The sequence below is a fragment of the Heterocephalus glaber genome, unplaced genomic scaffold (assembly GCF_053883595.1).
Source record: "Heterocephalus glaber isolate CG9 unplaced genomic scaffold, H.glaber_assembly_v1.0 deba00000122, whole genome shotgun sequence".
NCBI lineage: Eukaryota > Metazoa > Chordata > Mammalia > Rodentia > Bathyergidae > Heterocephalus > Heterocephalus glaber.
In genome coordinates, this window is record NW_028258138.1 from 70,364,181 (window position 1) to 70,508,359 (window position 144,179).

Here is a 144,179-nt window from a genome sequence, read left to right on the forward strand (position 1 = left end):
ATTTTGTGTGTTGACCTTGTATCTAGCTACTCTACTGAATTTGGTTATTAAGTCTGCAAGACTTTTGGTGGAGTTCTTGGGGTCTTCTATATAAAGTGTCATGTCATCTGGAAATAATGACAATTTAACATCCTTGTTTCCTATTTTTATTCTTTTAATTCTTTCTCTTGTCTAATTGCTGTGGCTAATGTTTCCAAAACTATATTGAACAGGAGTGGTGATAGTGAACATCCTTGTCTTGTTCCTGATTTTAGTTTGAGGGATTTCAATTTTTGACCATTTAGTATGATGTTGGCTGTTGGTTTTTCATAGATGGCTTTTAGCAGGTTGAGATAGAGACTGTCAAATCCAATTTTCTTTAGGGTTTTTATCATGAATATGTGTTGGATTTTGTCAAATGCTTTTTCTGCATCTATTGAAATGATCATATGTATTTGTTCTTGGCTCTATTGATACAGTGTATTACATTTATTGATTTGCATATGTTGAACTATCCCTGCATCCCTGGGATGAATCTCACTTGGTCAGCGTGTCTGATCTTCTTGATGATCTTCTGCATTCTGTTTGCCAGTATCTTATTGAGCATTTTTGCATCTATGTTAATTAGTGAGTGCCCTATAGTTCTCTTTTTTGGTTGGGTCTTTCTCTGCTTTTGGGATCCAGGTGATGCTTGCTTCCAGGAATGAATTTGGGAGTATTGCTTTCCTTTCAATTTTACTGAAGAGTGTAAACAATAGTGACAATAGTTCTTCTCTAAATGTCTAATTTCTTTTGATTGGTGAATTGAGACTATTAACATTGATGGTTATAACTGATATGTATTGACTTATCCTGGTCATGACCTTTTCTGGTTGTTGGATTCTCCACCTTTGCATTTAATTCCTTGTCTTGCCTAATGGATTTATTCTGCTGGGCTTTCTGGGGTTGTAATCCTCCTCATTGTCTTTTCCTAGAGTATGGTTTAAAATTTTTTGGAGTGCTGGCTTGGTAGTCATGAAGTTTCTCAGGTGTTCTTTGTCATGAAAATATCTTATTTCTCCATCAATTTTGAAAGACAGTTTTGCAGGGCACATCAATGTGGGTTGGAGGTTATTTTCTTTTAGGGCTTGAAATACTTCGCTTCAGGCTCTTTTTGACCTGAGAGTTTGTGTCGAAAAGTCTGCTGTGGTTTAATGGGCTTTCCTTTGTATGTGATTTGTTTCTTTTCTCTAACTGCTTGTAGTATTTTCTTCTTCCATTCAGTTTCTGGGATCATAACTATTATATGCCTACGTGTATTATTATTATTTTTTTTATCATGGCTAGTTGGAATCCTGTGTGCCTCACTTAACTGTATGTCAAATTGTTTTCCCCTACTTGGGAAGTTTTCTGCCATTACTTCTGTAAGCAGTTTCTTTATGTCATTTGTACTATCTCCTGTTTCTTCACTGACTCCAATCAGTCTTATGTTATTTTTCTTTGCATCATCTAGCAGCTGTTGGATTGATTTCTCGTGGTCCCTTACTATTTTTAAGAAATCTTTCTTTTCCTGGTCATTAATTGCAATTCTGTTTTCTATATCTGATATTCTGTCCTCACATTGGATCATTCTGCTGCATAAATTTTCAATAGAGCTTTTAATCTCTTGGATATCTGTTTGCATGTGTTTTATAGATTCCATTAGTTTCATGCTGCTGGGATTCCATCATATTCCTCAGCTCCTCTATTTTTTTTTTATCTGTGTCTGCTCTAGTGTTAGTAATCATGCCTTTCACTATGGACACAATCTCTGTTGTTATCTGAGAAATAATTTCTGATTTTATTTTCTCTAGATCCTCTTTTGTTGCCAGTTCAGGGAGTCCAGGTGGTTGAGTATCAGACTGTTTCATCTGGTTGCCCCTTAGGGTTGCCTTAGGTGATCTGGAAGTCTGGTTTTGAGACTTATTTACCTGTCTTTGCATTTGAACAGATGCAGTGTGCTGCGCCTTTGTTGAGGTGATGCTTTGCTCACCCAAAGGGCTTCAATTCTCAGCAAGGTCAGAGAGGGCTTCTCTCTGCTGCTCACCACTGTGCCAATTCCTGGGTGCAGAATGGTGGCCATCTGGATCCCTGCACTGTGCTATTTTCTGGGTGGGGTTCTGGCTGCACCCTGTGCACTCGTAGGATGGTATCTGTGTGGGTCTCTGGCTGGGGCCTGCCCACCTGTGTAGCTATTGTTTGGGAGGGCCCGTGGCTGGGGGCTGTGCACCTGAGTCGCTGGTGTCTCAGTGGGCTTCTGGCTGAAGTGGCATGCACTTACCAATGGTATCTTGGTGGGCTTCTGGCTGTGGCCTGATCGCCTGTTTTCTGGATGGGCCTTTGGCTGTGGCCTATGCACCCAAGCCACTGGTGTCTGGGTAGAGCCCTGGTTGGGACCTGGGCACCCACACTGCTATTGTTCATGGTGGGTTTCGGGCTGGAGTCTGCACATACCTCCAGTCTCCTCTATTCTTATTTCTTACCTTTCAAGTCTCTTCCATTTTTATACTTTCTGTACATAGTTTCTCCTTTGCTCTAGTCTGATTGTGTGTCCTCAAAATTTATTTATTGAAATCCTAAGCATCAGAGTAATATATTAGGAGGTGGAGACTCTGGAAGGTGATTCAGTCATTAGGTCAGCATTCTCATTGCTGTTTTCTTCATCATTATCTTGGCCTTGGAGTTGCCTCCCTCCACAACTGTGAGTAGTAATTTCTGTTATTTGTAGGCCACCAGTTTGTTTTATATAGCAGCACATACAGACTAAGACATCATCCTTTATTTATTTTTGGAGTTTAGGTAGTGGCAATATTTTTCCTGGTGGCTGAGCTTATAGGAGTCAAGCTTAGGTTATGGAAGAGAGTTGAAAAAGGTAATGGAACAATAAGAAAAAAACTGTGTAGGAACCAGAAATTTTACTTGGTGAAAACCTCAAATTTTTCAAATCATTAGATTCCAATGATGAAATAATTTCATTGGAGATAAGCATACATCTAGGCTGTTAGTGAAAGAAGGCATGCCAGGGAGATTTGTACAATTGCACAGGTCTGATGTCTACATTCTTAAGGTAAGTTCTCACCAGGTCAAAATTTTGAGATGTGTGCTAAACGTCACTGAGGTACTCACTGGCTGTGGCCTCTCTTAGAAGAACAAGTTGGACTGAGGAATACTTTTCAGTGGACTTCAGAGGCCTGTCCTTAATTGTGCTCACATATCTACTTAAAAGGAACCAAAATGAGAGGATGTAGACAGTTATTTGGACTACATAAAGGAATTATGAATTAGGATTCGTATTTAGTAATTATAGTATAGAGGATATTAATTAGAAATTAATGATTCATGTTGATGTAATGATCTTTAAAATAAAAGAAAGCATTGTGGTAAGGTAGAAGGGCCATTAGAGGGACCCACCTTTGATTCCTGACTCTTTTCCTTGCTAGTTATGTAGTCTTGGACAAATTTCTAAACTTTATTTCTAAGATATCTTTTCACAGGTCATTGTGACAAATAAGAGAATGCATAGTAGGTAGAAATGGTGATAATAATGACACCTGGTTCTTATGTAGCACTTTCCATGTGCCAGAAACTCTTATTTAATCCTCAAAACAGAAAAAAAAAGAATGAGGTAAGTATCATTATTATGCCACTTTAAAGAAGCACACTGAGACATAGAGAGGCTAAATATGAGTTACGATTGAAATATAAAGTGAATATTTAAATTTTTTTTTACTGGGGATCAAACTCAGGACCTTGTGCTTATGAGGCAGGCACAGTGCCACTGAGCTAAATTCCTGGCCCTGTGAATATTTAAATTTTAAGAATGTATTAAGAGTATGATACATTACCATTAATGCCCTTTACTTTATACACACTTAATTTCTGGCCACTTATTTATTTATCTATTTATTGATTGATGGCTGTTTTGAAACAGGGTCTTGTTATATACTTCAGGCTGGCCTTGGGCTCACTGTGTAGCTCAGGATGGCCTCAGACTTGGGGCGATCCTTCTGTTTCAGCCTCCCAAGCACTGGGATTACAGGCATGCGCCACCATGCCCGGCTTTCAGGCCACTTTTTAAAGCAGTTCTGGAAGTCCTTTTTTGTGAGTATCTTTATTATATATATTATATATATATATTATATATCTTTTATATATATTATATATAATTAATATATATTATATATATTATATATCTTTTATATATATTATATATAATTAATATATATTATATATTAGATATATATTATATATCTTTATTATATATTATATATAAAGATATAATATATATCTTTATATATATTAGTATCTTTATTATATATATTATATATAATATATATTATATATTATATAATATATATTATATATAATATATATATTAGGGGCAATCAGAAATGTTATATAAATTTTTAATCTTCTCTGTAGTTTTTGATCATGCCTCATGACTTTCAGAAACATGAGAAGTAGGAGCACAGCCAAGATTTGAACCTAGGAAGCCTGGTTATTATGTACTGTATTACATTGTCTCTCAGTATAGGATCAATGGGAGTAAGAAGAATGTTTTCAGTTAGGTCAATTCAGAAATATTAAATCATGAAATTAAGAATGATATTTATGAAATATAAAGAATATATAAAGATATAAAACTTACTGGCACCAGCTTTGACTATGATCTGGTGGTGGAATTTTGGGGCAAACATGTTTAAAATTGTCCCAGTGCCTTGAAAAAGGACAAATTCTGCTAACTTGTGTGTTTAAAACAAGACCAGGAACAGGAAGGGTAAAGTCCTTTTCCTTTCAAACATATTTCATTTTCTTGACAATTTTGTACAAGTTTCTTGGTTAAATATCATATTTCATTCTCAATCTCATCTTTCATATTTTTCCTGGCAATTCATTCTTTTTCCTGGCCCTATTTCAAATTTCTGAAAATTTCTGATCTGGCCATAAGAAGTCAGATAAAATCTGTGCATTGCAATGATAGCCATGAGGGTGGATTTCCTCTTCCTTCCTCCTAAGTTTATTTGACTTGTTTTCCAGCAAAGTTATATTTACTTATCATTTATGAAGATAGTGGTCCCTTGTCAGTTTTGGCTTCTTGATAAGATCCATTTTTATCTGGATTCTCTAGATGCAAAGCTCTCATATGTAAATCTGACCATTGTGCCATTTTTCTGTATGTGGTTTTTATTGATGATGCCCTGATGATGTAGAAGAAATAATCCTATACAGAGCTCCTCAAGGTAGTTTTCTTCCTTCCTGTCATCTAATTTCTGCTCAAGTTACTCATAGCAGTTGATTCTCTTGGGATGTAACATATATAAATGTGACATTATGGGTAGGATCTTAATTGCTGCACCTTAATGCATACAGTTGCCCCTTGTTACCTGAATGGGATTGGTTCCAGAATCCTCAGGGATACCAAAATCCATGAATGCTCTCCTTTATAGTGAAAGTTATAGTACCTACATGTAACATGCACACTCCCTCCTATATACTTTAATTTTTTATTTAAAAAGTATTTTAATAGTATCTTTGCAATGCATTAATCTTGGGGATTTGTTACATATATGTATTCCATCTTAATCATTTTACCATCTCCCCACTACTCTTCCCTCTCCTCAACTCCTCTTGGTTCCATTCCCATATCCACAAAGTCTGTCTACATCTCTGTTTTCTACTATCTTTATCTTGCTCTTTAAATTATTTATATTTTAAGTTTTTCATATGAGAGAAACCATGTGATATGTAACCTTCTGAGTCTCATTTATTTCATTCAGCTTTATCATCTCAAGATCCATCCATTTTTCTACAAATAATTCAAAGTTTATCCTTTATGGCAAAGTGGTACTCCATTGTGTATACATACTGCATTTATTTTCTTCATTTATTTATCTGTTGACAAGCATGTAGGCCACTTCCATCATTCAGCTGTTGTAAACTGTGCTGCCATAAACATGTATCACTGTAGTATGATGACTTTAATTCTTTTGGAAAGATAACCAGGAGAGGTTTATGTGGGTAAAGTAGAATTTCTAATTTTAATTTTTTGAGGAATCTCCATAGTGGCTGTTTTAGTGAAGCAGGACTTAAAAGCCTTGGGCAGCCCCCCTCCCTCACTCCCTCAAATTACCTACTCCAGCCCCCATAGCTGTAACTCTTTGTTCTGGTACAGATAAAATTGATAACTATGTCTGTAAATAAAATTTAAGTCATCTTGTTCTCACAAGATTTGCAAGGCTCTATCTTCTTTCAAGGCTAAATTACAAAATGGTCTGCCCTTGTCCTGTTTCATGTAAACTCGCTTGCTACATCACTAAAAAGACTAACCTTTTCAACCTTTGTTCTTCACTCTTCTTTTGGACATTAGTCCATTGAGCTGGTGTTCACCTAAAGCCTAAGATTAATTCCTCCTGCTTCCCATTGGTCTCACCTGTCTCTTGGATCCTGCGACATTAGCTTACATTCACAATATCAATGTAGAAGGGTTCCTTTTCCACCACAATCTCGCCAGCATTTGTTGTTTTTTAGTCCTTTTCTTTATGTTGAGCCCACCCAACTCAACATTTCTTTCTTTCCTTTCTTCCTCTCTCTTTCTTTCTTTCTTTCTTTCTTTCCTTCTTCACTTCATACTTCTCTCTGTGCCATCTTGTTCCCACATAGGAATTTTATTTCCATACTATCTATTCCCAGATCTATATCTCTAGTCCAGATCTCTTCCAGAACCTTCTTACCTAACTGCTCAGAAATAGCTCCATTTGGATGTCTCAAAACAACTCAGATTAACCTATGTAAAATTTACTTTAGCACATTCCACTCCTTCTTTTTCAGCCAAATGGCTTCTCTTGTCTCTTCCCATGCTCAGAAAGTGGCACCACTATCTACTAAATTGTTCAATCTAGAATCCTAGAGTTATCCTTTTTTTTTTTTTTTTGGTACCAAGGATCGAACTCCAGACCTTGGGCTTGTGAGGCAAGCGGCAGAACCACTGAGCTAAATCCCTGGCCCTCTGGGAGTTATTATTAACTTACTTTTACCTCACCTCACCTCCCATAACTATTCAACAGCTAGTTCATCACTAGTGCCTTCTTAACTTTCTGCTCATCCCCAAGACCACTGTCTTAGTTCACATCATCACAATATATCTTGCTTCTTCTTATCTCACCTTGTTTGCTTTCTTAAACTGAATTTGAGCATGCCTTTCCTCTGCCTATACTTTATTGTACTCAGGATAGTATATACAAATGTCATGTGGCTGGACATGGTACAAGCCTATAATTCCAGCATTCTGGGAAGCCAAGACAGGAGGATTGCAAATTCAAGCCCAGCCTAGGCAAGTGACTGAGCAAGATCCTGGCTCAAAAAGAAAGAAAAAAAGAAAGAAAAGAAAGAAGGAAGGAAGGAAAGAGAGAGAGAGAGACAGAGAGAGAGAGAAAAAAAGTGTGTGGTGGTATAGCTTTCTTAGTTACTTTTTTCTTGTTGCTGAGATAAAATATCCAACACCCAAAGTTAGAGGAGGAAATATGTTTTGCAGCTCACAGTTTGTAGAGGTTTCAGACCATAGTTGGCTGGCTCCAAGGCAGGATGGCATGGCAGAGGTGCATCACAGAGAAGAAACAGTTCATAGTGGGCAGAAAGCAGCAAGTGGCAAGCAGTGACAACAGCAGCCCTCTTTCTATCTCTTATATTCTATCCAGGCTACCCACCCTAAGGGTGTATAGCACTCACACCCAGGGTGGGGTACCCTTAATCCTAGCATTGCATCATGGAATCTCTGCACATATTAGTCCTTATGATTGGACACTGGTGGGCTGGGGATTTAGCTCAATGGTTTCACCGCCTGCTACGCAAGCACAAGGACCCAAGTTCAATCCCCAGTACCCAAAACAAAACAAAACTGCTATGATTGGACATTAGGAAATTTTTTTTTTTTTTTTTGGTACCGGGGATCGAACTTGGGACCTTGCACTTGTGAGGCAGGTGGCATAACCAATGAGCTAAATCCCTGGCCTCTGGGAACATTTTTATTGTTCAGATTTCAGTTTAGAAAACTCTCCCATGACTGCTGATTCCATGACATTGATCTTATTTCCATGACAATATGTGTTTGTCTCTTATCCTTGTGAAAGTATGATCACAAGATATCACACAAACTGCAGACCTACTTCCCCCAGAGAAGGGACTGAATTTAATTCTAGTCCCCTTCCGAATGCCTGACACATAAGACTGAAAAACGTTTGTTCAGTTCTACATGTTCCCTTCATCTATTTGGACTTTCAAAGTCTCATCTATTATCAATGCATGTAACCTCAGTTTCACTCATTGTGTGTCAGAATCTTGATAGGATCCCCCTAGTAGGTAGTTGACTGTACTGACGCTTAAGGGATGATATAATTCAGGTTGTCACAAAGATATCAAAGGAGTATTTGAGAATTGGGAACACATGCAGTATGAGATTCACCTATGGTTTACCCCACTTATTTTCATATAGTAATCTATGAAGTTTCCCTACCTCACTCAGAGTAAAGCCAGTCTCTACACTGCTACTGAGCAAAAAAGATCAAATAAATACTAACACAATCACATGGACTATCTTAACACCCACTTTCACAAAGACATTGATCAACTAAACCAAAAAAAAATCAATAAATATCAGACCTGAACCACACCATTAAACATATAGACTTAATAGATATCTACCGAGTATTCCATCCCAGTACAACAGAATGTATATTCTTTTCTACACCACATGGTCCTTTTTCCAAAAGAGGTCACACATTAGTCCACAAAACCTGCTTAAGTAAATATAAAATAAATAAAATTACCCTATGTGTACTATCAGACCACTGCACAATGAAAATAGAAAGCAATGACAGAAGAAACTTTGGAAATGGCAAAAGCATCTGGAAAATTAACAGTACACTCCTAAACAACCAATGGCTCATGAAGAAATTAAGAGATTTAAAAATTTCTGGAAGTTAATGACAATGCTGGTATAACTCACCAAAAACTCTAGAACACTATGAAAGCAGTCCCAAGAGGAAAGTTTATCAAGATCAATGCTCACATTAGGAAAACAGAGCAAGCCCAGATAAATAACCTTATGAAGATAAGGTTGTTGAGAAACAACAACAATCCAGGCCCAAACTGAAATTAAGGAGTGATACCTCAGTTCACAAACTTAATTCACTCCATGATTCTGGTCAAGAATTGAATTGATTATGAACTGAATCAAATTTCCCCATAAGGGTCAATGTAAACAAGGTTAATCCATTCTGACCTGTATGAATGTGGTCACAAACTGATTTTGGTCCCAAACTGAATTAAATTTTCCCATAAGGTTCAATGTAAATAAGGTTAATATGTTCTGAACAATATGTTTTTAACCACACAAAAAAGAAACCAAATACAGTACAGTACAGTACAGTATGAAGACAGAAAACACTAACCTTACTTGAGGTGACTTCTGGCATGAAAGACAGGAAAGTGGGTGAGGAGAGGTTACTGTTTGGAGGGAGGGTCCTTCTCCATAAGGACATCAAGGGTATCTCCTTTAAGGGTTTCTGTCTTCTTTGTCTGTTAGCTGCAGGGTCAATTTTGATGAAAAATCTGCCTAATGTCACTTGTTTTTTCCTGTGCTGCATAACTCTCAGAAATGAGAGACCACGTTATTGCTCATCAGATTTAACACTCTTGTTTGTTACAGTTATGTTGGGATGGTGCTTCTCAAAGAAATCCTGGCACTCATTCCATTTTTCCATAATGGATTTTATCACATCACTGCTAACCTCCTCCCTGTCTTCTTCTTCCTTAGTGGTTGCTCCTCAACAAGCACCTTCTGCTGCTCACTCTGGAGTTCAGCAAGTGCTTCCCTCGTCAGCTCCTCCTTATGTTGCTCAACTACTCCTCTATGTCTGCACCATCAACATCCAGGCCCATACTGTTGCCTAGGGACACAATCTCCTCCACTGCCTGTGCATCAGACCCTTCAGTCAGGTTCAGCGACACATTCTGGACAGTTTCCTCCAGGCCGAGTGTAAGGTCTGGTACATGACACCTTCCCAGGCTTTGTCAGTGAGGTCCATGCAGTGGAGGACATTGAAGTGTTTCTTCCAGAACTCTTTCAAAGTCAAGGACATCTCTTCAGTAACATTAAAACACTCGGTGAAGAGTGCTTTTGTATACAGCTTCTTGAAGTTGCAGATCACTTCCTAGTCTGTGGGCTGCAGAAGAGGTGTTGTGTTTGGGGGGGCTTGACCTTTATGAAGTCATACTCAGTGTCCATATCATCCACCAAGGCTGGAGGGTGTGCCTCCTCAAAGAAGGCACCTTTGAGGCAGTTAGTTGTCAGAAAGATGTTTCTTTTTTTTCTTTTTTTTTTTTTTTTTGTACCGGGGATGAACTCAGGACCTTACACTTTTGAGGCACATATCAGAACCACTGAGCTAAATCCCCAGCTCAGAAAGATGTTTCTTAATGGTGAGTATGAACACCTCATACAGTCATTCCATGAACAGTTGCCTTATGACTCAGGCTTTTCCATTGGCCCTCCACATGATGGGCAGTCTGGCCTTGTTTACGATCTGTTCCTTGAATACATGAGGGGTCTGGGAATGGTACACCAGTAGTGGGTTAATCTTCACATTAGTGTTTGCATTCACACAGAGCAAAAGGTTAATCTGTCCTTCATGGGGTTGTGCTCTGGCAGTGCCTTTTCCTACTGCATAGTATAGGTTCTGTTTGGCATCTTCTTCTAGAAGAGCCCAATTTTGTCACAGTTGAACACTTGTTGAGCAACGTACCCTTCTGACTTCAGGAATTCTGCAAATTCTTTCTTGTAGGCTTCTGCAGTAGCCTTGTCAGAACAGGAAGCCTGACCATGTCTTATCACACTGTGGATGCCACTTCTCTTGTGGATTTATCAAACCACCCTCTACTGGCTTTAAATTTATCACTTGTTGCACTTGTAGTTGGGTTTTCTCACAGTAAATCACTGTGCAATTTCCTGGCTTTTTCACAGATCATAGCTTCACTAACTCTATTACTTGGGAGCTGCTTCTCATTCAGCCACACCAACAAAAGTTTTTCCACCTCTTCCAGCACTTGTGTCCTCTGCTTGGTTAACATTGCTACTCCTTTTGCCACATCAGATCCTCTGATAGCATCTTTTTTTTTTTTTTTTTTTTTCAGTACCAGGGATTGAACTCAAGACCTTGCACTTGCAAGGCAGGCATGGTGCCACTGAGCTAAATCCCTGGCCCAGCATCTTTATTCTTAAAATAATCAAGATTCTTGGCCCCGGGGATTTAGCTCAGTGGTGCCACACCTGCCTTGCAAGCACAAGGTTCTGAGTTTGATTCCCAGTACTGGAAAAAAAAAAAACCAAAAAAAAAATTAATTTTAAAAAATAGTGAAGAGTGTCACCTTTGGAATCTTGTACTCCAAGGCCAAATCAGTCACATGAATACCATGCTCATACTTTTCTATAATTGCTTTCTTCAACTCAATAGTTATTTTCTTCAAAACCTTCTTATCATTCTTGCTGTGAACTTTCTAGTTACCTTCATTATTGTTCTGCATTCTTGTCACCTTCATTACCACTCTGCACTTTTTACTACCATGTTTGCTCTGCACTTTCTTTGGAGCCATGCTGGATTGAATAATACTGTACAGTACTGTATGTGCTAAAATGCACACAAAACATTTTCACAGTAAGTGTTGCACAGGCTGGTCTGTGACTGCGATCTCAACTAAAGGAAGCTACAACCATGTGGAAAGATAGCCTATTCAACAAGGGGTGGTGAGAAAACTAGCTAACTGTAGAACTTTGAAACTGGACCCATATTTCTCACTGTGTACTAAACTAAAGTCAAAATGGATGAAAGATCTAAATATTAAAATAAATGTTGAACCTATTGGAAGGCAAAATATGTAAAATACTTGAAGCCACAGGTTTAGGAAAGGATTTTCTAAACAGAACTGCAATTTCCCAAGAAATAACAGAATCAACAAATAGGATTACTTCAAACTGAAAAGCTTCTGTATAGCAAGGGAATCAATTCACAAAGTGAACAGACAACATACAGAATGGGAGTATTTTTTTTTTTGCTAGTTACTCCTCAGAGGATTAATATAAGGAATATATAAATGTATAAAGAACTAAAAAAATTAGGCCACCTAAGTAAAAGACCCAGTCAAGAAATGGACAAGTGAAATGAACAAACATTTCACAGAGGAAGACAAAGGCCAACAAATATATGAAAAATGTTCACCATCTCTAGGGATTAGAGATGCTAAGATTCCATTTTACTCTGGAAATGATGGCAATCATCAAGAAATGAAAAGATAAATGCTGTCAAGGCTGTGGTGAAAAAATAACACTCCTACATCGTTGGTGGGAATATACATTAGTATAACCATTATGTGAATCAGTATGGAACTTTCTCAAAGAACAAAAATAAGAAATTCCACATGATCTAGCTATCCCCCTTCTAGGTATCTTCCTCAAAGAGCTTAAGACATCATGCCATAGTGATATATGCATACCAATGTTTATAGCAGCATGATTCATAATAGCTAAATCCTGGAAGCAGCCTGTATACCTATCAACAGATGGTTGTATAAAAGAAATGTGATATCCATATATAATAGACTACTACTTGGCTATAAAGAAGGACAAATTTGAGACATGCATAGGAAATGGATACACCTATAAAATACAATGTTGAGTTTAATAAACAGGACACACAGGCTTAAATATCATATGGTATGTCTCATTTGGTAAGGCAAAGTATACACAAGGAGATCAATAGAGGGTGGAGAGAGCCTCTTTTGCAAAAGGGAAGGGGTCCAAGAGACCAAGGGTGAGGAGTGAGGAGAATGGAAGGGGAGGTAAGTAGAATAAAGATATGCCATGCACAGGAATCTAATAACCTCAACGAACACAAACATTATATGCCATAAACATGAGCTAATGTTAATCATATCAGTAAGAATGAAAATGGGGGAAGTGAAATTAGAAGAGGAGGGAGGGGAAAAGGATTGAAACCAAAGGAAGGAAGTTGTATTATGTACAAGTACTTGCTCCCCAAGATGATTGTAAAATGCATGTACTGCAAACAAGTACTAATAAAAAAATAAAGCAACAAAGAGTTTCATTTTCTCCACTATTAATATGCACAGTGTTTACAAAAATGTAAGGAAATACACATATTTAATGAATGTACTTTTGGGTGGGAACATATATTTGTGCAGCCTCTTTTAAGGACAACTGGCAATTATTAGCACATTTATAAGTGTACACACCTTTTAAAAGGATGATTTTATTTACTATATGAGGTGTGATCAAAATGTATGGTGAATGTTTAAATTTTTTTAAAAAATCATAGTAAGACATATTGCCATTAACTCTCTCGAAATATTGCCTTCCTTTAAACAGAGTTCTTGCTACTTTCTGAAGCAGTTCTGCAGGTCATTTTTTGTATCTTTACAAGGTGTGATAAAAAAATACAGTGAATGATGCTTCCAAGTGTCATCCAACGGAAAGGCAAGTTTGTAAAAACGTCATGGTGTGTTCTCATCCACCTTATTCAACAGATGTAGGATCATGATTTTGGCTCTTCCTCAAAATTAAAAGGACCATGAAAGGTTAAACATTTTGTTTTGTTTTAAAGTAATTTTAGGTATACAATATAATGACATTCATCATTGGAAATTTGCACCTTTACATAATCTCTCTTGGATCTTATTTTTTCCCCATTCCCCTGCCCTCACTTCAACCCCTCCATCCCTCCCTGTTTACAGAGACTTTGTTTCCTTTTTTCATTTTCTCATATTAATTCCATTCCCTTCTTTCCTTTCCCCTAACCCTCCCACTTCCCCTTCCCCTTTGACCCTTTTCTTCCTATTTCACATTATCTATTATACCTTTTAGTCCTTATTTAAACTTTCAGTTTCTCACACTAGAGAAACTATTCCGTATTTACACATATGTGTCCTATTTATTTCACTTAAGAGTATTGCCTCAACGTGCACCCATTTAGCTATAAATGTCTCTAATTTCTCATTTTTTATGGCTGAGTAGTACTCCATTTAATAAAAAAACCCACATTATCTTTATCCAGTCTCTAGTTGATGGGCAATTGGGCTGCTTCCAAGTTTTAGCTATTACAAATTGTGCTGCTATCAACATGGGTACACATATATCACTGTGGTATGATTCTTTTAATTTTGGGGGGAAGATACCCAGTGGAGGAATAGTTGGGTCAAATGGGACTTCCAGTCCTAGTTCTTTGAGGTATCTCCATACTGATTTCCACACTGGTTGCACCAGTCTACAATCCCATCAGCAGAGGAGCAGTGTTCCTCTTTCCCCACAGCCCCACCAGCATTTATTATTGGTTGATTTCAAGATAACAGCCATTCTTTCTGGGGTGAGATGGAATCTCAGCGTTATTTTCATTTGCATCTCTCGAATGACCAGTGATGTTGAACATTTTTTCATGTTTATTTGCTATTTCCACTTCTGTGTCTGAGAAATGTCTGTTCATTTCAGATGCCCAATTTTGGATTGGGTCTTTAAATTTGGGGGGTCTGATTGTTTTAAGTTCTTTATAGATTCTAGATAGTAGACATTGTAGGTTGTCTCTTCACACTGTTGGTGGTTTCTCTTGCTGTGCAGAAGCTTTTTAGTAAGAAGAGATCCCACTTGTTGATTGTTTGTGCTAGTTCACAGGCAACTGAGGTTTTGTTTATGAAATCTCTTCCTACACCAATGTCTTCAAGAGTTCTACCTAACCTATGTTCCAGCTGGTTCAGTGTTTCTGTTTTAATATTTAGATCTTTAATCCATTTCGACTTTAGTTTAGTGTATGGTAAGAGATATAGGTCTAGTTTGAATCTCTGGCAAGTTGAAACCCAATTTTTCCAGTACCATTTATTAAAGAGGCTCTTTACTTCAGTGAAGGTGTTTGGCCCCTTTGTCGAAGATGAGGTGGCTGAGTGTGTCTACAGTTGTTTTTGCATCTTCTAATCTGTTCCGCTGGTCCTCAGGTTTGTTTTTTTTCCAGTACCATGCTGTTGTTATCATGGTAGCTTTGTAGTATAGTTTCAAATTGGGGGTTGTAATAACCCCTGCCATGTCTCTGTTGCCTAGAATTGCTTTTGCTACTCTAGGTCTCTTCTTATTTCAAATGAATTTTTGGGTTCTTTTCTCAAGGTCTGTGAAGTATGCTGCTGGGATTTCAATTGAGATTGCATTGAATCTATATAACAGTTTTGGAAGTATGGCCAATTTCACTATATTGATCCTTCCTACCCAGGAGCAGGGGATGTTTGTCCATTTTCTGATATCATCTTCAATCTCTCTTTTCAGAGTGCTATAGTTTTCAGAGAAGAGGTTTTTAATTTCTTTTGTTAGGTTGATTCCTAGGTATTTCAGTTTTTTTGGATACTATTGTGAAAGGAACTGTTTGCCCTATTTCTCTCTTAGTGAGTCTATTGTTTGGGTAGAAGAAAGCTATTGATTTTTGTGTGCTGACCATGTATCCAGCTACTCTACTGAATTTGGTTAAGTCTAGAAGACTTTTGGTGGAGTTCTTGGGGTCTTCTATATAGAGTATCATGTCACCTTCAAATAATGACAATTTGACTTTTTCATTTCCTATCTTTATTCCTTTTATTTCTTTCTCTTATCTAATTGCCGTGGCTAATGTTTCCAAAGCTATATTGAACAGGACTGGTAATAGTGGAATCCTCGTCTTGTTCCTGATTTTAGTGTAAAGGATTTCAGTTTTTGACCATTTAGTATGATGCTGGCTGTTGGTTTTTCATAGATGTCTTTTATCAGATTGAGGTAGAGACTGTCTATTCCAATTTTTTGTAGGGTTTTTATCATAAATGCATGTTGGATTTTGTCAAGTGCTTTTTCTGCGTCTATTGAGATGATCATGTGGTTTTTGTCCCTGGCTCTATTGATATAGTGCATTACACTGATTGATTTGCATATGTGGAACCATCCCTGCATCCCTGGGATGAATCCCACTTGATCAGAGTGTATGGTCTTCTCAATGATCTTCTGCATTCTATTTGCCAGTATCTTATTGAGCATTTTTGCATCTGTGTTCATTAGTGAGATTGGCCTATAGTTCTCTTTTTTGGTTGGGTCTGTCTCTGCTTTGGGGATCAAGGTGATGCTTGCTTCCAGGAATGAATTTGGGAGTATTAGTTCCTTTTCAACTTCATTGAAGAGTTTAAACAGTAGTGGCAGTAGTTCCTCTCTAAATGTCTTGTAGAATTCAGCAGTGAAGCCATCAGGACCCGGGCTTTTTTTTAGTTGGTAAGTTTTTAATTACATTTTCAATTTCATTGATTGGTATTGGGTTGTCTAGAATTTTTAGGTCTTCTGCATTCAACTTTGGTAATTCATATGTGTCTAGGAATCTGCCCATTTCTTCTGTGTTGTCCATCTTATTGGCATATAGGTTCTGGAAGTAGGTATTGATGATCCTCTGGATTTCTGCTGGGTCTGTTGTCATTTCACCCTTTTCATTCCTAATTGCATGGATTGGGGCCTTTTCTTTCCTTTTTCTGATAAGGTTGGCTAAGGGTTTGTCAATTTTGTTGATTCTTTCAAAGAACCAACTCTTGGCTTCATTGATTTTTTTGTATCGTTCTCTTAGTCTCCATTGCATTGATTTCTCCTCTAATCTTTATAATTTCCTCCCTTGTATGAGCTTTGGGGTTGTCCTGCTCTTCTTTTTCTAGAAGCTTGAGGTTCAGCATCAGGTTGTTTAATTGGGCCCATTCTGTTTTCCTAATATGCGTATTCACTGCTATGAATTTCCCTCGTAAGACTGCTTTCATTGTGTCCCATCGATTCCGATATGTTGTATTGTCATTGTCATTTAATTGAAGGAACTGTCTGATTTCTTCTTTAATTTCCTCTGTGACCCATTGTTTATTCAGAAGTGTGCTGTTCAATTTTCATGTGTTTATGAAATTCTTGTGGTTTCTTTTGTTATTGATCTCCAATTTCATTGCACTATAGCCTGATAATATACAGGGGATAACTTCAGTTCCTTTGCACTTACTTAAACATGTACTATGGGTGAGTATGTGGTCTATTTTGGAGAATGACCGGTGTGTAGCTGAAAAGAATGTATATTCTGATTTTGTGGGGTGGAACACTCTGTAAACATCTGTTAAGTTCATTTGTTCAAGAGTTTGATGGGTCAGGGATGTAAGCTCAGTGGTTCTGGTACCTGCCTTGCAAGTAGAAGGACCTGAGTTCAATCTCCAGTACCAAAAAAAAAAGTTTGATTTCTAGTATTTTATTGCTTATTTTTTGTCTAGTTTATGTATCTATTTGTGACAGTGCAGTACTGAGTTCCCCCACTACTATTGTATTAATGCTTACTTGATTTTCCATGTCTGTTAGTATTTGTTTTATTCAGTTGGGCACACTAGTGTTTGCTGCATATATATTAATGATTGTCATCTCTTCCTCTTTGATCGTTCCCTTTACAAGGATGTAGTGTCCTTCTTTGTTTCTCTTAATCAGTGTTGGTTTGAAATCCACTTGGTCTGCAAAGAGGATCACTACTCCTTCTTTTTTCAGGTTCCTGTCACATGGAGTATTGTTTTCCACCCTTTAACTTTCAGTCTATGAGTTTCTTCTTGAATTAAGTGTTTCTTGTTTTTTTTTTAAGTGTGTTTCTTGTATGCAGCATATGCTTTTTGATCCATTCTACCAGTTTATTTTTTTTGATTGGTGAATTGAGATATTACCTTTGAGGGTTATAACTGATATGTATTGACTTACCATTGTCATGACTTTCTCTTTTTGTTGGATTCTCCCCCTTTGCATTTAATTTCTTGTCTTGCCCGATGGATTCATTCTGCTCGGCTTCCTGTGATTGCAATTCTCATTGTCTTTTCCTAGGATATTCTATAAAACTATTTGGAGTGCTGATTTGGTATTCATGAAGTTCCCAGGGTGCTCTTTTTCATGAAAGTATCTTCTTTCTCCATCAACTTTGAAAGACAGTTTTGCAGGGTACATCAATCTGGGTTGGAGGTTGTTTTCCTTTAGGGCTTGAAATACATCACTCCACGCTCTTCTTGCCTTGAGGGTTTGTGTTGAGAAGTCTGCTGTGATTCTGATGGGCTTTCCTTTGTATGTGATTTGTTTCTTTTCTCTGCTTGCAGAATTTTGTTCTTCTATTGGGTTTCTGGAATCTTTATTATATGCCCATGTGTACATTTTTTTTTTTGAACAAGGGTATTTGGAGTCCTATATGCTTCACTTATCTGCAGGTCAATTTCTTTTCCCCTGCTTTGGAAGTTTTCCAGCATTACTTCTGTGAACAGTTTTTTTTATATCATCTGCACTCGCTCCTGTTTCTTCATTGACTCTGATCAGTGTTATGTTATTCTTCTTTGCATCATCTACCAGCTGCTGGATTGATTTCTTGAGGTCCCTTACTATTTTAAAGAAATTTTTCTTTTCCTTGTCACTAATTGCAGTCTTATTTTCTATATATGAAATTCTGTCCTCACATTGGCTCAATCTGCTGCATAAACTTTCAATAAAGTTTTTAATCTTCTGGAAATCTGTTTGCATCTGTTTTATGGATTCCATTGTTTCCTATGTTGGGATTCCATGATGTTCCTCAGCTCCTTTCTTTTTTTAATCTGTGTCCTCTCTAGATTTATTAATCATGTCTTGTACTATGGGCACAATCTCTGCTGTTACCTGAGAAATTATTTCTGATTTCATTTTTTCCAGATCTCTTTTGTTGCCAGTTTGGGGAGTCCAGGTGGTTCAGTATCAGACTGTTTCATCTGGGTGCCCCTTAGGGTTGCCTTAGGTGATCTGGAAGTCTGATTTTGGGACTTGTTTATGTGTCTTGTCATTTCAACGGGAGGTGGGGTGCTCTGCTCCTTAGTGCTGGGGGCAGTGGTAAGGTGGACTGGAAGGCTCCTCTTCAGTGCTGGGGTTGGCTCTGGTTAAACATTTTGAATTAATTCAAGATCTTGAGCAAGACTTGGTGGTGAATACCTGTAATCTCAGCACTTGGAAGACTGAGGCAGGAGGATCACCATGAATTTCAGGCCAGCTTGGGCTACATAATGAGTTCAAGGCCAGCCTGAACTACATGGTAAGCCCCTGCCTCAAAATAAAAAAATAGGGCCAGGGATTTAGCTCAGTTGTTCTGGTGCCTGCCTCGAAAGTGCAAGGTCCCGAGTTCCATCCTTGGTAGAAAAAAAAAAAACAACAAAAAAAACCCAAACCCCAAACCAAAACAAAACAGTAAAAATTTAAACATTTACTGGAGCTTTAAAAAAATCAAACCCTTTATTTTTTTGATACAATTTGGGATTTTTTTTTGCCATTGTGTGCATATTACTTTCCAGTAAAAAAGTTAAATGATTTGAAAAAAATTCACTATTGACAAGAAGACTGTTCTATTTAGAGAGCAACATGCTTCTTCCTATGTATCCCACAAAACAGCAGGGGTGAATGAATGTCTTTGTCTCACATCCCTGCTAGATTTATGTCAGAGCGGAGATATCTGCTTGGATATATCTGCTCATTCATATTGTTTTTTTCTCTCTCCTCTCCCTTATTCCACATAAAACTTGAGGACAAATGGAATTTCAATAAAGATGATCTACAGGTAAAGCTAATGAAAGTAATTTATGTTTTTTGGTACAATTCATAATACTAACTTTTGATTACAGGAGACATATTCTGAATTATATTTCATGTAGGTTGTCTTAATGAGTTTCTGGGGCACAACATATACTGCAACAGAAGGAAAAATATTCCCAGAGCCTGGTGGAAGGTTGGAAGAAACCAGCCAGGACTAAAAACTGGTTATGAACAAGGTTTTCATCAATATGGGTTCAAGACTCCTTTCTGAGAATGAAAATTTGAAGCTGAACTGTGATGACATATTGGTAACATAACTAAAGATATTCTTTTAATATCTGATCATCATGTAGATAATTCCTCAAATCAAATCAAAGTGACCTGGCTATAATTTTAAGGAAGCAAGAGTTCTACACATTTTTTAGTACCAAGAAACTCTATCAACTACAATGTATTCTTCTGGAAGATAGAATTAGTGGGGGTGGGAAGTACATGATATCTATAAAAATGGAAAGTTGAAAAACAAGTAATGCCCATGTGTCTCCACAATGGAGCAGAAGTCTTAACCAACCAGCCTTCAGTCCACTTGGAAATGCTTATCTCAATGGGACATGTGTACCAAGGAAAAGTCCCATTTCTGGCAGTGATTCCATGTTCCCTGTGTCACCTTCCTAAGTATATCTGGTTTCCTCACACACCTGACCTGTAGCTAGCTTCACAGTGCAGTTTCATAAGACCCACAGGGGTCCTATGAATCATTTTAGTTCAATCTTCTCCCAATATAAGAATGCTATGTGCTGTATTCTAGATGTGCTCTACCACCTCTAACTTCATAGATTGAAATCAATGCAACAATATGAAAAGATGACGCTTCAAGATGATTAGATCATGAGAGCACCACCATGAGTGGGATTAGTGTCCTCATCACAAAGCTCTTTAGGAGTTTGTTCACCCCTTTGCCATGTGAAGATGCAACAAGGCACTATCTTGAAAGCAAAGAGCAACTGGTGCCTTGATTTTGGACCTCACAACCTCCAGTCTGTGAGGAATAAATTGTTTATAAATTATACAGGGTGAGCTATTTTGTTATAGCAGCCTGATGGGTCAATACACTTCCTAACTTCTCATCATGTCCTGCCCCAGAACCACCATCTATGAACCTTTAAAGAAACTGATTGTAGGAGAAACTCTTCCACCCCTTTTAAGGCTCCTGAAACTCAAATCCACTTTGATGAAATAAATGTTCAATGTTCTTACATTTATTTTGTCTTAACTGGAGGTGGGAGGAAACCAATAAAAGACTTATTTTATTTTATTTTATTTATCAATAGTAACCAAAAAAAATCAGGAGTTACAAAAACAAGTTGAATGCAATATGGAAGCATACTAAATACAAATACATTTTCACAAACACACAGGCCATAGAAACCTGTTCAAATTGTTTCCTGAAGTTTGACTATTTAAACCATAGGTGTAAAGGAAAGACATTCAGACTGGTTCAGATGCACTTATCAGCAGGTGGAAGAGCCCTATTTTCCAAAAACAGTGATAGTGTCCAGCCAGAGTTATGGCATATGGGAGGGTTTCCATGGACCCTGGATCTGAACAGACACTGTAAAACTACACAGAGAAAGTCCAGGAAGCTTGCAGTTTATGTCCTATATGCTTTTAGAAGGCTAAAGAAACTGAATCTGATTTAATCCTGCCTGTTTGCACCATGCAAAGCTCTATGCAAGACTCCCCAAACTAGGCTACTTAGCAGCTTTCCATGAATGGCCCTCAGATCACATGATTCTATGGTACAGATAGCAGCTGCCCTATTTACACAGAAGCAGCAGACTCAAGAGGAATGTGGCTTTGCTCTTGGGAATTGAGTGTTGCAGTGTAGGGTAGAGTCTTGGATGGTAATTCCTGTTCTAAATGTGACCAGTAAAGAGACCCTGTGGCTTCTTGCTTTAAACAAACTGGTACTATTGCCCTCTCCCACTGTGTCTAAGAGCTGGCAAAACTTTCTTTGATTAAGGCATGCTGCTGTGGGTTCTCCAAGGCACTTGGACAGAGAGCTGCATTTCAGACTGCACACATGAGGTTCAAAGACAGCTTTTTAAAAATGGGGTGACACATAGAAGTTCAGAATTCTAACTAAGCAAAGTGGAATTTTCTCCTTTTAAATGAGTGTGAGGAAAACTAGAAGGAATTTCTTGTCTGGCACAAATTTGTCTGTTGCCTGAGCAGTACCATCTAAATATCTTTTCTCTGAGGGTCAGTGACTTGATTTTCCAAAAGAGATCCAGTTTTTGCTTTTGTTATGCCAAATGCATCTGAAACATGGTAATGAGGTTTAATAATTAGGAGCCAAAAGATGCAAGCATAATTGCAAATAACTCAGCTATAAGGCTCAATCTCCACTGTGTACTCCTCTTGAATTTGAAACCTTCTACTGGCCACATCTCTAAAGGGACAGGTCTTTCTGACTCCAACAAGAGGTTGCACATGACATGCATGGTTGGAGACTAGTACGGTGGTTCTCTCACCCTTCTTGGGCTGGCTTTCCCAGGAAGGTCTCAAATACCTGCACAAACTGCAAGGCTTATTCAGACTGAGGTCAAGCTTGGCTATCTTGTTTTTTGGCTGACTCTTCTTATTATAATAAAGTTTCATTTATCTTAAGGAGAAGGAAGAAAATTACAGGAACCTTTTGCTCTCTAGACAACTTCCATAATCACAAAATTTGTAATTTATCAAATCAAAAGCTTAATGCATTCTTAACCACTCACTGAGGAAACCAGGGCCCAGAAATTGGAAGAAATAGGGTCAAAATCACTCTGCTAATGTTACTGGTAGACCAATGAGCATGTTCGTAGGCTGGGATATGCTAAGCTTCTATCCTTTGGAATAGTGATTGGCCTGACCTTCTCAGAGTAAATGAACACAAATTAACTTTTTGAATCTTGAAAGTTTTATATGAAGATGCTTCCTCTTCCCCTGACTTCCATCCAAGGCCTCCCTACCCCTTGGCACACAGCTGACCTGCTGGAAACCAAGCAACCAACTTTGGGCTACATCTAATCTAGTCTGTGGCAGGGTCAGGGGTGTCTGGATTATAGAGCTCCGTGCACCAGGAAGAACTCCAAACTCCTTCACCTCAGAAATGGTAGAACTACCTTAAAATAATTACAAAAGCTTAATATCTAGTCAAGAAAATAAAACATAAAACAACAACAACAATATCATGATAATAATTGAAAAATGAAGTCAACTTCCAAAAAAGAGAAAGTGTTTTACAGAGAAGTAGCACCTTTGGTAAAATGTATTTAAAAATTTGGTTAGGTCTCTACTGGGCTCAAAGTATACAAGTATCTGCATAATTTGGGCATACTCCCAGAAACTCCATCCAAGTCTGAGGGGTGTGGGTCACTAGCAGGATGGCTGTGCTTAGAGGAAGTGGCTGGGACCAAGAGGAGAAGTAGAGATGCTGGACATCTGTCATGCTGACAGCAGTGACAACAAGGACCAGAAGCAGAACGTGGTCCCCGACCTCAGAGAGGCTTCAGATCTGGATCTGAGCCTTCCATTCCCTCCTCCAGGGACTGCCTGCCCAGTCCTCTCTGGCACTGTGTTCACTCCCTGCAGCCATGACCTCAGAGAGGCTTCAGCTCTGGGTCTTCCCTCTCCCAACCTGATGCAGTTTTCCTACTTGCTTCCAGCCCCAGAGCACTATATATAGCTTCTCTCAAAGCTCTCCTAGAAATGGAGGCTATGGCCCATCCCCTCCTAGCCAGCCACCTCCATTTCCTTTATTGCAAAACAAATAAACAAAATAAAATTTGTTGCTGTACGAGCAAATACTGGTGATTTGGCAATTGTAGCAGACACTTGGTATACTGGACTCAGCGCTGAAGTAGAAGAGAAGGTGCTGCACTCCAGACACTCTTCCTATGTGCCTCTTAGATTTCTTTGGTGCTCACCCTCTTGGTCTTTTCAGCGGTTTCCTTTGAGATGCAAAAGAAAATCATCATCATGGAAATATTTAACAATACGATGCACTGACGATGCATGCTTATGCTCAATTTTAGTTGTTTACTTCTCTGGCTCCTCTGTGGATGCTGAGCAACTTGGGGGCAGGGACCACATCCTTTTCATGACATGGTGGTATAGGGGCTGTTTACTAGATTAAGAAGTGATCCCATCTTAACGCCTATGAAACTAGGATATGATGATCTCCATTTTAAAGATAAAGAAAAGGACACTAATATGGAAATTATACAAGATATTGTGACTCTAACAAGACCCAGATAATTAAGACCACTGGGTTCCATAGGCAGACTGCTTGTTTGGATTTGGCTGTGCTACTTTCTGGTGACTTTGGGCATGTTGTGAAACCTCCTGTGTCTCAATGTTTTCAATTGCAATATGAGGGTTATGAGAGATGAACTCTTACAACAGTGCCTGGCATGGTCCTCCAAAAAAGATACAAAAATGGCCAATCAAAAGATGTCCAATATCATCAATTATTAGGCAAATAAAAATAAAAACCTCAAAGAGGTTCCACTTCACATCAACTAGAACATAAACAATTTTTGACAAGAATGTGAATTTAAACATGGAGTTATCATCTGACTTAGCAATTCCATTCCTAGGAACATAGGTCCACACAAAAAACTTGCACAATAGTGTTCACTGCAGCATTATTCCTGGCAGTCAAGAAACTGAAACACATTAATACCTACTGACTGATGAATGAGTGCATAAAGTGTGTTACATCCACGCCATGGAATGTTATTGAGCCCTAGAGAGGAATAAAGTACTGAGTCATGCTACAAAGACGAACCTTGAAAACATTATGCTCAGTGCAAAACGTCAGACAGAAAAGGCCTTATATGGTATGAGTCCATTTACATGAAATGTCTAGAATAGGCAAATGTATAAATACAGAAAGTGGATTCGTGGTTGCCAGGGTTAGTGGTGATAGCTGATACTTTTGTTGTTGTTGTTGTTAGAGATAGGGTCTTGCTATATGTATTTCAGGCTGTCCTTGAACTCACTATGTGGCCCAGGCTGGCCTTGAACTGATGGTAATCCTCCTGCTTCAGGCTCCCAAGTGCTGGGATTAGATATGCACCACAATGCTCAACTTGTTACCCTCTTAGAATATACTAAAAAAAACCCCACTGAATTGAATACATTAAAAGGGTGAGTTTTATACTTTGTAAATTATAACTTAATTTTAAAAAAAGGAAAAATACTGACAACAGTGGCTGATATTCTAGCAGACAGGACTGGTGTAGTTTGGTAAACACTAGCATGCCTTCTTACTGCCATACTAATGGTTTTCTCTGGCTTCAAGAACCCATACTGTCCACACATGCTGATGGCCAGAAATACCAGGGAATTAATGTCTCCTGGTAGCAATCCTCAATCAGTTGCTCATGGGGGTTTTGTAGAGATGCCCCAGCTCCTCCCACCTTCAGCATAGTAATTCTGTTCCCAGAATTCCCCACAAGATTAAGCTCTGTGTGCCCATGCTGTTAACATGCTTGAATATGCTCTTTATTGATTCCTTCCTGGACACATTTCTCTATCCCTCTTCTGCTGTTCCCTGGGATTGGCTCCCAAATACACTATTTCTACTTGAGTTCCTGCCTCAGTGCCTACTTCTGAGTGAACTCCGTAAGACAGATAAATCTAAAAATGTTAATTATTGGAATTCACTATGCAGTGTCGCTCCAGTATAATTTCTCCAACTTCAATGAAAGGAATTCCCATGAAGTTTTCCTCCCCTCCCCTTTATGGGGTTGTGCTCATTTGGACACTGAAGACTGGTGACACAAAAGACTAGAAGCTTCTGTTTAAACAACTGAGGTTTCTTCATGATCAGTGATGACAAAGTGCATATAAAGAATGAGCAATAAATATGAGCAATAATTAATAATAATTGTCAAATATTTCATCTCAGTAGCTTGGCAGCTATTGTGATCATTATATTCCCTAAAAACCTGTATGTCAGGGAGAAAGCTTTTATTACCTGGTGTTTAGGTATCTAATATAAGGTCTAATATTGTGTTAATGCTATATGATAAGTCAGTGGCTAGGCGTAGGATCCAATACTGCCACAGTGTGTCAATTGATCAGTATTCTGCTAAGAAACCTTTCGTCAAGGAGGCATTCAATTTAATGACATAAAGGCAGAACAGAATTCTCATAATCTTCTTGAGCTTCCAGGAAGGAGAATCTTTGTCAGTCACAGGCTATTTTCTAGCCAGATGGGCATTTATCTTGAATCCTTTGTGTTGTGGTTCAAATCCACTCATTTCACCCTTACTGAGCACAGACTGTGCACCCGGCCCTGTGCCACATGCAAGGGTACAATCACAAGCAAGTTATGGAGCCTGCTCTCAAGGAGTGTATAATCTTCGAGTTTGGGTACTGGTCACAACAGGAAACATTAATACTAATATTTCTTTAGATCATGCTCACTTGCAAATTACCATCTTACTTATGCAGTCACTTACCAAGCTGTATCCCACATCTGCTGGAAACTGTAGGGCTAGAGGACTCCATCAGAAAACTGTATTGTGGCTTGATAATACAGATAAGGCTGTATGGCCAGGCTTTACTGTATTGAACTAAGTATGTCTCCTTGGTTTCCTGGAGCACCGGAAGTGTCTGAGTGGTGTAAGGGCCTAGTGGCAGCAGCAACAGCTGAACCAGCATGGTGGCTGTCACTCACCTGGTGCTTTTGAAGCTCCTGGACATATCGGGTCATCTCTTCCTCTGTTTGGGTCTGGGCCCCCTTCTGATTCTTTCCTACAAAAAGAACCAAAGCTCAGAGAAGTGGTGGCTGTGGTAAGCCAAGGGGAACCCACCTAGCTTGGCCTTACAGATTCTCAATTAATCTTTATTTAACCTGTGGAAGGAGAGGCACATCACCTGCATTTCTCTGAGTATAAAGGCATGAAGGGCCTCATGTAACTGACACCTCAAGGTAACAGACTGTGAACAAGCAGTCTGCCCCCACTCTTCTCTGGCCTGTTCCTGGGGTCTGCTTCAACTGCTCAGCACATCTATGCCATAGGCTGGCCATACAGAAAAAGCTATGCCAAGAACCTGTCTCCAGGCTCAGGCAATTTCTCTGGGGCAGTGATAGTCAACCATTTACATGATCTCAAAATGTCCTGGAGAGCATTTTAAAATGTAATTCCTGGTCAGGATGTAGCTCAGTAGAGCACTTGCACAGTATGTGCAAAGCCCTGGCTTTGATACCAAGCACTACAAACAAACAAACAGAAGTTACCTAGCTTTCTCCTTTAGTGTCCAGTTTAATTGATATCAGTTGGGGCCTGGGCACCTATTTTTTTAAAAAGAGTCTCTAGGTGACTCTGATGTGTGACCAGGTTGATAACCACAGCATCTAGCAATGTTTCCCAGACTTGCACAATAATACAACTAAAATTACACAGGTTCTGCAGCTGTTCTTTTTGCAGGTTCTAATTCAGTAGAGCTGGGATGCTGCCCAGGAATCTCTGTTTATTGAACACAATATTTACCACTGGCAAAGACTGGACAGTGGCATCAATCTGTTCCTCACAACAGCTTCCCTTGGCCCAGGCTCCATCTGGCTTCAGATCTCAGGTGCTTGTTCTTTCTTTTGGGATTTGTGGTCTAAGCCTGGACTGCTTTCAGGTACAAGACTCTATAATTTCCTCTTAAATCCAAGACCTACACAGAAAGATACGCTGAGGTCCCCACGGTACCACCATCGGGATTACTACTTTTTATGTTCAGTGTTGGAGTTAGAACCTAGGGCCTCAACCGTACTGTTTTTGCTAGTGAGCTGCACCCCCAGCCCCTGGTTTGCTCTTTGTACCCACACAGAGTTCTGAACTTCAACCTGCTTGGGAGGGAGGGAAGGAGAAAGAAGAGAGAGAAGGAGGGAGGAGAGAGGAAAGGAGGAAGGGAGAGCTGTGTGGCAACGGAAACAGGCAATGTCCTATGGGGTGAGAATTTGGTTTCTCTCTGGTGCATGTTGTTGCCTGATGCATCATTATGCAGATGATCGTGCTTGGGATTCTGTAAACCAGCTACACCAACTACTGTGTCTCAGAAATAGAAAGCTACTTTTATGAAGCCGGAACAGGAGCAACTAGATGTGCATGGGCACTGCAGGGAGCTTGGAGAAGACAAATATAAAGTGATTCCTGGTTGAGGCAGGTTGGGCCTCAGTTCCAAGATATCCTCTGGTGGCTTCAGTATCTTTGGCATCAGTGTAGCCCAGGACCCAAATGACTACCAAGATAACCTTTAGCTTCTGTCCCCTACCCCAAACTCTCTCTGATGTCTTTACTCCTCAACCTAGCCAGTCCATGTGTCAACTATCTCAACTTTTATTTTTTGTTTTCTTTTTAGGACTGCCTGATTCTGTTAGGTTACAGAGTGTTCACAGACATTTATCTTTTTTTCGGCTGGGTATGGCAAGGTACAGTCATTTTGTCTTCCAACAACCTGAATCTTTTACACACAGTATTTCCTAAATGTCACAATGATTAAGTGCTTTGCCACTTAGTGGGATAATATACAAAGTGCTTAAAAGAGTACCTGACACAGAGTTCTCACTAAATCAGTTTGCTCTCCCGGTTATCGTCATTCCAGTCTGACTGCAACATTTATTCTTGCTCTGGGTCTTAATCCTCTCCTGTTTGAAGCCTCTGGAGTGATTTTCAAACTCAGTGCATCTGGGACAAATATTTTGCCTTCCATGTGACCTCTAGGAGACCTGACACTGAAAGTCTGGGCCTGCCACATGCTCCCTGGCGTTCTCGTCCCCAGGTACTGCCCTCTGCCCCATCATCCCCAGGCTAACGTCTCTCATGTGACTCTTGACACTGTTCCTTTTTTTTGTCTGAGGTGCAGCTCACCGTCACAGGTCATGGCTGTGCAGACCCAGTTTCCACAGGCACAGACACAGCGGTTACAGTCCACCTCGGTCTCAGCACCATCTGCATATGTTTCATCCTCAAGGGCACACTCTGTTAGACCAAAAAGAAGGGCAACAGTTTGGCTATAAGGCTGAAAGATGTGCGCAGCTTCCCCATTTCCCAGGCAAGGCTGTCTGCCTGCCAGAGGCACCATGGCTAAGCAGATACTCCCATCAAAATAAAGATTTTTGGGCTTAACTTCAACATGGAGCGGATCATGGAGGCAGATTATTTTGGCCAGCCCTGCAAAGTTCCATCAAACTTCTCCATTTTGGGCCCCCAAATGCCTCCATCCCTGAAATCTCTCGATTTCTAGGTTAAGCTTACTCTTCTCAGGAGGGTTGAAGGATGGATTGAGGCACTTGAGGAACTCTTGGAAGCTGAGTTTCCAATCAGCATTTTCATCAGACAGTTCAATGAGAGCATCAACACAGAGTCCTCTGAAATGAAATAGGGGAGAAAGGTGTCAGCAAGACCTTAGCTTCTTGATGAAGAAAGGAAGCATCATACTTAGATACACCCGGGGCCTCCCAGAGGCCAAGAAAATGACTGCTCTCTGAAAACCTTTCCCTCAACAGCAACCTGTTACAATCATTATCCATCCTGACTCCCCTGAGAATCTATAACGGCCAGTATATTAAACTAGATGTCAGTATCACTAAGCTGTTCAAATGTTCTCCCACGATGATGAACGTTTTGTGAACAGCTTTGTCTACCTTGAGTGACAATGCTTTCCCTACCTGCACACCTTTCTCTAGTGATTACCTTTCCCATAGTATAACTGTCAAATCAAATGGACCAGAAAAATCAAAATACAAGATATGACAGATGCTATGAAAGGAATGTGGGATTTGAATGAATATGGAATTCAAGCAAGAATCACTATTATCACTATTATAGAAAGAGATCTTTCAGAAAAGATCTATAGACCCTCAGCTCCATCAGTGCCCCCGACCTGGATTTGGGCCTTGGCTTAATCTCTTACTACTCAAATGGTCTTGAGCTAGATATTCAGCTTTCTGAGCTCATTTTCTTACCTGTAAAGGGAGGACAAAAAGCCTTCCTTCCCTGGGATGCTATAAGGTCAAACATTGAAATTATAAGACATTATCTAAGTTCAAGTCACCAAAATATGAAGGATTTACAGATCCTATACTCTACGGTCATGGGCTAGGGTTAGGAAGAATCCTAGAAGCTGTGCTTAGTACTTCTTTTGAACAAAAGACAGTTTCTTTTCCTAGTTTTAATTCTATCAACAAACTAGGACCACATCAGAAGTTTCTCAGGGATTCCTATTAATATTTATTCTAGACTAATACCAGAAAAGGAGAAGACATACATATGTAACAATTAGAAGTATACAGGAGACCACACCAATTATCTTAGAGTCAGAACTGAAGCTATTTTATGTTTTGTTTTGTTTTTTTTTGGTACCGGGGATCGAACTTGGGACCTTGCGCTTGTAAGGTAGGTGCCAGAACCACTGAGCTAAATCCCTGGCCCCTGAAGCTATTTTAGACCTATTTGATAATGGATTAATGTATTCCTTCAGAAAATCAACCAATAAAACATAATGCAGAACACTCAGAAATAATTTTGTTCTGATGTGACCTTGATCAGTTATTTTAAAATTACCTCCTTTCTTCCTTGCATGTTTTGGCCAAAAACAATAACTACTTGATTAGAATCAGTGTTGCACAATATATTAGTTTATAATGTTCAGAGCATAGAATAGAGCAGAATTTGTATTTTTCTCTACTATTTCACATTGGCACTGTTGGCTGTGCAGCAGGAAGAGGGGCTCAAATCCTTTCCCAGGCAGTGTTTCACCGTGCTCCACTCCCTGATCCTCACTGCCTCACCGTAGCAGCTTGTTGTTCTCCTGGTCTGCATAGGTGGTAATGTTGATGGCAGTTTCATTCTGCTCCACAAATTTCAGGAATTCACTGGAGTCCAGGCGAGAGTCACCATTATCAAAGTTCTAGGAAGGGAATTAAAAGATCTCTCAAGAATGTGTTATAAAACCTCTGTTCCACTCCCACCCTGCCAGCTCATCCCATTCTCTTTTTTTTTTTTGGTACCGGGGATCGAACTTGGGTCTTTGTGCTTGCGCAGCAAGTGATGAAACCACTGAGCTAAATCCCTGGCTAGCTCATTCCATTCTTGACATGTTCCAGCCCTCTCTGGCCTGGGCTCAAGGAGCTGAGCAACCCAGGCTGCAGGTGCTGGGCATCTAAAGACGGTAATGGTACCCTGAGATGAGTGAGTCAAAGTGCTTGGGCACAGGGTCCATCAATCCATATCCCACTGGGGAGGTGCAGTCTGAATGGGGGCCTGCATTGCCTGGAGGCCTGGGGTGTCTGAGAGCACTCTGCGGTCTGTCCCTGACACAGTCCTGCAAATACCCTCATCTCCACCCTTGGGTTCAGACCATGAGCAAACCCTCATGCACATGTGACAAGAGTATAAATTCACAAGCTACAAGACAGAATCTCAGGAAGCCCAGAATGTATGCTTCTAACAAGGAGCAGCAAGGCAAATGACCTTCCAAGCTCCCTTTGGGAATCACACAACTCTATCTTGCTGTTTGATTACCAGCCTCCTTGTACTTAACTCAGGGCTTAAGTGTCACACTGATACAAAGAACTCACCACATGAGTGAGAACTCACAGGCACAGGCCCCAAGTCAGTAAGCTGTGGACAGGGCTGGTGCAAAGTCCCTGTCCCTTCCCCCTGAGCTGTGGTCCCCACTGTGGATGTGTGCACAGGTTCTCAGACGTCCCCATGCAGGCTGTCCTGATGACCTAGCCGACATCCCATGGGCATGAGGTAAGAGTGTGATGAGCTCAGACACTGTGCTCTCCTTCAAAAGATCCTAAATGGAGACCTCAGCCATCTGGGATCACTCATAATGGTGAAGCTCCAGCTGCAGGAGGGGGGTGTCACTTTCAAGACACTGATCAAATTCCAAGTTGGATGCTGCTGCTTTTCTAATTCCATTAGTATTTTCTTCTCACTCCCAAATTCTTTCCCTAAGCTGCTTGGGAAATGATCAGCCTGTTACTTTTAAGATGATTCTCCAGATGGTGCAGGGGACTTTGGAGAAAAGTCTGTCCCAGGTTTCCAAGTAGAAGGGAAAAATGTAGCTGTAAACTCTCATGACCGCCATATGTCACATATGTTCCATTTTAAGCTTGTAAAGCTTTCCATGCCGTGCACAAGTATATATAGAACAGCTACTAGGCCTTTGGCTATTACCTGTTTACCATTCTCATCCTAATTCCCCGGAACAAGTCTCAGATACTCTTTACTCTCTGTACATTTTCCCTGAGGAAACTTCCCTAACATTCACCTTGTGAGGTCTTGGTTAATTAAGGGAGAGCAATTAAATCAGCTTGGGCAGCAGGCATTCTTAGAAGCAAAGGACTTTCGTGATTCCAAACATTGCATGTTGGGGGCAACAGAAACAACCTTCAGAGACCCCAACATCACCACGGCCTCCAGACAGAGTGTAGGGAGGGGTTTAGTCCTGCCCTGGCTGAAGACCCACTATGGAGAGCCCCTGTGGGTAGCCTGAACTACAGCCAACCAGGAGATTCACAAAGGCAGTGCTGTGTGCGCACACTTCTAACGTCAGTGGGCTTGAATCCAGGCTGGGAGCTGAGGGGACATCCTGGCCCTTCTGGAGTTTTATCTTAGAAGGGCCAGGCTGGGGCTCCCCAGGGCAGGTCTCTGTGTGGAATCCACAGAAGCACAGAACTCTGGTACCCGTCCCAGAAACAGCAGGAAATGCCTGTGAGGTCTTGATCTTAGACTGTGATCCAACCTCATTCATTCAGCCTCTTTTCAGCCAGCCAGTCACAAAGACACAGCCACCCTATATCTGAGACAATGCTTTCCTCCTGGATACCTGCAGGGTTGTGGAAAGGCAGAAACGAAGATGATTGGAGACCCAGGCTTGGTGCTCATTATTTTAAGTCTGAAGATTGTTCAGAGATGGGCTGAACCTGGCACTCACTCACACATAGTAGCTGGACGATGGAGTAACTGACACCAGATAGGGGGCTGCCTCCAGCATCGGCTTAGTCTCCAGGAGTCTTCTACCTGGTGTGCCATGAAAGGCTCATTCCACCAGGGTCTTTTCTTCTTCATTCTGTTTTTACCTAAGAAATACTGTCCAAGTCACTGGCTGAAAGGCAGATTTTGGTGAAAAGCAGATTTTGGCCACATCCACACTGATTCACTTTGCTTTTCCACTATTTTGGTGTGAGGAATGTCAGCTTGGCTGGAGAACAAATCACTAGGTAGTTCAGGAAGACTCCTGGGGCCTCAGCGCTCACCAAAGGCCCTATTGGGAGGGAGCTGCCTTGAGAAGAGAACAGCACACAGGCCGCTGGTGCTTATCAATCAAGGGAATCTCCAATTTGCTTCTGGAAGACACTGCCACAGGGTCTGGGAAGAACTCTGTGATTGTCAGTGTGCCCATGCTCTCTGAACTGGGGGACTGTCCTCAACAGAAGCTTCTTTCTCAAGGGGTTGTGCAGTTTGCATCCAGGAACCTAAAACAATGTTACTGTTGGGAGAGGAGGAGGCCTGGGTACCTGGGAATCAAGTCTAATAGTCAGGTGCCACCAAAGGACTGCTACAAATTGTCCCAGGTTCCAGGTGGCTTCACAGCTCCATGCTCCAATCACAAGGACAAGTCCCTGTTCACAACAGGCCCCACAGGTACCACACACTTGGCTTTGTAAAATCGTGTTAAGTTACTTCTTGCTCCTGTCCAACTCCTGCTCAGCAAATGGGTGTGTTTTTCAGTAGAAGAGGAACCACCCTACGGCAAGGGTTGTCCTGTGGGAGTGACTAAAACAGAGGACACAGTGAGCAGGGCTGTGCTTTCTCATCCAAGCATGCTCTCAAAACTGTGGAATCCAGAGAGATTCCATCTCTGCCACAGGGGAAAGAAACTTTATCTAAAAATAACAGCATAAAGAGAAGTCTTAAGCAATCAGATATCCATCTTATCCCAGCCCAGTATTTCTCCATCTGTGGGGTCAAAAGAAGGATTCACGGACTGGATAGACTGGTGTTGAGAATGTGGAGAGGCCTCAGTGCTGCCAAGAAGTCCCTCAGGTGTCTGGAGCTCTCCCAGAGTCCTGGCTGGTTAGGGCCTGGGACAGCAGGCCCTGGGAACACGTGAGGGAGAACTTGGCCTCAGGATATGCGGCCAAGGCCTAGAGATGTGTCGGAAAATGATGAGGGATCGATGGGAATGTAGGTGCCAGAATGGGTGTGTGTAGGCATGTCCCTGGCCTGTTGTGCATGTGACTGTGTTTATGTGTCTGTACTTCAGAGTGGGACATGCTTATCTGAGTGTGATGTTCCTATGTACATGCGTGTGTTCTTGTCGGTCACACTTCAACTGCTTCTTCTATGACTCTGAGCTTTCAGAAAGATCTCATACCATTTCCTCCCTTACTTTCCTGTTTGAAAGTAGCATCTCTCCTGGTTTGACTGGAACTCTGTCTCTTCCACTAGACAGAAAGCAACAGCTGTCTGTAGGATCACAAAGAATCTCTGGACCCTTAAAATGCCAGTCCGTGGGCTCTTGCTGATGGGGAAGCTCTGCAGGCTATGGACAGTAACTTAGAGAAGTGGTAAACTGGGTAGGAAAGAGGCTGAAGTGGTTTGGGACTGGGTGAGATCAGAAAGTACTTTGCATCAGCAGCCAGCTCTGTAAGGTGGCACAAGAGTTAAGGGCTAGAGCACAGCCGTATTCTTCCTGACAGCCTCTCAAGACATCCGTGGTTTAACTGCCCAATAGGAGCAGCAGAGGTAAGATGGGTTCCAAGGCTGACTGCTGGGCTCCCACTGAGCAAGTGGGTCACACATTGAGCAAGAGGAATGATCTATGATGAGGAAACACGCAGGGACTCTAAGCAGGTGTATGTTGTCTCATGGTCAGGCAATGAAGGAGGAAGTTCCCCTTTCTTTGGGACTGAACAGTTTTGACCTTGACTCTAATTACCTTAAAGTACTTGTCTAGGATTTCACTGTAGTTGCTGCCTTTAGAGAACCAGCCATCTGGGATGATCTCCGCTTCCAACCACTGGATGATGCGACGCCGGAGCTCATCTCGGTTGGCCTGATAGCAAACGACTGCAGGAAAAGGGAGACATGTCAGCTGGGTGTGGAGGAAGGATTGCAGTGTCATCTGGCACCCATTTCTCATGGGGCTCAGTGCTCAGGCACTGCATAAGTCATCAGATTCAGCCTTCACAGCACCCAGGGGACACAAGATGACCACACCCTGGGTACATAATTGGGAGGTATCTAACCAGGGAGTCAAACACATGTCTCTAAAACATTTATAAAGATTGAGAATGTTGAAACAGAGAGATTTTGTTGTTTAAGTCAGAAAAAAATAGGGCAGCAAATACAGAACATTTTCATTAACTTCAAGAAGATGAGGGGAAAAAAACCCCAATCACTAAAGCAGCTCTCTTGGCTCCAAGATAAGCAGAGATAGCACAGGAATAAATGACAGCATTACAGTTCTTGAGGTCACTGCATTTCTGATTTTTCTTCCTTTCTCACCAACTAGATCTATCAAAACTTTCTCCCACCTAAAATTTTATACCACTCACACCATCCTCTATTATACACAACAGAAAATAAGCCCAAGAAAGGGCCGTGCCACAGCTCTGCTCCAGGCAGCTGTTGTGAGCTGAGTGAAAGCCACAGGTGAGACTGAGAGTCAGATGAATGGGGAGCAGAATAGAGGGGCGCTTGGCAGAAGTCCTAGAAGACAACGTATGCTGGAATGTGGGAAGGACACAGGGCTGGGGAATGGACATTCTATTGGGGAATGGACATGGATATTCTTTCTCACTCTGCCCTTCCCTGCTGTGTGGTGTGGTGATGATCTCTCTCAGCCTCCATTTCCTCCTCTGTACGGTAATTACAGTGAGGTCGCCCTCACCAGGATGCAGTGAGGTTGGAGGAAAGTGCTTGGAAAAGGGGTCTGTATCTAAAATCATAATGAAATTTTAATCTGTATTAATAGAAAACCACAGAAGCCCTATTAGCACATCCAGTTATCCCTTCTCAGAGGACTTCGGCCTCCTGGTACTGCTGGGCTGGTGACATGCGGCTTGCAGGGCACTGAAGGAAGCATTCCGGCTTCCCATCCTTGCAGTGCAGCCACTGCTCAGCAGGAATGGAGAGCAGCTAACATGCCACCCCACCAGCTGCTTTAGTTGGCAAGCACCCAAAAATGCAGGTTTGCCATTTTCCTGAGCTGTGCTGAGGAGTGGCTGGTTTGGCGTCAGAAGTTCTGACACACGCAGAAGATCTTGTGAGCTCTGCAGGGATTTCTGTCACAAAAAGAATTTCCTCCCTAAGATACATGGACACTGCAGGAAAAGCCAGGGACTCACCTGGACTGGCGGATGGAGTTACAGATTTCTTTTCTGCAAGACAGAAAAGGAAAATCTATAATGCAAAGTGAAGAAATAAAGAGAATACCTGCACATTTCTAGGACTAAAACCAGCCCTAGCAAAGGGGCCTGTTGGTAGGTTTTCATCATTTTGTCTTCGTTCTTTTTGCTTTTCCTTCCTTCCTTTAATATTTTTATTATTTTTAATTTTTTTCTTTTGGACACTGGGGATTGAACCTAGTACCTTTGCACTGAACTATATCCACAGTCTTTTTTTTCATTTTTATTTTGAGATAGGGTCTCTCAAGTTGCTAACCCCAAGCAGGGCTTGAATTTGCAGGTTTCTTGCCTGGGATTACAGGCATATGCCACCAGGCCTGGCACTTTTCCTTTTTCTAAGGTCCAAGTACTAGATATTCTCTTTACTGCTTTGACATTTTAGGGTGCTCCTGTTCTCACACTTCCTCCTGTTGGGTGGAGAGTCCCTGGGATTTTTAGATTTCATATGGTGGGAAAGTCGTGTGGTTGTGTGGTGGTCCACTGCTCTGTTCCCTGTCTCCCAGGCCTGGAGCTGCCATGCAGTGGTGATGGTGTGCTTTACCTTTGCAGTGCCCATCATAATCAACCTGAATTTTGGATCCAGTGAGGCAGGCATCTCGATGCAACTCACAGTGGTTGAGGTAGGTCTTGCCATTACTGCCACACACAGGCCTCTTGTGAGGTTTGCATTGCTGAAATAGAGCCAAGGCAGGATGTTTGTGTAGTCATGGGTACGTGTACACACACATGCACACACTCATACTCTAAATTCTTCTTGGGCCTACTTATACACATTTCTTGCTTTGTTTAGTATTTGGGAGCCATTTTATTTTCCTTCTAATTTCACTGCCGCTATTGTGCGGCTGTGGGTGGGGGTGAAGAACTGCAGAAAATAGTTACAGGCAGGAATATGGAGCAAAGTCCATTTGGCAACGAAGTTCGGCTTTGGCTGTGGCTGAAATGACCAAGATCACAGGCAAGCTCAGTTTCATTAGACTTTTGTGGCTTTTAAAAAAGGGAAAAAGAAGGGAAAAGCAAGTTTATCTCAGATCTAATAAAGAGACAAAAACAAAACAAAACAAAAAAGGAGAAGAAAGGAAAAAACAAAAGAAAGAGTAGATGTTCAAATGGGTAGGGGAACTAAGGAGGGGTGGAGGAAAGGAAGGAAGCTAAAGGAAAAGAAAATGAGAAAAGAAGGAAGCAAAGCTTTTGAAAATAAGGAGGGGAAGAGGGGTTGAAGGGAGGATAGGAGAATGGGAAAAAAGTATCAAGATAGATCATGTACAGGTACAAATTCCCTATGATCAATGTGATGATTATGTGTAACTAAAATGTTCCAATAAACTTAATTAAAAACAAACAAACAAACAAACAAACAGAGTAGATGTGGTAAAAAGGAAAAAAACCACTGGACCTGGAAAGTAGCCCATTCCTCCAATTTATAGACTAAGATACTAAAATAAACTTTCTTTATTCACTTAAATTTAAAAATAAACTTTCTTTATTCGCTTAACCATTATTTACTATTTACTATGGAATGCCTACTGTGTGCTGTGTGCTGAGCAAAACCAAATGGGTGCTGTTTCTTCATAGCAATTCATGGGAATCAGGCTGAACTGAGAGTAGACATCGGGTTTCCAGATCTATCCAAAGTCTGGGCTCATGCCACCACACTGTGGCCAGGGTACTTCTAGTGAGGACCTCTTGGGGCAAAGATTCCATCCAAGGTGGGAGACTCTCCTTTTCGGAGTAATGTATCAGGGTCTTGAATTTGGAGGCTAAGTTGGGTGTATTTACTTGCAGAAAGACCTGTGTTTTCAGGGCACAGGTTGGTCTATAATCTCATTTTTGTATAAAATGGGGATCATATTATATATTGTGTATAAAATGGGGATTATGTTTATATTAGCATAGAGAAAAAAACTTGGAATAATATATACCAAGCTGTCAATACCAGTTACCACAGACTAATGGGATTAGAGGGGTATAAAGAAAGATTGTTAATTTTATGTCTATATGAATGTCTATACTATAAACAGGAAGTAGTTTTTTAATTTAAAAAATCTTATATAGCTAAACTTTTAACCCCAGGGAAAAAATTCTACATCTTTGACAGCTCTTATAGAGATGATGAAATCACTAGTAACGTCCTTGGACTGGCTTTGGCCACTGTCCTCTGGTCCCTGCCATCAGGACCTACCTCGATGCAGAGGCAGGTGGGCTCTCCCTTCTCTGTGACTGCACATTCCCGGCCAGCTCCACAGAACACATTGGCACAAATTTTGGATTTGCTCCTTATTTCTTCCTAAAACACAAATCATAAAGGAAACCATGTTACTGAGGTGAACCCATTATAAGATGACCCAGTGACGGTGGTTATTTTCAGGCTTGGGCTTTGGTCTGGAATTGCACCTCATGGTGTTGAGGGGTTGTGATCAGCCATAAGTGGTCCCCATCAGTCAGCACCATAGTCCCAGGCATAAGTTCAGGTAGCTCTGACTCCCTAAGATTGATTTTCTAAAAGTAAGCATTCCTTTCTTCTTCCCTTTTTAAAAGTTTATTGAGCACACCTATTATATGCCAACACTACATAGAGACTCAGTATTCAAAGGACAGTCCTTATTCTCAAGAAGTTTGAGGACCTTCTGGAAAGAGATATTTAGAAATATATGTATGCACACCAATATGCATATATATGTATGCACACCAAGAAGAGCCCCAGGAAACTGGAGGGAGAGAAGGGCATGAATCAAATGATTCTTTCCGAAGCCTTATGTGATTCTCAAAGGATGAGAACACTAAGCCAAGTAGAAATGGAAACATTAGAAAGAAATATAAACATCACAAGGATCAAAACCTCACCAAGTGGTGTTAAATGTGATATTATTGAAAAGGGCAAGAGAAGGATGGCTAAACCATGAACACGTGCATTTGCTATCTTTCAGTATTCAATCCCTGTCCATGTCTGCTCTGGCTTTAAGATTGGAGGGCCAAACTACCCCTAAGGAGAGTAGAAAATCTGAAGGTAGAAATACCTCCAAGCTACTTTCTGGTCAGGATTCCTGTTCAGACACGGGCAGAACTGACAAGGCAGGGAAAAAATCACCAAAGTACAGGCTTGAGAGCTAAGGGCCTGTGCCCAATACAGCTGGTCTGCTGCCACCTGGAGGCTGCATGGCAAACTCCAGGTTATTCTTTTCTCCCACAAACCAGCTTGGGTCAAGCAGGGCTCCCATTGGTTTAGAAGTTATTTGCATGCTCTCATTTCATTGGTTTACATGCTGTTACCAAACCAATTCTTTTGTGCATGTTGCTAAGGTGAATTCAATAAAGCTGGCAAGCAGGGAAGAAAAGAGGAAGTAATTCCCAGAAGGCTGGGGACACTGGAGAGCTGTTGTTTCCTAAACCGGGAGTGGAGATAAAATCAGGCATCTACTCCAGGCGGGGCCCTCTTGTTGGGGGCACAAGAGGCAGGGCCCTCTTGTGGCTCTCTTGTAGTAAAGCAACACTAAAAAAGAAGAGAAAAGGCTACCACTGATCACTTTAAAAAAGAGAATTTCAGGATAACCTTGTCCCCTCTCCTCCACTAGACACTGTAACCCTGTGGTTGTATCACTTGAGCTACAGACACAAATGCATCCAAAATGCCTGCAGTCAAGGACACACCAGCACCCAGCTTCCCTGGCGGACACCTACAAACTTACTCTAGCTGTGTGTCCCTAATTAGTCACTTTAATTAGTTGAGACTCAACATTTCCTCGTTTGTTACAGAGGAGGAGTTACCAACCCTGCCCCGTGAAGATGAAATGAGATCATATATTTGGGAGTACTACAAACCACAAAGCAAGCTACCCATGAGAAGTGTGATTAATGGAAATATTGTATAGTGCTGGCTGCAGAACTGCAGGTGGCAGTTACACAGCCCCATTTTCTCTTAAGTTGTTTTAGTGAGCATTAAAAATAAAAGTGTTTCCTTAATAACTGAATTCAACCAAAGCAAGTGTTCAGAAATAGTTCCCCAAAATCCATTTGGAGAAATATACCTTTTACTTAAATGAGAAAAATATTTTAATAGTACAATTAATATTTATGAAGTGTTTCATATACCTGATTTCATCTTACTGTGCAGACAATTGTATATTATTGTTTGTGCTATTTTATATAGAGGTGGAAATTGAAGATCAGAATGATCAAAAGGACTTACCCAAGATTCAAAAGCTAACAATGATAAGAGCTCAGATTCTAACACAGATTTTTCAGATCACATATTAACTAAGTTCCCATTTACAAATACCTGGTATCCTGCTAAATGATTTATTATATAAACTGTACAATTACTCCATAGATTAGACATCATTACCATCCCCATTTCACAGATGAGGAAACTGAGCCTTAATGGTCAAATAGCAAGAGATAGAACTACAATTCTCCTCAATCAAAAAAATGGGTTCTTTTTAATTTTCATATCCAAGTGACTTAAGCCTAAGGAAACAACAATGAGGATGTGAATTATCCACAGCTCACCTTTGTTCCTTATTTGCCACAGTCAAGGACAAGGTACTGTACTCTCTTAAACCTCATCAGTTTCCTCATTCCCACAAAGTGAGAATGCTGATCCTCAGAGGGCTGCTGCTACGATTGCATGAGATGCACAGTATGCAGCAGAGTGCCTGCCAAACAACAGAATATGGCTGTCTCCACAATGGACAATTTATTCCCAGTCTTCCCACTGAGATGCTGTCACTGCCCCTTGGGGCCATCATGTCCTCATTCTTCCCTGTTCCCTCTTACAATGGAATGGAAATACTGAGAGCAACAGGACTGATGGAATAGAAAAAGCAAAGGGCCTAGTAACTCCCATGGCCTGTCTGCAGAGCACAGGCAATGGGGAGCCATTAGTTAACAACCATTCCTCTTTGCAGGTAACACATTTGTCAATAGGTGGCAATCTCTTTCTTTGTCTCACGCAGAGCCGAATGCAGACTTGTAGGCTCAGCTCTGGTAGCTCTGCTCAGCTTTGTCCTCCAGTGAGAAGTGGTGCGGGGGGGTGGGGGGGTGGCAGAGAACAGGGTGAACACTCCACCAGTACAGGCAGGAGGATCTGTCAGGTTGGGAAGGAATGTCCTCCCCTGCAGCCCTCAAGCTCCTCCCCAGCTCTCCTCATTCATAGGCATGCTCTAAATCCCAAATTTAAAACAATGAAGGATTTTCTCCAGAAAGGTGGCATTTGCACCACTGAAATCCTTCTTCGAGCCCCAACTTCTCCAGAAGTAAGAGTGTCAGATGCAGCCCCAAGATCCTAGAAAGTTCCTTAGGGTGGCAGGTAGTCTGACTCATCTGCTGCCTGACCACTGCTGAGTGGAAAAGAACACCTTGGGAAAGTGAACATAGCATGAACATGTGCATGGGTGGTGAGGGGGTCACTCGAGGAGGGGAGACGATGAAGTGAGGTAGTGGGTGGTGGTGAGCAAGGTGGGTTTCAACAGCTGATCTCAGGGCCTTCATGGCTCTGGTAGACAGAGAAACTCTGGTCAAGGGAAGGAGCTGTAGGGAAAGGGGACAGCAGCAAGGGCTGTCCCGGAGCACAATGTAGATCTGACTCATCTCCACATTGCTGTTTTCATGATGTGTATTGCAAACTGGCTCTGGGGATTTGGTCTAAGGGTTTTTTTTGTTTTTTTTTCTTTTGTACCAGAGATCGAACTCAGGACCTTGTGCTTGCGAGGCAGGCACAGTGCCACTGAGCTAAATCCCCAGCCCTCTAAGGGTTAATTTTCACACTGCAAAATCCCCTTGTTAAAGACTCATCAGGAACATTTCTGACTTTTACCAGGGAAAAACTTTCTCTGACCAACTGTCATCCACTGCACGGTAATAATGATACTTTATACCAGTTCAGCAATTTTGATGAATATGTAATTTTTACTTTCACTTTTGACTCTTGAAGCTTTTTTAAATGGGCTGGCAGGGGTTACCTCTAACAGCTTCCTGATATAAGATTTTATGAAGAAAATGAAGCAAGACTCACAGCTACAAATGACTGATCCAAGATCTGATGGTGAAAGAGCTGGGTCTCCGGACTTTAATTCCAGTCTTTTCCTCTTAACTCTGCCTCTCTACAAATCAAGTCCAGGAAAGGTGTTGTCTCAAGTCCAAGGTCTTACACAATGGAAATTATTTTTTGCAAGCAAAGGAGACCCATTGTAAGCAAACGGAAAAGCAAGTTATTTGCAAAACCACCAGGAGAAGTGATGGAGTGTGAGTCTCTAGGCTAAAGATCATTAAGCCTGAGCCTAAAGTACACTTTCACTGTCTTAAAAAAGTCTTCTGAAATAAAATAATTTCTGGAAGAACAGAGTGCTTTGGCAAGGGAGGAAGCTTATAAGTGAAGCCATAAAACTGTCAGCTTAGCATAACATCATTTCACTAAGGTGAACTGGGTTGGCTCTGTCCCCTCATTCTTTTCCTCCTTCTCAACTTTTTTTTTTTCTGGAAAAAGCAGCTTTGGTTATGCCAAGGTGGCATTTTGGCTCCACTTGCCTCTATTCTGTGATAGAGCAGCTTTGTTGACCTGAGAAAGGCTCTCCTTGTTTTGCCAGAATAGTCATGGCAACTTCACAGGACACAAGGGCTCTCAAATACACATAGTACCATGGAGATAAGGACAAAAGAGTCCAGAGAACTGGGGAGAGCAGGGTGCATATGTAGAGGGGTTGCTGAGGGTGGGATGCTCACTCCTCCCAGGCAGCCACTCTGGAATGGAATTCTGCAGCAAAGTCCTAGAAAGCCAAGGAGAAAGAACAGAACCGTGGCAGCCCCTTGACATCTAGCTAGAGCACTATGTGATCTTGCTCAATCTCTCTGATTCTTTGCTTTGAAAAAGTACCTGCTGGTGTTGCTAGGGAAGGAGGAAGTGTCCCTTCCTTACATGTGTTCACAACCAATTCCTCATCTCAAGGTCAGTGTACCAGCGCCAGACCCAGGTCTTGGGAGGCTTGGAGCTTCAGTAATTTAGGGGCCCTTTGTAGGAAAAAGAAAACACATCAATGAATGCAAAAGTAGCCACAGGGCCCTGGAATTGGCCTTGCAAGTAAAGGGACTGAAATTTATGCTTAATTAGCTGCATGGAAATCTAAATCTCCATTTGCCCTATTATTTTCTTCATAAACAAGATACGGTTTATGGTTTGGGCCAATTAATTGGGCCATCAGCCCTACTTACCATTTTCTGCATATACGCCTTACCAAGTAGACTGTAAGTGCCCTATTCCCTTTGGCTTCCACAGACCCATCAGTGTCCTGCCTGAGAAAATGTCTAATAAATCATTTTTATAATAAATGTCATCAGGGGATATAAAGTTTCAGTTATATTCAAATGAGAAAATTCTGGATATATATTATGGTAGTTATGTAGTGGTAAAGAATGTGCTAATTACATTGTGGTGATGGTTTCACAACATACACAAATCAAAACTTCAAGCTGTATATTTTGAATATATAAAAATTCATGTGTCGATGATATTTCAGTAAAGCTATTTAAAAATAAATAAAAATTACTTTTAAATGTCATCTGGGGTTCATTTAGTTCAGTGTCAGTGGCTGGTGACAGTAGCGCTCAGGATGTCCCTGGAAAGGAAGGTATGGCTAGGTTCCATGGCATCCAAAAAAACTTTCAGAAAAAAAGAACATGTAGTGCATATCTGTCAATCAAGACTTAATTCCCTTCTGTACTAACTCCCACGTTCAGCTCTAACACAGCCTATAGGATATAACCTGTTCCTGACATTTCTACCCATGTGTGGCAATGCACTGTCCTAGAAATTGCCATGTTCAAACTTCAAATGGGACAATGCTTCTTATTTATTATTTTACAGATCTTGTCACATTCTCTTAAGTGTTTGCCCTTTCAGTCTAAAGAATCCAAGTCGGCTCTGTCCCTCTCCCTCTTCTGTCCCTTGTAGTTGCCAAGGGCTGCTCTGGGAGGCCTTTGCCCATGTGCTTGTGTTTCTTGGGGCAGCCCAGACATAGCTCAGTAAGCCGAGTGCTTGGCTGCTATGTAACAGTAAGTCACAATTGAGGCTGGTCAGAGCTGAAGCAAGCAATATTCAGTGAGCATTTGCAGAGTCAGAAACATACCAGGCCCTTTCACGTGGGACTGAAAACAATCTCACAAGATCTGTGAGGCCAGAGGGTTGACTCTTGTTGCCTCAAGGAGCTTGCAGCTTGCAGAGCTGTGCTGTGACTAACCCAGGTGACTGGGAGAAGGTGCTTCTGTCCTCATGACTCAGGTCATGGTTCACGGCCAGGAGCTGGGAGTCTCCACCACGAGCACCACATTGTCTCCACAGCACAGGCTCCTCCGGATCCCTTATGAAGCAAGCTGTATCTGCCTATAATCCTCCCTGGGACTCCTGGGAATTTCCCCAAATCCTATCTTTTTTTCCTAAATGGTGATTTTGTAAGGCCTCTATAATTTCACTCTTCAATTTCCTCAGGAGCCCTGGATGGAATCCTCTAATACAGAACATGCATCAGCCCTGAATTAGCCTGTTAGGTCTGAGCATGGCATTCATTTTCTGCTCCTCAATTGTCAATCTAAGGCCCATGAAGGGTGTATGGATAGTTCTCCAGTCCTCATCAGTATGACCAATGCAAATCATTAAAACCCATCAAAAAGCACATTTGATGAATGCCTACGTCAACAAACAAGAATAAAAACAGACATGGTACTAGTGCTGCAGCACAAACCAAAAAGGAGCAGAAGATGCAGCCTGTCTTCACAGGAGGTCATCCTAGTTGGGGTGACTGATATTGGCATACAGGCCAAGGCGGTCCTGAAGCCATGGGGCCAAATCAAGGTGACATGCCTTCCCAGGAGAGATGGGACTTAAGCCAAGCCCTGTAGGACAGGAGGGTCTGGATGGAAATTTTGCAGGAGTAGGAAGTAGGAAGTACTCATTCCTGAGTAGGAATGTTTTAAGGAGGATGGCTGGAAAGTGGTACAGTAGGAAATGAGTGAGGGGGAGTTGGGAGCACAAGGAAACTAGACAAGAACTCATAGAAGGTAGTAGTGGCATGAATTCAGAAGGATAAAATCCAGGAAACATTTCTCAAGAATAATCAGGTCTGGCAACATACTAGACAGAGGGAGAGGAAGGGGAGAATGTGGAACCTGCCAAAATCTGTGGCTGTGAGGATCTGGAGGGTTGGAGGAGTCTTTGTGAGAGGCAGAGCCCTGGGAAGAGGCCAAGTGAGGGTGGGGCAGGCCGTCATGAGTCAGGTATGGATGCTACTCTAAGGGGGGTGGGCAGTAACACATCCCACTGAGAGCTGAACAATGCACATCTGGATATCATTTGTGTAGGAGTGAGAAACAGGGACAGAGCAGCAACAAGTGAGCTCAGGAGGAATGGGTGGGACGGAAGGCTGAGGGTGGCTGGGTGGGGGCAGGATGAGCAGCAGGGCACAGAGAGGGCAGGAGAACAGGCTGCCTAGCCCACAGAGGCCTTTGTGCAAATCAGAAAAGGATCTACTTCTACAGGCAAATGTACCACGGGGCCAGGGTGCAGGGCTTAGGTTGGATTTCAGACCCCTCACAACTGTATGAGGGCTCTGAAGGCACAGTAGGGAAGAAAGAGAAGGCGCATTCAGAAAACTGGGAAGAAGCCTGGGAAGCCTGGAGGGATCCTAGGAATGGATGAGAGGCTGATGATGAGTGCCACTGGATGAAAAATGACTTGGCCAGTAACTGGGATAAAACAGCTCCTCTGCCCAGAAAAAAAGCTCTTAAACCTCTGCTGCAGCCTGAAGTGGTGACTCAGAGCCCAGAGCCCAGGCAGAGGCAGTAAGGTCCTGTGTAAGGAATGTGCAGGAGGCTGGAGATGGGCCCTGGACACATCTCTGCTTCCAATGCAGTGTGACTTAGGGAAGGAGCTTGACATCCCTGGGCCTCAGTTTCTCCATCTGTAAAATGCAGGGGTGTGTGTGATGCCGAAGTCTCATACACTGCTAGAATTCTATTAACTAGAAAGCTCAAGAATTTTCTATTTCAGATGATCCTGAAAACCAAACTTCAACCTCCCAAGGAAGCTAATTTAAATGCCCAAACCAAGAGTCGGTCTACAGATAGCAGTGTTCTTCAAGGTGTTGCAGCAATTTTGCCGGTAGAATTAAAGTTGGTTCTCACAGTCGCAGGACTGTCATAAGCAATAACTGTTCATTCCGTCCTGGATCGTGGCATTGGAAGCCAACGAGGCAGTCAGTAATGGAAGCCCAAGTGAGTGCCCTGATTTCACTCTGGGTGGACCAGCTGGAACCCTCAACTCCCCTAGAATGCTACTAATAAAGTTTTTATTCTAGTTTGCTTTGCATGAAAAAAAGGAGGTGGGGGAGAGGAATGGGTAAAGGAAATCCACAGGAGATTCGCAAGTCTTCATTCCTGCCAAGAACCTGTCACTGAAGTATGTCTGGGACTGCCAGGACTCACATTTACTCAGCATTCATGCTCTAATTATTTCCACATGTAGTTCAAGGAAAATGGTTGATCAAAAGTTTCAAAAAAAAATTCCCACACACCTAAATCCCAATACCCTTAATTCACAGAGGGTAGAAGGCTTGAGGGCAGCTGCGTGAGAGTTCCCAGACAGCCAGTTTTAGAAGCATCCCCTACAGCGCCTGCCACATCTGGACCAGTATCTTCGCGTGTTCCTAGCACTCCATCCCAAGCAAGCCAACCCTCTACCTCTGCAAGTTTCTCCTCCCGGAACCAATTAGGATTCATTCTTTAGAATTCACAACAGAATGCAGGATTTATTACCCTGGTTTTATTGAGGCAAATAGGGATCAGTATAGTGTAGAGGCATTTAGTTCTCTGCCCCACCGACTTTGCCCAGAGTGCTGTTGAGTTCAGGTCATCTCTGGGTGACTCCAGACACCACATACCCACTAGGGAAGGAATCCACAGTGGCAGGGACTTGAGTACCCCTCCCCTACATCTGCAGCTCCTTTCCACAACTGCCATTTGCACACAGCTCCCCCTACTCCGAAAGCAAAGCCACTCTTCTCCAAGGTAATTCACGTGAGCTGGTACAGAGCTGGTTGCCCACACTGTCATCTATCGAGTCTATTTGGGAACATTTAACAAGGTCTTTAGTACATGACTCAGGGTCTTCTTCCATTCTCCTAGGTGACTTTGTTGTTTCTATGACCTCAAGATCCCTCGCCTCATCTTTAGTAACTCTTCGCTTCGCAGGGTCTCTGGCTATATAGAGTTGCCTCCGGGATGTGTCTGTGAGCAGAGGAGTTAGCTGTGGCAGACTAAAGAGTGTAGGTCTCCTGAGGGTCTAACTTTTGAAATGAGAGCTCATTACCCTTTGAAAATGTCAGCACTATCAGGTATTGTTAGATGCTTCTTTAACCTTCAGATGGGCAGAGAATGTCCCACAAGGCCAGTTTAAAAAATAATGTCACCATCTGGGAAGTCTGATTTATTCTCACTGGCCCAAATTTTTCTTGTCCTTCAAGGTTCAGCTCAGGTTGTATCACTCCATCCTCAGTGACCTTTTCTTTATGATTGGTATGAAATCCTCCTTTCTTGACCTTTTATTTCTGTATGAACTCATTTTGACCATTTTTTGAAGTTATTTAACTGATTATCACATTCCATCTTTCCAGCTAACCTATAAGCTCCTAGAGAACAAAGATTAGGTTTTAGATTCTTTCTTCAGGTCCTAGTGTAACACCCTGTGACACTCAAATCAACCTCAGTGGAAAGCACAAAAGGGCAATTGGAGCCACACTGCCTTAGGCTTGGGATGGGGCAAAGGCACAGTGCCCATGTCCACTCTTCTTTGTGGCTGCTCCCTCCCAGGATGAGTCCTTCTGAGGAAAAAGCCTGAAAACTTCACCTTTCCCATTAGACCATAAATATTTGGCCTGGAATTTCATTCATTTGATATTATCTTATACCCAAAGAAAGACACTGGTGCGTGCGCGCAAATGTCTGTGTGTTGATGGGATAGACAGAAGGGCAATGGGGAGCTAAAGTGGTTTTTATTCATCTCCTTTGTCCACAATTAATATATAATCTATCTGAGCTATGCCGACAGAATGAGAACTTGGTGGAGAGAAAGAAGGTAGAGAGTTAACAGCCAAAGAGGAGCCTCACACTTTGGTGCCCTACACATGGGAGAAGGGAAGGCAAGGCCTTAGCTGTGCCCAAGTGGGCTGTTTCCTCTGAGAGAGGACACATTACAAAGAACTGTGGTACCCAACCAGAATTGAGACCATTTGACAGAATGACAAAGGCTGGCGTGATGGCAGGGAGATTAGGGATGGCAGGAACAAAATGGAGGTGGGATCCCAGCATAGCATAGTAGCAGGAGTCTACACTCTAAAACAGGACAGAGCCCTGGTAGTCTTTCAGGGTAGTGTGGCTGCACAGCAGCTGTCAAGTTTCTAGCACCCTGGCAGTAATTCTGTAGCCCAAAGATGCAGAAGGGGTTAAAACCCAGCAAGAAACTCGAGGCTAAATGAAGTCTCCATATGTGTGGCTCAGTAGGGTTCTAGGAGAAGCAGACAGATGTAATTAGAAGTTCTCAGACACTGTGTTGCCATAGCAACTGCTGGCCAGGAGAGAAGAGGGGGTGGTGGTGGGGTACCAGGAGACCTAGGAATAGTCTTCCAAGGAAATGCCAGTGGCAGGTGGTGTTCCTCATACTGGGCTCCACTGTTGCATCCTCCAGCTTCCCCACTCCCAGGTCCTCCAGGATGATCTCTATCTAGTTTCTCTTCACTCCCCATTCCTACCATCACCTGGAGCAATTCCAGATGCAAATTAAGTATTTCTTCAGATGGCAGCAGAGGAAGGAATTTAGAATTCTGGAAGGAAGATTTGTACAGATGATCACATTTTCTGGGCAGGCAGTGAGCTGATTTCTGTATCACTATGGAGCCCAGCTCCTTTGTGAGTATGAGTGCCGCACAGCAAGGAGGGATATATGAATGTGGCTTTCAGCCATACTGGGACATCTAAAAGTAAAGGTGAGGTGGGCCTGGTTGATGCACACCTGTAATCTCAGCACTCTGGGAGACTGAGGCAGGAAGATCACAAGTTCAAGACCAGCCTGAGTAACTTAGTGAGACCTTTCTCAAAACAAAAAAGGGTGGAGGATATACATTATTGCAAAGGTCTTGGGTTCAATCACCAATATGAAAAAAAGAGGAAACCTTTTAAATAAATACACTTAGATAAAAGGCATAAACTGTGATACCTGGTCACCTACGGGAAAAATTATTTTTATTTTATAGAGTGGGAATTGTAACCCGATGTCTATGGGCCCCCAGAAATCCGGCCACAAGTTTTGGGACTGAATTTTAATGGGGCATTATGCATAGACACACCTAAACTCAAACCCGAACTCCTAGGAATGATGAGAAACCCAAAGAAAATACTCAGAGAGTAAAGACTACTTCTTATAGCCTCAATCCTCCTTGACTCAGTGACTCAGGGGTTCTGCTTGTGGGAAGCTAGGGAACCTGACTAGATGGGACCACTAGTTCCTCCTAGATCTTGGTCACTATAAATCCTTTCAACGACTGCAAACAGAAAGTCATTCACCTCACATGTTGTCACCAAACAGGAGACAATTCCCAGTGAATTGTTGCAGTGATAAAGTCATCAGTGAAGTGAGACCATTCCCACAGCAAGACCTAATAAATCTGCCTTGGAGAGAGGAGATGTTTCCAGGAGTACATTCTTGTACATTCCTGAAGTGGAGAACCAAAACCAGTGGCTCAGGGATCCTGTGGTCTGGAAATACAGAGAAAGGTCAGATTCTTCTAGGGGACCAGCAGAAATGACTGTACTTTAGGCATAATAGAGCCAGCCTGGATATTTTGAACATGCAGTTTAGCCACAAGCTCACTTACAAAACTGTAGGATGTGTAAAGGGTGAGGCCCATACAGGGTGGATCTTCTTAGTACTTTTCAGAGACCGTGAGAATGCTAGGTATTTAGTAGAAGTTCCTGAAAGTTACTTGACAACCATGGCTGGTGGTAGCCTTCTTCTCCATCCTGGTTAAGGATGGAAGCCACTGGACCAACAGGCCTTATATACCTGCACTTATACTCAGAGGGGTTCTGGGAAGTGGAGTGCAAGTCTCTGCTCAATTTGGAATTTTCTGATTTCTGGAGGAGTCAAAAGGGACACCTTGCAACCTGTAAGCATCTATGTTACACCACTGCTCGTTGCTAGGCACGTGTATGAGGGAGTTTTGGCATCCTCTCCAAGTTCCCTGGATTTTACCAGTCCAGTTCAGAGAAAAATGGTCATCTTTCTGGAATTAAGAACTATGTAAAATCCATTCCTTTGGGGAAAAGTAACACTCCCAACACAAATTAATCTGTATTTCCTGATCATTGTCCAAAGTGGCAGTTGATGAAACCCACTGCTGAGCAACTAAACAATATATGGAACAACTGATAAAATACCAAACACGTCACGTGCTGGGGGCTCAAGCAAGAATAACATACAGTCGTTGTCTCTAAGAGCTTAGAGTCTAGGCATGGAGACAGGGGTATAAGTACATGGAATTAAATCACAGAATACCACAATCTAATAGACATAACTCAAGGCAATGTGTGGCTAAATGCAACGTATGATTAAGTGACAACTGTCAAGGGCAGCTCTATGTAATAGAAATAGAATATCAGGCTAATATAGAAGTTAAAATCTTCCAGTTAGACACATTTTAAAAAGTCAAAAGAAATAGGTAATATCAATTTTAATAATTTATTTTAAGGTATGTCACCAATATTATCATTTTGATATGAAATCAGTGTGACTGAGAGAGTTTACGTATTTTTTTTCATACTAGGGTATGGAATCTGGTCTGTATTTTACACTTGGAGCACATCTTAACTGGACTAGTCACATTTCAAGTGCTCAAGAGCCACATATGGCCAGGAGCTATCTGTTCTGAACAGCTCTAAACAGTGAATTCTTGGCTCTGACTTTCCTGAACCTGAGGAGGACAGCTTGGGTAGAGTAAGACTTTCCTTAACCTGAAATGCTTTGAACTGGTGTATATAACTGAAGTCAGTGGATACTACCTGAACTCAGGAGCGAGGCAGCACACTGGGCAGCAACTGTGACCAGAAGACTGAAGTAACAAATACCCAGTGCACTGAAAACGTGCAAGTGGCTGGGCACAGAGGCCTGATTCTGGCTCTGTTCTCCATGCCCATGGACAAATCACTTTATCCTCTGGTCACTATAAGAAAGAAAAAATGTTTGCCATTTCCTGACCTTAGGACATTTTGTATCTTAGCTCAGAAACAAGGATAAAAAGTTAATTAAACTGTGCCTATTTTGAGCCTTCTTTTAACTATAAATAGTGTTTTGGCATAAACACTTATGGACAAATTTGGTAATGAGTTGGATATATCATCTCAAAACTTTTTAAACATTTTTCTTAGTTTAACTGCTTTACTCTCTTGCTGCCAGCTCTCAGCATGCCTCTCAACCCCCCAGTTTTGAGATTAAAGGCAATGAAAACATGCACATTATATTCTTCCTGAGACATTCCTGCCTTGCATTCTTTCCTTGGAGGGGCTGGGAAGTCTCAGCTTGGGGGAAGGAGCTGTAAGGCCTACTCACACTGGCTAGTGAAGCCTTAGTGGCTTCACCAATGAGCAACTGACAGGTATTCTGTTCCATTGCACCAAACCCCCTCTTTCTGCGGAGAATAAAATCCCACGAGACCCTCATGCTGTATGAACAATGCATAAAGATCTCATTTTCTGTTCAAAAGGGTAACAGAGCAGCTCTACACAAAAGCCTACTAGCTTAGTTGCTATGGATGAATTATCATGTCATAAAAATACTCCCAAGTATTATGTAATAGGTTAGTTCTCAAAAACTCCACTACCCTTCCTTTGTAACTGACTACATACTGCAGAAATGCAACATATTAAACTGCTTTTCATTACCTTGAAGGATTCCAACTCCACTGAAAAGTGGAGCTATGTGCTATGGTGAGTCCAGGAAGTTGGTTTAAGGGTCAAGTATAAGAAAGTTTGGAGAGCTGGCAGGTGGTAGGGTGGTCTGCTCCCTGGGACTCTACCCGGTGCTGATCACTGTGCTATGAGTTGGACCTTTTCCGGGAATCAATAACTTCTCCTTTGAGATATGGATGTGCAAATTCAGCAACACTGAATGCTTTTTTTCAATTTGTTTTACTCATACTAGAGACATTACAGTTGCCATTCAAATGGCAGCAGAGAGCAAGAACAGCAAGATATTTATTTTTAATGCAACAGGAGCCACTGCAGTTTTAGATAGGAAATGATATGACAAGAGAGGCGCAAGGATGCTATTGCAGTAGTCCAGGCACAACAGGATGGTGACTTGGACTATGGTGGTGGCAATGAAGAAAGAGAGCGGTCTAGGGAGAGGTATTATATTCTGACAGTGCAGCCCACAGCACTTGCTGAGAGACTGGGCTATGGGTAGGGAAAGTGAAATGTCAAAAAAACAAAATTCCTGGGGACTTCTGCTTGATATGTACAAAGCCAGAGGTAGGTATGGACATGGACCTGCTGATGGCCCAGCCTGGTGTCACCACAAGAAGGATCTTCCCTCAGACTGGCCCTGAGCTTCAGATGAGTTCCATGCAGGAAATGGAGTTAGTTTAGCAAGTGAGCTCAACAAGGTCACGAAGGCCTGCAGTCAGATGTAAACAGACTCTGCTCATGGTATCTGTTACGACTGGTCCATGGAACACCAGCCTTGAAATGTTTACGATATTTTTTGAAATAATGTTCTGTGGTAAACGGTTGGAAAACAATGTTTATTATATATTCCTCCTAAAGTGTCATAAATAATGCACATGAATATTGCAAGTCCTGCAGCTAAAGAACTATTTAACTTAGCACATGCATTAACATCATTCAATCTACACAACACAAGCCTAAGCTCTTTATGTTTCTCCCTGTAGTTCAGTGCCCTGGAACTCAAGCAACAGGAATACTGTTATTCAGGATAAAGATCAGAAAACTTCTACTTTATCACCTTATCTTCATTTGCTTAACCCATTACAATTAAAACTGAGAGTTTCCTATCTGCACTACTCCTCCGTTCTCTTCTACTAGTCTGACTCATCATTATTGTCCTGCTTCCTCTTTGTTCCACCCATTTCTAGGATGAAAATTATTTGGGGACAGTTCATGCTTTGAACTTCTTCAGCCTTAGAAATCTCTAACTTTTGTCTGTCCCTCAAAGGAAAGAAGTTGTCTGTCACAACTTCTGAGTGTGGTTATTGTCACATCTGAGCCCAAAGATTGGTATCCAGAGCCCATAATACCATTCAGCTATCCCAGAGGGAAACACACACACACACACAGACGGAGAGAGCGCTCACTAGCATAGGCAGAGAGAAGACTTTTCCTGACACAACAAAGCAATGGGCAATGAGGAGATCTTCACAACCCAGGCCAGTGTAATGAGTATTCATCGTCACTAAATGACAACGCCATTTACAACGGGCAAAATGATAGCACTACCTAGAAAATAACCCAATCAACCAAATGAAACACAGCCAATGGAAAGGAAACTGGCTTCTCTCTCTAATCCACACTGCAATTCGATGGAGCAATTTAGGCAGGAAATGAGAGCCTTCTGTTCCCGCAAATGTGTAAGGGGAATTCTGGGGGAAAATACAATTTCTGAGCTGCCAAATGACCAACAAGGTGGGCTTAATAATGAGTGAGCATGAGCTGTTTGGATAGGATTTCATAAAACCACCATGGTTTCCTTATTTTTGTTTCAAAAAAAATAAAAAACAATGTCTAAAATAGTCCATGGAATAAATAACAGCAATAGCAATAACAACCAACCCTCAACCTTTATGGTACTTTATCATCTAGATTAAATTATATATGTCCTTTTGTAGAAAATAAAACATGGAGACTATTCTGATTGTACCCCTATGAGAAAGCTGCTACCTTTGTAACTGCCCTTTAAACAACCTGACCCATGAGAAGCTTAGGGAATTTTCTTAAGTAAGTGTGCAGTGAGTACTGAATTCATTATACCCAACCCTTAGCATGGCAAAACCTGAGTACCTGGCCTCTACTCAAAACGTTTCCCAGTTCAACTCTCCTTCTGTTCCCATCCTCCAAGAAAGGAAATTGAGAAACCCAAAGTGAGCTCACCTGAGGTTTTCTTTGATCATTTTCCAGCCCTTGGTGCCATGCAGAAAATTATTCTGTTTAACATGATGGAAATTTTGATTAATGCTTAAAATAAAAGCTTTACTCTTAAAATACCTAAACCAAGAAATCTGCTTCTCTGCATATGGCTACTGGCAAGGTCAAGGCCACACTGGATAAGAAAGGAAAGAAGATACACTGGATAAGAAAGGAAAGAAGATAAACTGGTTGTAGGGGTACATGCTTGGAAACCCAGCACTCTGGGAGGCTGAGGCAGGAGGATCCCTAAGTTCAAGTCCAGCCTGGGCAATTTAGTGAAACCCTATCTCAAAAGAAAAAATAAGAAAGGGTTGGGGATGTAGATCAGTGTAAAGACTCTGGGTTCAATTTCCATTACTGAGAGAAAAAAGAAAGAAAGAAAATAGAAAATGCCGAGGAAAGACTAGAGGAGAGGGGAGCGAAGCAAAGCACAAATGGACACATTCGGAAAGACCCTTGGGACTCTCAGGAGAAGTCAGATGATGCAGACGTCATCCTGCCCCAGGTGAGTGTAGTACCACAATCAGCATAAGGGAAGACTCAAGGTTGAAGTGCCCTTGAAGTGGGACCAACTGTGAACATTTGTAAATGGACAATATGCATACATTTGCCTCCATCCCACAGTAGCTTTTGCTGGACCACCCATGGGTCACCAAGAAGCCCTGGGTCCTCCACAGAGACCCCAGCCTTAGTGGGAACACAGGAATGGTGGAGTCTGTGCTCTGGGTGGGCATCTGTACCTCTGCTTCACTAGCAGTAACTGCCCACATGTAACAGTTTCACACTAAGGTTTAAATGACCCAGGCACCCTTGAAAGTAATCAGAATTCCTCTGGATCACCTTTGAGTTCCTCAGCAATTTTCATTGTGTCCTTGGGCTTAGAAAGAAATAGGGACATTGTAACATTCTGAATAAATTGAAACAAATTAGATATATTAAGGAAAATTTAATAATGTTTGTTTCTCCCCACTAGTTTCCATAGGAATTTGTTTTTGAGGAACAGCTCACTGTAAGAGATACAGGTAGATGGCCATGCTCTCCAAATACTGAGATTTAAATGTGTGTGTGTGCGCGCGCACATGCACACACCTGGACATGTGTATTATGCATGTAAACACACATGTGCACAGCCAATTTGAATTCAGTGCTACTCTGTGCAAGACCCATTATTAGGAAAGACATAGGCCCCACTGGGTTGGTCCCCTACTCAGGACCAACGGTTGGCACAATTTAGCACTCTGGGATTATCTAGTGGGATTCTAGAACAGGAGCATAGGTGAAGTATCAAACATTTCAGCAGGACTAAACATCTTTGATGGCCTCTAATTTCCTACTCAGTTCATCCTAACAAGTCACTTGATTGAACCACTGTGGCTGAAGCCAAAGAACAGTGCTCATGGACAGTTAATAAGGCTCATGGGCTGGGAGTGTAGCTCAGTGGTAGAGCGCTTACTTGGGCTCTGTGAACCTCTGGATTTGAACCCTAGCAAAACAAAACTAAAACAAAGTCCCCAAAAGGTGAATTTTAGCATGGGCACATGTCTGTAATCCCAGTACTCTGGGACAGTGAGGCAGCAGGATCGAATATTGGAGCCCAGACTGGGCAACACAGCAACTTAGCAAAACCCTGTTTCAAAATTAAAAAAAAAAATTTAAGGGCTGGAGATGTAGCTCAGTGGAAAAGCCCTGGGTTCAATCCCCAGTACCACACACACACACACACACACACACACACACACACACACACACACACAGAGGCTCACAGCTGATTCAGAGATCAGATCTGGAGACCAAGGCAGGAACTTCAGGAGCCAGGCAACACGATGAGAAGCAAAAGCAAGGATACTGAAAAACAAAATCAGAGTCCAATACAACATTTTCAGATAGCCACTTTGTAAGCTATTTGCAATACTGCATCATTTTAAAAAGAAAATGTGAACATTTCCAAAAGTCAGATGGAAATTTTGGGTTTTTTCAGTCAGTTGGATTGCACAAGTTGGACTGGGGGCTGTCTTTTTAAACAAAAAAGTTTTTTTAAAGATTCTTCACTCAAGACTGGTGTGGTAGTGCATACCTGTAATCCCAGCACTTTCGAGGCTGAGGCAGGAGGATTGCAATGAGTTGAAGCCAGCCTGGGCTACATAGCAAGACCCTGTCTCAAAAACAAAAACAAAACAAACAAAAAAACTAAAAAGATTCCTCATTCAACCCTAAGAGGATCCAGCACCCTTCATTTCTTGTCCAGTGTTGTTACACAGCTGGATTCTGAAGTGAAAAATGAAGTGATTCTTCACTGTGAAGTGAAGAGTGTTTAGGACTGTGGGGCATGGAGATGGTGCAGGTGCCACCCGCTATGTCAACACATGCAGAGGAAGTCAGGGACGCAAGGGGCATCCTGCTGTCACTCATTCTGTTTGCTTGTTCCTGGCCAGCCACTCTTTCCAACTGTTCCTCCTTCCCGGAAATTAAGATAAAGAGCTAATCAAAAACCTAATCCCATTAAGTAGATTATTTTGAAAATCCAATACAGAACATCTGCCTTTTACATGGGCAGTCCTTCAGCACTGTGACTGAGAGCTTACCCACTCACACATTTTGAAGGAGGGGCAGGTGACCTGCCCAAGTCCACACAGCACGAGGCTTATGGCTGGGTTGCCCCTGTCTGCCCTGGGCTATTTGTCCCAGATCTTCTCTGCATGACATGGGGCTTATTTGAAGCCAGCGACTGTCAGGTACATCAAACCTCGGTCACAGCTTTGGCCAGCACTGCTGCAACTTCTGAGCTCAAAGCAGCTGAGTCCTGCAGACTCATCAATCCACTCACCTGCTTCCTACGTGTGCGCTCTCGCCAGTCCTCCAGGACCCTCTAAGGCTGAGAAAGAAAACTGGGGAAAGGAGCGAGGGGAGGCAACCAAAGCCAGTGCCACAGAGCAGTCAGCGCTGCAGAGCTGTGTGGACTGGACTGCCAGAGAGGCATGGCGCCAAGCAGACACTGTCTAGACGTGAACCAGCCTCTCCCAGCCCAGGGCCGGGTGGGGAGGAGAGAGAGAGGCTGGAAAGCCAGCTCGCTCACTGTTCAGCTAATCCAAACACATGACACAACCTCTGACAGGCTCCAGGCTGGGGGTTCACTCTGTCTGGGACAGTTCTTCCCAGGGGCTGGAATTCAGCTGTGGCCTGAGGGAGATTCTGCCAATCCAGCAACCAGAGGGGCTCTGGAAAGGCTTTCCTTCAATTCCGGGGAATCACAGTTTCCAAACTAGACTGAGTTGGGCAGCAGCCAAAAGTAGCATACGGGGGGGGGGGGGGGGGGGCGGCGAACAGATTTTTGAAATTTCCATTTTTATCGTCTTAGTTCATCCACGAGAAAGACCCACAAAAAACAAAGAACTGGCTTTTGATGGAGGCACTAAGCCTCCAAATCAAATCAGTTTATAAAATGTATCGATGTAGGAATGTCCTTTAAGCATCGCATGGCTCAGAGATAATGTTAGGCCTGGGGGTCTTTGTGGATCAGTTAGAAAAAAAGGTGCTCCTTCCTCTGGGAGCAGGAAAGTTCTGTGCCAGGGCATGTGGCTTGGTGGGCAGTGTGGGATGCATTCGGCCCCACTTGCTCCCTCGGCGGGGCACATTTGTGTTGCAAACATCTGTACAGTTACACCCAGCAAGTAGGGTGCAGCATCAGAGTTGTCTTGCAATTTGGCCTTATTTAATGTGGAATAGTTTTGAACACACTGGAAGGACAAAGAAATTGCCTTAAAACATCTCCTGAGTCACTGACTGTAACAACTACACTGTAGCGACTACACTGTAGCATGCGACTGAGAAGCAGCTGGAGCCAAATTCAAATAGAAACCATGACCAATCCATGTGGCCAGAAAGACTGAACCTGCAGCATCTATCCAGGCACTCAAGCCATTTGACAGATACAGTTGGGAGTGATGATGCCCAGCTGTAATCCCAGCTACTTGGAAGGTTGAGGCAGGAGGATCACAAGTTCAAGGCCAGCCTGGGCAACTTGGCCAGATCCTGTCTCAAAAAATAAAAAGAGTTGGGACTATAGCTCACTGTGAAGGTCCTTGGTTCAATACTTAGTGCTGCAAACAAAATAAAACAAAACAAAAAACTGATGTAACATAAAGGGAGGGGAAGGAGACTTAACATTACTAACAAAAGTGTCTGGTTTGTTTTCAAAGTCATTTCAGAAAAAGCAGTGGGCCTTGATCACTGAGCTTTTACCGTAGGGCTATTTAGTGCTGGAGTTTGCATCCTGGCTTTGCTACCTACTAGGTGGGCCAGTCTGGGACAAATGAATTCTCCAAGCCAGTGTTTTTCTTCATGGATAAAATACAGACAATAATAACTACTCACCAAGTTGTGAAAGTTATGTAAGATAAGGCTTTTTCTCTGTCTGCCTGCTGTCTGGCTAAGTACCAGTCATTTTTCAGAGCTCTGTTTAGGGGTCACTTCCTCTTCCAGGCCTTCCTGAGCCCAGTGCTGGCATAGGGTCTCAGCCCTGTCCTAACTCTTCTCACACAGCACTGCTTTGCGCTTGTGTCTCTGCTGCCTCCTCTACCGGACTGCAAGCTCCTTGGGGACAAGGTCTGGGCCTCATTCGCCAGCACTAACTAACTCAGGGGCTGACACTGGACGGATTTGTGAGAACTTCTACTTTGCTGTTTTTAACTGACTTTGAGAAACTGTATTCTGTCCCAGAAGAGTGATGCAAATGAGCATAGCAAGGCTTTGTGCAGCTGGATCTCTGCAGAAATGTGAAGACTGTCATCCGTGGGTGTTCTGGCAGCTCCTACTGTAGCCCTGACACTCAGGATGTCCTCTCTGTAATGGCAGTAGGAGGAAGAAGCGTGAGAAAAGGCCAGACAAGAAGGAGGATGAGAAAGATGAAGGGCAAAGAGCAACACCAGGTTCCAGGGTTGGTGGGTGGTGTAGGTATGTGAGGCTAGAATCAGGACAGGCTGCAGACCCAGCAGCACCTTCCTCAAAGACTCAAGGTTTGTGTGGCCTTTGCTCCCAGGGGGACAGATCCCAGTCTGCTCCACAAGTATTTCCTACCACGTCTTTTAGAGAAGATAGAAAGTGGGCATGGGGACGGGGGCACATGCCTGTGGTCTCAGCACTCAAAGACTGAGGCAGGAGGATCGCCAAGTTCAAGTTAAGCCTGGGCAAGTTAGTGACATTGTCTCAAAATACAAAAAGGGGTTAGGGCTGAAGATGTAGCTCAGTGCAGAGGCTCCAAGTTCAATCCCCAAAGGGGACTGAAAAAAGAACAAAACAAAAAACAAACAAACAAAAAGAAATGATAAGAAAATATGAAGAGTAAGAACAGTCAGTAGCCATGTGTGTTAATCCCAGTACTCTGGGAGGCTGAGGCCAGAGTACTGCAAGTTGGAACACAGCCTGGGCAATGTAGTAGTTTAGTGAGACCTTTTCTCAAGACAAAATAGAAGAAAGGACTGGGGATATAGCTCAGTTTGAAGGCTCTCAGTTCAATTCCCAGTACTACAAAAAGAAAAAAAAGAGTAATTGACATTTGTTTTTGAAACAATGAAAAGAAACAACTTCCTTTGTGTGATCGTATTTTCCAAAACTAAAATTTATAATTCATAGCCAGGTGACAGACTATATTATGGGGACTACAGAAGGAATACAGGAAAATGACAATCCAAGATATCTGGTGGCTACTTCCACATATAAGGAGAAACCCAGGGGAGAGAAAAACTCAACGTGGAAGAACTCTAGAGGAGTTGTATTACCTTCCAGTTCCTGCCCTCTGTGTACCGTCCTTAGGGAGAAGCCATGCAGAAGCCTCAACTGCCTAAGCACAGGAGATGCTCCCCGAGTGCACAGCTCTCCCCTGGAGGAACGGTAAGAACTGTAACTTTGCAGAAGAAATCCCAAGACGGGTTCAGCAGAAGTGAGAGTCCTGATACAGATTCTGAGCATCGAAGTGTCTACTGAAATAAATACCTACATTTATTTTTTAACAAAGAAAGTAATACTTAAACCTCAGGAAAGAGTCAAAGAAGCAGGAGAATTCTGCATGCTGTTAGCACACCTGTGCATGTGTACTTACATGCAGACAGACAGACACACACACACACACACACACACACACCAGCTTCAAGGCCTGGGTGCTGAGTATCATGTTATAATTCCTCTCAGGGATGAACAGGTAAAAAGTGTAACAACCTGAGCCAGTGCACAGCTGTACAATCCTAGGCAATGACCAGTGGGTGTCCCTGTGTCAAATGAGAGTTCTCTTGTTGGCATTAGTACAGAGTCAAAAAATGCCCCCAGACCCATTCTTTGTCAGTGCCCTGTAGGGACGGATAAGAGGCACTTCATCTCCAGCAGGTACTTGGTTTTGGTATAACTGTGTACCACAAGTAGAGGAAACTGTTTTCGTTACCCAGCTGAAAAGATAGCAACATTGACATTGTAGAGATGAGGAAACTGAACTCATGAATACAGCAACTTCCACAAGGTCTCTCCACTAGGCAAAGCCAGAATCTAAGCCCAGTCCACTATTCCTAAATCCTTATGTAAAGCTCCAAGTCAGAAACATTAGGCAACTGTAAAAAATGGGACATGAGCTGGTAAGGGATACAGCAGGACTTCTAATCAAGGATGGTTTTGTTACAGTGTCGCTCTTAATAACAAACATGCTCTGTAACCTGATCTGTGGGGTGTTGCTCAGTGGCAGACCACTTGCCCAGCACATGGGAGGCCCTGGGTTCCAGGCCTAGCATCACTCACACAAAAAAAATGAACAAAAATGAAACACCACACTTGGAAACATACAGATATGAGAACAAACGGAGATAATGAAGGTGGAAACTCAGGAGAAGGCTTAGTGACAGGAAAATGAGAAGGAAGGCAAAAACACGAGTTCAGTAGGAGACAATTTCACATAAAGTTCCATATGAACAGCTGCCACATACCGATGAGGTGGACAGGCTGACAGTGGTCCCCTCTGCCCAAGCGGAACCTCTGAAGTTCTGAGCATGCCAGAGCCACTCATCCTACTACTGCATCTCAGGATCTTCTGAACCAGGGCCAAGAGGCAAGGCAGGGGTTGGGGTGACTTCTGCTATAGCCATGGATCTGACTCCCTAATGGCCAGATCCAACTGAGCCTGCTATGGTGGTGACCCCTCCTTCAGAACAGGGACCTGTAAGGAATGCACTGCCTTTAAGTTTTGCATAATTCCAACAGCCAGATATGTATATGCCCAGTGACTACCATAATGCCTGATACTTCTGTCCGAGATTAATAAATTGCACTTACTAACCATCATTGAAGAAGAGAATGAAAGAGAAGGGGAAAACTAAACTCTGACTCAGACACAGGATTTAAATCTGGGGATAAAAAGCAGATACAGAGGGGCCTGGGATTTATCTCAGTGGTGCTACAGCCTGCCTCGCAAGCATAAAGTCCCAAGTTTGATCCCCGGTACCAAAAAAAAAACCGATACAGAAATACTTTCCCTACATCAGTTCAGACCAATATCCTAAGACAAACACACAATATCCCAAGACAGACACATCTGGGTCTGCAACATGCCACAGCTTTTGCCATGTCACATGACCTGTTTGACAACAGCTTGATCACAAAGAGTGTCTAGATTATTCAGGAGACATATTAGAAGTCATAAATTCAGATCTAATCTTGGGAGTAGTTTAATGGTGATGGCTTCCAAATGAGGATATAAAAAGTCTGTGAGATTACATAGAAATCCTTCAACCACAGCAGAAAATGTAAATTTACAGAATACATTTTGTACTCTAACTACCCACAGAGCGTTCTATTAGCAAATTATTGCCAGACTCAGCTAATGCAGAAGCTGTTATCTATGATAGCAGCAGCACATACAGCCTTAGTGTGAGCAACTGTTTCCTTCACCAGAACAGCCAAGAGAATTCTCATTATCGTATTTTGGTTGATGCCCAACATTAGAAGGCTTGGCTTACTTTAAGGTGTTCAGGTTCATTTAAAGAACTTACAAGCCTGGGCCAGAAACTGGTTAAGTGTTGTTTTCTGGACAGTTTCATCCATTTGCTACCTCAGGTCTTTGTCAGTTCTAAACTTTCCCTTCTTATATTCATTTTGGATAAACATTTGTCAATTTTGGTCAAAATGGATCGATTTTTTTCCAGCAAGAATGGCAAACAGCTTTCATCTCACATACAGATTCTGACTTATTGCTAATGGGTACCTATAACATTTCCAAGTAGGGTTTTCAAACCTCCCCCAGGTTCAGTAGGAAAGAACTTTGATTGATTAGCAATGTCTGTCACGGAAGGAGAGGGTAAACTGTTTTGTACATGCCATCCTTGCAGCCCATTTATCTCATAGCACTGGGAGGTACTTATTTTTATTCCCTGCATTGTCTAGATGGCTCATCACATACTTCTACTGATTGATTGATTGACTGATTGGGTCATTTGTCTGGAAGGAGAATGAACCAATAGCGCCTAACTGTAGAACCTTACTTCTCACCTTCTGCTGAGGCAATTCCTGGACATACTACTCCTCAGACATTACAAAGATTCCTGTGAGTCTTTCCTTCTTCAAAAGCAATTTACCTCTCTATAAATACATTATTCTGTTTACACTTTCTGATAAAATATGAAAATTAAAATATACTCATTAAAAACCTAGATAGTATATGACTAGAGCTAAGAATAAAAGTACTCAATACTAGCACAAATGGTTGTGTCATATCTTATTTAACCCTTCTTCTATTGGGTTTTTAGGCAGTATTGAGTTTTTAGGTGTCATAAATAACATGATTTACATCTTATTCCTTAAATGTTATAGCAACTAGGACAAAATGATCCAACAGAATGATCTTTCTTCCTTTAACTTAGTTTCTCCTTGTGGATTATAGTGAGCTCTGGAATATCCACCCACTAGACAAGTCAAGTAAGCTCCCCCAAAGCTGACCTAAAGTTCACTAAAATGGATCCACAGCAATGAAGACTATATCTAACTATGTTTGTGGTGTGTTCTTGTACCTACCAAGAAAAACAATTTTCCATGAGGAGTACAGTTAACTTTAGCTAAGTTAAAGTGCTTATAATAAAATCCAAATTGCTTATAATAATATCCAAGTTTCAGGCAAGGTTAATTTACCTTTTCATTAATTAGTAAAGGTTCATTATTGAGAAAATATGGATTTAAAACTTGCCAAATGCTATGAGGGCCAGACATCAAGAGATTGGACTGGTTAAAAGAAAATTAATAATCTTTGGGTAAGGAATCATGAAATGTATACTGGATCTTTCCTATCAGAGGTTTCAGTGTAAATCTTCCCACCATAAGTTTATAGCCTTTCTGCACCAACTCCTTCTATCTTGTTTGGGTGGTAGCTACCTGGGTATATCTGCATGTAAAAGTTCTCTAAGCTATTCACTAATGATCTGTGCATTTTGTTAATGTAAAAGAAGTTTTGAAATCAAGGAAAGCTTCATATTTTATATTAATGTAACAACAGTAACTCTAAAGATATGTGTTCACCATATTGTTTTTTGTTTTCTTTTATTTTTGATACAGGGTCTTGCTATCTAGTCCAGACTGGCCTGGAACTCGGTGATCCTCATTGTCTCAGCCTTCTCAATGTTGGGTGTTCACCACACCCTGCTCACCATGTCATAATATACATCTTAGCTGCCACCACTTCCCTTTTTTTTTTTTTTAAATTCTTTTATTGGTACATTGTAGGTATACAACACAATTACATTTCTCATTGGGAATTGTACCTTTACATAATGCATCTTGGTTCTTATTTTTTACCCATTCCTAGCCCTCCCTTCATGCCCTCCACCCTTCCCTATTTACAAAGACTTTATTTCCATTTCTCATCATTTTTCCTTTCCCTTCTTTCCTTTCCCCTGCCCCTCCCACTACCCCTACCCCTTTGGACCTTTTCTTCCTATTTTGCATTATCTATTATTCATTCTAATCATTGGTACATTTTAGGTATACAATATAATGACATTCATCATTGGAAATTTGCACCTTTACATAGTTTCTCTTGGTTCTTATTTTTCACCCTTGCCCAGCCCTCCCTTCAACCCCTCCATTCCTCCTTATTTACAAAGATTTTGTTCCTAGTTTTCCATTTTCTCATATTAATCCCATTCCCTTCTATCCTTTCCCCAGCCCTCCCACTTCCTTCCCTTTTGCCTCTTTTCTTCCAATTTCACATTACCTATTATACATTTAGTCCTTATTTATACTTTCAGTTTCTCACACCAGAGAAACTATTTGGTATTTATACATGTGTTCTATTTATTTCACTTAAGAGTATTGCCTCAATGTGCATCCACTTAGTTACAAATGTCTCTAATTTCTCATTTTTTATGGCTCAGTAGTACTCCATTTTATTAAAAAACCACATTTTCTTTATCCAATCTCCAGTTGATGGGCATTTGGGCTGTTTCCAAGTTTTCGCTATTACAAACTGTTAGCTGCCACCACTTAAAACACCTGGCTGCCCCCAGATTGTAAGCAAACCAAGGGAGGTGACCATGTTTGACACTTCATTGGTGATTCTGCCTTGTGTACGGGGCGTGCTTGACCTGCAGCAGAGAATGCTACCTGGCAGACATGGTGAAGGCAAGTCCTGTACTGTCAATGGCTCACTCTTGGAGAAAGCACCCTCACCAAAGCCACTGGTGTCAAAATTGGGTACCTTGGAGAAAAGTATGCATGTGACCTCCAAGGACATTAATCAGCTGGGTTACAAAATGAACAATCTTAGTTTTGTTTTTCAATCCCATGGTTTTGGTATTGAGATGGGCTCTTACTATGTTACCACACATCTCCAACATGTGTGCTTAAATGACCCTCCTGTCTCAATCTCCCAAGAATCTGGAATGACAAGTGTATGGCAGTTCTGCTAGTATCTGGCATTACTAAGCCAATAAAAATGTATGTCTGTTACAAGTGTTTTGTTGGATGTCCAGTTATTTGAAGAGGTATAGGAAAAAGAAACCATGGTATTTTCAATTCTTACATGTGACCACTGGTATTGACAACTCATTCTTTACTTTTTGTTCCATGGAAGCTTGTGTCGTTCTGCCTAACTAATTTCTTCTTTGGGACATTTCCTCTGGGGTCATTATATTCATCTACACCATGACCCTGATCTGCTCCCCTCATGCTCCTCCTCACAGCTTGCTCCTGTGGGCCTGAGAATTGATTCTTGCATTCTGTCACCTGATCTAGAGACTTTTAAAGGAATTATAACAGCCAGGTACTTGCCCATCTGTTTTGGCTATTCAGCAGTAGCCCTGCTATATATCAACATACCAGTTTCCAACAATGGTCTTTAGAACCACAGCAAATAGTTTACTTGCCAAAAGATAAATAAGAGATCATTTCAGTGGCTAATATACAAAGCTCCAAGAAGCAGTTGGCAGATGTGTTTCACTCTAGGCCACGAGTCTACCATTAGAACAATTCTAAAGAATTCTGGGGCCAGGCATAGTGGTGGTATACACCTGTAATCCCAGCTACTAAGGAGGCTGAGGCAGGAGTACTGCCAAATTTGAAGGAAGTCTGAGTTACCTGGTGAGATTCCATCTAAAAAAAAAAAAAGTCCTTTGGTAGAGTGCTTGCCTAATATGCAAGGCCCTGGGTTCATCCTCAATAGTTGCGGGGGGGGGGGGGGGGATGTAGAGGCACTCCCAAATCAGCCAGTAAAACTCCTGATGGTTAAGTATGCAGATAGCAGGGTATAAAGAGGTTAATCAGTGTGGTTTCTGATAATCTTCTAGAATGGCATGCCTAGGGCTAAGTGAAGTGTGTCTGTCTATAGAACTATAATTGCTTTCCTTGTTCTTCCCTTAGGTGACGTACTCACAGTTCATGGGTCAAGTGTAGATCCCTTACTGGAATGAGTGATCTGATTTGTAAATATATCCCCTGTACATGTGACTTATAAAAATGAATTTCCAGACTTGGAATGCTGGGAATGAAAACAAAGACATCTACCTCAGGAGAGCAAGCAGGGAAGTGGTGGAGAGTTTGCCAAGGCTGTCCCCAAAAAGCAGGCAGCTGGGCCACAGAATCCCCATCCAGCCTGGCGTGTTAAGAGGCACAGATTCACTGAGACTTGAGAGGCACACAAACTAACAACTGGGCTCTCCACATCATACTTCCCTCACCAACACATCTCAAGGTACTGCAGTGATTCCCAGTGGGAGAGGGAACAGCAGGTCCTGTGGAATTGTCAAGCCCTCCCTCTGGTGCTGATCCTCCTATGCTTAGTTTAGTCAGATGCCAATACAGGCACCTGCGGAGCCCTGTGCTTCCCCAACACCCTCTTCCAGGCAGACTCTAAAAGTGCATGGTATGTGTGCAGGTAGATGGAGGCTGGAAGTAGGGAAGAATGGAAGAAATCAAAAAACAACTCTAAAGTGCCAAATAAGAGACCACGGAAAACACTAAAAGACAATGTAACATTTTTCTGTATGAGACTGGTTAAGTTTCTCCAATCTAACAGAATAGGATTTACCTAGATTGGCATTAACAGGGATGATAGCCACTGTTCCCTAAGCTCGAACACCTGATTCTGAATGTTTACTTCACAAGCTTTGGCCTTACAACATGATTTGTAAATCAATCACATTATTTTTCAAATGTTGAATTAAATCTGTGTCCATATTAAAGCAAAAGCATCACAAAACCTCACTTTATTTTCTCAATTTCATTTTTAAAAGTTCAACAGTATTTGCACAAGTTTAGCTGCTTGAATGTTTACTAAAATACTCATGCCAATAAAGACTATAAATATTGTGTTTGCTGACTTTATATTTAACAAGAAAAAAACTTCCACAGCTAGTGTCATTAACTAGAAGTTATAATGCTTCAAATAAATTCAAATCACAAATCTCCTATGGAGAGTACCTTTTCATTAATAACTGAGAATTTATTATTAACACATGGATGAAAAACTTGCCAACTGTGCCAGACATCAGAGGTTGGACTGACTAAAAGACAATAATTCTTAATAAACTCGAGTCAACCTAGCTCATGCCTACCCCTCACTCTTCACTGTAACCATGTCCTGGCTTCACAGTCTCCTTCTGCACCAACTCCCTTGATTTTCACGCCTCAGCACTTCTCGTTTTTTCCTCTCCCTATAGGTTTTGCCTGGGAATCTGAGAGCTCTGGATGCTCTTCTACCTCCAGCAGGAAACTGCTGCCAGAAGAACTTCCTTCCAGGGCTCAACTTTCCCTGCAATGCAGACAAGGATGGGGAGGCTGATGTGTAGTCCAGGCTTCCTAAAACAGATCCCAGACCTTGGGCTACACAGACCTGCGGTGAGTGAACCCACAATCTCCTTGCATCTCACATTTGCATTCCAGGTCACAGAGCTGAATCACACACTAGCCAGCAATTCTTAAGCCTGCAGCAAAACTAACCAGAGATTCACCTCATCCATCACTGAACTGCAGCTGTCTCTGAGGGCCACACCAGGGGGTGGAAGGTGTTCCTTAACCGGGGCTAAATCTACCAGCAAAGGAGGATAGTTCCTCAAATTGAAACTCTGGGAATCAAAACGGATGCAAGAAGCTGGCCTGGAGTGCAAGATGGGCTCCAAAGGCAGGGGCAGCTAGGTTCAGATCCCTCTTGAGAACTACCCAGGTGTATGACCTTGGGCAAGGTACCTGCTCTCCTTACATCTGTTCCCTCCTCTGTAAAATGGCAATCATAAACCTACCTAATAGGGTTCGAGGAAATTTCAAAGAAAAGATGCAGGCAACATACACAGTGAAAGTCTAGTGTACAGAATACTTGGTAAGTGCTAATGGTTCCCGCTCGAAAGTGGGTTGGGGTAGAGATGAAAAGCCTGGTGTCTGGAGCCAAACTGTTAGGTTCAGATCCTGTCCCTGCATTAACAGCTGAGGACATCTGATAAGGAACATGAACTTCTCTAACTCAGTTTCTCTATCACAAACATGGAGCTTTACTACCACACATAGTCAATATCTAACAAATATTAGCTATTTTTATTTCATTGTACAACTAGTTTGTATTTTTACCTTAATCCATAGTGTAGGAAATTAAACAAGACTTTGGTACAATGTGTATTTTTTTTAATCGTGAAAACTTGGTATTTGTTTAAAAATTCTGGGGCCCAGTCAAGCTGTGATGCCAACGGAGGGTCGAAACTGTGATATGAAAAAAAAAAAAAATTCAAAGAGGGAGGATAAACCACCCACCAGGGAGCTATTTCTTTTGTAATGTGCATTCCATTTCTTCTCCCTCATGCTTTTTAATTCTTTCCACATTTCCTGCCATAATTATCAAATGTTTAGTTTCTGACCTCACTTTTCTGGAGACTAGAGCCTAGGGAATTTAGAATTGCTTATTTTCTGTCCATAAACCTTGGAGTTAATGGAGGGGCTTGTGAGCGAAGGTTTTGTTGGTTTGTTTGTAGTGTCTCAGGAAGGTCACTGGAGTTGAAAAGAAAACATTACCAATAATAATAATAAAAAAAAGCGCTGAAATGCTTTAACTGGAAACTGCAGAGCCCCCAAAGACCAGAGCCATGGATCTCACACTTGGGCAACATGAGCTTAAGGGGAAATTTAGATTTAAGAGGCCGTTACATGGCCCAGATAATAACACAAAAATCCCAGAGCACTTTACAAAGAAGAACACAAATTTCAGGACATCATAATTTCATCTTATCAGAGAAAAGTAAATCTATTTTGGCCCAAAGAAGACTCTCCCTATTCCTCCACCCCCACTCCTCGAGGAGACAGACTTGGAAAAGTCCCTAACTCCTCTCAATTTCCTTTGAGCAAAGAACTCAAGGCGCCTTTTTGAACTCGGCGGCTGCTCTCCCGGGTCGCCGCCTCCGCCCCGTCCCGTCCGGGTCCCGTCTGCACCCTCCCTCCGCACGCAGCCGCGGAGGGCCGACCCACCACTCGGGGTTTGCGGATTAAGTTTGGTAAACAGCGTTTCTGCGCGGACCCGACCGCCCGAGCCCCACCCCGCTCCTCCCGAGAGCGGAAACCCCCGGTTCCGCCCGGACCCTCTCTCCTCACCCACCTCGGCGCGGACCCAGGCGACCGCCACCAGCGCGAGCGCGAGAGCGAGCCAGCGTCTCCACATCTGCGGGAGAGAAAAGAGCGAGACTGAAGGCGCCGGCCCGGGAAACTTTGGGGTCGCGGCTCGTTCCCCCCTCCGGGCTGGCCGCAGGGAAGGTCCCGTCCCGCTCACCGTGTCCGGCGGCTCCGAGGGCGCGGGCAGGGCGGCGCGGCGAGCGGGGTGCGGAGTGCGAGGAAGGCAGTCCGTGAGCCTAAGAGGAAACCCGACCTGGGCTCGCCGCCCCTTAAGACCCCTCCTTCCCGGCCCGCCGGGCCCCAGCTCCTCCCATTCTCCTCCCCTCTGCAGCAGCGACCCCGCGCTCCACTCGCCTCCCTCCTCCGCCCCCGTGGGTCCCGGTGCCCAGCCCCAGCCCCGAGCCCTCAGGCCCGCTGGAGGAAGGGAGGGGGGGCCACAGCAACAAAGACGGAGGAGGGAACGGGCAACCCCACCGCGGGAGGGGCGGCCGGCCTGCCGCGGCCCGGGTGGCAGCGGCGTAGGCTGCGGCTGTGGCCAGGTGGGCGGTACCGCGGGGCCCGGGCTGGGGCTGGGATGCGAACCTGGAGGACCCGGCTCCCCGGGAGCTGAGCAGCGGAACCCTCCATCTTCCGCCTACCGTAAAACGAAAGGGAGAAGGCGGAGGTGCAAAAGGGGGGCCCTGGTTCGAGGGTGTTACTGCAGGCGGAGCGCGGGGACGCCTGCTTTGGGTTCAACTGGATTTCTTGAGAGGGTGCAGCTGCCCTGCTCTGCTCAGACGATCCCGAGCCCAGCGTTTGGCAGAAGCCTTTTCCTGATTTCTCAGCCCCAGGAGTGGACACCCCCGTCCCTTGTTCCTGATCCCACTCTGGCTTCTCAGGTAGCCTCCGCGATCATGCCTCCCATCTCTTCCAACTTTTTCCCAGTGGCCTTCAAAACTGGGTTCCCTGTCTGACCCAGCTAACTTGCTGCCTGTTTCCTGCCAGGACTCCCTTGTCGCTGGTGCTGAGAACGAATTACCCTTTCAGATGTAATATGCCCAAGGCTGAGCCCTGCTTTCTGCCAAGCTCAGGGGCCGGCCGTCTACTCCCTCCAGTGGTTGCTTCTTTCAGCTCCTGGTTGTAGACCCCCCCCCCCGCCCCGAGATCACGTGCATGCATCCCTTAGCTCCCATTCATGGCCCCTTGCCCATGCCAGACCTTCATCCTGTCACCCAGAAATGCTGGCAGCCACCCAGGTTTCTCTCCGGTTGCCCCCTCCTTTTCTGTCTCTACTGCAATACATTGCAGTATTCTCTCGCTACCTGGTTTAAACACTATCTTCTTCAACTGAGAAAATTTTAATGCTCTTCTCCCACATCAAGTGCAAACTTTCCTCTATCCTCACCTCATCTACTTCAACACACTCCCCTGTTCAGATCAGAGGTGTCTTCACATTGTCCTCTCAACTGGTCATATTCACTCTTCTACCACAGTTTGAGTGTCTACTGTTTCGGTTCCAAGGTACTTCAAAATGCCCACAACCCCCATGCAAGTTCAGAATCCATTGAGACAGCCAGTGGAGTCGCCACGATGGAGAGCATCATGTCACCTTTGTTCCTGGTGACAGCTGGAATGATACCAAGGCTTTAGAGTTGCAGCCTTATATAAACCCCACTGTGTGGAAAAGCAGAAAACGCAGGCTTCTTGGGGTAGACATGCTCCCTAAACTTGGGGTGGGAGTGACACAGCCTAGGGCTTTGACACTCATCAGTTAGCTCCCTCCTGCTCCTTGGTATGGAACACACACACCACATACTCTGTCCCAATCACTGTGCTAGGGTTGAAGAAGGGAATTGTGAAATACAAAGTTTTGCTTCTGCCTTCTGGAAATTCACAATAGTAATACCTTGGTTCATAAACACTTCTGTTCCCAAACAATTTGATTCACAACAAAAGCAGTGGACAGAATTTTGCTTCCATTCAAACTCCACATCAGGTGACAAACAACCGAGGCTATCTTCTCTACACAAACACAAAAGCAGCCACCTTCCCTAAAATCATATGTTGAGGCACCGCTGTACTTGGCATCCCTTGTGCAGCACTGCACTCCCTCAAAGCTGGTACTCCTCCCTTCCTGTTTGTCTACTGGAATTCTGTTCTTCGTAGAACTCAAGTTTCACTGCATCTCTAGCACCTTTTCTGACAACCATTTGGCATAGAGGAAGAACATGAGGTTGGAGGTCAAACCGACCTGGCTTTCAATCCTGTCACTGCCATTTACCAGCTGTGACCTTCATCAAATTACTTGAACTCTTGGAACTTAGATTTCTGTATCTTACAAATGCCAGTGATAATGCCCTTCAGGAGGTCGTGAAATTTAAATAGATACATTACAAAAAGTTTCTGGCAGGCATAGGCCTCTATAAATGGTAGCCATCATTATTTCATTGATCTGCTTTGCATCTAAATTGCAGCTGGTACCGTGAGAGCCATCCAGCATATCTTGCTCTACTTAATTGTCACAACAAACTAAAAGGTATTTTTTTATGGCTTCCATTTTCAAATGAGAAAACTGAAGCTTGGAAAAAGTTATGTATTTTTCAAAGTTATATAGCTGGTTACACAGCTTTACAACTTCACATTTTATTACATATTATACAATGTTTAACACTTACATAGTTTTCTTGATTCAGAGTATGGTTAACTCTATAGTAAACAAAACAAAAATAGCAACAAAACAAACTGCATGAGAGAGTGGACAGCTATATCAGGGAGGGGCATTTGTTGTATGTGACAGAGCAGCCAACTTAAATGACTGTACAATTAAGTGGAATTTATCAACCTGCATCCCTGAGAAGTCCAGGCATAGGGCTGGATTTAGTGTCTTCATCCAGGATGTCAAGGTCATCAAGGATCAATTTCTTGCCATTGTTTGCTTCTGCTGTCAGCAGTCTCTTTCTATCTCTCTTCTGCAGGGTGGCTCCTGGGAGCTCAGCCTGTGCCCTTACAGCGGTAAGCTGACTGCAGGGCTGATCTTTGGCCTCACCTAGATGAAGCACAGAGCAGCTACAATAGCCCTAAGAGATAGCTAGATAAATAGATAGATGATAGATTGATTGATAGACTTTTTTTCCATTACTGGAGGTTGAACCCAGAGACTGAGCTATATTCCTAGCCCTTTTAAAGTTTTTAAAATTTTGAGACAGGATCTCTCTCAGCTGCTAAGTTGCTCAGTATGTGCTAGAACTTGAAACCCTCCTATCTCCTAGAGTGTTAGAATTACAGGCATTTGCTGCCATTACCAGCTCTAGGATATACTTTTTTAAAGCCCACTTTGGGTTTCTGGATACCTCCAAAGTGATCACTCTGGCCTGGGGCAATTGGCTGCTTAAGCAGTGAGGGCCCAGTCTGGGAACTGTCCAAAAAAGACCAGGATAATGTTGGTGGGGAAAGGAAGCTGAGAGTTGCCAAATGACGTCCACTGCAGTAGTGAATCTCCAGCTTACCCAGTGAAATCGGTGTTCTCCAAAGAGGGGTAGAGGGTCCCCAGACGGCAAGTGAAAAAAAATACTAGAATTTCTGTTTTCACTTATTTACTATCTGAAAATAGAAATCACTTTTGCAAATATATATTGATTATGGCACCTATATTGGATCCCTCTGTCAGGCAGTCAGGGGTTAAAAACCCCATTGGCTAAATGAAGAGCCCATGAGCATTCTTCCCCACGGAGGGACTGACAGCAGCTTGTTTCCACTAACAGACTGTGATGAACTGCAGCCTGCCCGCTTTGGTAGATTTATACATGATGCACTCTAGTTTTAACTAAATTAGATTAAAAACATTTCAACCCTAAAACTCATAAATTGAGGATACAACCTTTTCCCATTAGTAAGAAAAAGCAGAGATGACACATTTCCTGCTTCTGAAAAAAGCTGGCTGTCTGCTGCTTTCATGAAGTAAAGGGAATTGCAATGAGACCTGATGATAAGTCAGTCAAAATTCAAAAGTTACAATAAGGCTATTTAAAACATGGATTCACACTCATTGTTACTAGTGATAGCCTCATCCTAAGTATGCCTGGAGATACTGGTTAAAAGTATTTAAGATCTGAAGACCTCTAGAAACAAAGGACTGGGAAAATAAAGACAAATCCTACATTTCTGGTGAGGTTTAAAGACATGCAATGCTCAATTTAGTTCTTTAGAACATTTTGCTCAATATTGTGTTTAGAGACTCTCTTTTAGGTTTCTTAACAGCAAAAAACATGCCTTTGAGAGAAATAATTGTGTTCCTGCTTTCATCCAGAATAATAGAAATACTACATGAAGACCAAAATGATGACAGGCTAAGATGCATTCTTTGGTCAGCACACATTTTTGGGTTTTGCATCCACAGATTAAACTAACTACAAGTAGAAAATATTCAGGAAAAATATTGTTTTATTAAAGAATATGTACAGTATTTTTCCTTATCACTGTTCTTTTAATAATCTATTTGCATAGCATTTACATTGTACTTGGTATTATAAGTAAACAAGATATGATTCGAAGCACATGGGAAAATGAACATGGGTCACATGCAAATATGATACCATTTTATATAGTACTTGAGCTTCCATGGATTTTGGTACCTTAGGGGGTATCTTGGAATCAATCCCTTGGAATATAAAGGGATAACTGTATATATAGCTGTATAATACCAGAGAATAATATTAGTGCAGATTATGCCATGTGAGAGATTTCTTATATACTGAATGAAAATACAGATGTCTCCATTGTTCCTTAGATTATTATACTGGCTATACTCTGTTTCAATAATGAAGTACACAAAAAATTGCTTTTTCCTGAGTGTAACTAAGGAAGCCTATACTGGGAGGGATACATTTTTAATAATACATTGCATCTTTAATGAAAACAATGTTTTCTGGAAGAACTGTGTTAAGTAAGGTCATAGGAGTGGCTGTTTTGAAGGGGGTAGAAGAAGAGTTCCCAGTTAAGTACAACAGCTAGGCTCACATGTAAAACCTTCATCACGCCATTCATAGAGAAGCCGTGGCAGCAGAGACACTGGGGCCAGAACTGTAGAGCATGATTTGGAAAGTCACTGATGTGGTTATATTGATAAATTTTATAAATCAAAATATAGCAGAATATTTACAGCACTTATGTGCACTTATGATGATATGGGCAGCGCTCAGAATATTTTGAGGTTCACAGATGATCTTGAACAGAGGACTTAAGTGTTGTTAAACTTGAAAATGTATGATTTTGTGGGGTACTAGGGTTCAAACTCAGCATCACGTATATGTTAGGCAAGTGCTATATCACAGAGCTGCATCCGCAGCCCTCAAAATATGAATCCTTTTTTGTCATGATGACAGTTATTAGCAATTTGTTGTCTTTTTCTATGACAATAGGAAGAATGTTAGCTATCAGATTAAGACAAATCCACACACAGTCTATAACTTCAAGATAAAAATGTGATGTTAATAAGGAGAGATAAAGAAATTGCTTTTTAAAAGAAACATGCAATAGAGAAATATTTTAAAATTGGATATTTGAAAATGTTATATCATTAGGTGGTTTTGTTATCCAAATAATGCAAGTGTGGCTCCCATGAAACTTTCATACATGCACATTTGAAAAACATAGGCACAGTTTTCTAACTCATTTAAAACTTTTCTAGCTAAAAGTTCTAGCGAAGTGGTGTGTGGTGGTGAACACCTGTAATCATAGCTACTTGGGGCTGAGGAAGGAAGATGGAAAGTTCAAGGCTGGAATGGGCAACTCAGCAAGACCTTCTCTCAAGATAAGAAATAAAAAGAGCTGGGATTGTAGCTCAGTGATATAGCACCCCTGGGTTCAGTCCCCAGTACCACACAAAAAAAGTGACAGTGGTTATTTACTCACTTGTTAAAAACGTAAAAATGCAACAAATTTTGATTAAATCATGGGGCAGTCAAAATTGCTAGCCAAATATTGACAAAAACCCTAGCAAGGTTGGTTTCTAGGACTGAAAAGTGTATGTCATGATTTGATGAATGAAACTATGTATATCTACCATTCAGATCTATGTGTATCTGTGAATGTATTTATCTTCAAAGGCCACTATATCCATCAGAACACTGGTGGATTAAGATATGGAAATCCATTTTGGTGGCTGGAAGGTCAAAACCAGAGCCAGTATGATCGATTTCTTGTGGCCTTTCTCTTTGACTTGCTGATGATTTTTTCATCACTGTGACCTCACATGGCTTTTCTGCTTCCTCTTCTAAGGACATGAGTCGTATCTGATTAGGGCCCCACTGTTATGACCTCAATTAATCTTAATTACCTTCTCAGAGGCCCTGTCTCCAAACACTGTCACATTTGGAGTTATGGTTTCAACACATGAATTGGGGAGAACACAATTCAGTCCATAACAATGAGTTACCTTTTTCAGCTCTGAAAGCTGTAAAAGCAGTTATAAAAATAAACCAGACTTAGAATCATACTTTCAACTCCCTGTCATAAAATTTGAAGCAAATATTTTCTAAAAGAAGTAACAACCTCCCACTAAATTTATTATTCTTATTTTTCCAATGAGATAAAAAGGTGTTTTAATCATTAATAAGTAAAATAAAGGAATATTTTTAAAATGTTGATGACATGGCTGCAGAAAGTCAAATCTCACACTTAGGCCAAAGGGACACCCTAAGAATTGAATACAATATTTATCATGGTTAATTAGTCACATTCATTGTGACAGTTTCATCAATCATTGAGAATACCTGTGGCAAGATATTTTCATCAGCAACTTGGGAAAATAAGGTATTTGCTAAATGCTTATGTATTTATTCATACATCCAGAGTCATATGTAATTTAAATATATGCCTATTCTGCCTGATCTAAAGGCCATAGACCCACACAATCTCCTCAAAGTTAATTTTGGAAAATTCTATAAATTGGTGGTATAAATTTTCATATTATATTCATAAAACTGTGATTTATATTAATCCATCTACTCATGATGGACTTGGCAGGATTGGTTTGGATAAATAAAAGGACTTGATAAGTTTTTGTTTTGTTTTTTGAAGGATGTGTGTGTGCAGGTGCTGGGTTTCAGACCCAAGCCCTTGCACATGGAAAGCATATGCTTTACCACTGAGATACATATCTGTAACCCAACTTTGTGGAATTTTTAAATGTCGCAGTAGTCAGTACACATCAATTCCTTTTGCATCTAGCATGCTTTCACTGCACTTCAGGTAACAAAATCTAGTTTCCTTCTAGAGTATCATTCCTCTTCCACTCTTCAACAATGTTTCTATCTTGCTGTAGAGATAAAAAAGTGATTCAAGACAAACCAGTCAGTTCATTTCATCTTCCTGTCTACAGTAACTACTGTAGGAGTCATTTAACAGAAGTGAGCCCAGTAAGGCTATGAAATCTAATTCTAAGACTTTTGTCCTGCCCGTCAGGGAAGCTGATGCTCTCTGCTACTGGCCTGGGTACTAGATTATGTATCTGTAGCTGCTGGGGGCCTCCTCCTGGGGCCTGAGATATGCCAACCGAGAGGAGGCAGAACCAGGAGTTGGAGTAATCTAGTAACACTGTCAGAGCCACAACTTGAGCTGTACCTGATCTGACATAGTCTTAGACTTATTTTTTTTGCCTCTTTATCTTTTCTCTAGCCTCTTAGGTGTGTGTGTGTTTTCCTCAATTGAAAAAACTCCCAACTGATCATCAAGCCATAAATATTACCGTAGAGTGTTTAAAACAATAAGATAGTATAAACAAATGTACTAATCTTTTAAGCCTACTATTTGTAAGGTTCTGAAATAGTAGAGCTGGACAAGGGAAGTGATTTTTTTCAAACATTTGTAGAAAAGCAGATATTCTGTCCACAACACAATGTAGCTTCCTCCACTGAACATCCTGCTACAGACATGGAATGTGTATTATTTAAGACACCTTTAATATACATCACTGAATCCAACTCATGCTAGCCTAAGCCAAGAGGGAATTTATGGTTGCTTAGGAGTCGTGGTGGCTCCTGGGGCCGAACAAAGGGCTGCAGGAGCTAAGTAAAGTGTCAGGGACTTAAATGGGTCTTCTGGCAAGATAAACACAATGCCTCCTCCAAAATTCACTTCCTGTAAATGTTACCTTATATGGTAAAAGAGTGAATATTATCTTATATGTTGAAGGTGTGATAAGTGAAGGGTCTTAAGTGAGGAGCTCATCCTGGATGGTGATGTAAAGGTGGAGGTGGAGAGTGGAGTGATGCAGCTACAAGCCAAGGAATGCCAGGGAATATGGGGAGCCACCAGAAGCTAGAAGAGGGAGGAAAAACTTCTCCCCAGAGCCTGTAGAGTAGTGATAGCCAACCTATGGCACATGTGTTGAAGTGGGCATGCAGGGCTCTCTCTGTCAGCATGTGAGCCAAGTCATCTCAGCATCACCCTAGCAGCCAAGCATCAGATAAGGGCACATAGAGCCTATGCACATGCTCGGAAAGGAATAGTGGCTCCAGGTGATGACATCATGAGCCACTACTTATCTCAGCTTTCATGTGGCTGGTTATTGTGCTGCCAATATTTTGCTTGGACTGGTTGTGAGTTTTAATACATTTGTTTTTATTAACATATGATTTTAGCTTGAGTTTTCATAACAAAAATTGAAATTTAATATCTAAGATTGAGCAAAGATATATACAATAGATAGATAGATAGATAGATAGATAGATAGATAGATAGATAGATAGTTGATTGGACTGGCGATGATCTTAGCAGAAGCCCCTACAAGGTAGGAAATGAATTCAGATGCCTTATTCAGAGCAGGTCAAAAGCTGATAGTCAGTGAACATTAACCCCTTGTGCTGGTGGTTTGCAAATTCCAGGAACCCCAGCTGAGAATCACTGCCATAGATTATTGATTCAAGGAATATTCATTTCTTTAGTGTTAACTAATAGCAACTAACAGCATTAGCTATTTTTGGTATAGGGATAGATTTGTATTGGGTGCTTCATTTTTCTTTTAATTTTATGTTTTTATAGACTCCAAGTTTTGAACAACAAAGAATGACTACAGTGGGAAAAGCAAAATTAAAAATAGATAGTGGAAGATAATTCCAAGAGGCTGATACAGAGTCTTTTGAAGTGATTGAATGGAGAGAGAAATCATTATGTACTCTGTAGTGAAAGTGTTGTGTCACATACCACATGTTAGAAGACACTTTGATAACAACCACAAAAATATTGCCAAACTTGGTGAAACTGTAAAGAGTTTCTTGAAGGGAAATTGAGGAAATATCATTTCCAGGATTGTTGTTTTTGCAATTATCTTTCTAAAACAAATCATCTGTGAGCTGGCAGCTTTCAAATTTCACTGCGGATAGCAAAACATGGTAAGCCCCTCTCTGATGGGGATTTTATTAAAATGACCATGTTGTCTGGAAGTAATTCCCTTTTTCATGATTTCCCAAACAAGAACAAAATTATGTGATGCATCTCTGAAATGCCACTTAGCAAAAATACTGTTAAAAATAGAGTCCTATACATGATTAATCAGCACCTCACCACTGACTTACAAAAGGCAGTCTGTTACTCCATGCGCTTGTATGAAAGCACAGATATAAATACTCATGCAAGGCTAGCAGTAATTTGCGTTATGCTGTTGGGGACATCATCAGAGAAAAGCTAGTGAAACTGGTGTTTGCCTGAAAGAACACAAGGGATAGATTTATACAATGCTGTGGAGGCTTTTGTCATGACATAAGACCAGAAGAAGTGGTTTCAATTACTAATGATGGTGGTGATGCACTACTTTGCATGGTGGGGGCAAATATGGTTTCATACTGTTCTTTGTTAAAGAAGCAAAACTGGGGCCGGGGATTTAGCTCAGTAGTTTTGCCGCCTACTGCGCAAGCTCAAGGACCCGAGTTCGATCCCCGGCACACACCCCCCCCCACAAAAAAAAGAAGCAAAACTTCCAGTCATTCAGTTTCATTGTATTATACATAAAGAAGCTCTTTGTGCCAGAAAAAGCAGCAAAAAATTAGATGACATCCTTGAAGATGTCACAAAAATGGTGAATTACATCATGGCTCATGCTTTTAATTTTTGACAATTTTAAGCATTTCTTGATGAAGTTCAGGCACAGTATAATACTTTACTTATGTATAATAATGTCCAATGGCTGAGCAGAAGATGAGTCCTAGAGAGATTTCTAGTCTGCTTGGATGAAATTAGGCTGTTTATCAATGAAAAAGGGCAGGAATATCCACAGCTCACTGATATGGCCTAGCTTAACAATCTCATAGTTTTTACAGATTTTATACTACACTTCAACATAATGAATAAAAAACTACAAGGTGTAGGGAAAACAGCAGAAAGGACATTTTGTGATATCAAAACATTTGAGAGAAAACTGCAGGCTTTGAAAGAGACCTTGAAAGTGAGCAGCTGAAATATTTTCCAAATCTAAAAATGCATTTAGAAAATTCTACATTTGCTGACAATCCTATAAGCTACTAGGAAATCTACAAGGAATCAGAATTTTAGTAACAGATTTTTACAGTTCTGTAAGATGGAGACAACTCTGTGTTTTCTTGTTTCTCCAGATAAAGCCAAATTTGAAGCACTTGATCTTTCCTGCTTACACTGGTTAGATTTTGGAAATCCTGAAATGGAGCTATTGGAGTTTTAAGCTCTATCTGGAAAAATAAATTCTATGACCTGTGTGTAACACTTGAGAAGATAGAGCGTGAAGGGTTGACAAAGAACAGCACAGCTGGTAGTTCTGAAAATGAAATCCTTAAAGTGTGGAATTCGCTGCCAAATAATTTTAAGTTAATAAAAGCACTCGAGATTGCTTTTCTTACTTTGTTTGGGTCATCTTATGCTTGTCAGCAGATGTTTTCAGCTTTGAATTACAGTATCAAATCTGATTCAAGGAACAGACTAATAGATTACCTTAGGGCAGCATGTGTTGCTCTCAAACTGACAAAATATGAGGTTTGACAAGTTATCAGCATGCATACAACAAAGGTCACATTAAATGTGCAAAAGCACACCAAATGCAAACTTTTACCTCTCAATAAAAAGCTGCTTGTATCATGAAAGCTGTATTATTGTCCTTTTAAGTCTCTTAAAAGTTTAGCCATCACCACTCTAGAGGGCGTGCTGCCTTGCTATGGGGAGAGCCCTGTGTTTGGGCTATGATACCACCCTAGAGAGCTTCACAATCCACTTGAACTGGAGAAGGAGATTGCTCCAGAGAAAGGAGACAGAGGAAACTATAAAAGCCAACATCCACTGCAAGGCAGTAGGCCAGATGCCTGGGCTGTTTTGCAGCTTGGGAAACTAGGAGGATATAAGGATTGTGGGCAGAAACAGAACAGACTTGCCCCTGAGTGCAATACTTTAGATATTCCCTCCTCTAGATCCAGGTGTAAGACTAATTATCTTTTGAATGAAAACTGCAGAAGCTCCTTGCTTCATCAAAATAATGGGTCCACCCTCTTGTAGGTTTCTGTCAAGGATGATCTAGACCAGATGAGAGAGGGTGGCCTCAGTGGCAGCATCAAGTTATGGGCAGAGTTGGGCTCCTAAGGGGTGCCCAGGGGATAGTGTTCCCCATGGCCAGAGACCTACAGCTGAGAAGAGCCTTTGGCTCATTCTGGGCAGCTTTGTTTCCCTATCTCATATTTTATTTTTTATTTTTTTATTTTTTTCTCCATTAAGTTTATTGGTACATTTTAGGTATAAAATACATTTACATACATCATTGGGATCTTGTACCATTACATGAATATCTTGGCTCTTATTTTTTTCCCCTTCCCCTGCCCTCCCTTCACCCCCTCCACCCTTCCCTATTTGCAAAGATTTTGTTTCCATTTTTTTCCTTTTCTCATATTTTTTCTTTTCCCTTCTTTCCTTTCCCCTACCCCTCCCACTTCCCCTGCTCCTTTAGACCTTTACTTCCTATTACACAATATCAATTATACATTTTTAAAATTAAAATATCAAGACCTAGGAGACATTACCACAGATTGTACAGAATTTCAAAGGATATAGAAAGCATATTTGAAAAATCTGTTTTGAAATAAATTTGACAACTTCTAAGAAAAAAAAAAAAAGAAAAAGAAAGTTACTGTGACCCAGGGGGTTGCTGTTGTTGCTGGAACCAAGGTGATTTTCTTGCTGTGGTGAGAAATGTTGAACTCTGAAGGACAAGTCCTCAGGCCAGAGCCTTTGGAGGGCAGTACTGCCATCAGGTGAGACGAGAGGATTGCAGAGGGGTGAGAGAATGGGGTATGTTACAATCCAGGGGTAGAGGTGCTGGGAGGTAATGAGTGATGTAAATATAGAGGTCATCAGTGTCCAAAATGCAATCATATTTAACTACATAACAAGTTTATTGAGATACACAAGAACAATTTGCCAACAAGGAGACCACCAGAGGAAAGTAGGAAAGCCCTTGAGGATGGTTACAGCATAGACTACGATGTTTAAGGGAAGAAGGGCTTGACATTTTGGGTGATTGGCTGTTATGTGTTAGCATTCTTTTTTGTTTGTTTTTGTTTTTGGTACCAGGGATCGAACTCTGGACTTGTGCTTGCCAGGCAGGTGTGGCACCATTGACCTATATCCCTGGCCCATGTTAGCATTCTTTTTTTTTTTTTCCCCATTAAGTTTATTGGTACATTTTAGGTATAAAATACAGTTACATTCATCATTGGGATCTTGTACCATTCATGAGTATCTCGGTTCTTATTTTTCTCCCCTTCCCTTGCCCTCCTTTCACCCCCTCCACCCTTCCCTATTTGCAAAGACCTTGTTTCCATTTTTTTCCTTTTCTCATATTTTTTCTTTTCCCTTCTTTCCTTTCCCCTACCCCTTCCACTTCCCCTGAGCCTTTAGATCTTTTTTTCCTGTTATACAACATCAATTATACATTTTAAAAATTACAATATCAAGATCTAGGAGATATTACCACATATTTTACAGAATTTCAAAGGATGTAGAAAGCATATTACAAAAATCTTTTTTGAAATAAATTTGACAACTGCTAAGAAGTACCTTGGAAGACAAATTAATGAAACTAACTCTGGAGGAAATATAAAATTTGAATAGCACCTATTAAAGAAAGTATATTCCTAGCTTGAAAACCTACCTATATGACAACAGCAGGCTCATATACATTTTAACTGATAAATTATATCAAACAATTAAAGCAGAAAAAAGAAGGAACACTTCTCCCCTCATTTTAGGAACTCAACATTGTGCTAATCCTAAAACTGGATAAAGATAATAGAAGAAAAAAGTATGAACATAGATAGAAATTTGTTTAACAAAACAAACTATTAGAAGTCAGATCTGGCAGTATGTAAAAAGTGGTTTTATTATAGTGATGACAGTGTTGGTTCAGCATTGGAAGATCCACCCCCAAAAGTCATCATTTTAACAGAGGAAAGGAAAAAGCCATATGATCCTGTCACTAGTTGGAGAAAAAGTATTGGACTAAATTCTACAGCTGTTCATGGTAAAAGCTATCAGGAGACTAGAAGTAGAACAGAAACTTCTCAACAGATTAAAGACATGTACTCCATACTTCTAGCGAGAACGCCTTATATGAATGGAGAAGATGCAATGTTTTCTCCTTAAGGTGGAGAACAAGGGCAGATATGCTTACTCTTTATCTGTCCATTAAACTTTGAAACCTAGGCCCAACCAAAATAGTCTGGCAATAAAATGACACAATTAGGATAGGATTGGCAAGGTAGAAGCAAAATCTTTATATATGGATGAAATGGTCATCTACAGAGAAAATACTAAGAAATCTCTAGGAGCCCCTAGAACTTGTATTTGAATTTAGCAGGATTAGAAAACACAAGGTATATATAAAAATTCAGGTCTATGTATATTTGCTATAAATGAAGAATTGGATATTGAAATTTAAAAGTTATGTAGGAGTACAAAGGACCTAGAAAAGTTAAAAAACAAACACAGTGTTGGAAGAGGTTTAGTACCTAATTATAAGACTTCTTCTAAAGCTACAGTAATCAAGGCAGTGTTGGTGTAAGGAAAGACATATAGATCATTGGAATAAAACAGAGAATCTAGGACTAGAACCACACATATATGGTCCACTGAGTTTTGAAAGATTATTTAACATTAGCATTTTATAGATTATAAACTCAATTCAAGAGCCAAGGAAAAGATAGTGTTCTCAGCAAATGACACTAGAACACCTGGTATCCATATATAAAAAATTAACCTCGACCCTTTTTTTCCATACATGAAAATAACTTGAAGGGATCTATGAACCTAAATAAGAAAGCCTAAAAGTATAAAACTTTAAGAAGAAATTATAAGGGAAAATGTTTATGAATTCAGGGTAGGCAAGAACTACCCAGTATATAAAAGACATGATGTATAATAGAAACAAACTGATAAATGAGATTCCATAAAAATTTAGAACTTTAAATGATATCATTAAAATGAAAAGTAGTCCTTAAACAGACCATATTTACAATGCCTATAACCTATGAGCAGAATATATAAAGAATTCTTATAGCTCATTAATAGACAACCCAATTAAAAAGTAGACATAAGAAGATGATAAATAGCCAGTATAGCACAAGGAAAGGTGTGCAACTCTAGAATCAGAAAAATACTAATGAGTACAATAACAAGATTGAATTATACACTCATTAGAGAGATGAAGTTAAAAGTTCTAAAAGCCTTGTCATGACTTTTTCTTTTTGTTGGATTTTCCCCCTTTGTGTTCAATTTGTCACGGCCAATGGAGTCATTCTGCTGGGTTTCCTGGGGTTGTGATCCTCATTGTCTTTTCCTAGGGTATTGTCTAAAATTTTTTGGAGTGGTGCTTTGGTATTCATGAAGTTCCTAAGGTGCTCTTTATCATGAAAATATCTTATTTCTCCATCAATTTTGAAAGATAGTTTTGCAATGTCTATCAATCTGGGTTGGAGGCTGTTTTCCTTTAGGGCTTGAAATATGTCACTCCAAGTTCTTCTTTCCTTGAGGGTTTGCACTGAGAAGTCTGCTGTGATTCTGATGGGCTTTCCTTTGTATGTGATTTGTTTCTTTTCTCTCACTGCTTGTAGAATTTTATTCTTCTGTTGGATTTCTGGAATCCTAACTATTATATGCCTATGTGTAGATTTTTTTTGATCACGTCTATTTGGAATCCTATATGCCTCACTTATCTGTATGTCAAGTTCTTTTCCCCTCCTTGGGAAGTTTTCTGCCATCACTTCTGTGAACAGTTTTTTTATGTCATCTGCACTCTCTCCTCTTTCTTCATTGACTCCAATCAGTCTTATGTTATTCTTCTGTGCATCATCTAGCAGCTGCTGGATTGATTTCTCATGTTCCCTTACAATTTTAAAGCAATTTTTCTTTTCCTCCTCACTAATTGCAATCTTATCTTCTATATCTGAAATTCTATCCTCACATTGGTTCATTCTGCTGCGCAGACTTTCAATGGATTTTTTAATTTCCTGGAAATCTGTTTGTATCTGTTTTATGGATTCCATTTGTTTCCTATGTTGGGATTCCATCATGTTCCTCAGATCCTCTATTTTTTTTATCTGTGTCATCTCTAGGTTTATTAATCATATGTTGCACCATGAGCAAAATCTTTGCTGTTATCTGAGTAATTATTTCTGATTTCATTTTTCCCAGATCGTCTTTTGTTGGCAGTTCAGAGAGTCCAGGTGGTTGAGTATCAGATTGTTCCATCTCGTTTCCCTTTGGTGTTGCTGTAAGTGATCCAGAAGTCTGTTTTGGAGGCTTGTTTATGTGTCTTCTCATTTCCATGGGGGGGGGGTGCTTCTGGCACCCACGTGGCTGAGCTTCTCTGCCCTAGGAGCTTGAGATGGTGGCAGGGGATCTTCCTTCCAGGTTCTGGGACCTGCTCCTCTTCTCTGCCCTGGGAGCTTGGGATGGCAGCAGGGGAGCTTCCTTCCAGGCTGGGACTGGCTCAGCTTCTCTGCCCTAGGAGCTTGGGATGGTGGTGGAGGAGCTTCCTTCCTCTCTCTCATATTTTAGTCTCCCTCCCTTCAACATCTTTCATCTCCTTTCCCTCTCCTGCCCTTGAGGGGAGAAATAGGATGGTAATTCACTAGCTATGGGCTTGGCAGAGAGCAGTTTATGCCCTTTTTTCCCATTGAAAAGAAAATGCCTCTCTTTGCTTGGTTTTGGTGGAACATTCTATTATCAACATAATCACTGACATTTATCATAAAACCTCACTGACTGAGATACTCACAGGACCTCATCAACTCCCCTTGAGTAAACAGGCACTTTTTAACAGTGACAGGACTTCTTTCAGAGCCTCAGGTATTATTTTTAACTCACCAGTGAGATGTAAAAATGGATGGGAATAAATCCAGCAACTGCTCAGAGGAATTGACCTGCACACAAAGGTTGTTCAGTAGAAGAGTTTGGCTCATTAAGAATGTGTGAATGTGGCAGAAAATGCTCATTTTTTACTGACTTTTCATGGTGCATGGAAATGTTGCCACTAATAACTAAGTGCTGAATAACCACTTGCTGACCCTTTCAGATGGCAGCCTCCTCCAGCTGGGTCTGCCCCTTTGGTGTCTCCTGTTTGACCTCATTAAATTTTTAGTTGCTTATGGCTACTTTCATAGAAAGCTGACTCTTTCATGTTACTGCCTGAAATAGCTGTAATGAATGTATAGCTGTAACGTACAGCTTTAATGAATCCACAACAGAGTTGAAGACTTACAGTTTCTTGTTTTAATGTGAGGAAATTTGCCTTTCTAGTGTGAATGACTGTGGATGAAATTTTCTGTGTGTTGTGGGTCCCGCCAACATATTTCTTAGAGGGATTCATAGGACTCAGTACATAAACATGCTCACAGTTAGGATTTATTACAGGGAAAAGACTCAAAGCAAAATCAGCAAAGGAAGATGGAAGGTGGGGCAATGAACTGAGGAAACTAGCCAAAAGCTTCTAGGAATCTTCTCCCATTGGAGACACACAGGATTCTCTCAATTCCTCCAGCAACAATTTGGGACAACATGTGTGAAGTGTTGTCTGCCTGGGAAACTTATTAATGACTCTAGGAAGTTTTTACTTGGAGCATGTTGCTTCAGCAGCCTTCTGCCTGCTATGTACCATACCAGAATTCCAGACTTCTTGAAGGAATACAAGTGTTCACATAATCCATACTGTTTGCATGAACACTTCTGAGCTACATGGGAAACCCCCAAGAAATACAATTTTCTTGATTCCAACAAATGGACCAACTTTGCAATCAAGGCTTTCTAAGTAAGCTGCTTAGACACCTGCTGTGTCAGATCTTTCCTGTTCACAGCGATGGTGGAACTTTTCACTTCTTTCATTTTCACAGTTTGTTTACCAGTGGCCATTATTTATATATTAAAAGATTTACAAAATATAAATTAGGAGACAGACTACAAAGACTCAACTATCTGTCATGCCCCCAGCTTTCTTTTGAATGGTGCCCATATACCATGTGCTTATCTGCTATGCTGCCCATAAATGAAGGACAAAGGATTTCTCCTCGAGTTAAAAGCTGACAGGTATTGTACAGGTTGAACACGTTAGAGATCAAGTTCACCAATAAGGGTAATACCATAGTGAGATGGTGATTAATTGGCCAGAAATACTGTTTCTGGAGGAATTAATATTTCACAGATACGATAGAAATGGGAGACTAGAGCTTAGATTGAAGTTATTGTCTCAGGTCCCTGTTAAAACCATTGCACACTTCAATCTAAAAAGTCCAAAGGTAAGACAGAGTTGATGGCTCTGGTTCCCATTCTCGTGTTGCCTTACAGTGAACCCATTTCCTTCACTAATCTGAGTGTGTCTTTTCCAAGTAGCTGGAAAAAGCCTACAAATCTAGGGATAAATATTCTATTTACAAAGGGACTTGGCACTTAAAATGAGAATAGTTGTACTAGAGGACATTCAAGGAAATTTGAGTGCGTAGCTGAGATAGATAAGAGGAAGTGGTATGTTACACTGCCAAATGGGAGTTCTGGAGCACATTTCAGCTCATACAAAATTACAAAGTAGAAGTAGGCTTTAGAGAAACTTTAACTTTATCTGTGTGGCTGAATCATAAGCAGTGACACTGGAGACAGTGTTGACACTATTTCCTCACCTGTGTGATGGATGTCGGGAAAGAGGTATGTATAGCTCTGGCCTCTTTGTCACATCTAATCCCAGGCAGGACATACTCAGGATTGTCTGGAACAGGGGCTTCTCTGAGGATGTTAGCAGGGGCTATAAATTTAAGAGGACTGGCTCCCAGCACAGAAGGGACTTCCAGGTCAATGTGCCACAGCTCCCAGTGCAGAGTGGGGAGCTTCCAGGCCAACCTACCACCACCCCCAGCACAGAGGAGGCTGCTGGGTCTACATGCTACAGCTCCCAGCACAGAGGAGGAGGCTTCTGGGTCAATGTGCCACAGATCCCAGTGCAGAATGTGGGGCTTCCACCGCTCCCAGGACAGAGGAGGTGAGCCACATGGGTACAAGCAGGACACCGCCCCCCCCCCGTCAAAATTAGAAGACACAAAAACAAGTCTCAGAACCAGACTTCCAGACCACCTACAACATCCCCAAAGGGAAATGAGATAGAACACTCTGATATTCAAACACCTGGACTCCCTAAACTAGCAACAAAAGAGGATCTGGGAAAAATGAAATCCGAAATAATTTCTTACATGACAGCAGAGATTGTGCCCACAGTGCAAGAGATGATTAATAAATCTAGAGAGGACACAGATAAAAAAAATAGAGGAGCTGAGGAACATCATGGAATCTCAATATAGGAAACAATTGGAATCCATAAAACAGATACAAACAGATTTCTAGGAGATGAAAAACTCCATTGAAAGTCTATGCAGCAGAATGAGCCAATGTGAGGACAGAATTTCAGATACAGAAGATAAGATTGCAATTAGTGACCTGGAAAAGAAAAATTGCTTTAAAATTGTAATGGACCACAAGAAATCAATCCAGCAGCTGCTGGACAATGCTAAGAAGAATAACATAAGACTGATTGGAGTCAATGAAGAAACAGGAGAGAGTGCAGATGATATAGAAAAAACTGTTCACAGAAGTGATGGCAGAAAACTTCCAAAGGAGGGGAAAAGAACTTGACATACAGATAAGTGAGGCATATAGGACTCCAACTAGCCTTGATCAAAAATTCTATACATAGGCATATAATTGTTCAGATTCCAGAAACCCAACAGAACAACAAAGTTCTACAAGCAGTTAGAGAAAAGAAACATATCATATACAAAGGAAAGCCCATCAGAATCACAGCAGACTTCTCCATGCAAACCCTCTAGGCAAGAAGAGCTTGGAGTGATGTATTTCAAGCCCTAAAGGAAAACAGACTCCAACCCAGATTGATGTACCCTACAAAACTATCTTTCAAAATTGATGGAGAAATAAGATACTTTCATGACAAAAAGCAGCTTAGGAACTTCATGAATACCAAACCAGCACTCCAAAAAATTTTAGACAAAATCCTAGGAAAAGAAACAAGGATCACAATCCCAGGAAGCCCAGCAGAATGAATCCACCGGGCGCTACAAGAAATTAAAAGCAAAGAGGGAGAATTCAACAAAAAGAAAAAGTCATGACAATGATAAGTCACGACAATGATATGTATCAGTTATAACCATCAATGTTAATAGTCTTAACTCACCAATCAAAAGAAATAGACTGGAAGAATGGGTCAAGAAGCAAGATGCAACAATTTGCTGCATACAAGAAACACACTTAATTCAAGAAAAAACTCATAGACTGAAAGTTAAAGGGTGGAAAACAATACTCCATGTGACACAAACCCCCCCAAAAAGCAGGAGTAGTTATCCTCTTTGCAGATCAAGTGGATTTCAAACCAACACTGATGAGGAGAGACAAAGAAGGACACTATATCCTTGTAAAGGGGACAATCGAAGGGGCAGAGATGACAATCATTAGTATCTATGAACCAAACACTAGTGCACTCAACTATATAAAACAAATACTAAGGGACATGAAAAAATCATATAAGCACTAATATAATAGTAGTGGGGGACCTCAATACCCCACTGTCACAAATAGATCAACTAGACAAAAAATAAGTAATGAAATACAAGAACTCAATTGAACTCTTGAACAAATGAACTTAACAGATGTTTACAGAGTCTTCCACCCCACAAAATCAGAATACACATTCTTCTCAGCTCTACATGGATCATTCTCCAAAGTAGACCACATACTCATTCATAGAGCAAATTTAGGTAAGTGCAAAGGAATTGAAGTTATCCCCTGTATATTATCAGACCATAGTGTGATGAAATTGGAGATAAATTGCAAAAGAAACTCAAAAAATTTCATAAACACATGGAAATTGAACAACACACTTCTGAATAACCAATGGGTCACAGAGGAAATTAAAGAAGAAATCAGACAGTTCCTTCAATTAAATGACAATGACAGTGCAACATATTGGAATCTATGGGACACAGTGAAAGCAGTCTTATGAGGGAAATTCATAGCAGTGAATACGCATATTAGGAAAACAGAACGAGCCCTATTAAACAACCTGATGCTGAACCTCAAGCTTCTAGAAAAAGAAGAACAGGACAACCCCAAAGCTCATACAAGGGAGGAAATTATAAAGATCAGAGCAGAAATTAATGCAATGGAGACTAAGAGAATGATACAAAAAATCAATGAAGCCAAGAGGTGGTTCTTCAAAAGAATCAACAAAATTGACAAAACTTTAGCCAAACCTGTCAGGAAAAGGAAAGAAAAGGCCCGAATCCATGCAATTAGGAATGAAAAGGATGAAATTACAACAGACGCAGCAGAAATCCAGAGGATCATCAATACCTATTTTGAGAACCTATATGCCAAAAAGATGGAAAACACAAAAGAAATGGACAGATTCCTAGATACATGTGAATTACCAAAGTTGAACAAAGAAGACCTAAAAATTCTAAACAACCCAATATCAGTCAGTGAAATGGAAAACTTACCAACTAAGAAAAGCCTGGGTCCTGATGGCTTCACTGCTGAATTCTACAAGGTATTTAGAGAGGAAAATATTGTCACTACTGTTTAAACTCTTCAATGAAGTTGAAAAGGAACTAATACTCCCAAATTCATTCCTGGAAGCAAGCATCACCTTGATTCCCAAAGCAGAGAAAGATTCAATCAAAAAAGAGAACTATAGGTGAATCTCACTAATGAACATAGGTGCAAAAATCCTTAATAAGATACTGGCAAATAGAATGCAGAAGATCATCAAGAAGATCATACACCCTGACCAAATGGGATTTATTCCAGGGATGCAGGGATGGTTCAATGTATGCAAATCAATCAATGTAATACACTGTATCAATAGAGCCAAGGACAAAAACCACATGATCATCTCAATAGATGCAGAAAAAGCATTTGACAAAATCCAACATGTATTTATGATTAAAAAAAACCTACAAAAAATTGGAATAGACAGTCCCTACCTCAATCCGATAAAAGCCATCTATGAGAAACCGACAGCCAATATCATACTAAATGGTCAAAAACTGAAATCATTCACTCTAAAATTAGGAACAAGACAAGGATGTCCACTATTATCACTCTTGTTCAATATAGTTTTGGAAACCTTAGCCATAGCAATTAGACTAGAGCAAGAAATAAAAGAAATATAGATAGGAAATGAAGAAGTCAAATTGTCATTATTTGCAGATGACATGATACTCTACATAGAAGACCTCAAGAATTTCACCAAAAGCCTTCTGAAATTAATAATCAAATTCAGTAAAGTAGCTGGATATAAGGTCAATACACAAAAATCAATAGCTTTCCTCTACACCAATGACAGACTCACTGAGAGAGAAATGGGGCAAACAATTCCTTTCACAATAGCATCCAAGAAACTGAGATACCTAGGAATCAACCTAACAAAAGAAATTAAAGACCTCTTCTCTGAAAACTATAGCACTCTGAAAAGAGAGATTGAATACATTTTCAGGAAATGGAAAGTCACCCCTTGTTCCTGGGTAGGAAGGATCAAATGAAAATGGGCACACTTCCAAAACTGCTATATAGATTCAATGCAATCCCAATTGAAATCCCAGCAGTATACTTCATGGACCTTGAGAAAACAATCCAAAAATTCATTTGAACAAGAAGAGACCCAGAATAGCAAAAACAATTCTAGGGAACAGAGACGTGGCAGGGGCTATCACAACCACCAACTTGAAACTATACTACAGAGCTACTGTGATAAAAACAGCATGGTACAGGCAAAGAAACAGACCTGAGGACCAGTGGAACAGATTAGAATTTGCATAATCAACCCCAGACACACTCAGCCACCTCATCTTTGACAAAGGAGCCAAACACCCTCACTGGAGGAAAGATAGCCTCTTTAATAAATGGTGCTGGAAAAATTGGGTTTCAACTTGCCAAAGATTAAAACTAGACCTATATCTCTCACCATGCACTAAACTAAAGTCAAAATGGATTAAAGATCTAAATGTTAAAACAGCAACACTAAACCATCTGGAAGAGAGTTTAGGAAGAACTCTTGAAGACATTGGTGTAGGAAAAGATTTTATGAACAAAACCTCAGTTGCTTGTGAATTAGCACAAACAATCAACAAGTAGGATCTCTTCTTACTAAACAGCTTCTGTACAGCAAGAGAAACCACCAGCAGCATGAAGAGACAACCCACAATGTGGGAAAAAATTTTCACCAGCTGTCCCTCAGACAAAGGTCTACTATCTAGAATTTATAAAGAACTTAAAAAAATCAGACCCGCCAAATTTAAAGACCCAATACAAAAATGGGCATCTGAAATGAACAGACATTTCTCAGATAAAGAAGTAGAAATAGCAAATAAATACATGAAAAAATGTTCAACATCACTGGTTATTTGAGAAATACAAATGAAAACAAAGCTGAGATTCTACCTCACCCCAGAAAGAATGGCTACAATCAAGAAATCAACCAATAACAAATTCTGGTGGGGGTGTGTAGAGAAAGGAACCCTTTTCCACTGCTGGTGGGAGTGTAGACTGGTGCAAGCACTGTGGAAATCAGTATGGAGATACCTCAAAGAACTAGTACTGGAAGTCCCATTTGACCCAGCTATTCCCCTGCTGGGGATTTTCCCCAGAGAATTAAAAGAGTCAAACCACAGTGATATGTGTGCACCCATGTTCCTAGCTGCACAGTTTGTAATAGCTAAAACTTGGAAACAGCCCAAATGCCCATCAACTGGAGACTGGATAAAGAAAGTGTGGATTTTTAATAAAATGGAGTACTACTCAGCCATAAAAATGAGAAATTAGAGACTTTTTTTGCTAAGTGGGTGTACATTGAGGTGATACGCTTATAGTGAAATAAAGAGGACACACATGTGTAAATATCATATAGTTTCTCTAGTGTGAGAAACTGAAAATATAAATAAGGACTAAAAGGTATACTAGATAATATGAAATAAGAAGAAAAGGGGAAGGGGAATGGGAGGGGTAGAAGAAAGGAAAGAAGGAAATGGAATTAATATGAGAAAATGAAAAAAAGGAAACAAAGTCTCTGTAAACAGGGAGGGATGGAGGGGTTGAAGGGAGGTCAGGGGAAGGGTGAAAAATAAGAACCAAGAGAGATTATGTAAAGGTGCAAATTTCCAATGATGAATGTCATTATATTGTGTACCTAAAATGTACCAATAAAATAAAATTTAAAAAAAGAGTTGAGAGGACCACCTGAGGATTTGCTCTGAGAAGCCCAACCAGACTCCAGCTCTGAGTCTAGTTCTATGGCGGGAGTACAGTGCATTTACCATGTTATGGATTCTATCTATTTCCAGAGCCAACATTCTATGACTCTGTAAAACGTGGGTAACCAGAAGTGTATTTTATGGACGTGGTATGGCAGCCCGTGTTATAGTGCAGGGACCTCAGGATATTCAGTTAGTAATGGGAATATGTCCTCCATGTGACTCAGCACCCACACAGACTCCCATTGATGTAGCATTGGCTGAAGCAGGAATGTGATTAGAAAGAAGGTTTTCATTCCAATGGTCACCTTGTTTGGGGAAGGATAACCTTCCTTTATCTGGCATGTGACCTTTCAGTTGAGTATTCTGGGGCTGTTGCAAGATAGTGCTAAATAGCACAAGAATACTCACTCTGTGACGACTGGTCCCTAGTGAGCTTCCTGCATTGAAAGTGATAAGAGTTGTTTGGGACTCTCTAGTCACAGTATTAGAGCCATTTCCAGCTTTTGTTATTAAAAATGAGCTCAAGTTTTAAGTCCCTATTTTAGGATCAAGGGAAACATGAAGCTTCAGACAGTGATTATGGTTTTGAATACAGGAGATAGCTAAGACAACTGGACTACTAAAGGATTGAAACTTGGTATTTTTGCTCCTCAGTTTTTTCTATTAAAATGTGAATAATAATAACACCACACAGGACTTCTGTGAGTATGAAATTGGACAGTGTGTGTAAAATACACAGAGCGAGTTCTTAATTACTGTTACCTATTTAATTTATTCATAGGTACAGTACAGAATCTTTAACATGATTATTTTATATCTGAACTTTTCAGGATTCAGAATTCTATCACTGGAAGTGGTTAACAGCAGAAAGCTTTATAAACATTTCTCAGGGATAGATTTGAAACATTTGTAAAATGTGGTAGACTTTTGGCATTTATGGGTTTCAGTTTTGTATTTTTAGCTATTCACAGACAACTTAGGGATCTGTGGCATGGTATAACATGCTTCACCTTAATCTAAAAGGAGCTGCCTTCTACTTGGAGAGATGACTTCAGAGCACAGATTGCACATCACCTTCACAGCAGAGGATTGGACAAGGCAGAGTGGAAGGTGAACACTTTACCTGGAGAGAGCCAATTTACTGTTTGAGTCAAGCCAAAATTCTCTCCTGGATTGTTCTTGTTTTAAAAGATAGAGGAAGAACAAATTGGGGATAAGATCTCATAATATCTGTAATTTATTTTCAAATGGCTCAGGATAAAGGTATGCATGACTATACACATGCAAGAGGAGGAGAGTCAGAAGAAAGGCGGGGGCAGGGGAGGGAGCGAACACAAATGTCACAGTGTGCTAACAATTGATAAATTTAGCTAAAGTCATATACACGTATTCTTTGTACAGTCTTTTTTTTTCTTTTTCCTGGTACTAGGGATTAAACTCAGGACCTTGCACTTTCGAGGCAGAGGCAACGCCACTGAGCTAAATTCCCAGCCCATTCTTTGTACAGTTTTTCAACTTTTCTTTCATTTAAAGTTGAAAAAATTTTTACTGATAATAAAATACACTTATACAAAGACTTTTTTAAAAAAATCCTTGAGTTAGAAGTTTGTTTCAGAGATTCTAGTCATCTCTCTTGGGCTTTGAGTTGAGAAACCACATGTTAATCTTGGGTGGTGGGCCAGGTGCACACCAGAAAGCTTCAAACAGAAACTTCAAAGATTTTAGAGAGACATCGCCTGCCTCAAAAGTGCAAGGTCCCGAGTTCAATCCCTGATACCAAAAAGGAAAGACTTTAGACAGAGACAGAGAAAAGAGAAGTACAGAGACCAGTAGAGGGAAAGGAGCCTCAGAACCCCGGGGAAGTGGGAGGGCAGCCTTGATTTTTAAATTTTGGGGTTCTGTGAGTCAGGGGCTTGCTGTGTAGTTCAGGCTGGCCTCAAACTCTTGATCCTCCTGTTTCAGTCTCCTGGTTGCTGGGATTATAGACATGTATCTTGATCCTTGACTTTTTTGCCTGACTTCTATGAGCCACATTCACATTCTTCCAATACAATTTGTAATTTTTTCCTTTAAAATAGCTTGACTGGTGTTGATCTGTAGGAGGCAGTGGGCTCTGAGGAGACCAGGTCTATGGTCACAGGTGTGCTAAGGCACAGAGGGGATCTTTGCCTCTGTTGGTGAAATGCTCAGCTAGAAAGTGTGCTGAAAGATTGTTCCCTTATACATCTCACTGGAGTGTGTGCAACATGGAGCACAGGTGTTAGCTAGAAGAATCATGTTCAGTTGTACTCTATAGCTTTAGAGGAAGTGAATCTTACATACAATGAAAATATATTCGTCAGCTCACAAACTCAGGTATGTCAGGAATAATGTACCATTCTTTCCTTTCTATTGGTAAAACTAAGTCCTCTCTGCAGCCCTGCTCCTAGCTGGGAGCAGAGTCTCCAGTGTTTTCCAGAGGTGGATGTGGTTGTGGTGGGTGTCAGGATGTGCTCCAACCCTGGACCACCATCACTGAACACACCTGGAATCTGCAGAGATGTTGCCCTCATCCTCTAGCCCTCTTCATCCTCAAGTGAGCCTTCTCCTGGACCACCTGTGGGGCACATGAGACCCTCTGAGGGAGCCTCTGGCCACCATCCCCCACCTTCTCCAGGGCCTAACCATTCAGTCCTCCACAGAAGTGGAGTCTTAACATTCACCGAGCTTAGCTTTCCCAGGGATTCTGAGTGCTTCCATTCGGCTTCCTCCCTGGGCTCAGCTTAAGGGGGCAGGACGCAAAGGCCTTTTTCAAGTGATTCATGTGATTTCTCTCTCCTTTCCCTCTCCTAGAACCTTTGAGCAGGGGATTGGATAATAGATAGACTCTCTGGAATGCTTCTCAGCTACTTTATTATTTCTATTATTGCCTATCAATTTTACAAATTATTGGGTTTTAATGTATTTTCATGTTAACATTTTGATCATATCTATCTTCCTCATTGTTCTCCTATTTCCTTTCTATTTTTTTTTTTTTTGTACCAGGGATCAAACTCGGGTCCTTGCACTTGCAAGGCAGGCGGCGGAACCACTGAGCTAAATCCCTGGCCCTCTCCTTTCTATTTTAATGCTATCTCTTTTTTTCCTTTTTCTTTTTTAGATTCCACATACTAGGGAAAACATGTTGCTTATCTTTTTGAGTCTGGCTTATTTCACTTAATATGATGATCTCCAATTCCACCCATTTTCCTGCAAAAGATACAATTTCATTCTTTTTTATGGCAGAATAATACACTATTATGTATACATATATAACATTTTCTTTATTCATTCATCTATTAATGGGCACATAGTCTGGTTCCATATCTCAGCTATGATGAATTGTGGCTTAGTAAACAAGGGTATGCAGATATCTCTCTAGTATGCTAACTTTAACTCCCTCAATTGCATACCAAAGACTGGAATAGCAGGATCATGTAGTGGCTGTGTTTTTAGTTTATTGAGGACCCTTCATACTGGTTTCCACATTTTTTGTTTTTGTTTTTATACTTGATGATGGCCACTTTGACTGGGGTGAGATGGAATCTCAGTGCAGTTTTAATTTGCATTTCCCTAATGGCTAATGATGTTGAATATGTTTTTTCATATACTTATTGGCCTTTTATATGTTTTTTGGGAAATGACTGTTCAATTCATTTGCCCATTTACTGATTGGGGTATTTGATTTTTTTGGTGTTAAGGTGTTGTAGTTCTTTATATATTCTAGATATTGATTCTCTGTCAGAAGAATAGCTGGAAAGATTTTCAGCCACTTTGCAGGATATATCTTCACTCTGTTGGTTCTTTTCCTTGCTGTGCAGAAACATTTTAATTTGATGTCCCATTTGTTGATTTTTGCTATTATTTCCTATACTATTGGAGTCCTATTCAGGAAGTCTTTGCCTGTTCCTATAGTTTCAAATGTTTCTGCTATGTTTCTTCTAGCAGTTTCAAAGTTTTAGGTCTTATACCAAGGTCTTTCATTCATTTTGAATTGATTATTTGTGCGAGAGATAGGGATCTGGTTTCAATCTTCTACAAGTTGATATTCAGCTTTCCCAGCACTACTTGTTGAAGAGGATTTTCCTCCTATGCATAGTTTTGGCTCCTTTGTCATGAATAAAAAAGCTGTACTTGTGTGGGCTTTTGTTCCTCCTATGTTCTCTATTCTATTCCACTGGTCTACATGTCCATTTTTATGCCAATATCATGCTGTTTTTGTTACTATGGCTTTGCAGTATAATTTGAAATCAGTTATTGTGATGCCTCCAGTCTTGCTCTTTTTGCTTAAGACTGCTTTGGCTAGTCTGAATCTTTTGTATTTCCACACTAATTTTAGGATTGCTTTTTCTAGTTTTGTGAAGAATGCCATTGGAATTTTTATGGGGATTGCATTGAGTCTGTAGATTGGTTTTGGTAATATGGCCAATTTAACAATATTATTTTTCCTGATCCATGAAAATGAGAGGACTTTTGATCTTCTAGTGTCTTTAAAAAAACTTCTTCAGTGTTCTGTAATTTTCATTATATGGTAGAGGTCTTTCACCTCCTTGATTAGGTTGAGTTCTAGATTTTTTTAAAAAAATAAAATAAATGTTTTTATTTTTTAAATAAAATTATGACTGGAACTATTTTTCTGATTCTTTCTCATTTAGTTTCACTATTGTTATATAGAAAAGCTATTGGTCTTTTAATATTGGGTTTGTATCCTGGTATTTTGCTAAATTTATTTATCAGCTCTTAAAAGTATTTCAATGGAGTCTTTACAGTCTTCTAAGTATAGGATCATTTTGTGTACAAATAAGGATAATTTTGTTTTTCCTTTCCTAATTGTATCCTTTCTATTTCTTTTTCTTGCCTAATTGCTGTAAAATTTTAATTGCTATATTGAACAGGAATGGTGAGATTGGATATCTTTGTCTCCTGATTTTAGAGGAAATGCTTTAAGTTTTTCCCCATTTGGTATGCTGCATTTAAAACTTAGTTTTTTTAAAAAAATTAGAATATTTGTACAGAAATAGCATTTTTCATTGTTTTCTTTAATTATAAAATAACTAGAACTATGTCTGGCCATGGAGGTACTCACCCGTAGTCCCAGCACTTAGGAGGCTGAAGCAGGAGGATTGTCATGAGTTTGAGGCCATCCTGGGCTACATAGTGAGTTCAAGGCCAGCCTGAACTACATAGCGGGACCATGTCTCAAACAAACTAGAATTAACAAAGAAAGACTTTCTATATTGTCTTTTGAGAAACACAGATTCAGAATTCAGTATTAGGCAGTATGTCATGATTTCACATCCCGAGTCTTAGTTGGGTATTAGCTTTTAAAAGCCAAGTTTGTGGATCTCAAATCTTTTTTCTTACAAAGGTTATTTTGTATTCCCAAAACATTTTATCTGCATTTTGTTGTAAGTGCATTTGGAGACAGATGATTTAAGTTAAAGTGAACTATTAGACACCTTAGTCCAATTTGACTTTTGCCCTAATTATAAGAGGAGATTTGGAAACACAAAGACACCCAGAATGTGTGCCCACAGAGAAAGTTCATGTGAGAATACAGCAGAAGGCAAGGCCAGCTGAAAGCCAAGGAGAGAGCCCGCAGAGAAACTAAATCTGCTCACAGTTTTGTCTTGGACTTCCAGCCCTCAGAACCATGAAAAAGTAACTTTCTGTTGCCTAAGCCATGAAGCCATGAAGCCTGTGGTGTTTTATTATGGCAGCCCTAGCAAACCCATGAAAAGATTATCCTGAAACTCATGCTCAGAACCAATTTTTTAAAATCTACCTTCTGCTGTCAAAGCCCACCTGAGGCTTTGTGGTTTAGTCACAGAGCATCTGTGGTGTTTCCCGCAGTCTCCAGGAAGACTCAGGAGTGAAGGCAGTGCTCAACCCTGAACATGCAGCTTCTTGAGCAGGAGAACATAAGGCTTTTGGTTCCAATCCAGCCCTAGCCATGCAGAAGGTGGGCTGCAGCTTGGAAATGCCTTGACTTCTCTGAGCCTTGGTTTGCCCACTTATGAAACACAGATGAACTGTATAAGTTACATGTAATCACATTCAGATTATGCAGGTAAAGTACCTAGCCTGGCCTGGCACGTAACAGGCAGAGAACAAGTACATTTTTATTATTATTTCTACTACACCACATCATAACCTTATACCATTGAGAAAACATTAAATAATATTTTGGTTAAGTAGTTTCCTTTGATAAAAGCAAGGGAAGTATGCTATTTTTAAAATAGTTTCAGCTTTATATAATGGGATTCCAGTGTCTTGGTGTTACAGGATAAGCATTAGATACTCAGAAGTATTCTACAAAGATGGTCAGTGGTTGAGATTACAGTGTTAGCATTTTGTGTCCTCTGACCTGTTTTCAACTTCTATTCTTCTCTTAGTTTTCCATCTCAAGGACCCAAGTTCTCTCATATATGCTCCTCACCATAACTTTTGGTATTTTTTGGGTTCTGGGGATTGAACTCAGGACCTTGCACTTATGAGGCAGGCAGTGGCACCACTGAGCTAAATCCCCAGCCCCTCACCATAACTTTTTAAAGACTGTATTTTACTCTTTTCTGTATTTTCTGAAGTTTCTATAATGAATAATGAATGTATATTTTAAACTAAGTAGAAAGCTCTCATGAAACTACCAGGAGATGTAGAGGAGAGCATACAGTGAATCTGACTGGCAAATGCCAACCACACAGGAAGGTGCTGAGTGACAGGACTCGGAGAGACTAAAAAGTGAGGAAGTGGAGATACGTGTGGACAAGAGTGTGAGAAGGGAGCTGGATCTGGTGAAGCCTTTTTTGGGCTGAGCAAGGAGTTGGGTACTTATAGATGGAGAGGAAGTAGCTACCAGAGAGGGTGAGATTAAAAATGGAGACAAGAGAGCAAGGTCTGGAAAGAGGCAGGAGGCTTGGGGTTTGAGGCCCACACAGGGGAGGGCTTGCCCTGGGACAGGAGGACTTAAAACTTGTCTTTGGGTCAGGCAGAAAGGAAGATATTTGGGACTATGTAAGTACATTCAGAGGAAGAGGGGCAAGAAGTTGGTGTTTCTGTTGGATTAACAATTTTCTTGGGGAAAAATGATGTCAGCTGCTGGCATGGAGGGAAAGGATGGGGTAGAGAGAGGGCTGAAGGAGAGAGTGTGATACTGCCACCATGGAGAGAAAGGGCACTCATCAGGGACCAGTGAAGCCACAGCTGGTCAGGGGTGAGGGCCTAGCCGGGTGAAGAAATGATATAGAGACAACTGGGGTTACCAAGGAGGTTGAGAAGAAGTGCAATGTGGTGGAAATTTATTTTAGGACATTAAAAAAAAAAAGTGGTAGTGTAGGAGATGGTGCAACTAAGCTTTGCCAAATTCTAGGACCATGGGCAGTGGCTGAAGAAGGTCCAAACAGGGTCCTCTCGAAGAAAGAGCACCTATGCCTTTATAAGGAAGGAGATGTCACTGAGCCACATTCCCCCTTAGCCAGCTGGCTCCCTGTGGCACTCTGATCACAGGTGTTGTGCAGGGGAGACTGGAAGGCTGGGGAGATTCTTGGGGCTGCTTTGCATTCAATTCCTTTTGGGGTTGCTCATGCAAGCTTCTAGTGATGCCAAGCCTTTCTGGTTTCTAGTTTTCCACACTTCTGAGCCAACTTCATTGTGTCCCCTGAGAGGCAGGCTCCTCCACCCCCAGCAAGGCACTGCTCAAGTCCCAGGTCCTGATAACCTTGCCCTCTTCCCTTTGCTCCCCTAGCTCTGGGATCATAGCTGCTTTCCCAACTTCACAGTGCCACACTTCACTTGGATATCCTTCAATACCTATTTAACCAGTTTCTTAAATTCTTTCTGAAAAATAACTGGTGTAGTTTTTGCTTTCTTAGTTGAGTTCTTACGACAGAATCAGTTGTTATGTTTCCTAACCAAGGGCTCCCATAACCATAACCAATTATCGCAGACAGTATAGCATAAATGATAGAAATATGCTATCTCGGGCCGGGGATTTAGTTCAGTGACTCCATTGCCTGCCTCGCAAGCGCAAGGTCCTGAGTTCGATCCCTGGTACCCCCCCCCAAAAAAGAAATATGTTATCTCCTAGCTCTGTAGCTCAAAAGTCTGAAATGAAGGTGCCCACAGGGTTGGCCCTTCTGAGGCTGTAAAGGAGGTGTCTGCTCCAGGCCTCTGTCCTTGGCTTGAAGATGGTCATGCTCTCTTCATACCTGTCTCTCATTGAATTTCCTCCTTTCCTAAGGACACTGGTTGTATGGGATTGGCACTCATCTTAAAGATCTCACTTCAACTTGACCACCTCTGTAGAGACCCAGTCTCCAAATAGGGTTACAGGCTGAATAGGACTTTGACATACACATACTAGAGTAGGGGGCACAATGCAACTCAACAGTCATCATTAGCATATAAACATATATTAGAGAAGACTGTGTATAAATCTCTGGGCCTACCTCCCAGCCTGCCTTTGCTCTGTAACTCATTTCTCCCCTTCCTTTGGCATGACAAGGTATTCCTCTGTTAGAGATCCCCTTTCCCAAGTGAGCCTTGGCTCAGTTCCTCACTGCTGAACACACCCCTGCCTCTCTTGGGTGGAAGAATGCTTTTCCACACACTACTTTGTTTAGAAAGACTTGTTCCTGGAAGCTGACAGGCTGTGAGTTGCCTGGAATATAATGACTTACCTATGAGCAGCACTACTAAATATAGTCATGCAATATACAGTATTTGGGAACAGAAGAACATTGTTTAAATAAGATTTTGAATCATATCCACCATAGAAGGATACAGTGAATGGCTTTAGAAAAACCTGTTTTATATTTTGAAAATAAATGGGATTTTTTTTTAAGCAGGAAGGGAGCTTTCAGCAGCAGTGTTGGCCAAATTTTAATATGAAGAGGATATTATCTGGGGATCTTGTTAAACACAAATTCTGGTTCTAGAGGTGTCTTCAGAGGGACCATATAGTTCTAAGAAGTCCCTAGGGGATGATGCTGTGTCTGCCCATCAACCACAGTTTGAATAGCATAGCTTCAGCAGTCACAGGGCAGATGTTCTCAGTCCTGGCAGCTTGATAGAATCATCTGCAGAGCGTTTAACAAATACTGATGTCTGGTTGCCAATACCCAAAGGTTCTGATTTAACTGGTCTTTGGTAAAACTCAGGCATTACTGTCTTTTAAAAAGTACCCTAGGTGATTTGTAGGCACAGCCTGTGTTGAGAATCATTGCTCTGGCCCATTTTAAACTTTAATATGTATATGAGTTGCCTCAGGATCTTGTTAAAATGCACCCTCTAATTCAGTAGCTCTTTGCTGGAGCCTGAGATTCTGCAATTTTTTTCTTTTACTTTTTTTTTTGAGACAGGGTCACATTATGTATTTCAGGCTGGCCTGAAACTCACTATTTAGCCCAGGTTGACCTCATAGCAAACTCATAGCAATACTCCTGCCTCAGCCTCCCAAATACTGGGATTATAGGCATGTGCCACTACACCGGGTCAAGTCTGCATTTTTAAAATGCCCTGGGTTATGGTAAGGCTGCTGCTGTTCAACAGTCCACACTTTGAGTGAGAATGGTCTAATTCAGTGTTTCCACCTTAGGCACTGGTGACACTTGGGGCCAGATAATTCTTTGTTGCAGAGGCTATCTTGTGCATTATAAGATGTTGGATAGCATCCCTGGTCTCCACCCTCTAGAGATACGAATAGCTCTCTCCACCATCATCAGCACTTGGGACAACTAAATGTCTCCAGGCATTGTCAAATATCCTGGACAGGATATTTTCACCATTGTTGCCACCACCACACCTACTGTGTTAGCTTAATGCAGCCTTCTCATATCATTGGAAATTAAAGTTCAGTGTAATAATGTCCCCATCTTCTAAGGGTTTTAAAACCTCTAAATATTTGAAAGCTGACAGATTACAAAGCTGACAGCTGCTGTAAATAGGGTTGATAGAGTAACAACCTCCCGGACTTCCAGGAAGATAGAGCAGTAAGCAGTGATAAATCAGCCTCTCCAAGACTTGGAATACAGACACTGGAAAACAAAACTTGGGAAAAGAACAAAGGAGAGAGGTTGATCCCTGTGGCCCAGAAAGGACCTGAGGAGAAAATAGGAGCCTACAGGGAACTTGAAGAGATAGACCACAATGCAAAGAAAGTGTCAACTGGCACTTTTGTCCTGGCTCTTGGTTTGTGGTATGAGAAAGGAGGATCAAATCTACAGAGATACAGTGAATGTGGTGACTCCAGAGGCCTCCAGGGAGAAATACCAGTGGGATCCAACCAGTGGGATGAAGTAGTGAATGCTGTGCACTACAAAAGCTGGTGAGTGACTCCAGACCAAATGGCTGCTGTGTCCCCTGGAAAGTGAGCTTGATCAGTCACCATTTTATGGAGGGACCAACTGAGCCTGGAACTCAGAATAGCCATGGATTGGCTTCATATCAGGGCTCCCACTGTTAAACTCCCACAGTGACTGGGTGATAGACAATTAAGGGAGATGTCCATGGTCAGGGAGCCACGGGCATGCTGGCAAGAGACACTCAGAGTATTATAAGCTCAGGTCCCAGCCCCATGACCAGAGGTCAGGCTCAGCCTGAACTTCCATGGATTTGAAAGTCACAGAACCAACACCATGCCCTAATTCTGTTGCTGACTAGCTGAGATTATTCACTACAGATCTGGGTTCTGACTACTTGCTATGTCTACCAGCAAGAGCAGAGTCATTCCTTGAATTGTACACTGCCACAAAACTATAGACCCCAAAAGATAACCATGGGCTCAAAATCACAGAAAAACTTTTTTTCTTTTTAGTATTTGTTCATTTTTCTTTTCTCTGATTGTTTTTGTTTCCTGAAATTCTTTTATTGGTACATTTTAGGTATACAATATATTTATATTTATCATCGGGTACTTGTACCTGTACATGATGTATCTCTGTCCTTATTTTTTCCCCATTCCCTGTCCTCCCTTCACTCCCTCCACCCTTCCCTATTTACAAAGACTTTGTTTCCATTTTTTCCTTTTCTCATAATTTTTCCTTTCCCTTCTTTCCTTTCCATTTCCCCTCCCATTTCCCCTAACCCTTTGGAACTTTTCTTCCTATTTCAAATTATCAATTATTTGTTTTAATCATTTTAATCCTTATTTACACTTTCAGTTTCTCACACTAGAGAAACTATTTGGTATTTACACATAGGTGTCCTATTTATTTCACTTAAGATTATCGCCTCAATGTGCATCCATTGAGCTATAAATGTCTCTAATTTCTCATTTTTTATGGCTTAGTACTTCATTTTATGAAAAAACCACATCTTCTTTATCCAGTTTCCAGTTGATGGGCATTTGGGCTGTTTCCAAGCTTTAGCTATTACAATCTGTACCGCTATAAACATGAGTGAACATATATCACTGTGGTATGATTCTTTTAATTCTTTTGGGAAGATACCCAGTAGGGGAATAGCTGGGTCAAATGGAACCTCTAGTCCTACTTCTTTGACGTATCTCCATACTGATTTCCACAGTGGTTGCACCAGTCTGCACTCCCACCAACAATGGAGAAGCGTTCCTTTCTCCCCACAACCCCACCAACATTTGTTATTAGTTGATTTCTTGATAGCAACCATTCTTTCTGGGGTGAGCTGGATTCTCAGTGTTCTTTTCATCTGCATCTCTTGAATGACTAGTGATTGTTGGGAGCAATGCTACATAATTCTAGGGAAAAATCATTTGAGTAGGCCTAGTGCTCCTGCCTGTAGGCCAGCTATGACATTCCAGACATAATTGCATTTTGGCCTCGGGTCACAACTGAGACCTCAGTGATCCCTGGATGCTGCAATGCTCCAGGACAAGACCACATCTGCGGGAGATGCTAGGGAGGAACCAAATCTTCATCTGCATAGTTCCTCATTGTTCTTAGATTTCCACTGTCCCCAGTCTTTTTACACCTTATTTATCCCAATGTAAAGTACTGAACTCTGCATTTTCACTTGTTACATCTGTTTCCCCATGTACCGAATAAAAAGTGGTGCAAGCTAGGGGGCTTTTGTCTTTGCTGGCCAGAGCAGCACTGATCAGACCCAAAGCTCAGCTTCTTATTTGTCTACCTTTCCTGTAATTCGCCCTGTGCTGCCATGGCTCGCAGGAGACTAGGACTTACTGCAGAGGTTCTGGTAACATCCCCTTCCCCTGTTCCCTACAATGATGTTGAACATTCTCTTAGATGTTTATTTGCTGCTTTTACTTCTTTGTCTGAGAAATGTCTGTTCATTTCAGTTGCCCATTTTTGAATTGGGTCTTTAAATTTGGGGAGCTCTGATTTTTTTCAGTTCTTTATATATTCTAGATAGTAGTCCTTTGTCTGAGGTATAGCTGCTAAAATATTTTTCCCACATTGTTGGTTGTCTCTTCACACTGTTGGTGGTTTCTCTTGCAGTGCAGAAGCTTTTTTTTTTTTTTTTTTTGGTATCAGGAATTGAACTTGGGTCCTTGTGTTTGCACAGCAGGCGATGAAACCGCTAAGCTAAAGCCCCAGCCCCAGAAGTTTTGCAATAAGATGAGATCCCAGTTGTTGATTCTTTGTGCTAGTTCTCATGCTACTGAGGTCCTCTTCATAGTCTTTCCCTATGCCAATGCCTTCCAGAGTTCTACCTAACTTATCTTCCAGCAAATTTAGTGTTTGTGTTTTAATATTTAGATCTTTAATTCACTTCAATCTTAATTTAGTGCATGGTGATAGATATGGGCCTAGTTTTAATCTTTGGTGGTTGAAATACAGTTTTTCCAACACCATTTATTAAATAGGCTATCTTTCCTCCAGTGAGAGTGGCTGCCTCCTTTGTCAAAGATGAGGTGGTTGAGTATGTCTGGAGTTGTTTCTGCATCTTCTAATCTATTCCACTGATCTTCAGGTCTGTTTCTTTGCCAGCGCCATGCTGTTTTTGTCACAGTAGCTTTGTAGTATAGTTTCAAGTTGGGGATTTTGATACTCCTGCCATGCCTCTGTTGGCTAGAATAGGTTTTGCTATTCTAGGTCTAAATGATTTTTTGGATTGTTTTCTCTAGTTATGTGAAATATATTGTTGGAATTTCATTGGCATTGCATTAAGTCTATATTGCAGTTGTGGAAGTATGGCCATTTTCACTATATTGGTTCTTCCTACCCAGGAACAAGGGTTGTCTTTCCATTTTCTTATATCCTCTTTGATCTCTTTTCAGAGTGCTGTAGTTTTCAGTGTAGAGGTCTTTTGCTTCCTTTGTTAGATTGATTCCTAGATATTTCATTTCTTTGGATGCTATTGTAAGAATTGTTTCCCTAATTTCTCTCTCAGTGAGTCTGTTATTTGTGTACAAGAAGGCTATTTTTTGAGTATCCAGCTACTCTACTGAATCTGTCAATCAAGTCTAGAAGTCTTTTGGTAGAGTTTTTTGGGTCTTCTATGTAAAGTATCATATCAGCAAATAATGACAGTTTAGCTTTTTCTTTTCCTATCTTTATTCCTTTTATTTCTTTCTCTTTTCTAATTGCTGTGGCTAGTGTTTCCAGAGCTATATTGAACAAGAATGGTGATAGTGGGCATCCTTGTCTTGGTCCTGATTTTAGAGTGACAGTTTTCAGTTTTTGACCATTTGGTATGATGTTGGCTGTTGGTTTTTCATAGATAGCCTTTATCAGGTTGAGATAAAGACCTTCTATTCCAATTTTCCGTAGGGTTTTTATCATTGGATTTTTGTTGAATGCTTTTTCTGCATCTATTGAGATGACCATATGGTTTTTGTCCTTGGCTCTGTTAATATAGTGGATTACATTTATTGATTTGTGTATGTTGAACCATCCTTGCATCCCTGGGATAAATCCGACTTGGTCAGGGTGTATGATCTTCTTGATGACCCTCTGGATTCTGTTTGCCAGTATCTTGTTGAGGATTTTTGCATCTATGTTCATTATGGAGTTTGACCTGTAGTTCTCTTTTTCGGTTGGGTCTTTCCCTAGTTTTGGAATCAACGTAACACTTGCTTCTAGGAATGAATTTGGAAGTATTGTTTTCCTTTCAGTTTCATTGATGAGTTTAAAGGTAATGGCAATAGTTTTTGTCTAAATGTCTTGTAGAATTCAGCAGTGAAGCCATCAGGTCCTGGGCTTTTCTTTGTTGGTAAATTTTTAATTACATTTTCAATTTCACTCATTGTAATTGGGATGTTTAGAATTTTTATATCTTCTTCATCTAACTTTGGGAATTTGCATGTATCTAGGAATCTGTCCATTTCTTCTGTGTTTTCCATTTTATTAGAGTACAGGTTCTCAAAGTAGGTATTGATGATCCTCTGGATTTCTGCTGGATCTATTGTGACTTCACCTTTTTCATTCTTAATTGCATGGATGTGAGCCTTTTCTTTCCTTTTTTTGATAAGGTTGACTATAGGTTTATCAATTTTATTTATTCTTTTGAAAAACTAACTCTTCTATTCATTAATTTTTTGTATCATTCTCTTGGTCTCCATTGCATTGATTTCTGCTCTGATCTTTATAATTGCCTCTCTTGTATGAGCTTTGGGTTTTTCATGCTCTCTTTTTTCTAGGAGCTTGAGGTTCAGCATTAGGTTGTTTATTCGAGCTCTCTCTGTTTTCCTAATATGGGCATTCACTGCTATGAATTTCCCCATAGAACTGCTTTCATTGTGTCCCATAGATTCCTGTATGTTGTACTGGCATTATCATTTACTTGTAGATGCTGTCTAATTTCTTCTTTAATTTCCTCTGTGACCTATTGGTTGTTCAGGAGAGTGTTATTAAATTTCCATGTGTTTGTGGGGGGTTTGCAGTTTCTTATGCTATTGATCTCCAATTTCATTGCACTATGGTCTGATAATATACAGGGGGTAACTTCAATTCTTTTACATTTACTTAAAGATGCCCTATGAGCTAGCATGTGGTCTATTTGGAGAATGACCTGTATGCAGCCTTAAAGAATGTGTATTCTGATTTTGTGGGGTGGAACTCTCTGTAAAGATCTATTAAGTCCATTTGTTCAATAACTTGGTTCAGTTCTAGAATTTCATCATTGATTTTTTGCCTAGATGATCTGTCTATTTGTGATAGTGGGGTATGAAGGTCCCCCACTACAATTGTATTAGTGCTTATTTGGTTTTTCATGTCCATTAATATTTGTTTTGTGTAGTTGAGGGTATTCATATTTGTTGGATATATATTTAGGATTATCATCTCTTCCTCTTGGATTGTTCCCTTCCCAAGGATATACTGACCATCTTTGTCTCTCTTAATTAGTTTTGGTTTGAAATTCACTTTGTCTACAAATAAGATTGCTGCCCCTGCTTTTTTCCAGGTTCCTGTCACACGGAGAACTGTTTTCCATCCTTTTACTTTCAGTCTATGAATTTCTTTTTCAATTAGGTGGGTTTCTTGTATACAGTATATAGTTGGATTTTGCTTCTTAATCCATTCTGCCAGTCTGTTTCTTTTGATTGGTGAATTGAGGCCATTAACATTGATGGTTAGAATTGATAGATATTGACTCATCCTTGTCATGATGTTTTATTGTTGTTGGCTCTTTTATTTTTATTTTTCCCCCTTTCCCTTTAGTTTCTTGCCTTGTCTGGTGGCTTTGCTCTGTTGGGCCTCACGGAGTAGTGACATTGTCTTTTTTTACAATATTGTTTAGAATTGTTTGGAGCGCTGGTTTGGTGTTCATGAAATTTCTCAGGTGTTCTTTTTTGTGGAAGTATCAAATTTCCCCATCAATTTTGAAAGATATTTTTGCAGGATATAACAGTCTAGATCAGAAATTATTTTCTTTTAGGGCTTGAAATACTTCACTCCAGGGTCTCCTTGACTTGAGGGCTTGTGTTGAGAAGTTTGCTGTGATTCTGATGGGCTTTCCTTTGTATGTGATTTGTTTCTTTTCTCTAACTGCTTGTAGGATTTTGCTCTTCTATTGGGTTTCTGGGATCTTGACTATTATATGTCTAGGTGTAGATGTTTTTTGATCATGGCTAGTTGAAGTTCTATATGCCTCACTTATCTGTATGTCCAATTCTCTACCTCTGTCTGGGAAGTTTTCTACTATTACTTCTGTGAACACTTTTTTAAATGTCATTTGTACTTTCTCCTGCTTTTTTGTGGACTCCTATCAGTCTTATGCTAGTCTTCTTTCCAGCAGCTGCTGGATTGATTTCTCATGGTCCCTTACAGTTTTTAAGAAATCTTGTTTTCATGGTCACTAACCACAATCCTGTCTTCTATATCTGATATTCTATCTTCACATTCACTCAATCTGCTGTGAATACTTTCAATGGCGTTTTTAATTTCCAGGATATCTGTTTGAATCTATTTTGTGGATTCCATTTCTTTCCTATGTTGGGTGATCATGGTTTCCATTTCTTTCTTATGCTGGTCATTCATGGCTTCCAGCATGATTCTGAGCTCATCTATTTTTTTTTTATCTGTTTCTGTTCTAGAGCCTCTAATCATGTCTTTCACTCTGCTCACCATCTCTGTAGTTATCTGGGAAATTACTTCTGTTTTGAATTTTTCTAGAGTCTCATTCATCTGTTTTGTTACTTCCTGTGCTATCAGTTCAGCATGTCCAGGTGGTTGATTATCAGACTCTTCCACCTCGTTTCCCCCAGAATTTGCCTTTGGTTGGGTGGAAGTCTGGGTTTTTGCATTGCTCAAATGTCTTCTCATTTTTGTTTTTGGTACTGTCCTTGGTTTAATTTCTGGGTTGATACTTCAAAATTGCTTATTGTAAGTATCTTTGTTGCTTGTATTTAGAACACTTATGGAATGATTGCTTTTCAGAGGTGTCTTCTAGATATAGCTGGTCTTTAGGTTTTGAGTCTCTAATGACTCTGAGGCTACCTCATTTTCATTATACCAGGAAGGACAACTGGTTAGATCAATCACAACATTGTAGCCCAAGTGATACCGTCAACAACACCATAGCATCAAGCACAGCTTAGAAAATGACAATTTGTCATAGTTATTAATCTATCACCTTTAGCTGTGTGAATTAAATCAAAATTGAGGACCAGCCCAACATATGTTTATAGTGAATAGACTCTTCAATATAGCAACTTTGCCATTCAGGATGGGGAGTTAGAAGGAGTTGGGGAAAGAGGGATAGATAGGTGGAAGGATAGGGAAAGGTTAGTGGTGAGACCAGAGGACACAGGAAGATCATGCAAACTCTAAGAAACTGTTGAAAACAAGAGGAAAAGACAGAATGAAAGAACAAAGATGAGAACAGAATAACCTAACAGCAATAGGGAGGCTAGAAACTGTATTTACTTTCCTTTAAAACTAATGACAATTGAGAGAAGGAAAAGGTGAAGAAAAGAAAAATAAAGAAGAAATCTGAATTAGGGCCAGAACATGAACAAAAAAGGAGATGAAGAACAATGTGGGACAGTGAGAGAATGAGAGTGTGAGAGGGAGAAAGAAATGAGAATGGAAAAAAAGAAGAAAAAATAAAAATTTGAAAAGAGTGGAGAAAAATAAAAATTAAAAATTAAAAATGAGAGAAAAAGATAATTTTGAAAATAACACATAAAAAATAAAAATGAAGGGCCTCCTTCAAGGTATGTCTCTGCTGTCACAAGAGACAATGTGGGCCACAGTGTGCAGGTCTAAGTCAATTAGTCTCAGCAAACCAGCAGCAGACCCCTAAGATTCAGGCTGATTTCTGGCTGCAAGGCCCAAGTTGAGCTCCCTGACCTCCTGCAGGGTTCAACTCAGCAATGTTCTACTGAAGGTTCCAGCTGCCCTTCCCCCAAAGATAGTCCAGGTTCTGATGGGAGGTCATGATCCCTCTAACTTACCAACTATGGGGTTGTGTGGTGTGCCTTTATTGCAGAGATTCTTTTCACTTTTCCAGTGGGCTTCAATTTTCTTCAAGGAGCCTGAGATAGGCCCTCTTTCTGATGTTCACTTGTGCTCTATCTTCTGGAGCTCAAGACAATGGCCTTTATGACCCTCTGTGCCTCTGTAGTGTGGAACCAGGTACTGGCACAGCCAGGAGGCCAGAGACAGGAGGCCAGTTGCTGCAGCTAAGCTGGTTGCTGGGGGACTCACTGTGCTCACTGGTCACTGGGGGGTGGGGGGTGGGAGGGACATGCAGCCGAGGTCCTCACCATCCACTCGCTGGTGCTTTTGTTTCTTTGTAAGGATGAAAATTTGTTTGTAGTTTTTCATTTTGTTTTGGTCCTGTTTTTGTTTTTTTAAATCTTTCCTTCCCTCTTATCTTCTTCACCAGTTTCCCAATGTTTGGGTAATTTTCCTCTGTCCTTCAGGCTTGCTTCTAATCTCTTTTTCTTCTTTTATTTCTCTAATTTTTCCTCTTCTCCCTTGTAATTTTCTCCCCTTAGGGTAAAATTGTTCTATTGTGTGGATATTTATTGTTCATAATTTTCTGATTTGTCTTAGATTTTATAAGTCTTGTATATATGATTAAAAGCAGCAAATTTTTAATTACTATAGCTTATCATTTTCCAGTCTGTGTTTGATGCCATTGCTATTGCTGATGGTACTACATTAGCCAAAATGACATAGTAGCTGTGATCAATTGATCTTCCTTGTATGCCAATATCTAGATTGCCTGGGGAACATAAACAATACTGCAGCCTAGTACCAAAGAACTGGGTGTTAGCCAAACAGACCTCTCATCCCTAATAAACAGAAGAAGCAGGATCCTAGGACAGACTCAAAGGCCAAGAGCCAGCTATGCCTACAAAGCATCTCTGAAAAGTAGTCGTTTGCTAAAGAGGTCTTGATACTAGTAAAACAAAAAGTTACCTACCATAAGCAATTTACAGGCCTCAACACAGAAAACAAAGAAAAAAATACAAGAAAACACTCAAGCAAGATACAGCCCCAGACTTCCACCTTGCCCAATGCAAATCCAAGGGGCACTGAGGCAGAAGAAATCAAAATGGTAGTAGCAGAAATAATAAAATAGATGAATGAGTCTCTAGAAAAAATCAAAACAGAAATAATTACACAGATAATTAAAGAGATGATGACCATAATGAAGGACATAGTTAGTGAATCTAAAGTAGGTACAGATTAAAAAAAAAAAAAAGAGGAGCTTAGGAAAGTGATGGAAACCATGAATGCCTGACATAGGAAAGAACTGGATTCCATAAAATAGATTCAAGCAGATTTCCAAGAGATTAAAAATTCTATTGAAAGTATACACAGAAGAACCAACCAATGTGAAGATAGAATATCAGATCTAGAAAATAGGGTTGCAGTTAGCCCTTACCAAATGAAAAACTTCTTAAAAATAGCAAACGACCATGAAAAATCAATCCAACAGCTGCACAGTACTTTGCAAAATGAAAAGAAGAAAAACATAAAATTAACTGGAATTAATGAAAAATCAGAATATAGCACAAAGGGCATACAAAACTTCTTCATAGAAGTAATAGTAAAAAACTTCCCAAGCATGGGAAAAGAGTTTGACATACACATAATGAGACATATAGAACTCCAATTAGCCATGATCAGAAAAAAAAACATATAATAGTTAAGATTCCAGAAATTCAACACAAGAACAGAATATTAAAAGCTGTCAGAGAAAAGAAAGAAATCACCTATAAGGGAAAACCCATCAGAATCACAGGGGACTTCTCAACACAAACCTTTAAGTCAAGGACAGCACGGAGTGAAGTATTTCAAGCCCTAAAAGAAAACAATCTCCAACCCAGAATGTGGGGGGCCTTGGCCCCCCCGCTGGAATTCTTGAGTGCCTATTACGGACATGCCCGGGCTTGTTGCAGATCTACCCGGCAACAAGGAAGTAGCCCCAGTGCCCTCCCCTTGCTCCTCCCCTCTCGCTCTACGGTATATATGTTGTAGCAGCTCCTGCAATAAACGAGACTTGATCAGAAACCTGTCTTGTCTCCATCTCTCGTGTCCCCTGTCCCCTCTCATCCTCGCTCCCCCTCTAGGGTCTCCGTTGACTTACCCGCGGGCCGGGACACCAGAATGATGTACCCACAAAATTATCTTTCAAAGTTGATGGAGAAATAAGATACTTCCATGATAGTGAACACCTGAAGAAATTCATGACCGCCAAAACAACACTCCAAAAAGTTCTGAAGGATTTTCTATATAATGAAGATAACAGTTCCAAGAATCCCAATAGAATGAATCCACCAGGACTTATTCATTTTCCCAGGTATCCCTCTCTAGGCATCTTTCTGAAAGAATTAAAAGCATCACACCACAGTGATACATGCATGCCCATGTTCATAGCAGCACAATTCCTTTTTTTTCCTTAAATTCTTTTATTGGTACATTTTAGGTATACAATACATTTACATTTATCATTGGGAACTTGTACCTTTACATGATGTATCTTGGTTCTCATTTTTTCCCATTCCCCAGCCCTCCCTTCACCCCCTCCACCCTTCCCTATTTACAAAGACTTTGTTTCCATTGTTTCCTTTTCTCATATTTTTTCCTCTCCTTTCTTTCCTTTCCCCTATCCCTCCTATTCCCCTATCCCTTTGGATCTTTTCTTCCTATTTCACATTATCAATTATTCATTCATTTGAATCCTTATTTACACTTTCAGCTTCTCACACCAGAGAAATTATTTACACGTTTGTCCTATTTATTTCACTGAAGAGTATGGCCTCAGTGTGCATCCATTTAGCTATAAATTTCTCTAGTTTCTCATTCTTTATGGCTGAGTAGTACTGCATTTTATAAAAAAAACACATCTTCTTTATCCAGTCTCCAGTTGATGGGCACTTGGGATATTTCAAACTTTAGCTACGACAAACTGTGCCATACAGCAGCACAATTCTTAATAGTTAAATCTTGGAAATAGCCCATATGCCCATCAACAGGTGAATGAATGAAACAACAACAACAACAACAACAAAACTAGATGAATGGATAATGAAAATGTGGAATTTATATATAATGGAGTACTACTTTGCCATAAAGAAGGATAAACTTGAGTCATATAAGTGAAATAAATAAGACACGTAAGTTTAAATATTGCATTGTTGCTCTTGTGTGAGAAACTCTAGGGGGCAAAATGGAGGATAGATATTTGGAAGTAGGAATAACATGTTCAAATGGGAAGGGAAACAAAGGATGGGGAAGGGAGTAGGGGAAGGAAAGGAAAAGGGATTAAAAAAACCAAAGAATGAAAGGAAAAAATGGGAACAAAGCTTCTGTAAATGGGGAAGGAAAAAAGGATTGAAAGAAGGGGAAGAGAATGGGGAAAAAAGAATTAAGATATATTATGTACAGGTATTGGAGGGCAATCAATCCTCCAACTGCAAGAAAGGGGGTCAGTGAGGCCTAAAGAAAAAAAGACAATAGAGGCTTTCATAGTCTCAAAGTATATGGGGGCCTGGCGGGGTCAGTGCCTCCGAGCAGGCAAAGACAAAGACGCTGCTAGCTTGCCACTATTTATTGGGGGGTATCAGATGACTCAGAAGGTGGCGATAATCCTAAATTGATGAGGATCTTATAATCAGAGGAAGTATCAGATGACTGGAAGGGTAGCAGTAATCCTATGGCAATGAGGATTTTATGCTGATGAGGATCTTAGGTTGATGAGGAACTTATGTTGATTAGGAAGGTGAGATGAGCAAAGCAGTCTTACAACAGTAGGTGGGATGAGTTAAGCTGATAAGGAATTTGTCCCTCCCGAAGTGAAATGATTTTCTTCCCCAAAATTATGTGGAATGGCTCATGACATACAGGTACAAATTCCCTAGGATGAAAGTGAGCACTATGTATGGAAAATATGTGCTAATAAAAAAAGAATAACCACTCCCCAAAGATGTCCATGTCCCAATTCCCTAAATCTATTGTATTAGTCTGCTTTGCACTGGTATAATGAAATTCTTGAGGCAGTAACTTTATAAAGATGAAAGACTTATTTGCAGTCACAGTTCTGGAATTCCAGCCTTAGATTGGGTGGCCCCATTGTGTGGGCCTCCGGTGGAAATGTGTGGTGGTGTGCTGAGAACTGAGGCTACTTATCTATACCTTGGTATCCAGAGAAATTTGCAGAATTTTCATTTGTGTTGATTGAGTGTTTCATTCATTCATTTATATATATATATATATATATATATTCTTAAATTTTTTTAAAAAGCAAAACATTCATTCAACACATTCAACATTACGGAAAAAGAGGGAAATCTCTAGGACCTCATGAGCCACGCAGCCTTCATTTTAATAACATTCGCTGGAATTTCAGGCTGTATCTTGGAAGTGTTTCTTCTCTAACCCCCAAGCCTGGTATAGGTTCTCCTTCTCCTTCCCTTAATTTTGATTTGTGGTGCTGGGGAAGATTCTCACTTGAAGGCTGTGTGTGTGTGTGTGTTTCTGGGGATTGAACCCAGGGTCTCACACAGGCTCGGTGAGCACTTCACCATTGAGCTCACTATCCAGCCCTATTTACTTTGAGACAGGGTCTTGCTAAATTCCCCAGCCTTGCTTTGAATTTGTGATCCTCTTACCTCAGCATCACAAGTAGCTGGAATTACAGGCATGCCATGCTGTGTTGTTCTTGAAGGCTTTTTAAAGCCTGAACTCTACTCACTGGATGCTACTAGCACTCCACAAGCTGCAACAATCAGAAGCATCTCAGGACTTTGTTAGATGACCCCTGGGGACAAGATCACTCTGGCTGAGAATTGCCAGTCTAGAGGGACACATGAGGCACAGAAAAGGGGGCACACAAACACATGCATATCAGACGCTCAGGGCTCGGTGGAGTTAAATGGTGGCTTCTTCCTCTTGCCTCGTGGCCTTGCCTACCTTCCATCCTTTCTCCATGCCAGATGCTCACTTGGATGTTGGAAGTAACAATGAGGCTTCTAAGAAACAGTGATTATGTTTATGATACTTTTTTAAAAGGCCATGCTCTCTTCCAAAACTGGGACTCTTCCTGGCCTTATTGTACATTAGAAGAATGCCTCCTTCCTGGGTTGGAGCCACTCTCTGGGGCTTCATAGCTCCTCTGAATTCTTGGAGCCCTGCTGGGTAGCCAAGACCCTTAGAAGTGGAAGGTCTGCCTGGTGCTGAAGTAGCTGGCACAGGCGCCATATGAGGGATTCCTTCCGACACTCCACATATCAACCCTTCTCTTCATGCTGGGGAAAATATGAGCTGAGCTTACCACACATCAAGAGTCCCAGTCAGGCCAGTGAGTGATGTTTCTCATATTGGATTCCATCATTAGAATGCTGCACGTAAGTTGAAGTCTCAAGATGAATTCACTTTACTTTCCAATCTGTAGGAACATGAGAAAGCCAACAGGAGAGCTCGAGCAAGTGAATATGTATCATTCAGTGACAGGGAAGATATTTTGAGATTCTCTCTTCAGGGTACAAATTGGAATACAGGAAGGAGACAAGTTTCCTTCCTGTCTCACTTCTTGTATTTCCCATAATGTTGTCCTACTTGGAAAAACCTTATTTAGCCTTTTATGGATCAAAAACTCAGCTCATTAAGAAAACATGACTTCTATGTGTTTAGAGTACTAAGCATCTCATTTCTTACTATGCCCTGTGATGAAATAGTCATAACATGAAAGGCATCACAGTTTGAAAGTAGGAAACATGGAAGGGGACCATAGACTTTATCACGAAAACAATGTGACAAAGGTGTGCACTTGAATACTTGACCCTCTCATCATTCAACATTTATGGGGGTTCTGTCATGTTCCTGGCTCCATGTGTTAAGCATAGGAGATGTAGATAGAAAAGATACAGTTTAAAATTACTGGTTAGTGGACATACATAAAGGAATGAATAGCTAATTTGCAGCCAAGATGCTAAGATTAATGACAACTAAGGGGTGAGGTGGGTGTTTATAAGGGGTACCTTAAGTGAGGTGGGTCAGGGAAAGAGGTCCAAAGACAGGCCTTGTAAGCAGATGGAAGCTATTCAGGTGAAAGACATAGATGGTTGGGAGCAAGAAGCCAGATAAAAGGCAATTTAGAGGCTTAGTGAGACAGAGAAGCCATGGACTAGGTGCCATTTAGTCTGGCTGGAGTAGGAGGGGATGTGCATTTAGCTGTTTTGTTTCATTAGGAGCAGGAGCCAGTTTGAGGTCAGAACTAGAGACATGAACATCCCTGCTGTGGAAGCCTCCCTCAGCCTCAGCTGAGGCCCTGGGTTGCCTCTGACTCCAAACTCAGGGATCAGGGTCAGCAGGTGTAGAGTGGGGTTTTGGATTTTGGCAGGCAGTGGAGATGAGTTTCCTGAACTCTGCATGGGCATGGATATTTTAGTCTCACTGTGGTCTGAGGGCTGTACTGAAAAGACTTCAAAGGGGCTCTGTGAAGGAGTTAATGTGTGGTGTTGGGCATTACAGCTTATTTTTGTTCAGAAAAAAAGAAAAAAGATTTCTTCCTACCAAAACTGGCTAGAAAGCAACACTGAGTAATTGATGCTAATTAGAGACAGACGGTGACGAAGCTGGAGTTTCTGACAGCTATCAGGGTAGGCAGGGTAGGTGAGGGCAGTACCTGCTTAAAGGTATGGTTAGGATGGATTCTCTCCATGCCAGGTGTCAACAGCTCTCTGCCAATTCAGCCAAACCCATGAACTCCCCAGGCCCCTTTAGGATCCCACCTGAGCACCTCCTCTGGACCATTCAGTCACCTTCCCTACAGCACACCTGTTCTCTCATGCCTATCACTGTCTGCTTTTCTGCTTTCCACTCCTCGGGATCCCTCCTATCACATAGCACACAAGACTCCTCAGAGAGTTCCATTAAATTTTAGAGCCAGAGGGAGCTTGCAGAGCATATTATCTAACCTCTTCATTTAACAGCTTAAGCAACACAATTCACAGCTAAGAGCTGTCATTGTCTGCTCTGTGGGCTAAATAACAGAGAAAGTCTGGCAGCAGCAAGAGGCCAGGAAGCAGAGAGACATAACAGAAAGAAAGAGAAGAGAGATTTTGAAAGGATTTCTAGGCTGCCTGGATGGATCTGGTCTTGAGGTCCAGCTACATCCTTGTCCTTAGGCTCCATAAGACTTCCCTGTACCCCAATGCCAAATCCCCTTTTTGCTTATGGTAGCTAAAATCAGGTTGCTTGATAGATGAGTCATAATTCTGCCCTGTAAAGTGACCTATAGGAGAAAGGGTGTCTGGCAACATAAAACTATGACTGTCAAGTGTATTCTTTTCTGTTGCTGCTGTAACAAATTAACACAAAGTGGGTAGCTGGAACAATGGGAATTCATTCCCTCACAGTTTTGGAGCCCACAAGCCTGAACTCAGGAACACTGGGCTGAAATCAAGGTATTAGCAGGGCTGCGCTCTCTACAGAAACTCTAGGGAAGGATCCATATCAGCCTTTTGGTTTGTGGAGGTGGCTGGTATTCTTTGGCTTATGGCCACATCAAACTAATTTCTGACTCATGCTGCCTTTTTGACTTCTGTAGTATACCAAATTTACCTCTTCCTCTCTCTTTTAAGCACACTCGTGATTGCATTTAGTGTTACATGGATAATCTAGGATAATCTCTTTATCCATCTCAAGATCTTTAATGTAATCACTTCTGTAAAGATCCTGTTTTGCCAAATAAGGGAACATTTGTATGTTCCAGGGATTAGAATACAATTATGTTTTGGAAGACCATCATTTAGTCTACCATAATTGTGATATTTAAAAACAAAGTTTCCATTTAAAAATGGGTTAGCTGGTAATGAAAGCCTAGAGAAAGGTAGAACCAATGAGTAGTTTGAATAGAAGGCATCCAGACCTGAACCTGACTCTCAAACTTGGTAAATTTCCTTAGAGAAGATGGATGCAGTATGTTGTTTTAGTTCACCAGCCACAGTCATCCAGTTAACATCCTTAGTTCTGATTTCAAGAAACTTTCTGGTAATTTGGCTGCTTGTGTAGATTAATCTACAGTGGGAGAGTATGCTGATTTGTACAACAAAGTATCTAGTTTGTTAGATCATCGTATTTATCTTTGTAAATTTAGAGATTGGCATTCTGGCTTTTTGTTGAATAATTTCTATGAGTGTGGGTAGCACATATCAGGCTGTGAGATGAGGACTGTCCATCTTACAGGTTCAAAAAATATACCTGCCATAATTAATGAAATTGAGACCAAAATAATGCAAATGATTAATGGATCGAAGAGTTATTTGAAAGAATGGGAAAGGAATGGGGGTGCTGAGAGAGATAATGGGGTGAGGAGAGGAAGGAGAAGTAATAAGGATCAAGATGTGGTATGTATATGTACCAATTCTCCCCTGATGATTGTATTTACTATGGGTCTTAGTTACTTTTCTTGTTGCTGAGATAAAATACCCGACATCTAAAGTTAAGAGGCTCACAAGTTTGTAGAGGTTTCAGTCTATAATCAGCTCCTTGGCTTCAAGGCAGGGTGGCATGGCAGAAGGGAATCACAGAGGAAAACCAGTTCAGAATGTAGCAAAGTAGTGAAGAAACAAAGCAGAAAGCAATAACAGCAGCCCTCTTTCTGTCCCTTATATTGTAACCTTTAGGGCAGGTAGTACTCACACCCAGAGTGGGCCTTCCCATTATTCACAGCCAGAACAATGCCAAACCAGTCAGTGGACTAATTTAGTAATCACATACCCTCGATCCCAGTACCACACACTTAATCCCAGAGTCACACACTCTAGATCTAGCCACCTCTGAAAAGCCCCACCTATGGCTGTAGGAGGCTTTGGGGAGACATCTAGACACAAGTCATAACACTATGTATTGAAAAAATATACTAATACAATTTTTGAGAAAAAACAGTACATACAAATATATATCTGCCAGCATATCTGCAGTGATTGCATCCCTACAAGGGGCAGTCAAACTGGGTTGCAATCTCCCCACATTTCTAAGCAAGAAGTCTGATGCACCAATTTGAGTTATTTCTCACTTTGGGAAAGTGCTAGGGAATGAGCCCCCATCAAATGTACTGCTTTTGTTTTCTATTTATTTAGAAGGGATGGTTCAGTTTCCTTATAAAGTAAAGCTAATGGTAAATAAATGAAATAATGGTTCACCACAGTCTGTATTGCAGTTCAATTCCTGGAAGGCATTCTATCTCAAAGTGTCCAGTACTGTCTACTAAATCCTTTTTATGACCGTATATTTTCAAGATCTATCTTGAAAGATAGATCTATAGATAAAATCTATCATTTCTCCTCTCTCCAGTGTATTTTTCTTTCTTTTACCAAACTGATCTTTGTAAAGTACTCTTGATTTACAATCTATGTTGACTATTGCTCATATACCATCTCGGGTTTTTAGTCATATCTACGTATCACCTGTACCATAAGATATTTAATATTTTCTTTATATCTTTTCACTTTATAATTAAATATGTTAATTTAAAAGTAAATTATCTCTGCCATGAGTGAAAAACTGATATGAGTTTCCTTAAATAGAAGGAAATTGTGGAAGTAAATAGAGCAGGATGTGAGACCACAGTTTTGACTGAGGTACAATAGTATATTACTAGAGATGGATTCCTCACATGCAAGTCTACAAAGGAAATTGTGAAGAAATGGTTTCATGGTTTTGCTGCCTAGTTCACAGATATCTATAACGAGTTGGATGTGAAGAAAGAGGAGGATTTGTGGAGGATCTCTTAGGAGGGGCCTGGATCAGAGACCCAGGGGGAAAGGAACTGCCTTCTCACACCTAGTGCAAGCAGCTTCCTTGGATCACAAAGAGACCTATGGAAAGTATTCACTGCATTTAGGGCCACAGAGCAATGTCACCTGAGTCCTGCCTAAAAAGGGGTAGAGGTAGCTGGATTAGGGTTGGACTGCACTTCTGATTAAGTGGCTTTTAAGAACTCTAACAAAAAGAAGCCAGAAGGGAATGTTGGATATTATGGGCATGGAAGAAGCTTTTAGTGACCACACAATCTAGAAATGCTTGAGTGCCTTGAACCTAGGAATGATGGAAATCTCCATGTAAGCACCCAGGCAAAGAGTCAGGTTTGATTTTCTGCTTACCCCAGAGACCTCTCAGCCACTAGCCAGCAAGTACAGCTCTTTTTTTTTTCTTTTTTTTTGTCCTTATTCCAGTGCTGGGGATTGAGGCCAGGGGAGCTAGCTCCCTTTTATTTTTCATTTTTTATTTTGAGACAGAATCTTGCGAAGTTGCTAACTTGCTTGAATTTGTAATCCTCCTGCCTCACCCTTCCACAGCGCTGGGATTACAGGCACATACCACCACACCTGGCCAAGTATTGTACTTTTGCCTTTTCCTCTCCTCCTTCTCACCTCCTCTTTTCTAGCTGTGTGAAGAAGTAAAACAGGTAACAAATGAAGGAAGAAGTGAGAGGAGAGAGAAGCCAACTACACTTCCTTTCTGGAAACAAGCAAACATCAGTGGAGTCCTTGCCTAGGGAAGAGGGAGGAAATTGAACAGTTGGGTAATATCTAGGACTTGGCATTCACATTACCAAATTAAGACTGAGTTTTCATATACACGATTGTAAGACTACCTTTTACTAAGAGCAAAAATAGACACAGCTTGCTGGGATATTGTCCAGTGGTAGGAAAAAAGAAAAACATTCATCACTGGATAAAGTTTAAAGCAGACACAGGAAACAAAAATAAAGTTAGAGTTTGATTGTGTCATAGTCGTGCCTATTTGGTATGCTTCTTACTTCAACAACGTGAAAATAAAAATATTATACTTTTAAAGTTAATATTAAAGAAACTTTGAAAAATCAAGTAATATACATATATATATATTTTGTTCTAGTACTTGTTCTTTTTTATTAGTACATATTAGTAGTACATAATGTTAACATTCCTAGAGGAGAGTTAATATGTACATAACACACCTTAATTCTTTTTGTTCATCTCCTATCCCTCCTGCCTCCCTCCATCTCTTGATTTCCTTCCCCCTTGAGAAAGATCTATCTCCCCACTTCCTATTATCTGTCTTTTATTTTGCTCTTTATTTATACTTTGGGTTTCTCATATAAAAGAAACCATGCAATATTTAAGCTTGTGTGTCTGATTTATTTCACTTAACATTATGGTCTCAAGGTGCAACCATTGCCTACAAATGACTCGTTTACCTTTCTTTATGGCAGAATAGTTCTCCATTGTGTATAAATACCACATTTTCTTTATCCATTCATTTGTTGATATACAGGCTGCTTCTAAAATTTAGCTGTTATGAATTGTGTTGCTATAAACATAGATATATATGTACCACTGTGGTATAACGTCTTTAATGCTTTGGGGAAGGTATTTAGAAGAGGAATAGCTGAGTCAAATGTGATTTTTAGTTTCAGTGTTTTGGGGAACCTCTATACTGATTTTCATAGTGGTTGTACTTGTTTACATTCCTGCCAACAATGCAGAAGGGTTCTGTTTTCCCTCAAAGCCTCACTAGTATTTGCTATTATTTGATTTCTTAATGATGGCCATTCTTTCTGGGGCAAGATGGAATCTCAGTGTTGTAATTTGCATTTTCTTCCTCTAACCGTCAGTGATGTTGAGCATTTCTTCAGGTATTTATTGGTCATTTGTATTTCTTTTTCTGTGACTTGTCTATTCATTTTATTTCCCATTTTTTGACCGAGTCTTTTATTTTGAGGGCTCTAATTTTGTAGGTTGTCTTTTAATTCGGTTGGTTGTTTCTTTTGCTGTGAAAACAAGAAAATGCAAACAAGAAAATAGCTGCATGATTTATACATGTGGAAAAACTTCTTAATCCAGGTTCAAGATTTACCAGTTAGGTGACTGATGCTGTCACCAAACCTAAATGTTTCCTGGGCTTAGAGTGAGTGGTGCTCCCACTTGGTGATGTAATGCAGTGGGGTACCTTAGGAGTCTATCTCCACATGAATGAAATCCTAACACGGGAATCATAGCTAGTCTAGGTTTCCATGAACAAGACGATGTGAGCAGGCAATCTTTTTATTCCCACTCTAAAAAGTCATGTAGAATGTTTAGTACACAAAAGTCTGCCACATTCACGGCAGAGTATGTCATCTGTGTGATCATGTTTCTATGTACAGTACCCACATTTTTTTCTGTAATATATAGTAAAATAAATACTTAGCCTTAAAGTAAAAAAAAGTTTGGTGGTCTTCATCCTGAAATTATCTTGCACACTGCACTGTGCCAGAATCCTCAGGCCTCATCTTCTCTAGTAAACACTGTGTCCTTTGGGCCCAACATAGCCCATCTGAGCAAGGTAAAATGCTCTTTTACTGTTCTCTGTTTCAATCATATTTGGGCTTCAATCCTCCAATGAGTCAAATCTACCATCCTTCAGGATGCCTCTATTTATCCTTTCACTTTAATTACTTCTTTTTGTTCACATATTTTTGCAGCTCTGCAGTGTGGTGTAAACACATTTAATATTTCTATATCTTTTTAGTGGATTGCTTCTTCCATAACTGTATAAAGTCCCTCACTGTCTCTGGTAATTTTCTCTGGAGTCTGCTTTATTTTATTGTATTGCTCTGAAGTCTTCTTTATTTGTATAAATATTAATCTAGCCATTCCTGCTTTCCCTTGATTGATGTTTGCATGACATACTTTTAATGTGTCTGTATCATTATATTTACAGTGTATTTCTTGTGGAGAGCACATAGTTGGTGATTTAACTAAAAGATGATATTTTTTAGTCCAACTTGCCAATTTCTGGATCTAAATTAGTGTATTTAGATCATTTGCATATAATGTAGTTATTTATATTTTGCAGTCTAAATCTTCCATTTTATAATTTAAATTTTAATTTATTTTGCTAATGAATATGTCAAGTAATAAATTCATACAATGACATTTCATTTTTCCATATTCTTAGATCAACTTACAATAAGCAAAGAACTGTGGCTCCCTAACGAAAATTATTAGCTTTGGTTGGTTGCTTTTTCTTTCATATTTATAACTTGTGCATTTACAAACTGACTTCAGAGTATGAGTAGGGATGCAAATGGTTAAAAAAATTACATTGTGCAGAATGTAAACTGCATGGCAAATGAGGACTAGCTACAACATAAAGACTCTTGTCAGCATTCACTAAAAATAAAATTCTTAGCTGGGCGTGGTGGCACATGCCTGTAATCCCAGCTGCTCAGGAGGCCAACGGAGGAGGATTTCGAGTCTGAAGCCAGCTCAGGCAACTTAACAAGAACCTCTCTCAAAATAAAAATAAAAAGGGCTGGCAATGTAACTCAGTGCAAAGGCCCTAGGTTCAATCTCCAGTACCAATAAACAAATAAACAATCAAATAAATAAATAAATAAATAAATAAATAAATAATATTAAGACTCTTAGAGGGTATTAGCTTCTGAAAAAGAACACAGCAATTTGGGTTTCATAAATGTACTCAAAATATAAGATTAAAGTGATACACTGATGTCTCAGAAGCAAACAACAGTTTAAGTAGACAACTTTTACTGTATTTTTAAATCAATGCTTTAAAAAAAATACATGAGTAGTTCCTAACCACTTAAAATGCAAATTCATAGTTTCAGAGCCTAATGATCCAAAAAGAGAAAAAGAGAGGAGGAAAATACAACCTGTTTTCATTTTAAAGATGTTTTATCTGCACCAGGGAAATGAACCATTACTTCTCATGTAGTAGAGAGATGGAAAACCTTCCAAAGCTTACCAGGTGGTTAGGATGCAGTGCTCCATTTTGTCTTAGCCAAGCACTCCTGAGCCAGTCTTGTAGCATGAATAGCCCATCTTAGTCTCATCACCATTCTCTTGCTCACAGGTGGGTCTGCTGAACCCTCCTTTCAGTGAGGGCTAACAGACTAAAATTTTTGCTCTGGGGAACTTGAGTGTTTCCAGTTCCCTGGGTGTAGCTTGGGGATGATGGCCCATAGGCACTTAGTACTGTGAGGATAATGCTGTGTGGGTACCAGGTGATGAGCTCTTCTCACAAGGAAGTTGAGATCAAGTTTAAGTTGAAAGATGTTTCACCTCCATCCTCAGTGACAGAATGAAAAAAAAATATATGGAGAGAGAGAGGAAGAGAGAGAGAGAGAGAGAGAGACAGAACAGGGGGGAACTGGTGCAGCAAACCAGTCAACTGTGCATATTGGAAAGTGCCTCAGAGTTCTAGGCCTTGAGGTTAGAGGATAAGAGGACCCAAGACATGAAACCATAAGCCGTATCAAGAGTGACAGAAAAGTTTCCTATTCTGTGTACAGGTAATTGGTCAGAGAATTTTGGCTTGTGGCTTCCTAATACACATATTCTTACCCGTCTGCCCTCTAGGACTGAGGAATGTTAAGGGAGTCAAACAGATACACACATATAGTGTAACACGTTTGAATGAGCATCTAAAAAATGAATACAGGGCCAGGGATTTAGCTCAATGGTTCCACTGCCTGCCCCACAAGCGCAAGGACCCAAGTTCAATCCCTGGTACCAAAAAAAAAAAAAAAAAAAAAAAGAATACAATGGCTTGAATATAGGAAAAAAAGTACATGAATAATTAATTAGGAGGAATAATGTGGAACAAAGCTAGCATTTGTTAATTATCCACTTGTATCAGATACTCTGTAAATATTACCTTATTTAATGCCTTTTTCTTATGTATTATTTTGATAAAATTTTATATATTTATGGCATACCACATAAGATTTTGAAATATGTATACATTCTGGAATGGATAAATCAAGCTAATCAACATATGTATTACCTCACCTATATATCCTTTATTGGTGGTAAGAATACTTAAATTCTACTTACTTAGCAATTTTCAAGTATACAATTCATTTTTCAACTGTAGTCATCACATGGTCCACAAGACATCTTGATTCATTTAATTCTTACATTTTGCAGAATTGGGGGTCAAACCCAGGGCCTCAATCATGCTAGACAAATGCTCTGCCACTGAGCTACACCTCCAGATCCTGAATCGTTTAATTCTTAAAGTGTCATATGATTACTTACTCCTTTTTTGCAAGTAAATAAACTGAAGTTTAGGAAGGTTAAATAAGTTGCTTAGTGCTGCCTGTAGTAACCCACAGAGCCAAATTCACATCCTAATTTTTTGGATTTGAAAAATCTTTTTTTGCTGCTGACTCTCATGGAAAAAGTGGAGCTTGGGGGAATTTATCATCAGAAAATAAGGCAATAGAAGTGGCCATTAAAGTTCTTGAGGTGGCCACAGAGAACGGATGGGGCTGAATTTCCCTGTTTCTTCAGTTCCTCCTATCATCACGATTGTGATGTGCATTGCCCCGGAATCTGCAGCCGCTTCTCTTCCCAAAATACACCTCGATTTCAAGGGCAAAGCTGGGTTGGTTTCTGCTCTCCTTTGGGATCTGAGGGCAGTTTGTCTCTTCCTGAGTATACATGACTAGAGAAACAGGAGGGCCCATGGCAAGAGACCCATTGTCAAGAACATCTTGGGGTGGAGAGACTTCTGAAATATTTTTTCCACTCTGCATCAGACAGAGTAAAATTGATTACCATTTAATTGGTTTCAGCTGTTCTTAACATGCTGCTTAGAAAACTTCGATATGCTTTACTAAATTCAATATTCCTATGGTTAACAGACTGAAAGCCAAAAATGCCCCTGAAAAAAGCACCAGTGCTTTGGATCAAATTGAGATGTTTGCTATTACTCACCTGTTTGGTGTGCTTTGCAAATGCTAAATACCTTGGATTTGGTATAAAAAAATAAGAAACAAATCTATGTCTGTGCTCTTGGATACACAGCTGCCTGAAAATCAAGACATGTATGTCGAGGTCCAGCTTTTCCTGCACATCCGTGTGATCTTGGGTAAACCTTTTCACTTCTCTGGACTGCACTTGGTTTCTAACCTAGAAAATGGGGGAGATTGAGCTCAGTGATCTTAAAAGTTGCTTCCATCTCTCCTATGCTGTGATTGGTTTTCATTATTCTGATGATTCAGCACAACTCTGGAAAAACAGTTCAGTCCTCTCTTTAAGAAGTGAGCAGAGTAGCAACAGCAGATTGAGTCTTGGAACCCAATAAGGAAAGTTTCAAAGAATTAAGGCATTTTAATCTCAAAAGGCTAGAGGACAAATGAGGGGCTGGGAAGATCTCTGATTCTCTGTGTGTTCTTGGGCAAGGCTACTTCAGTCCCTACCTTTCATGCCCTCATCTATTAAATGAAAATTAAAATGAAAATTGATGTAAAACTTTTGTTAAGAGGTTTGGTCAGTGCTGGGGGTGTAGCTCAGTGGTAGAGCATGTGCTAAGCATGCATAAGGCCCTGAGTTCAATTCCTAGACTGAGAAAAAAAAGAGACACTGAAAGTCACAGGTATGACGTAAAGTCTTAACTGGACTGCTTTCTGAATCCTCCTTCTGGCTTTTTATTGTGTTTTCTTACATTAATCATCCTCCAACTTTCTCTTTGCCTTACTTCTGCTCCCTTGCTAATCCTCTTTTGCTGAGTCACTTTTTCTAGGTCTTCTCTTTGTCAAAGCTCATGGATGACCATAGTGGCAGCTGGAAGAGTGAAAATTCCAGAGAATTTCTGCCCTGTGAGCCAGCTACTTAAGAGATCCTGACAGAAGCCATGTGAACCTTTTCTTGCCATCCATTTGGCTTTATAGAGTCCCATCACTTGTGGTTCCATCACCACTAGCATTCAATTGACTAACTTGCAGGTCCAGCCCAAGACCTGGGGAGTTTGTGACCCATCCTTAGCAGCACCAGGAACTTCTTCACTTACCTTCAAGGTTACAAGGCTAAATGTAGACTTATGTTTGAGCAGAGAGAAATGTGAAGCACTTCCATGAAATGTCTTTGCCATTCAGGCTAAAGATTTCTCCATGCCTCTGTGAATGTGTTCATGCTCAACATAGCTCCTAGTGCTGGACCCATGGCTGGTGCTGCTCCATCTGTGGCCTAGGACTTCAGGGTCACAGGCTTTCACTTTAGGTGCAAGGCCAAAACATTTTCTAGGGTTCTGCTGCATGTAGTACCTCCAAAGAGCTGTTGACTTTGGCTGTGATGATTCTCTGAGAGTCAATGCTCCTCTTTTGTGAAGCAGCTTTGTGTCAGTGGTGCAAAGAGCTGTGATATTGAAGATAAGCCCAGTTATCAGAAGTTGCAGGCAGGCCATTTGTAAACCTCTGGAGGGACATCTTCCCAATGTGGAACTCTTTCCCAGGGATTGTCATGCACTGGGAATCTGTAGCACAGGAGAGAGGTCATTCTCATGCGTTTAGGGATGCAAACCTTCCTAGATTGGAAAATGGATGAGTAGCATTTTCTCCCTCTGGAGATGTCATGAGTTCATCTGGGTAGGCAATGAAGGCTGACTGACAACAAAGCCTCCTCAATGTCTACTGGTGGCTCTTTGCCACACTGTGGGTAAGACTTTCTTGCACATCAGTAACTCAGGAAAGTAGCATAGCATCCCTCATATTTCTCTTCCCCAAAAGCAGGGGGCACTCAGTCTCTCTGAACACCTACGGGGCAGCAGAACAAAATAGAGCCCAGTGAGGCAGCCCTACAGAGGAGCAATGTCCAAACTGCTGCATACAGTGTGTACTCACTACATGCTCAGAATCTGCCTCTCTTGTGACTAATAGCCTTTACTGGACCTTTCCCTGGCAACTTGAGAATTGCATACTATTTCAGGCAACATTCCTCTTAAGTTTATCTATGCTTAGAAGTGTGAGGTAGTCCATGTAGTAGAGATGAGAGAAAAAAGATTAAAGTGCCTTGTAGATTCTAAATGCTAGAGTTGCTTGCTGCTATTATTGGTATATATAAGCCCCCACAAGCCTTCTCCTGTACTTCCTATTCCTCTGTGTTGACTCAGGGAACAGGGTCTTGGCATCTAGTGACTTATATGCTCATGTTCCCCAAGGAGAAGCCCCAGACCATCTTGCTAGCCTGGCCAATCTTGGCACTAAGCCCAGACTCCTAAGGGCCTGATTCTGCTCTTCCTCCCCATGGTCATAGCAACACCCAGACACACTGGCCCCAGGCATTCCCCCAAAGTTTTAACTCCAACTCAACTTGAGTTACAAATGGATGATGGAAAGTCGCCTAATTTTAAAATTACTATTATAAAGAAAGAAAGTGAGGGAGATTTTATTCTTGCACTGGCTCTGTGCTCCATTAAGTGTTGCCCTGGCTCAGCTGTGGGAGACAAGGGTATGGCGGGGAACATGTCTCAAATCTCCCCAAGTTCTCAGCACAGACTCTGTTTCTCCTCTGGACTTTTCTCCCAGCCCTTCTGAGGCTGCTCTTTCTTTCTCTGACCACCAGTTGGACTGAACTCATGTAAGCTATTTAATGAGCTTGACATTATTATCTGATTTTTATAAATTGAATGATAGAAGTTTATAGGAAAAAAACCCAGGATTATGAAAGGTGCCATGAACATCAAGTTCTACGCTGCTGCTTTTGAATTGACCTTTGTTAAAAACTGATTATAATTCTGGGGTCAAGACTGGTAAAAATATTAGGAATTGGAAGTTCTAGGCTTTCAATTTGCCAACTATCACTAGTTACTTATCAGAAAATCTGGTATGTTTTAAGATACATAGCTTGTGCCATAGGCCATAAAGTTTATTTTCAGCTGCTGCACCCTGAAACCAAGATACTCAGAGCATTGCTGTTTAAATTCAGAAAAGAAGATATTCTTTTAATCAATCAGGCTTACTTTGCCAGTAATTAGGTCAGCAGGGACAAACCTGTATTTTTCTCACTCTTTTAGTAGTGATGAAATTATGAGAACTATTGCATTTAACACTTACACATTTAAATATTATTTTATTGAAAAATACAAACTAAGGAAAACTAATGAAATGAAGCAGATAACTAGGAGAAAGATCTATCCTCCTGCCAACAGCCCCACTCCTACTTGAGCTTGAGAGTTTCACTGTTATTCACGAGAATTTAAATTCCACTTCTTTTTAAGGGTAGCTATTAAGAACTCCTCCCTAACTGGAGATTTTGTGTTCTGAAGTCATTGTGTTCTTAGGCTGTGGTCCAAAGTGACTTCATTTTCTGCTGCTGTGATTTAGGAGACTGTTAATGGAAGGGAAGCAGTTTTGAGAGATAAAGATGTCTCTCTTTTTGACTCATGTTCAATTAACTGAACCGTGTGTTAAGATGCCCATCAAGTTTCTTCAAAATTTCAAGTAAGTATTGCAGAACTCTACTTGGCTAACCACGGGGATCTGAAAAACTTAGTGAACTGACATTAGGAAGGTATAGAAAGAGTTGATAAAATTCCAAAAATAACAGTTCTCAGAGACCAGTTCTTAATTTCTTATTAAACATATCCAAATGGATTTCAGCTGCATTCAAAAGTTGACATGAGAGCCATGTGAGTTTTTTAAAAATTGGCTTGAATTGCATTGAATGGAATGGAATAATAAAAACAATTCTAGAGTTTCACAAAAGAAATGAAGTGTTTAGTAATTGTGAGCCTGGCCATTAGGAATGGCAACAGCCTTCTTAGCTACCAAGATCAAGCCTTCCAGTAACGGACACCACTGCAAACCTGAAAGTCAACACCTGAGAGAACGTGCTAGCAGAAAAGCAGTACTCAAAAGTTAGCTCTTAAGTTAGATACTCCAACTTTCAGGAAGAAAAAAAAATAAAAATTCACTTTAAAAGATAATCTAAAGTATGCCAAAAATATTTCTGTAGAAGGTTGCTGATATTGCAACATTGTCAAATAGCCAAAATGTAGAGAACTGGGTAAGCAAACTGCAATACATTCTTGCAACAGAATACTATGTAATCATAATACAAATGTTATGCTGCAGTAATATTAGAGTTTATAAGAAAATCTTGTGACATAGGTTAATTTTTACATACATGTTAAGAGAAAAAAATCAGGTTCCAAAATTGCTGATCCCAAAAGTTAATAATGGCTCTTTCTGGGATGATGATAAAAAAATCTAAATTGTTTTCCTTGCCTTTTTTACATTTTTTTTGTAATCAAAGGATAATAATTGTCAAAAAAGATACTTCCTTTACAAATCTACTGGAAGATGATGCATATTTTAATCATCCCATTTTAAAAACTGACATTCTCAAATTACTTGGCTTTTCAGAGACACATCCATAGACTTTGTGAAGTTCTCATCAATTTAAAATATATCACTTTCTATCATTTTTGTAAGTTTTAAACTTTCTCTTTATGCAATACTTTGGGGAAAATAAATTCACTTGTGCTAAAGGTATCAGAAATGGCTTTAAATTTGTTTCTGTGAAGTCACTTTAGAAGTTGTTAGGTGGTGTTAATAGGCTATTAAATTGGTCACAAGGCCATCAGACCTACAATAAAACAGCTCTTTATTACTATAAAAATCTACACAGACAAACTCTGCCCTCAAAGCAGTACACAAAACTCAGAAACTAAAGAAAACAGACACGCTAAGCCTGGGTGCTCCTGAATGCCCAGCACGGACCCACATGCTCAGCTGAAGCTGGTGAATTGAGACTTCTGTTATCAGGTAGTTTCTTAAGAAATAGCTTATCAATCAAATGTATTCCAGGTCCTTCTTGCCTCGAACAAAGAATTGGACGAGACAAGCCAAAAACAGTGCCAAAAGTTTATTTGAAAAGTGAGGAATGAATGGCTATGGGAGAAACCAGCTCTGCAGAGTGAACTTGGGCAGAATAAGAGAAAAAGAAGATAAAGGAAAAAAAAAAGTACACACTGCATCTGAGAAAGGCAGCGTGGACTATCATAGGAAGTCACCCCACGGCATCTGGTCTTCTTGTGGAATCTCACATCTAGTGGGAGCTGGCAAGAAGTTCCACATCCGGGTCCTGAGAATTATTTGGCGCTGTCCTGGGATCTTGTAATTCACAAGTCCCGCTCTTTTCCCCAGCCTGCTTTGCCACACACTTCCACCAGTGCAACTGTAAGCCCTGCGGAGAGATTTGTCCTCAGTCAATGCATCTGTCTGTGGAAGGAGCCCTGGGCACTGAGCTGTCACAGAACAAATGTGAGTAACTCTTGGTTAAATGGGAAATTCCATTCAACTCTGTTATCTAAGCAGGTCAGGAAACAGGGTCCTTGTACCAGCTGCCCCTGACTTGAGGGATACATGTAGAGGGAAACTACATTTTAAAAACTATATAATCTCAGTGATCCATTGCATCTCAATGCTCTGTCACACACATGCGCGCGCGCGCGCACACACACACACACACACACACACGAGGAAAGGAGACACTTTAAGATGGTGAGTTATTACACCACTCTCTGGAATTCCCAGTGTTCCCTCCTGTCATGTCTCTCTGCCATTGCCCTGGAGCTCCGCCTTTCCTACTAGGTCCCCATATTTTTTAGCTCCACACGGGACCCTGGGCAAACCCAATTGCTCGAAGGATAAGGCAGCATTTCTCCATGCTTCCAGGCCTAGGTAGCCCAGTGGCATGCTGTAGGGAAGAAGAAACTTCTGGCAGACACCCAGGCTGCAGTGCAGCTGGCTGTCCTCAGGTAGTGAGGCGCAGGGGGAATATGGTTGCTTGGTACCTGCACCACAGGAATAAGGAAATCTGGGTCAGTGGGGGAAGAGTAACCAAGGAAGAGTAGAAATGAAAAATGTTGCTATATGAGCAAAATCAGGATACCAAATGTGGCCCAGGTAGGACAGAAAATGGGAGAGTCATGGGTGTGTGTGTGTGTGTGTGTGTGTGTGTGTGTGTACAACTGCTGAAGACGGGTCAAGGTGGGAGATAATAGTTGGCAAAGCCATAGTTGGTTCTTTCGGTGGAGGTCTGTGCATTATCAATAGTCTTAGTTTTGTGTGTTTGAAAATATTTTTCTCTGCCACTTAAATTGTGTTTTACTCAGACATAACTCTACATAGAGAGTTTTATTCCTTCAGTACTTTGATGACTGTTTTTTCCATTGTTTTGTAGCATTTATTGTTGCTGCTAAGAAGTCTAATACCCTCTTCCTCTTCCTCCTCCTCCTCCTCCTCTTCTCCTTCCTTCTTCTCTTTCACCTCCTCCTTCTTCTCCTTCTTTCCTTCCTCCTTTCTGTAATCTTTATTTTCTGGGAAGTTTTTAAGACTGTCTTTTATGCTTGGCATTCTAAGTTTCATTTCAAATTTCCTAGGTGATTTTTATTTATTCTTTTGGTATCAAGAGTGAACTTTCAATCTGAAGAATTATGTCTTTTGCTCCAAAGAATTTGGAGCCATACTTTCATGTTAAGCACCTTATGTTGCCTGTCATTCTTTTATTCTAGTATGCATATTATATTCCTGTGATAATTCTTGTATATTTGAACTCTTTCTGTGTTGAATTTGGGGTGAACGCCTCCCTATAATCCTCCTAGTTATTAGTTTTTCCTTGACTGAGTCTAGAATTCATCTATCTCTTAGGCATTTTTAAAATACCAAGGGCCACATTTCCATTTCTAAGAGTTCTATTTGGTTATTTTGCATATTCATGTGTTCTTGCTTCATTTTTGCCTGTTTTTGTTCCATAATAGCTACATCTTTTTATAACTGTTATTCTCTTATTTGAGCTCTCTTATTTTAACCAATTTGTCATACTTTGTCAAAATTAATTTCCCTTTGGAATGTATCTAGGTTCTGATTTCATATTTTACTGACTATATTTTTAGGGTTAGATTTCATGGATTCCATAATTTTGATTTGCAAGCTTATTTTGAAGTAATTTTTGTTGTTTTCAGTCTGCTTTTTTTGTTCTCTTCTCTTCCATGTCCATTTTTCTAAATCCAGTGGTTCTACTTGTGGTTGTATTTGACTCTCCGGATTCCCACTCCAAAACCCAGTACTATACTGGCAGGGCAGCTCAGGGCTTTTGGCCATAGAGACATCACAGTTTTAATCACCAAGGCAGCATGTGACTTGGGTCTTTTCCTGGTTTCAAGTCTATATACTGTATCCTTTCACTTCTTGGGGCCCACAGAGTCCCCTAATCATAGCTCAGGCAACCTCTGGCTGAGGACAATGATCTGAATCTAGGACCCTTGTGTCAGATGGGGTAGACTCCAGACACTAGCCACCATCACCTGATTTTGGAACTGGAGACCACCAGGTTTGTGGCCTCAGCCTGTCTCATTCTGTTTCTTCTTTTCATTTGTGGACATAGTAATCACTACCCCCCAACTCTGTAATGTCATTTTTGTTTTCTTTTTCATTTTATTTATCTTTTCTATGTGTTTCGGGAAAAACAGCAATGTCAAATTGTGAACACCCTGTCCAATTTTATTAGAAATCCAACAGCTGCTTGGTTTTTTTTTTGGTACTGGGGATCAAACTCAGGACCTTGCCCACGTGAGGTAGGCAGTGTAACCACTGAGCTAAATCCCTGGCCCGCAACAGCTGTTTTTAAAAGTCTGCCTTGAAATGTTTTTCCTTTTCTATGACAAACAAGTAACTGTTAATTAGTAAAAAGGCCATTTGCTGACATGTTTTATGACAGAATGGGAATTTTGTATTTAGCAAAGTTAAGATGACTTACTGAATATAAAAATAATGGGGCCCAATTTTCTCTGTCAAGTATCAAACTATTCTCACTGGAACAAGAGATTTGTGTCTGAATTAATGGGCAAATTTTTGGTCCCTTAAGACCCAAAAATCTAGAAAAAGCTAAAATTTTCTTAAAATTTAAAAATTTAAAAAAAGTTTTTCTTAAAATTTTAAGAAAAATATGTAAACTCATAGGATTTTAGAGCTTGAAGTAACATCAAAGATCCTGTATTTATGGACTCCTCATTTCTGGATCTGGAAAAGCACACTAAGAAAAATTGAAGGTCTTGTTCAAGGTTACATAGCAGATAGAGGTTGAATAATTGGATCCCCTTAGGTTTGAATTTCTGCAACAATGTTGTCCATAGCTTGTATCATAAGTGACAGAACTAGAATGCTTGATAAATGATTTCTACTATGATCCTTAATTATTTACAAAGTGAAGGTACTTCACAGAACAAATCACATAGAGGTTTCTTAGGGCCTCAATTTCAATCTACTGTGTGTTTTTCAAAATAAAAATTTATGCATGCCAGCATTTCTTGCTCCAGATAGAAAAGCTGAGTTAGCAAGGATGCCCTTCTTCTCTCACCTGGATATGTCCTATTAAGTGTCAAATTTAGACAAATAGAGGGGAATGAAAAAATGAGTAGATTTGGAAGTAAAAGTATTGTATATTTCAAGGTACATAGCTATAAGCACCAAAGTCTGATTTTGTTGATTAAGAAAAAAAAAATTGATTACAAGAGCTTTGTGTAACTCACAAACTTGTTGAGAAGGTAACAGAACCAAAGCTGAGAACAAGCTTCTAGAAATATTTTAGGAGCAGCCTGGTGAGAAAAATCATTACTGCTCCAAGCACAGAGCACTAGGTGCCCTAGCGAACTAGATGCTTATAGGAACTTGAGTTTACTGAAAGGGCAATGGTCACCAGCATCCCCACCATTTCTGCTGTGGCTCACACCCTCTGCAGTCCCAGGAGTCACTTCTCTTGCTGTCCTCAGTGGCTCAATGGACCCCTTGCAAAGCTGTCTTCTACAAATAAGACTTGGCTGTGCTTGGATGTATTAAAGCTGTGGACTCTGGTTCACATGCTAACAAGCTAGCTGCAATGAGGGTTTGGGGAAATAAGTTTTCTGTTTCCATTCTGGAGAAGCATGGCTCTTAATGTGGAAACTTCTCCAAATATAGCCACAGTGTTCAGGTATCGAGATGGCTAAGAAGTTTGGCAGTATTTACTGCATTTAAAAAACTAAAATTGTCAAATAAATGAAGGAGTTGATCTGCCTATAGAGTTGCATGTGGGGGAGGTCATTCATTGTTCTAGCTGTTGTCCATTCACTTTTCTAAATAGTGCCCTGATAGTGCCCTGGATAGTGCCCTGAAGAATGATCCGTACAGACCCCACCAGCCTTGTTGCCTTCTGCTTCCAGGTGGGTTTGGCTGGTGGGAGGAACCAGCAGGAGTCAGGAAGGTAGCAGAAAGATGAGGCTTGGGTATGTAGTGTCCCAACTCCCTCTGAGCTGGGTTGCTTTTGTCTTGACAGTCCCTGTTGGGTAAGCTCTACTACAACTACGGCCACCATTCCTCCCTCCTGCCCTTCAGGGTTCCATGAGGGAACACTGAGACACTCACCCATCTTTTGTGGTTTCCCTTAGCCCTCATTACACCTTGTAAAAGGTTTCTTTAAACTCTCCTCAATTATCACATCTGCCTATATTATCAGTTCCCTGCCAGGATCCTGACTATGTCCATCCCTACCATGACACATGTTCATATCTTATTTTCTCAACTCATCAAAGTGCTAGAATATATTTCCTTTTGTTTTCTTCTGAAACACAAACCATTGATTAATTGAATTAGATAAAGACAATATTTAGAATAGATATTACAGAATAAATTGGTCATTAAAGTTTTGAAATTCTCTAACTAAGTTCTTTTTATTCCTGGTCATGCATCATAAAAAGCTCTAAAAAATCATGAATTTGGAGATCTGTTGCAGACTAGCAGAGACTAGAGCATTTACACCTTTTTGAAAAAAGTACTCTGGCTGGTTCTGAGGCAAATCATAGATAGATGTTAGGGAAGATGGATTCACAGAAGCAACGCAAAATGATAGCTATTGCTCTTGCCTCTCCACATGCACCAGTGGACATAATGCTTCCTCAGTGCCACAACTCTGAGAATGATAAAATTAGTACTCTGAGTAGAATGTTTTTTGATGGAGAGGAAAATTGTGTGTGTCTGGATTCTCATAAAATGCTATACAGGGCTTCTTTGCTTAATAGCTATTTCCTTTGGTTGCGTCTGATTGATGGATAATTTCATCTCACATTCGGACAGATGTCTCAGCCATTTCTTCCACCTGTGACATAAACCACTCTGTACATAAATCTTCTACTAGTATGGTATAGCAATGAATCTGTGGAAATTTCTGTTGCTCTTCGATTTCTAAAAGAAAAGGAAATCCCAAGAAAACAAAGTCATCATGAAGGAGCAGAGTAAAAGACAAATTGGCAGTAGAGGTTCAACCCAGCCCCTACACCTACTCTTGGACTTGTGCATGTAATCACTGATCATCAGAATGGTGGATGTGGAACTGTTACATTGTTTTTGGTCTCGAAGAACTGTTTTATTATGTTCAGTATTTACTAAATGCCTTTTGTACGCCTCGCTGTCCTCCAAGTTTTACAGGGATGATGAAATATGACACGAGGTGGCCACTTTCAAACAGCTTACTATATAATGGGAACAGTGAAAATTATTTGAATCATATTAAATGCTAAATTGGGTGGCATTCAATGGAGAGTTCAGGGAAATCTGGTATGCTCCTGTGTGATACATATTTCTGTGTTTCTACCTGGCCAGTCAGCTTGGCCCAGTGAATCTTGGTGGGTGACCCAAACGGCAACTGTGATCACACCTTCTCTTAGTATGATTTGAAGCTGTGTTCCATTTTCTTCAGACACATCATAAACTGCTTGTAAAGCTGGTTCAAAATAATAATTCTAACACTAGATTTCTTACATCCTGCACTTGTACAATTTATTTTTTGAACCTACATATAAAACTTCATTCTTATCTCTATTGAATTATTGTGGTAGTTTGAAGTCATTTTAATTTATTGAAAATAATCTGGACCTGGGATTTATTAATTTATTATCTTTTCTCTCTTAACATTGGTCAGCTGAAACTTCTACCTGGGAAGGCCTTAGATGTAAGGAATTTTAGGGCACTGTGAAGTTTGTGAAAGATTTTCTGTATGATATTTTGTTGTCATCAAAGTTTCAAGGCAATGATGTTTGTTCCTTTTCTCACAGGTGGATCACTGAAGCGTGGGACAGTGGGGTGATTTATAAACTCACACAAAGCCAGGACAAGGACATATGTCTTCAGACCAATGCCTAGCTTTGCTTTCTTTCTTTAAAATATGACATATTTTAAGCCAGATGTAGTGGCACATTCCTATAATTCAAGATTGCAAATTCAAGCCCAGCATGACTTTTTGAGATTTTGTTTTAAAATTTAAAAATTTTTTTAAAGGCCTGGGAATGTAGCTCAGTGTGAAGGCCCTGGGTTGAATTTCCAGTACCACACCAAAACAAAAACAAAAACAAAACATTTTGTTTTCATTTATTTGTACTTTTTTTTTGTTTTTTTTCCCCCATTAACTTTATTGGTACATTTTAGATATACAATACAGTTACATTCATCATTGGGATCTTGTACCATGACGTGAGTCTCTTGGTTCTTATTTTTTTTCCCCTTCCCTTGCCCTCTCTTCACTCCCTCCACCCTTCCCTATTTGCAAAGACCTTGTTTCCATTTTTTTCCTCCTCTCATATTTTTTCCTTTCCCTTTTTTCCCTTCCCCTACCCCTCCCAATTCCTCTGCCCTTTTAGACCTTTTCTTCCTGTTACACAATATCAGTTATACATTTTTTAAATTACAATATTAAGATATAGGAGACATTACCACAGATTTTACAGAATTTAAAAGGATATAGAAAGCATATTACAAAAATCTTTTTTGAAATAAATTTGACAACTGCTAAGAAGTACCTTGGAAGACAAATTAATGAAACTAACTCTGGAGGAAATATAAAATTTGAATAGCACCTATTAAAGAAAGTATATTCCTAGCTTGAAAACCTACCTATATGACAACAGCAGGCTCATAAACATTTTAACTGATAAATTATATCAAACAATTAAAGCAGAAAAAAGAAGGAACACTTCTCCCCTCATTTTAGGAAATCAACATTGTGCTAATACTAAAACTGGATAAAGATAATAGAAGAAAAAAATATGAACATAGATAGAAATCTGTTTAACAAAACAAACTATTAGAAGTCAGATCTGGCAGTATGTAGAAAGTGGTTTTGTTATAGGGATGGCAGTGTTGGTTCAGCATTGGAAGATGCACCCCCAAAAGTCATCATTTTAACAGAGGAAAGGAAAAAGCCATATGATCCTGTCACTAGTTGGAGAAAAAGTATTGGACTAAATTCTACAGCTGTTCATGGTAAAAGCTATCAGGAGACTAGAAGTAGAACAGAACCTTCTCAACAAATTAAAGACATGTACTCCATACTTCCCGCGAGAACGCCTTGTATGAATGGAGAAGATTCAAAGCTTTCTCCTTAAGGTGGGGAACAAGGGCAGATATGCTTACTCTTTATCTGTCCATTAAACTTTGAAACCTAGTCCCCACCAAAATAGTCTGGCAATAAAATGACACAACTAGGATAGGATTGGCACAGCAGAAGCAAAATCTTTATATGTAGATGAAATGATCATCTACAGAGAAAATACTAAGAAATCTCTAGGAGCCCCTAGAACTTGTATTTGAATTTAGCAGGATTAGAAAGCACAAGTTATACATAAAAATTCAGGTCTGTGTATACTTGCTATAAATGAAGAACTGGATATTGAAATTTAAAAGTTATGTAGGAGTACAAAGGACCTAGAAAAGCCAAAAACAAAAACAAAAACAAACACAGTGTTGGAAGAGGTTTAGTAGCTAATTTTAAGACTTCTTCTAAAGCTACAGTAATCAAGGGAGTGTTGGTGTAAGGAAAGACATATAGATCATTGGAATAAAACAGAGAATCTAGAAATAGAACCACACATATACGGTCCACTGAGTTTTGAAAGATTATTTAACATTAGCATTTTATAGATTATAAACTCGATTCAAGAGCTGAGGAAGAGATAGTGTTTTCAGCAAATGGCACTAGAACACTTGGTATCCATATATACAAAATTAACCTCAACCCTTTTTTTCCACACATGAAAATAACTTGAAGGGATCTATGAACCTAAGTAAGAAAGCCTAAAAGTATAAAATTTTAAGAAGAAATTGTAAGGGAAAATATTTATGAATTCAGGGTAGGCAAGAAGTACCTAGGATACAAAAGACATGATGTATAAAAGAAAAAAATTGATGAGATTCCATCAAAATTTAGAACTTTCAATGACATCATTAAAATGAAAAGTAGTCCTTAAACAGACCATATTTATAATGCATATAACCTATGAGCAGAATATATAAAGAATTCTTAGAGCTCATTAATAGACAACCCAATTAAAAAGTAGACATAAGAAGATGATAAATAGCCAGTATAGCACAAGGAATGGTGTGCAACTCTAGAATCAGAAAAATACTAATCAGTACAATAATAAGATTGAATTATACACTCATTAGGGAGATGAAGTCAAAAGTTTTAAAAGCCTTGTCATGACTTTTTCTTTTTGTTGGATTCTCCCACTTTGCGTTTAATTTGTCACGCCCAGTGGATTCATTCTGCTGGGTTTCCTAGGGTTGTGATCCTCATTGTTTTTTCCTAGGGTATTGTCTAAAATTTTTTGAAGTGCCAGTTTGGTATTCATGAAGTTCCTGAGGTGCTCTTTATCATCAAAGTATCTTATTTTTCCATCAATTTTGAAAGATAGTTTTGCAGAGTACATCAATCTGGGTTGGAGGTTGTTTTCCTTTAGGGTTTGAAATATGTCACTCCAAGCTCTTCTTGGCTTGAGGGTTTGCATTGAGAAGTCTTCTGTGATTCTGATGGTCTTTCCTTTGTATGTGATTTGTTTCTTTTTCTCACTGCTTGTAGAATTTTATTCTTCTGTTGGATTTCTGGAATCCTAACTATTATATGCCTATGTGTAGATATTTTTGATTAAGGCTAGGTGGAGTCCTACATGCCTCACTTATCTGTATGTCAAGTTCTTTTTCTCTGCCTGGGAATTTTTCTGCCATCACTTCTGTGAACAGTTTTTTTTATGTCATCTGCACTCTCTCCTGTTTCTTCATTGACTCCAGTCAGTCTTGTGTTATTCTTCTTTGCATCGTCTAGCAGCTGCAGGATTGATTTCTCGTGTTCCCTTACAATTTTAAAGCAATTTTTCTTTTCCTCCTCACTAATTGCAATCTTATCTTCTATATCTGAAATTCTCTCCTCACATTGGTTCATTCTGCTGTTCAGACTTTCGATGGAGTTTTTAATCTCTTGGAAATCTGTTTGTATGTGTTTTATGGATTCCATTTGTTTCCTGTGTTGGGATTCCATCATGTTCCTCAGATCCTCTATTTTTTTATCTGTGTCCTCTCTAGATTTATTAATCATGTCTTGCACCATGAGCAAAATCTTTGCTGTTATCTGAGTAATTATTTCTGATTTCATTTTTCCCAGATCCTCTTTTGTTGCCAGTTCAGAGAGTCCAGGTGGTTGAGTATCAGATTGTTCCATCTTGTTTCCCTTTGGGATTGCTGTGGGTGATCCAGAAGTCTGTTTTTGAGGCTTGTTTATGTGTCTTCTCATTTCCAATGTGGGGGTGTGCTTCTGGCACCCACGCAGCTCACCTTCTCTGCCCTAGGAGCTTGGGATGGCAGTGGGGGAGCTTCCTTCTGGGTGCTGGGACCGGCTCACCCTCTCTGCCCTAGGAGCCTGGGATGGAGGTGGGGAGCTTCCTTCTGGGTGCTGAGACTGGCTGAGCTTCACTGCCCTAGGAGCCTGGGAGGGCAGTGGGGGAGCTTCCTTCGGGTGCTGCTTATGTTTAGCTTTAATATATAATATGTATAATATATAATATATAATATAATATGTCAAGTATATAAAATATCACATAAACCCAAACACCACAAATAAGTAAATATTCCCTTTGATCTTTCCTCCAACCCTATAGCACTCTCCAAAGGTATTCATCCAGCTCAACCTAGTGTATTTTCCTTAAGACCTTTTTCCTTGCATGTCTTCACTTTTGAAAATAGTTCATTTTGTGGAATATCAGATTGTATTTGTTCTTCAGAAACTTTCCTTTTGCACATCATGATATATTAGAGTCCTTTTTGTATCAGCATTTGCATATATTACTCATCTTTTTATCCAAAGCACAGTGTTCTGTTATGGAGATGCATATACAGATGGTCTCTGACTTAGGATAGCACAGTTTATGATTTTTTTGACTTTACAAGGGTATGAAAATGATACACTTTTAGTAGAAACCACGTGTTACATTTTGAATTCTGAATTTTCTTCTCTGGTGTGGGGCAGCAGAAGTGACCCAAAGCTCCCAGTGATCACAAGACCTGCGCTCTTTGACATGCTGTGCTGCTGAGGTAGGGTGTGTGGTAAATTAGGTGTATTACATGCATCTGTGATGAGTCCATTCAGATGAAGCCCTACTGCAAGTTGGGTAGCACCTGTGATTTATGAAAATTTCCCCTGATGACAGACATTACTATTGCTTTCAATTTTATTACTGACAAAATGTTGTAATGAAGAGCATGTATGTGATTTTGGGAGGTACATATAGGGATTTCTTTAGGCTGGATACCTGGAAGTGGAATTACTGCCTCAAAGGTGTATACATTTAAGGTTTTGATAAGGAATGACAGGTTGTTCACTCAAATGACCACACCAATGTACATCCCCACCAGCATGTATGAGGATAGCATTTCCCCACATTTTGGTAGTATTGATTTGCACTAATTGTAGTTTTGACTAATTTGAATTGTTGCAGCTACTAATGAGCTTGAGCATTTTAAATACTTTAAACATTTTAGATACATTTTCAAATACTTGCTTATATTATTCATAATAGTTTCCTTACCATACCTTATGTTTTCTTCATATGCACATCTAGAAAGGTGGTGTAGAAGAGAGGAACATATGTAGGACTTCATCCAGCCTAGGAAACCTTCCTCTGTGATGAATATGGATCTAAGAAATAGTTGAATGCAGTTGTTTGATCAGTTAGTTGAATTCAATTGCATCTCCCTAACCAGTCTACAAAATGAACAACATCCCTCCATCTTGTTCAAATGAATATTTTGAGCATCTTTGAAGAACACTGTTAAAAATAAAGATTCACTGTACCTGCTATTTAAATATTCTAAGAAATAATATGGTGGTTTAGCCTGTCTCAGTCAATGACTAGCTTACAAATGTTGACATAATATGCATTCTAGAGTACTGCAAACTATAATGCTAAGCTTACTTTATGGATTCCATAAGCTATTATCTCTCCTTTAAAAAAAAAATCTGTATTCCTACCTCATTCAGATTTCTGGCATCTGCCCCATTTTCTATTTCCGAGACCTATGGTTTTTTATCCAGTCTTCAAAGCCTATGTACTGAGTTCTCTCTGTCTTTCTCCTCACTTCCATTTCCTCTCTGTGGTATCTGTCCTATCTTTCTCAGTCTCAAGATCATGTTCCTTGCCGGAGAAGTAAGAAGCCACTGAATGGCTCTCCCTTTTCTATTATCATTTTCTCTAAGCTGTCAGCTTATCTGCCCCTCCTCACAGTCCTTTCTGTTGTCCTCAGCATTCCAGTTTTGCCTTCATCAATTTCTTACAGGATTTGTACCACCATCTTACCTTGGTTAGGGTCCTGGCCCTCAGTTTGCACATTTCAAAATACAGCCCCATCAGAAAATGTCTGTAAAATCATGCTGGCTTCTGCAGGTAACACTGTAGTACAAAATTTAATTTTCAGTTTCTTGGCTAAAAAAAGTACTCTTTGTTATTGTCTCTAGCCTTTGCATTCTATTTATATTTCTGTGAACTTTTTGAAGTTTCTTTTTTTAAAGTCTGAGTTATATCTCCACCATGATCTGAGATTCTTTGTTTTTTCTATTTCATAATCTGCTGTGATTTGATCCCTTTCTTTCATCTTTAGGAAGGGAAGGGATGCATTTTATTTTATATATTTGTGGAAGTGAAGATTTCTATCATGTAAATGTCACCAACAAATCCTTCTTGGCTTGTTAGAATTGAGTGTAGAGTATCAGTTCCTGTCATTCCTTCTTGTCCCTTTTGAAAGATGGAATTAACAAGAAGGCACGTCAAGAATGTATTAAATTCTAAGATTGCTGTAGAAATTTAGAACAGATGTCTAAATAGTTGAAGTAATCTATCAGTATTACATCTTGTCTCTGTGGCATTTTTATCATTTGATTTAGGAAAGCATCTTC

The 144,179-nt window shown here is 40.5% G+C and overlaps 1 protein-coding gene across 1 annotated transcript; it reads right to left on the reverse strand.

The window, feature by feature from the left end:
• Positions 1-20,950: 20,950 nt before the first annotated feature.
• On the reverse strand, positions 20,951-70,148 carry Fstl1 (follistatin like 1). The gene is made up of 12 exons (XM_004835643.4): positions 70,035-70,148; positions 69,610-69,688; positions 69,439-69,501; positions 38,299-38,403; positions 36,661-36,790; positions 36,060-36,092; positions 34,649-34,779; positions 30,486-30,604; positions 28,951-29,063; positions 28,564-28,674; positions 26,379-26,455; positions 20,951-23,640 (listed from the first exon to the last, which is right to left on the reverse strand). The coding sequence occupies exons 3-12, from the start codon at positions 69,499-69,501 to the stop codon at positions 23,596-23,598; spliced, it is 927 nt and encodes a 308-aa protein (XP_004835700.1). The 5' UTR covers positions 69,610-69,688; positions 70,035-70,148; the 3' UTR covers positions 20,951-23,595.
• Positions 70,149-144,179: the final 74,031 nt, after the last annotated feature.

Excerpts from the sequence above, each read along its gene's own strand:
- Fstl1 (XM_004835643.4), bottom strand. The coding sequence starts at position 69,501 with ATGTGGAGACGCTGGCTCGCTCTCGCGCTCGCGCTGGTGGCGGTCGCC. Across the intron at positions 29,064-30,485 it reads GAGAACAACAAGCTGCTACG|AGGACTCTGTGTTGATGCTC; the intron begins GTGAGGCAGTGA and ends ATTTCATTTCAG. Across the intron at positions 28,675-28,950 it reads CTTCAACCCTCCTGAGAAGA|AGTGTGCCCTTGAGGATGAA; the intron begins GTAAGCTTAACC and ends TTGGTCTAACAG.